At 38.1% G+C, this 144,179-nt stretch overlaps 1 long non-coding RNA gene across 1 annotated transcript; it reads right to left on the minus strand.

The window, feature by feature from the left end:
• Nucleotides 1–17,351: 17,351 nt before the first annotated feature.
• LOC131573027 (uncharacterized) lies at nucleotides 17,352–115,732 on the minus strand. The gene is made up of 5 exons (XR_009276109.1): nucleotides 115,620–115,732; nucleotides 109,347–109,404; nucleotides 25,003–25,075; nucleotides 24,093–24,199; nucleotides 17,352–17,530 (listed from the first exon to the last, which is right to left on the minus strand). It is a non-coding gene; the product is annotated as an uncharacterized LOC131573027 (long non-coding RNA).
• Nucleotides 115,733–144,179: the final 28,447 nt, after the last annotated feature.

The following is a 144,179-nucleotide window of genomic DNA, read 5'->3' on the forward strand; positions in this document are numbered from 1 at the left end:
GCAGAGGCATTTAGAATCCTGACAGATTCAGCCTGTGCCTTAGCGTATGTAATCCTGAATTCTACCTTCTAATTGAAGAGATTTCTAAAAACGTGTATTCCTTTTTCTGGAGCCATAATTTTACAAATGTCTCTTTTCTTGTCTTTTTCAACAGTATCCTTTCCATTTTGGTTTGTAAATCTATAGTAGCAGTATTCCTGGAGGAAGAAAATAAACTGCTTTGTTTTGCGCTTTATTTAAGTCTGAAGGGAGCTGTAATGGCATGTTGGTGCTTATTTCAGGCATATCTGCAGAGGCAAACCTCCCAGCTGGACCTGTATATTCCTTTCCACAACAGATTCATGCTGTAATGCTCCAAGACTAGTTCCTTCCTCTTTTTACCTCGTCATCTGCAGCTTTTTTACTTCCTTGTCCCTTAAATAATTAACAAGAAGAGGTTTGTCCTTTTAGAGGTCCCTATCACTAATACTTGCCCATAAGAAGGTCTTAGAAATGGACCTTTCTTAAAACACACTGATACCACTTCCATTCATCATAGTTTTGTGGCAGTTTTGACATGGCAACTGCAGAAGTCACAGCCACTTGAGTAAATGGTATTCCTCACAGGTAAGCTTGTCTCCTGAAATAACCCTGTTTTGTTCAACTGCCACTGTTTGTGTGTCCATCCCAGGAAAAAAAAAAATAGTTTGCCTTCTCTTTTAGGTCTTGAGATTTTTTTGTATCTAGAGTCTTATTAAACTATTGTTAATTTTTCCTTCCAAAAATGGAGCTTGATCTGGACTCCAAAGGCTAGACTAAGTGTCTTTTAATTGATGGAAAACTTGCACTTTACTTCAATGGCCTTTGATTTATTCTCCATTTCCTTTCAACTGCTGTGCTACTGGAGATGGCATATTTTAACCTCTTTTTTGGTTTTTTTGGATAAGGCTTTTTTTTAATGACGATTGTCTCAACCATATTGAATGTCCATCCCTCCCACTGGAAAAAAACAACAACCTAGATCTGTGACCAGCCATCCAAAATCAATACCAGATTTTACCTTACATAGAACATGTGGACTTTGGGACATTGCATTTGTGGGGGGAGGTGTGACAAAGAGTGTTTAAAAACAGGAGTGTTTCTGTGTCACTGAGACATATGTTGTTATTCACCCAAGCAATAAGGGAAAACAGCAAAGGAGGGGAAGTTTGGTCCATATGGGAGGGTAAGGGGGAATGGGAGAACTGAAATAAATTTAGTCAGTAACATTGTATGGCAGTTTATAACCTAAATCCAAAGAACACAGCAAGCATTAAGTTACTTGATTTGGCTGAGAGTCAGTAAAAGGGATGTTACTTAGAGTTTTGAAGAATTTGGCAACAGAATGACTAACATGTGAATGATGTTGCAAGGGAGGATAAAGTACTAGGACAAAGATTTCATACAGATAATATTTGGCTCAAGACTTGTAAGATTTTGATATCTCCAATAGAAGCATGAAGACAGTAACAGGAAAGATCAAACACACTCAATAAATTTTTATTACCTTATAAACATTGAGAAAAGCTGTCTAACCAGCTGTGCTGTTCATCTTTTTCTTGGTACATAAGAAGTAAATAAACAAAATCTGAATTTTTTCATCTTGAAAAATTTTAGCTTAAATTGCTTCTCTGAAGCCTAGTATCAACACTATTATTTTCCAGTTTCCAGCTGCTGCAGATCATTTACCACATCCTTGAGCACTGCTGCAGACTCATTTCTGCCTGACCCTAATTTCCCACTGAGCTGTGAATAAACTGCTTTCCCCGAGCTCAGCCTCCAGCAGCTCAAGTGGACACATGCACTCACTGGGGCTCTATAATTTTAGTGAAATCAGTTTGTTGTAGTATTAACCTCCAGAAGCTAGGATTTTGGTGTTAGAGTTCCCCAAGGGACTTTTATGTCTTCTACCTCTTCAATACAACAAGGGGCACATGTACAAATTGATAAAGACTGGATGTGGCACTCGGAGCCATGGTTTAGTTGATAAGGTGGTCATAGGTTGGACTTGATGATCTCAAAGGTATTTTCCAATCTAGTTAATGCAGTGATTCTCTGATACACTATCCTTGCATCTGAAAGCACTGCATTCTTCTTACTGTTTAAGGAAAATATGATCAGGCTTCAACTGCACTTTGGCTAAATCAATTTTCTTACAGCTCAACATCCCATCTGGACAATGAGGCTTACTCCTTTCCTCTTACACATTGACAACCCTGTCAATTTGTGTAATAAATGCTTAATTTTTAGATGCAGTCCGTGGAGAACATGGTGGTGCCCTGTTCCATACAAGTGAGGGCAGTGGGAACTTCCTCAAAAGCAAAAGGTGTCAATAATAATAATAATACAGATCTGACTTTCAAAGCAAAACACCATACTAACAACATAAAAGACCTAAACATGCTTGCAGAGTCTACCAAAAGCAAGTATTATATGTTTAGTTTTTTTGCAAGTTGCTGGAGGTAGGGCATAAGAAAAAACCACCGTGTTTTCTGTAAGAAATCTTGAAATGAAGGTAAATTTCAGCATTTTCAGTAGCTGTCTGTAATGATCCTGACGTGTTCAGTTATGGTAAATGTGGTGGAGGTGTTGAATGTGCCAGATCAGCAGTGACATTATGGAGAGGTATGATACAGTGTCTGCCACTATTGCCTCAGATTCTTCTTGTCTGAGCCTGACTTTGTCTGAAACACCTCCTACTCACTTTCCTCCCACAGGTGGACCAAGAAGAGAGGAATAACTTCTTAAAGTGTTCTGTAAACAATAATCACCTTTTTAGAGTTGTGGGACTTTAAAAAGAGTCTTAGGACATCATGTGGCCCATGTTCTGAAAGGTAAAATAGAACTAAAATGTCTTAATAGTCTAAAGAACAGTTTGAAAACCAGAAAGATATGATCCAGAAAAATAATTTTCAATTATTAGCACTCCATTGCTCTGCATTTGCACATCAGGTACACTTTTTGCTTCTACAAGAGCAGGCACCAAAGCAGTGACATACTTTTGTGGGTAAATTTATTAAGGGTTTTGTAAATTACACACTGGCATTTTTGGAGATGTTTTGTTCATGATTCCCTGTGTTTTGCATATGGTGAAAGCAGGTGTAGCACAGAGAGATTGGCCACATGAAGTGGATGCTCTGAAGTCTGCTTTCATTTAGGAACAAAAGACAGGCTGAAGGTAGGAGAGAGGAAATGCGCATTGCATCTGTGCCAAATATCTAATGCATAACATTAACACTGGCAAAAGAGGAAAGGCAGTTTAAATGTGGGGAGGCATCTCTAGGGAGAAGGCGCATTAAAAAGAAAAAGAGGAACCCCAGATGAGTCTGTTTTTGATTTGAAGGCACATAGCATAGCAGCCTGCTGAGAGGAACTGAAAGAGTCTCTTTTGTAACAACGGGGGCTTTGAGTGTTGCACAACCAACTGAGAAGCATCCTGGGATATCCACGAGACTTCTGTAGATAAATATAGAGGAGGTGGAGGCATCTGTTGAACTGTTCACAGCTTACAAACAGGACAAGAGGTTTTGGTGCTTAGTCTATTAACCTGGTGAAAATAACTATTTTCTGGAATCTGGGAACTCATGACGGTGGTGGAGACAGGGGACTACAGCTTTCTCTGCTTCTGGCTTTTATTCTAATAACAGCTGCTCTTCATCTCACTACCTCAAAGGCCCAGGAAATAAGGGATGTGAGGCTGGGTGTGTAGGTACAAGCCCTGTTCAGGGATATAGCATGCTCTGAGAACTCCTGTCTGGTATGAAGGTAGAAGTGAAACTTTCCTTGAAGTTGTTCCATTTTATTCCTGTAAGTTATCTGCATTAGGAAAAATTAAATAAGAAAGAAGCAAACCCAGCCAGTCTGAAAGGAAAAATCCATGTGTACGCACACACACACACACACACACACATACACACACACACACACACACACACAGAGTTAAAAATATTTCCTTTGGAGAACAATTGTGCAAAAGTATCTGCATCACCTTAATGACAAATAGTAATCCAAATGTACCTTAGTGTCTGGATATCTCAAATAAGAGTAACAATATTAATATTTCTGGTCATAATTGAGTTTTATTCAACTTAGGGAGTAGAATTACAAGGCCAAATTCTGCCCTCATTAAATTTCATAAAACCTTACTAAAGATTGTTGAGAGGTACTGCGGTCTAACAGAGAAATTAATGTCACTGATGTCTTGAAGTACTGATTCCATATATCATCATCTAAGACAGTCTTATACTGCTATACTTCATAGACAATAAAAATGTTGCAATGATTCCTGCTAGGGATTACGTCCTGCATTCCCAAGGGTTTTCCAAGGTTCACAGCCTAGGGAGAATTTTGAGATGACTTTACTGAATGGTTTTTCCAACTGTTTCCATGGAGATATGTGGGTTGGTGTCTATGCAGAGAGTGCAGTGAGCTGGCATTACAGCCCCTTACAATTAAGACTATCTTGGCAGTGAAGTTTTCTATCCTAAGGCTTGAGAAGTGATGCAAATGAATATTTTACTGTAAGTTTCCTGGAATACTCTAATTTGAGGCTTGTGAGAAGTAGCAGCAAGTTATTTATGCTCATTTGTGACAATGAGGGATTGTTGATGTCAGTGGGAGCAGAGAAAAATTCAGAAATACTGGGAGTTGTTGGGCAGTACAGCCTTGGACTATTCAGTCCACAAAACTCATTGATTAGATTTAGTTCATATAGAAGCAGAACAAATTACTGCATATTTTCTATTTTGAGAAGAAAAGATGGTTCTATAACCTTTCAGGCTATGTCTAATTGGCTTCAGGGCTGATTACTGGTCCTGGGACAGTCACACGGACTGGCTCATGGCCTGCCCCTTCTATAGCAGCATTGTCTTGAAGAAAATTGGCAGCAGAGAGCAAATCATAACACAGTCTGGACAATCAGAGCTCCAGTGTTCAAGCATCCTCCCAGACTTTCTGTTACTTAGCACTGAAGACATATCCTCAAAGTTCATTGCACAACTCTTTTCTGCAATTTTATGAAAGTGATCATTTGTTATAAAGAGCTGCTAAAAGAAATGGACAGGCTTATTAGAGTAAATCTCTTTCAATGAACATGTGGTTAGAGGGATCGGGGGGCAAGCATTGAGCTATTTAGAGATTGAAAGAAAAATACTTTCGAACTTTTAGTTAACAAGATTTTAAGGTCCTCCAGCTCCTCTATTCTATTGACTCAGACCAAGTGGATGTCACCTATGAAAGTTTCAACATGCTCTGCATAAAATAGCTCGTGCTGTTATGGACTGGTGCCCATCCTATAGGGTCCAGAGGCACAATCAAAAAGCTACAGCTTTACTCACATGAAAAGATCCCAAAGCCCAAATGGCTTTGTAATCCAAGGACCCTAAAAAGGGTTTGATGAAGAACGATAGTTGAGCAGCTTGTAATGCTGATGTCTATGTATATCCCTAGTGCCTATCTCAAGAGCTCTGCTCTCTATCTGACTGAGCATATGAAGCAGGTAGTTAAATTGGAAATTGTCACTCACATGCTTTGCAATATTGGTACAAGAGCAGAGTGAAGAAAAACAGACATATGAACACTGTACACATTTCCTTTTCACAGAGAGACTTTTGTGTAGGAATTACAAGCAGAGTGTAGTGAGTGAACCATGGAGATAAGAAACTTCATCTAAACATCTGAGGCTTTCCTTGATTAAGCACAATGGAACACTGTGGTCATTTAAAAGAAATTAAGAACATAAAAGAGATATCCTATACTTATATCAGCTCTATCCAGGTGAAAACACAATTCATTAAAAATAAATTATTTTCTGTAGCATTTTCCCTTTCTCCAGAGGAAAAAATATCAAGTAAATTGCTGCTTGGCTTTTAGAAGGCTTGTTGTCAAGTATATTACTTACTGTAAGTCTAGATATTTTTCATTTCTGTACAAAGTTATAGATGCACTTTTATAAAATGGAATTCTTGATCCTGCCTCATGGCAAAACCCCTTCACTTTGTATAAATTATATTCTTGCTTATGTAATATACAAAACCTTAATCCCAGACAGCTTTTTGAAGTAATTAGGTAGTACTTTATCACTTTGTCAACTCTCTTACCCACAGACAACCACAGTATTTAAATTCATTATTTAAAGGGGGCATGCTGCTACTGAGATCTTTCTATCTTTACTTCCAGAGTAGTTTTATTTGTCTATTCAGAATCATTCCTCACCTAACCTGGAAAAACAACTGCATCAATGATGGGCTATTATTACTCATTGACTACTAATTAATGAGTAATTACTCTTGACAAAACTGATTTTACTTAATCACATCTTATAATTTGATGAATTGAATACACAGACTTGTGGTTTCAAAGAGGAGCAGCAGCAGAACTGGGTAACATTTGCAGCACAATGTCTGGGCCACCACAAATTCTTCATGTGCAGCACCAAATCAAGCCCCATGTGTCAAGCCCCTTGCTTTGGAACTCCAGTGACAGAAGATTATTTTTGTGACTATGGAGCTTATGGCAAAATCAGTCCTTGAATTCCTTGCTGGTAAGTTTTTCTCTTCATTGTTCTTAGACAAAAGACAAAAAATAGTGAAAAAGTAAAGTTTTTCCAGCTACACACACACATAAAAGCATGATTTGAAAAGCTAAATTTGCCAATTATTTTGAGGGTTTGTGTCTCTTAGTAAATGATTTGACAGATTGCGCTGGAATTAATTTCAGAAGCCATATAAAAAGAAAAAAATAAGACTTTGTGCAGGAAGATCATTGAATCACAGAATATGTTGAGTTGGACAGGAGTTTCAAGGATCCTTGAGTCCAACTCCCAGCCCTGCACAGGACAGCTCCAAGAATCACATCATGTGCCTGAGAGCATTGTGCAAACACTTCTTGAACTCTGTCTGGTTTTGTGCTGTGACCACTTCCCTGGGGAGCCTGTTCCAGTGCCCAGCCACCCTCTGTGAGAAGAACCTTTGCCTAATTTCCAACCTAAACCTCCCCTGACACAACATCAGGCCATTCCCTCGGGTCCTGTCGCTGGTCACCACAGAGAAGAGATCAGTGCCTGCCCCTCTGTGTACCCTCATCAGAAAGTTTTAACTACTTCTCCAGGCTGAACAGACCAAGTGATTTCAGCTGCTTCTCATACAGCTGCTCCTTAAGGTCCTACACTGTCTTCATTGCCCTCCTTTGGATGCTCTCTGATAATATCTTTCTTATGTCGTGGCAGACCAGTGCAGACCAGAGAGGGACAAGATCTTTTAAAACATGGGGGTGTTATTAATTTGAATATTTTTTATCTCTGAGATCAAAATATTTGGTATACCTTTGACAATAGAAGAGATGGGGTTGTGAAATATCACTGGTAACATACCTTGAGAAAGTCAGTAGACTAACTTTTCAGAAGCAAAGAGGAGGCAGATCTTATAAGATTGCGGCACATACCAGTGACAACCAGAGCTGCTCTGCATCAAGATGAGAGGGAAATAGCTGCACTGATAAAAAGGAAATATTTGGTCACTGTCAGCTTCCCCAGAGCATCTATTAGCACAACAGACCTAATGAGTAAATCCACATTGGCAGTGTGAGTCATTTCTCTCAGCTGCATGAACAGAGCTTAAAGACTATGCACTAGGCACCCCAGCCTCTCCTATTTCAAAGCAGCAGAGAATATTTTAAAGAAGCTGAATGGAATAATTATCTGACTGTGAAATAATACTCAAGGGGCTGGTATCCAGTGGGGTAAATTATAAATCAACACCAGATAACCCATGCAGAGAGGATGTTTGAGTAAGATCTGCACTCTTGGAAAAGAAGCCAGGAGATCAGCTGGCCTCTATTCAGGCTGTGGCTCAGCTACTGAGATATCTTGTGCAATTGCAACTGTCATTGTGGTGGTGAGACTTTGTCTGGAACAGAAATTAAAGAAAAATCCTGACTTGTAATAGCAAAGGGTGGTTGGCCTGGTCATGGAAAACATGACAGACCTCCAACTAAACACAGAACTTACATAAAAAGAGAACTAGCCATATAGAATTAAGATACCTTTTAGATGTTTTATAAGGATGGCATTAACAAGGTAAAGACTATATTTTTCTTTTTTTTTAATTTGTTTCTGAGAAACTGTTCAACAGCTCAGTTGAATCTACTAGCAAAACCACCTACCCAACACTTGGAGTGATTGCAGGACTATGTTTTAACATCTTTCAGAAAGATAGAAATGCTGAAAAAGCACTGGAGTAGGAATTGGCTTAGTCTGACTTCATGGTTTCCTGGGCCTGGCCTGGCTGAGTTTGAAAATGACACTGAAACTACTGTTTATTTTTTGTTTATGTGTTTGCTAGTTTAAGTAAACGCAGTGTTTAGAATAATTTGCAAGGAATCTGGAAAACTCTAGTACTGATCCACACAGGAGATGACTCAGAAAAGCGTCTGTTACTTCGAGAAGGTTACGTGCAGGTGAAAGCAAAGAACTTGAGATTGTTCATATTTTCTCAGGCATATGCTGAACCATGTTATACTCATTCAGGATACCTAAAGTAAGTGGATCTTGCTCATAATGTCTAAGACACTGGTTTCATGAGAAACTGGTCCACGTACCAGGTTCAAGCAGGTTCAACCTGCCCAAACAGTTTTTCCCTAATGGAGGATGATCTTTTTGAGCTTTGCAACCATTTTTATGTTTTAACATATTTTCACAATACCCAGACCTACTCCTTATTGGTATGAAACTGATTAAAAATGAAAGGGTCCTGGATTTAAGATGCATGCTTAATTCTGCCTACAAATAAGAAATCTCATGATATGAAATATAGAAAAATAATTTTGGAGTCAGACTTAAAAAATGAAAGCTGTTTTTTGCAAGCTTAGTTCTGAATTTGTCTTTTTTTCCTTAAATATGCAATTGGATCTATCCAGATCAGACTATTATGTATCTGGCGAGCTCCATTAATTTCATGAAAGCAGAAATTCAGCTTGGGTTGAGATGTTGCAAAATATTTTAAAGGATATTTGCATGGAAAGTACTTGCTTCACTTTAATAACCCATAAGACAAGAACCATAGCCTTTTTTCTAACAGATCCTTTACAACTGTATAATCTCATCCAGAAACTTAAATTATTTTGAGCGACAATGATTAAAGAACATTTTACATAAGCCCCATGTGGCACACGTTAGTGTGCTGTAAAATAATGCAAAAATAATTAGCAGGAAGCAACTAAATACTTAAGAGAATTGTAGGAAATAGATCAGAAAAAGTTATGAGGCTAAATTCATCCCCAGTGTAATTTCACTGATTTTATTCTGTAAAAAGATTTGAAATAACCACCTCAACATACTGTATACATGCTGGGAAGTGTCACTTTTAAGATGACCTGTTATACCATGACCCACTCCTGGGCTCTGTGCTGAGCTAGATCCCGCTGTCTTCTGTCAGGTTTATTCAGATTAGTGACATTGTGTGTGTGTGTGGCCTTCCCCATGAACAAAAAGATGTTACTTTCTTATTTTCAGAAAATGGAGGAAATTTTACCAGGGTGTTATGCAGCCTCTTTGGGTTTCTGGGAGCCTTTAGTAAGCAATGGCAGTGCGTGTGTGTATCTGTATGTGCATACAAGGTATATTTAGACATTAACTCTGGGAGCATTTCCTCTCATTGATTAATATATTGATCCATGTGGTCTGCTTAACTGTGTTTATCTGTTTTGTCTAGTCAAATGCTCTCAATAAAAACATTTTCCTGGGAAGAAAAAAAAAGAAAAAAAGGCTTTTAAAGCAAGTATCCAGTATATCTTGTACTTAGTTAATGTTAGTTAATAATTTGTTTAAGCTGCCTCAAAGAATGATCAGCAATTTTCTTTTTTTCATCATTCTCTTAGGTCACATTAGGACTGGGTGTTTCTCAGCACACCATAGAGTCTGTCATCAAGTTCTGAAATACTCCATTGCAAAACAGACACAGGAAATGTGTCTGTTGAGAGCCTGAGGAGGGATGAGAAATATGCTGGGCTGTGGGAAAAGCACAGATTGACAGAAAAACAACAAATAATCTTTTTTATATTCATTTCAGCCAAAATGAACACACATGTATAGTAAACATGTGTATTGTGTTTTAAAATGCATCCTAACTGGCATACTCATATCAACATCACCCAAAACATTTCCATGTTAGTTTAAGGATTTACTTACAAATCATTATGGTATTTACTGTTTTTCTTCCCCACATATTTGAACATGGTGCATACTGTGGATGTGAGATTACATTCCTGCAGCTGGGTAGCTGTGCTCCAATATTACAAGCACCTTCATATGACACACAGACCCTTCTTTTACTTTGCCCTATATTACTTTCTTCTCTTCCCCTCAGAAAACAAATCCAAAATTTTCCATCCTGCTGCTTACAAATAAAACCAATTTATTTAGCTGCTAAAGACTTGAAAATAGAAGGGCCTGTGTCCCATCTGAAGATCTCTGTATTATGTGTGAGCAGAGAAAAAGGTATCTTTCACAAGCAGCCATAACTATGTCTCTGACATTTGATAAGGGAGGGAAAGATCTGTTTGTGCACGGAATTCTAAAGCCATGTAGTGATCAAAGAGCAATCCTGATTTTATCTTCCAGTACTTCCTCAGTGGTGATAAGATTAATTCTTTGAATGTTGCATTAGACTGCTCTACCCATAAATAGATGTGTAAAATTACAAACATGCAAGACTTGAAAAGGAGCAAGGAGAATTTCTTCGGCAGGCAAAAGCAGAACACATTTAAAATACGTATATGTTTTTTTCCTCTAATTTTGAATCTTCATTACATTTTAAAAATAAAAACATGTAAAATGACAAAATTATTGTTTACATACAAGCCAAGAGCTGCTTGATTTTTTTCTTTCCCTATCTTATTTCTCTTTCATCAATGGAATGCCATGCTGATTTCAAGGTTTTCTGACATCTATTCTCTCTCTTACTGCTAATTCTGTCCGCCTTCTGCTTGATAGATGGGATGTTGGATGTGAGCCCTTCCCTGCAGGGACTCAGTTGGCACTTACAAAGACGGCTGTCCCCAGCAGACATCAGTTCTGGAATGTTGCAGGGGATCCCCTTCCAGAAGTGAAGTGTGATGCTGGAAATGCTAGTAGCTATTAATACTGTCTGTATTTTTATGATGAAAAATTGAGAGGTGCAAAACTTCAAGGCCCATTCTGACCCAAAGTGTGATTGCGGATGTTGGCATGAGACCAAGCTGGTGGCTTGAATCTAGCAAAACTAACCCTGTTAGTTTTAGTAGACATAGTGAGATATGAAACTGATGTTTTACTTAGACATAGTAAAATATGAAACTCAAGTCTGACATATTAAACCCTTGAGGAAAATTAACTTTGTTTGTAGTGCATGGTGTAAAACACAACATGTTTATTCTGTCTCATACAGGCAAAAGTTAAAATCAGTAACCTTGATGATCTCAGTAACTGTCCTGCAGGGCTACATGACAATTATTTACAAGGTAATTTTAGGTGTCTTTTCTTGAAATAAATTCAGATTTTGCATGTATAAGAATACAGTTGTAGAAGTCAAAAAATATTCACAAATGCATTGATATGCACAGTGTAAGATCTGAAAATCTGAAAATTGGTATGCCAGTCTGCTTTTCAGCAGAGTTATTTTGGCAGCTGCGTGAAGTGTCTGTTCTAGAAAGCACAACATTTAACTTACACTCTAATGATTCTTACATTCCTGCCATTTTTGCCCCCACGGTATCACATCAAAGATGCTGGTGGCATTTTGGGTGTCAGGGTGAATACAATATTTACTAACTAGAGCTATTCCTAGGAACATGTAGCCAGAGTGTAGGGAATTATGGGCCTGTTCTGTACTTGGATGGGAGAGCACAAGGAAAACTGGATATAGGATGACTATTTATCCACAAGAATTAGGCAGAAACATTCCATTGTCACTGCTGATCTGAGAAAATAGGAAAGAGATGAAAGTAATGCCTAGAGATTACAAGTGGGTTCAGGGTTCTTTAAGAAAAGATATGATAACTTTAGATCTTGGTTTTACAGAGGTAGAGAAATGTGGGAGGGAAAGATATTGAGGAAACTGAAATGCATTATGATTAAGTTACTTTTGGAACAGAAGAACAGTCAGATCTGGGATTACAGTCAAAATCTTCACATGCCTGAGTGAACAACAATTTCATTTGCCTATGCTGCCACTTCATCAAGTACATCCAATGCACTTCATCAGCTAACTCCCTGTTAGCAGCTGTAGCAGGGGGTTGGTCGTGGCAATTCCACTCTGTAATACTACTTGTTCTTTAGCTTAAAACCAGAGGAATAAGGAGGAAGATCTGTATCAGAAACCATTCAGTTCCACAGCTTTTAAAATTATAAACAGCTCTGAAATAAAGCTATTTTCTTGGTTTTGTTGCAAGTTCTTCTGGACTCCAACCCGACAGTGTCCACTACTACCAGCCCTTGCTGCTCCTTTCCTTAAGAGCCATGTGCATCACCTTCCCATTTTAAGGGCTTCTCTTCCTCTGTTTTTCTCCTCTCTTCTTTCTTAGGCACAGGCTCAGAAGTCTCCACTCCTGGGAAAGGACAAGGCTACCAGAGAGGCAAAAGAAAGCAACAAGTTATTCCAGATGAGCAGCCTGTGCAACCCTTTGGCCAATGTTGGACGCATCAAAGATCTGTCGTGGTTCAACCTTTTCATACACCCTTGGTCAGAACAGAGGAAAGTCAGTCGATAGTTTAAAAAAGAGCCAGCCATGTTGGAAGAGGGTGCAGGAACCATTCAGAGCTAGAAAGGTTGAATTGCAGTGAGGATGAGGAAGGACAACTCAAAGTTTTCTAAATAGGGAGATTAAGAGATGCCTCAGTTACTGACTACTAGAACCAGCATGGAAAAATAATTTGGAATAATATTGTTGAGCCTACTAGATAAAAACATGGATGGATGTTCAGCTCAAGCTGAACAAATTCAACCTAAAAAGAGAGCACATTTTTTTAACCATGAGTATGAAGTTAAACTTCAAAAGACATTTACAGGAGAAGCAGTAAGTCACATACTCTGGATGTCTTTCTGGGAGATCAAGTTTTAATCAAGCCCAAATTATTGGCCTAGGTACAGGTAAAATATAACGGACTGTGGTATGTGACCCTGCAGGTCTGCCTAACACCTGATGCATGAATAAAGGCATTTTATAAGTCTGTGATTATGTGATGGATTCCTGGGCCCAACAAGTTAATCAGTGAGGCAGGATCTTGGCTGTATAACCTGCTAGATGTCTTTGGGAGATGAACTTGGCCTTGTTCCTCTCTGTGTCTTTTACATTAGCAGGTCCTGGGGTCAGAGAAATCCCGAAGACAGATCCTACCTAGATGTAAGCTGTGGCTGCTAGATCTCACAGACAGATCCTCTTTATACACTTTTCTACTATTTCCCCATGTTGCATAGGGCTTTTCATTCTGAAGGGAAGAACATAGCTTCCTTGTCCTCTGGGTAGTACCCAGCATAGTAGTCTATATACACTGCTAAGATACAGAGGCAAGCATGATGTCTGAGTCCTGGGTTTAGACAAAGCTTCGCAAAAGCTTCACATCAAGTCCCTGGTTCCCTGAATGACTGTACTGACCAATAAGTAACAATGTACAAATGGATATTGGCATCAGTGTTTTGGTTTTTTTTTGTTAATGAAGTGGTGAGTTCCAGATTGAGATTAAAGTACCTGCCTCTGTGACCCTTTTACAGTCAGGATACATCTAACAATCACATTCTCACTAGAGCTGAGAGTGATATTCAGCTTACCAGCCATTAGGGATGCAATTCAATTGCCCACACAAAGCCATTTAGAATCCCCAGAGCATTTGAATTTCTGCAGAAGGCTGGTAGAAATAACCTATGATTTATAGAACATAGTCAACTCCTGGTGCAGCAGTTAGAGACCAGGGAGGATATCCCACAACAACCAAAATAGCATGAGGGTTCTATATCTGGGCAGCTCAGTCCATCCCAAGGTGTCACTCTAGATGTCTAGATGCCTGATGAGTGTGATGGGAGTTTTGGCACGTAAGTAGGTGCCCACATTTTGGGGTCTTAATCTGAAGCTGAGTATTACTCAGACTAACTATAGTCCTGGTGCTCCTTGTTGTGATCACTGGTTTAAGTCCCTGCAGTAAGTACATCCTCAGGGGTCTCAGGCTTTGCCTAGATGCTAGACTAAATAACAGGCTCATCAAGTGTGTGTAACTGCACCCAAAGACCTTACGGTCCTGAGAGCCCCAAAGATCAGACTGGAGTTCCCCTAGGAATTGAAAACATGACTGATGTAAACCAGTGCAATCAGGAAGACTTACCAGAACTGCTGTTTGGGATCAATATGTCTAAACTATTCTGCCATCCTAGCATGGATCATTTGAATCTTGTCCTAAGAGTTTTATTTATCACTTTGACATTAAAAATATATGTATGGTGTGGCTTAACTAAGAATATATATATATATGGTATGATATACATAACAAACCAATGCTAAGACCATCATCTATGATGGGGAGAAAACCATTTCTACCACTAATGAAGAAGAGAGGTTTTTTAAAGCCTGTAAGGCAAAGGAAAAGTTTTTTAATCACTGTCCTACTCTTAAGAATGCCTAAAAGTATCTTTAATGAGAACCACTTTTGAATGTCTGTAACAACTATGGAGTCCTTTTCATCACTACACTAAGGTGAGAGAATACAATTGAAATTTTGTAACAAAAGTTTTCACTTCAGTCAAGGAAGGATCACTGAGGCAGATAAATTGGGAAAGGAACAATTACTGACACTAACTTTCTCACAACAATAAAAACAGAAGAGTGCGTGTCTTCCACTGCAGACAGTTTTATTTGATATAATATCTGCTACACAGTGACTGATGAAGTGAACAGAGAAAGCAATTGTCACAAAGCCAACTGGGAAGAGACCTAACAGAAAACAAGAAGGAAAAATAGTAATAATTTTAAGCCAGAAAATTCACATTTCTTATATCCTACCTGCTAACTCCTTTCTTTTTTGCCTTCACTGGCACAGCCGATCCTGCTCTGCTAAAATTCTTTGTGAAATACGTATCTCAGCTCTATTTGTTCTACCCACATTGCAAGCCCCAGTGAAGAAAAATATTGTTAAAAAAAAAAAGTAACAAAAGTAGATTTATTTGGCTCATGCTATAATGAGGAAGATGAGCCCTTGGTTTGCTGCCCTGCCCCTCTTGCCATTATTGCTGCAGTGCATGTTGACCCTGTGCAGGCACGTAGAGGCCAGCAGAGCACGGGCAGAGCCCTGTGTGCCTCCCACAGCACTGCAACCTTGCCCTTCAGCAGCAGAGCTGCAGTGCTTGCATCACATGCAGTAGCACCACACGGCTTCATCCACATCATGCTCCTGCAGGGCAGTGGTGTTGAGGTTTTCTCCTGTATGTATTAGGGGAGGAACACAGAAGGAACTGACTAAATGGGTGTGATGTGTTTAGTGGATCTAAACCCTTTTCCTATTTTACTCACATACAGTGATTTCTTGTCCCTTGACAGCAAAGCAAGGTCTCAGCCCCAGGAGTAAACATATCTTGTGTCTCAAGGAAATTGTCCCCTTTTATTCTGGGCTGTTTAGAGGACAATCACCTCCCAGACAGGATCCATTTTTACTTCCATGATGTGGCTGTGAGAAAGGTGCAGTAGAGCAATACAGTTGGAGGGCTGGACAACATGCTCTTTGTTTCTAGAACAATGCAGGCTTTTTGCGACTTGAGCAAACACTTTACCCAGCAATACTATCCTTGGCAATACTACAGAGTTCCCAGCTTCCATGGCCTAGGAAGGTAGATTAAGTTTCTCATCTGATTAATCACTCCAGTGGCTCTTGTCCATCCCAGGTGTCTCTGCAGAATAAAATATCATCACTTGCTGCGGGATCTGATGTCCTTTCCTGCTGCAAACTTTTTGAGAGTTTTGATAAAATCCTTTTTTTGTTGGATGCTCTTTTCCCAGTCACTGCTAAACCACTTAGTTAAATCTATTTGTTCTCCAGATCAGTCTCACTGCTGCAGATCTCAGTTGCTGCCATCAACCCAATTTTGTCATGCTGAAGAATGCTGTAGTTTTGCTTCATTTCTTGTCCTCCTTCCACTGGCCTACCAACAAGTCTAGAATCTCCTTGCCCATTCCCATCCTGATTTTGGACTGACAATTGTTGTCTCAAATGATATTTAAGTTGCTAACTGGTTTTATGCATCACCATTTCATGTTTTCTGCCTTCTTTGAGTAGAGATGGTCTGTTGGGTATTTTCTTCAGACATGCTCAGCTTGGTGAGAACTCTTCCTGTCTCATGCCAGTGGTACAGACTTTTGCTCAGCTGCACAAGAGGGACCTAACTCTGTTTTGAAGGCATAATTGGAGGAGAAAATAATGATTAAGATTCATAAAGCAGTGTGGGAAAATATAAACCTTAGAACTCGAGGCATTAAACAGACCATTGAAAATCAGGACTCACAAAAAGTCAGAGGAACACATTTTTAGTAATCTGCAGGGACAGATCATACAAAGTTTTCAATTAATAAAATTTCTATTCTCATATGTTCCAGTGAATTATCCCTGGAGAGGCAGCATGTAACATACAGGTAACCTTAAACCTAGTTTTCAAACTGAAAGTCATTTGCACTCAAAAATCTTAGCCCCAGCCCTGCACACCATGCTTCAGAGCAGTAAAGTATAAGGGACACCAGCTTCAAATTACCCCTCTCTAATCATTTCTTCTTCCTACCATTTCAGAGGAAAGCTTTATGGACTTCTGCTCCCAGCTGCATCTTTTTGATGGGTGTGGCCCATCAGTTCTCATCCTCCCAGTGATGGAGGCCACATCAGATGTCCTTCCCCTCAGGCATCAAGTTAGTTCTAGGGAAGTTGTGTCCAAGGAGGGCTATAGAGGGAATTTTTTTCCGATTTCCTGGTTGGAACTAACTGGAAAAGGTCAAAGCAGTACCATTAATCACCCTGTCATGTGATGGATGGTGATGTCCGCTTTCAGTGATTTTTGTTGCAACTCTCTCCTTATATCAAATCAAAAGTAGCCAAAACATAATGTCAGCCAGTAATTTATTGAGAGCTGCAAGATAATTCACTCTGTTAATAAAGCACAGTGTTTGATATGATGAGGATGAGGCCATAATAAACAAATGAAGTCTCCTGACAGTAAAATGGATGAGGTTGGTTTCACTGGATATCTATCAGCAGCTCTCTTTCTGAACGCCACTTCCTCTCATCACAGAGTTCCTTCCTCCTTCCCAGGAGTTTCCTTTCAGCTTCTGCCTGTTTGCTGCTGGAGCAAATCCTCCATTTCCAGCCTGCTGTTCTGATGTATCTCACTGCCTTTGACAGAGTGGGCGGTAGTACTTCTGTCAGTATGGAAAGGCTGTCAGGAGCCTTCCCAAGCTCTTAGGAAACACAGAAATTGCAGGCGCCTGTGTGCTGTTTCAGCATCTTCTTTTTCTCCTGTGGGATGGGGAAAACGGGCTGGTTATGACGTAGAGCTGCTGAGTGAAAGGAACAAGTGTGGGATCCCCCATTCGTTTCACAGCATATGACATTTAGCCAAGGAGGGGAGCATTACCCCCCTCTTCAGCTAAAGGAGTCTATTGTAGAAACAAACATTAAGGCTTTGAGAACGCCTACCCCCAGCTGCACTGGGATCTTGGTGACACCCTCTTAAAGCACTGCACTGGATTTAGGAAGAAATATCTGCTGTGGGGAGGTTTATCTGAGATGTAGCATTTCTTAGCGTGACTATAAAGAGGAACTTGTGTGGACCGGACGTCTCGAGCTCTCTCCCCACCATCCTGCGACTTGCTGAAGAGGCTCTGTGAAAATGATTCTTATCTGCAGTGTGGCAATTCTGTGTAGGTCTTTGTACAGCTCCACAACCCACTGGCTTGTAGATACTGTAGGAGTCCTTTCCATTGGGTAATATATCTGCTGTTCCTGAAAGAATGTCTTCCTTAATCCTACTTTGAATCATTTTCATTGTGTTAGAACCTGATAATACATTTTTTTAAAAATGTGGATTTTTAAGATTGGGGCAATACTTTTGAAAGACCATCCTTTAGCACTTCTCTTTCTTTCCAGTTTATATTTCATCCGAAAATTATCATTAATACTGGCGAGAGAATATGAGGAAGGAGGTCACTGACAAACAGATAATAGCAAAATTTGCTGCCTTACCTACCTTGAAGTACATCTTGAAGCTACACTAAAATATAATACAATAAATTTGTTTAGTAACCGAAACCAGGATTCTCCCCATCAAATTTCTCTGGCAAAAGAACAGAAATAGTTGCAAGCTTCTCTGCCAAAATGGTAATTACACCCTAGGGAATCATCCAGTTATGCAGAAACACGGGCCTGTTTATGTCCTCTACATAATGCATATAACATAACTAAGGTACCTTTTCTGTTTCTTACAGAATAGATCTGTATATCTGAGTTAATATCATGGAAGCTGCCCTTCAAGAAGCTGCGGGAAAAAAAAAAGAAACAAATGAATGCTCATTACAGGAATGCAGAGAAGTCACCATGGATTTCAAATTACAAAAATTTGCATGCCTTCTCTGTATAGCAGCCACATACATATTTCTGTCTTTTACCAACTGTCAGACTCGTAAGGGATTGCTGTGTAAGTCCAACTTGGGCTCACTACCAGCTCAGAAACAGGCAGAATGGATGATGAGGTGAAGAGATGCTCCTCTTTCACTTCTTGTTAAAGGTAATTTGAGGGAATGGGAGTTTCTGTGTGGGAGAATATGTGATGAAAGAACAATCTAAAAATATTTCTTTTTGCTTCCATAGCAACTCCCATGCTGGCATGTCTTTGAATTTGTTAATTCATTCTTTCAGCTCTCTTTGTGGGCTTTGTCCGGTTTGCGGAGCTGCAAAATGATCTCTCCGCCTGTGTTTGCAGATGTGTGCCTGCAGCCTGTTCTGGCAGCAGGGTACATCCTACACCTCCAGGGAGACCTCCCTGCAGCCTGCCAGTACTTCAAGGGGTGTTATGACAAAGCAGGAGAGCGACTTCTTACATGGATAGATAGTGACAGGACTAGGTGCAAAGGCTTTAAACTAAAATGGGAGAGAATTAGTTAGATGTTAAGATTTTTTAATTTTTTTTTTAACTCAGAAGGCAGTGAGACACTAGAACAGATTGCCCAGAGAAGCTGGAGATGCCCCATCCCTGGCAGTGTTCAAGGCCAGGTTGGATGGGGCCCTGAGTAACCTGGTCTCGTGAAAGGCATCCCTGTCCAGAGCTAGGCAATCTTTAAGGCTAGTTCCAGCCCAAACCATTCCATGGTTCTGTGACTCTCTGCTAGAAACAGCACTTGACAGGGGAAGGGGTAATAGCCCTTATCAAACACAAGAGTCAAAGGACAGAAATTGTCCTCTGTAAACTGCCCTCTTCTTTGCATTCTGACTCATGCTCTGGCTGACCCAAAATCATCAGAAGGAAGGCCCTGACAGTTCTCATCTCATGGTACACTGTAGTAAAAGCTGTCTTGCTCACATTTTATCTCTATCTCTTCTGTGATATAAAGGTGCAATTCTGAAATTTATGCTTGCTAATGCTTCTGCCTTGTGTCTGATGGAAGCAAGGATATAGTACATTTCCTTCTTTCTAAGTTATAAGCAGACACTTGAGTGAAAAGTGATGTAGCAGGAAAGGTTTTATTGCTTTCCATAACTTTGTTTTTCATATTTCCAGAGTAATTTTATTATTTTAGAGGAAGTGTGGGTGTTCCTGGAATTTCATTGAGGGTCAATAACAATTTCATCCTTACAAGGAGACTTGTAAAACCTCAGTGTTGGCAGATGAAGCAATGATGGGTGAGCAATTGGTCTTGTTAGCACATATTGTGCTTCTCTGGGATATGGAGGGTTCAAACAGCCACAGCATGTCCACCTTTCCAAAGGCCTTGGTTAGCAAATGCCTTAGGCTTGATTTGGATTTGTGTGAGGAGCAGTTATCCTGCACAGTGATAACTCCAAGGTGAAACCAACCTTTTGGCAGTTCTGGTGATGGGACGGTTCTGCCAGTGAAAGGTCCACAGTAGTCCATGTGAGTAACTCTGGGATGAGGGTCTCATTAAACTGGGGGGGCCATGACCCAGTCAGGCCCTGGAAGCAGGAAGAATCTTTCTGTCTTTCTTGAAGCCCAGAAGCAACACTCTTTTAATCTCAAACTTCTGACATCAAAGCTCTGAACATTTCTTTCAGAGAATTGTCCAAAATCTTTTAGTTCCACAGTTCAACAACTTCTCTCAGACCCCAGAATTTATATCCTCCTTTATCAAAGGAACAGAGATTTAGCTGATGTGGCCAAAGGGCTGTCCTTTCTGTTCCACTTTTAACCTTTTGTCACCTCTAGGTTAGATGATAAAATTTATTTTGATCCTCTTATTCTTTTGACCTCAGTTTTCAACCAAAAAACCCATTAAAATAAAAACCCAATGTAGATATCTAAGTCAACACTTATCTAAGTCAACACTTTCAAAGTCTGATGTCGTAAAACAAAGTAACAACAAAGCTCTCAGGAAGATGCCCTTTTAACAAATTCAAAACAGTTGCTCTGCCATCTAGTGTCATTGAATAATGTCTGCTAAGCCCCAGCTTTCACTCTAATTGCTGAAACCCCTCTACCATGTACTTTTCCTTCCAGTAGGCTTTTCAGGTCAGGAACACACCTCTATCAGTGGGTGACCGAGAGAGGGATGAAAATCATGAGCAGCGTCCATTCAGAAGCTCTCTGTTGGCATTAAGGTGAATATAATTTGTCTCTCACATAAAAGGACTGCTCCTTACCTCAAAGGGTAAGCTACAAAGCTAGGCACATCTGAAGAGCTGCTGACCTTCTCCCAGCGATTTGTTAGCTCTGTTTAGAATGTTATCCACATTCTTTATTTTAGGCAGGAAAACAACAAGCCTATGAGGAGAATGCAATCTTTTCAAGTCTACCAGATGTTCATTTTGCCCCAGGTATTTTCTGCTTCATAGTATGAGGTCATCTCCAGAAGTGAAAAATTGCCTGAATTAGACCATAGAAGTCTGAATGTTAGGGGTCTTCACTGGATGAAAATGAATTTAGTTTCTTGCTTTGGGTTTTTTTCTTTGGGATTTTTATTTCTTTGACATTTCATTGTCTCTTTCTATCAATGATATCTCCCCCAAATTAACTTATATTTATTAAGATCAGACAAATGGATTTTTTTAAAACAAGTTCAAAAATGTAAGTGATAAATATTTTTGTCTAGTTTAATGCTGTAGGTATATACTTTGAATAGTTTAGAAATATATATTTTTTTCCCCAGGGTCAAATATTGTTCTTGTCTGGAGAATCAGATACATGGCAATTAGGAATTATTCACATATTCTCTTTGTTTCTTACCCAGACAAAATCTCCTTATTTAAATGTTGTCTTGATAAATCTTTAGAAATTGACTTAATTTGCCAGAATAACTCCAAATTAAGATCAGTGCTCGCTACTTCAATTGATAACAGATGTTTGGCTCCAGTGAAAGGAGTATGACTTTACACATCTTTTGAAATGTCACAGCTCTTTGTATTCACAACTAGAAGCCATGCCAGAGCAAACCAATGCTGTCAATAGCAGTGCTGAAAGAAAACACACAAAGCACAAGACAGTGCATTCCAGAAACAGTACAAGTGTGGTTTGGAAAAGCTCAATTCTGAAGCCACTAAAACCATGATATAAATCCTGCAGTACAGTTATGGTCTGATTAATTTAGGAACTGATGAGAAATACTGCCTTAAATCTTTCTTCCTCAAGCAATCCCATGAGATTGCCCCTTTGTGGGGACAGAAGTGTGATGAGGCAGATCTCAGCTAATTTTACTGAAGGGTTCTTTGAGTTTTTGAATTCCTAGCCCAAATAGATGTTCATCCTAAAATGAGGACTAAAAGGAAAATCCTTTAGGACTATAGGCACTGATTTTATTTTATCATAACATGTCTAAAAGAAACATTCTTACAGACTCCTGTTTTTCTCTCAGGGTCTCTAAATCCTCATTTGTTCCAAAAGCACCCTAGTCTGAAGTGCTTTGCAGAGGACTCTGGAGCCTCATGAGGTGGCTCTTTGAACATACAGAACCTCGTTGTGCTGTAGATGAATGAAGAGACCCAGGTTTTCCCTTTTTTGACCAAAGCTGACCAAAAGACAGCTAGGTTTTTCAGGTGTAAAATGACAGCCAGAGATCAGCAAGCTTAGTGCATGGGTGTTGTTTACTCTGCTGTGCTCCAGTTCTCAAAATAAATAAATAATCCCCCTCACAAAAATTGAGTCACGTTTTGTTTTTATCACAATAGTCCCAGCTGTTTCAAATAGCTGGCTCTAATAATCTGTGCTTTAGAACTGATTAGCATCTTATATCCCTTCATTTTTAAAATGGAATTTTAATCAGATTGTAATTCCTTGAAACCTCCACGTCAGTGAGTACTTCCCTAACCATTAATCAATTGAATTTTGCCCTCAATTAAGCTGCTTAAATCTCCTTCATATTACTGATTGATAACTTTCATTGCCTCCAGCACGTCACTGACACACTGTTGGGGCTTTTTTTAACATCAGGGCCATGACACTATTATAAAACTGAGAAAAAGAACAGACATTTGCATTGCTGCTGTTGTGGCTTTTCAGCTTTCTCATTTTAAATCCCTGTTTTCTTCAGGGATTTGAAAGTGGGTCATAAATTCATTCCAAAGAGAAATCACTTTCATTGGTCTAATCATGCAAGTACTCAATGTCTCTTCTGGGAGGCCAGTTCTTAGTGTGGAAGTAGCTTAGCTCCTTCTGCTCAAACCCCCTGCATTATTTTTTTACTGCCTCTATGCTTTTTTTTTGTTGTTTTTGTTTGGCTGGTTGCTTCTTATGCTACTGTGCTGAAGCATAAGTAAATTTTTCATAGGGAAGTTGGTAAGTTGTGATTCTACAATAGAGAAGGAAAATAACTGAAGGAAAATGAAGCTCTTTGGCTTGAGCTGAAATGATTGCTATAATACATTGCAAACTAGTTTACTGGAAGTGAGGAGAAGCTAATACCTCAGATAATCAATTGCTTTAATGACTTTTCAGGACAACAACATGCAACCTAAGGGAACAGTTCTGCAATCCTTATTCAAACTAAGGAGATTTAAGTCTCTGGGACTCAGTCATGTATCAACTGGAAATAAATAAAGAAACAGAAAACATGCTTCTCAGAACAGAAGGTTTTTTGGGTTAACTAAGAATTCATGTTGGAGACAATTGCTCACTCATGTCCTTTCTTAGGTGCCACTTCCTATATATTTTCTTTCCCTGAAGCAAAATGGGAGCTTTGCATGTTAATTTACAGCAGCATGTCTTGTGTTTCAGTTTTAACCTGGTAGTATATTCCAGATTTGATACAGCCATGAGTTTAAGTAATTGTCTGGAAGGCAGAGTCAGGTACAGTAACACAGTCTGGAATTTAGCCACCAGAATACACCAGACAAAGTAAATCCTCAGAGCCACAAGGTAGCACAGAAATCACCTTGAAAGAATAAGCTGAGTTCTCATGTCTTGCTACCAATGTAAAACATAAAAAAAGCCCCAAAACCCAGACCACAAAAATCCAAGCATTTCTTTATGATTACTACTGCTAAACCTAATTAACTCTCTGCATGTGCCAGACAGAACAGACCTGATTAAAGTCTTCTGTTCTGGTGTTAAAAGATAATCCAAGGCCTTTAAGCTTTCATTCAGATGCCTATGATTTTGTAAGAACACCTGCTGTACACTATATGCTAATTAGAATTTTTGAATTAAAATGGGAGGCGGGAAGGCGGGAGGGAAGGCAGGAAGGAAGGCAGGAAGGAAGGCAGGAAGGAAGGAAGGAAGGAAGGAAGGAAGGAAGGAAGGAAGGAAGGAAGGAAGGAAGGAAGGAAGGAAGGAAGGAAGGAAGGAAGCAAGCAAGCAAGCAAGCAAGAAAGCAAGCAAGAAAGCAAGCAAGCAAACCATTGAAGTGATGTTCCTTACCTTGCTATGTGTCATTCAGGCTGCTGGAAGACTGATGATTGAGGCTAAAGGTGTAATTTGGCTCCAACTGGGAGCTGTTTTTGTTGCTGCAGTGGAGATCTTCCAAGCTGAGAGAAAAAAAAAAAAGTATGTCATTGGTTTTTTTTCTTGAGACATTGCACCAGAGTACCAGAGCACACTCAGAGCAACAGTCATGACCTTGGTGTATCACAGTCCATGATTTTGACAGGAGAATCAGTAGCACAAGATGTTGTGTAGTAGGAAGTGATTCTATGCTGAGTTAATCAAAATCTGCAATATGACACATAAGCTGGGTTTGATTATAGTTCATGTCTCAAAGACTTTATTGTTGGCAAGAAAAAGGGCAGCTTGCTTGTTTTTATTTTGAAGTAGTTCTATAATTTATGGTAAGTTCCCAGCTTAGTTATTAGAGAAAGACATGTAGTACTTTTTGGTATTGTCTTGTTTGCTAGAACTCATCGAGTCCCCAGTGTTTTTCTATAAAGGTTTACCTATTGCAATGCTTTAATAAGTGGCATGTGCCCTCATTTGTTTCAGGGAAGTCTTTTCTTCTGACACTAAAGTCTGCTGTGAACTCTGAGTGAGGAAGTGGAGAAACAGGGGTCCCATTTATAGCTTTCTAAGTCTACAGAAATAATCCCAGGGGAATTTTGAATGATAATTTTAACTACCTAACACTTCTCCTGGAAAACAATCTCCTGTCAAAGTCAGCTGTCCAATGGGACAGCTAGTTACCTGGTGCTTTGTTATACTTTTTAAAGATGCAACAAAACAACTGTGTGTATTTTTTATTGCCAAGAGTATTTTTTGAGCTATTAATTTGAGTTCTGACTTAGAAGTTTGCTGGGCCTATTCAGATGGCTATTTTTTCATAACAGAAAATACTTACAGATATGTGTGGGAGGTCCTACAGAAGTGCAACACGATTTTTCTTCAGACACCATTAATATCTCAGGTTGACACTGCATTAGAAAAATACAGAAACTGCTTTTCCTTGACATTTGGGTTATGCTGAAATGAATTTCAATGGCAACAAGAAATATTGGTGCAAACTGCACCCATTTGTAAAGGGAAATCCTGATGTACTAAATCTTGATGGTAACTCTGTAATCTTAAACTGAAAGAAGGCTTCAAAGGACTAAGTTTTATTCCTGCTCTTACATCAGGCAATCAGTAATGCGCAAGTATTTGCATATGTGAAAAACTGGCACAGTTGATATAGCGATAACAAAACAAGGTTATAGAATTTTCACTGTTGCCACCACTCAAAGTTCACTAAAATTTAAAAAAAAAGTATCTTTTTCAGTTTTTTTTTTACTTGCTTGATAGATTTTGATGTTTTGTCATTTGCATTTTCAGATTTTTCTTGCAGCAGCTGTGAAAGACATCAATATAAGAAGAGAAGTCTGTGATTTACAACTATAAAATTTTGTATAGCTGTTAGTCAAAGCAGGTCTTCATTTCCCTTCTGGAAACATAATTGTTACAACTGAATTCTTTCTTCAGAGATGAAAAAAACTGCAGAAAGATTTGTGGGATAACCTTTCTCTTAATCACTACTTTTACTTAGGTCTTTACCATTCTCTCTGTCCACTGCTTGCTCTGTGCATATTTGCCTTTATTTCTGCCCTTCTTTTTCTGTTTGTCATCCTTGGTCCTTACCATTTTCTCAGTATTTGCCTTTCTCATGCATGCTTTTTATGTACCTTTACTTTTCTTAAATCTTTCTGTGTACCTGCTGTATTCTCTGAAAGTGCAGGGTTATGTTCGGCAATCAGTAAATCAGGGATTGAGTGACGGATCACACTGAATTAATGCTGCATCTCCAGTATCCTCCCATCACCTTTCTCAGTCTGCTTCTTTCTGACACTCCGAGAATTTTTTGTACTACTATGCCAGGGTAAGAAAATAGCATAAGCTTGCTCTGAGATAGTTGCTCTCTCTTCTGTGGTCTAATTTGCTCCTTCTCAGCCTTGCATATTTCATCGCCTTGCCAGAAGCTGTAATATCCTCCCTGCCTTGTCTGCAAATGAGCCCATAGATTTTTGGTGAAGCCTTGTCCTTATACTCCACAGTGAGCCAAAGGGAATGTGCTGGTTGTGACTCTGCTCGAGGATGTTTGTATTGTGCTAATGCCACAGGACTGGCACAGACTATTACCTTAATATATGGTATGTGGCCACATATTTCTGCTGAGATTCAACATCTCAACCTCATTACTACAATTTTTCTTACCACTTTGTGGGGCTCAGAACCTCATGTGGGTATTATTTACAAAGATAAGATTTTTACCCTTGCTGTTATTGATTTTGTATGAGTTCTTCTAGGAATAAAACATGGCCATTTGGCTTATATTAGTAGGAAAGACGTGCTGCGCTGTCGTGCCTGAGAGGCTGTGGCATAGTAGTAAAATTTGCTGGACAGCCTTGTTGATTCCCATGGAAACATCAGTTCCCATTGATACATTGTTGACCAATATTGCCTCTATCACCTCCAGGAAATGGGTGGACAAGTAACTGAGCTGTCAGCTTGAATCAGAGAATGAAAATAGACATAACTGCACATCTTCACATCTTGTAAAGGTCAGTGGTGCCGTGTTCCCTCGAAAAGAGTAATTGCTTTTTTCCCCTGTTGCTAAAACTTCAAGTCTTAAAAAGGAACAACAAAATATTTATGACTCTGGAAATCTTTTCATAAAATGAGGATTATATTTAAAGGTTTTCCATGTAAAATTAGAAATATTTTAGAAAGGTAATGGATACATGGTGATGGAATAAAAATTGACGATCAGTGACTGAATGGCCTTAAATCAGTTTCCTGACTCTTTTCCTAGGGTTTCATAGGCTGCTGAATGCTCTAATCAGTTTGCAGTATCAAGTGCATCTTCAGTTCTCTCACTTCCAAGACAATCTTCCTGGCTCCTGGAAATCCTGGACAAATGGTCAATGTTTGCATGGGAAATCCAGGCTTCTGCTGTTTTGTCAGGTAGTAAAGGACTGTACAGTCCACACTCATGATTTCCCTGTACAACACAAAGAATACAAAGGATCCTTTGGACAGGACTAAAGATTTTTTTTATTCTAACCTACAGTCCAGTGAACACTGAATTTTATTGGAGAAGCTGAAGGCATTAGCTGATATCTATCTACATATGGGCTACCAGGAATGAATAGGCAAGCAAGAGAGTGGGAAATGCCATACCCAGCACAGCAGGAAAAAAAAGACCAGAAGTGTGAGTGGGGGCTGTCTATTCTACAAGGCAGGAAACATTGAAACTCCCTAAAATTAGAAAGTCCAGCAAAGAAGGTAAATAACTAAGAAAAGTTACTGGTAAAATATTTCACTTAGCATAACAAAAAATCTTAAAGCATATATTATTTCAAAATCTGTCCACTTTGAATCCTGATAAACTCCATTTTATACTTAGAATGTGTTAGCAATCAGAAAGGAAGTAGCTTCTGGGAATGGCACAGTTTTATTTGTATTTACAAGTGCATGCACACAAACATCCTCACCCATTTATTTCTGTACACACCAGACCATAACATATGTATATTTATATTACTGCACTCTCAAGGATGTAATTCTGGAGTGCTTGGCTGAGCACCATGGTCCTGACCTGTCAGCAAAGAAGGTTTAAAGCAGGCCTGGGGTTTGGAGAGTTTCCATCTGCAGACTGCCTTGCATGGATGCTATGCACAGGAGACCTGTGGTAAGGCTGAAGAGGTAGGCAATTTTAGGGCTGGGGCAATGATTTTTAAAGCCATCCACTTTGTCAAACCCAATATTTTAAGACTATTCCTCCAAATGCTTTGTTTCCTCCAAAATGTCACCAAGGAAATTTTCCCTCTAATGAGGCTGACAGTCGTAGCAAGTCTCACTGCTCACAGAAGGGACTGGGTGATTCAGACAGGCAGTGATGATCAATGAGGAATGCTGCATATAACATGTCACAAATGGAACAAAAAGGTTAGGGACATCTGAATGAGGGAGTTGAGCTGTCACTATCAGCCTTGTCTCCCGGTTTCATTCTGAAAATTGCAGGGAAGTTGTGCCCTTCCTCTCTCGAGATTTGCATAGGACATTTGCTGCATCAAGGATTCCTTCTGACATTTCTAGTGGAAGCAGCTAGAAGAGGGAAGTCAGATAGCAGAGTGTCTCTGTGTGCTGCGCTGTTGCCAAGCAGATTATGTTCTGTAATCTGTAAGCACTGAACTGTGTTTGAATTACGAGGAACCTCTCCCTTGCTTTGTTTTAACCCCCTGGGAGAGACGATATTTCCGGCCTGCTAATGTCACAGCGTGACCTGTTAATAACCTGCGAGAGCCTTCCTCCACTCCGCTGCCTCCAGCTCCCCCAGGACCTGGCAGCTGCCATCACATGGATCGAATGCCTGCCTTCTATGCGCTTCATTGAGAAAAATTCAAGCATGTGGCCTGAGGTTCCCCTGATGACTGCCTGGGATGATGATTTCTACCATCTGTTCTGGCTGCCTGTGGCTCCCGGAAACACCGAGGTGTATGTTGCTTCTGGCCATACGTGGGATTCCTAATGAAACCTCAGCTGCTGTCCAACTGTCTGTGAATATCAGATGGGTTTGAATTATCTTCCGCCAAGAGAGGAGGGAGAATCACTTTGTTTAACTCTTTAATCTGAACCACTAGACAGCACATGCATAATCACAGGGTACAAAGCCGCTGAATTATTAGCATCTGCATCACGGTGGCAGCTGTAGCATTTGCACGTGTGCTGGGTCTGTCTGATTCAAGATGCCTGGGCTGGTTGTTTCCAGGCTAAATATAAAGCCTCGAGTGAAATTCATCTTACTGTAGCTCACTTGGAAGCCTTGTAATTATACCAGAAACTTATTTGATCCCTTCACTTCTGATTTGTGTTAAAGGCACATTTCAGGCATATAAATTGTACATCAGTATATGAAAAAGGTTGCTTATCAAATGTTTTAAATGCAGCTGAGGAATTACAGCATTTCCAAAGTTATTTATTGAGATAGAGGAAGTCAGGGAAAATTTATATTAATTTTGATATATGAAAGAGACTTTTGTGCAGAAAAAAGTTGATAATGAATAAATACACATCACTTCTCTTTCAGGATTTGATATCCTATTTGTTATTTTTCTTGTAATCTATGATTTAGAGACCTTTCCTCAATATTTGCTGAATATCAGATTTTACTGGATGTTGAGGGTCACTATATCACCCAGAAGACCTGACCTGGGGTGACGTTATGATGCTTGTATCATCTGTTCTTTTTAAGCTGGATGTTAAATTCTGCATCTTTAAGACTCGGAGATCTTTAAGATTCTTCATCTTTAAGGTTCTGAGAGCGAAGGGGGGAAGAAGAAGCCGCAGTTTGTTTTCAGAAGCAGCACTCACTGCCCTGCACACTTCTCCAGCCTGTGCTGTCTGCAGCACGGACAGACAGCAGGACAGAGCTCTCCTCTACTTTTAGTTAGTTTTTAGCAGAGAAGTTCCCTGGACTGTGTGTTTTTTCCTTTTTCTTGGGTCTGTTCAAACCTACTCTGGACTGAAAACCCAAGCAAACCCCGGGAGCTCATGCCTGTGGCCCACCAGGGCCTGGGCCTCGGCACTTACCAGCACTGGAGGGACTGATAAGAACATGAACAAAACAAGTTTCAAACACCCCATGAAAAGGACTTTCCTGGATTTGTCATCTCTTCGAACAGTGGGAGGATTTATTGTTTAATATTATTCATTTTTTACGCTTGTAGATACTTTGCTTGTTAAATAAACAGGTTTTTTTACTTTTCTCCAAGGAAATATTTTCCCAAACCTGTTGGGGGAGAGGCTGCTCAAATTTGCTTGCTGGAGGGACTCCATTCAGTGGTTCTCTCCCAGATTTGTCCAAAGCCAGGACACTTGCCCAATTAATCCTCATTGAAATCTTGAAATCAAAGAACAGTCTAACAAGTACTCTGGAAAGCAGATATGATCAGAAAAAGTGTGAATGAAAAAGCCCAGAAAATTTGGGACTGGAGTGACCATAGCAAAATGGCCCCAGATGACATGAGGCACAGCGAAAAGGACCCAAACTTTCCAAAATTACTCCAATTTAAATACTAAAAGCAAAGAGGAAATGTAAATAATGAGATGGGAGAAAAATTTGAAGAAATTAGATGCTAAAAAAAGAAAGAAAAATTTCTGAAATGAGTTGGAAAAATGAAAGTGAATGGGATTTCAAGAAATGCAGGGAAATGGACTAAAGCTTGCCTGTGAGAAATGGAAGTGTAGAGGATTCTCAAAGCATGACTGAAAGCTCACATAGTCTTGTACATTTGCATGCAAACTCTGAGATAAGATTTGCTGACTTAGCTATGCCACGGAATAGAGAAGATGTTGTTGAGAGAGAGAGACTGAACTGGAAACAAGTTTCAAATGATGGCCTTGCAAACAGACCAGGTATTTTTGAGAATTAGAGCTGTGAAAGATGCATTGTAGCAAGACCACTTGGGGTAGAATTGTTGATAGATGGCGATTGTTCTTAGAAGTATTAGCAGCATTATGTGGTAAAAGCTGAAAAACATTTACAAGGTATTGTAACAAGGAAATAAATTGTCTTCTGATGTGATGGCGTTTAATGCAGCATCTTAAATTTCTCACTGATAATGGAATGAAATATTTTAAAGTGGCTCTGAGTTGCCTGATCTCTATAGATCTGATTTCTTCCAACAAATGCTGCTTCCATTTTGTGGAATGTGATTTCGGCTGATTTGTTGAGTGGTTAGAATGCTCTGAAGTACTTTTTGGGGACTGCTGCTGCAAGTGAGAATTACCCTAGGGGTTTAAAGTTCTCCTGTGAGGAAGGAGCAGTTGGGACCTCTGTATGTGCCGTGGGTTTGACTCGGATGGAGGCTGATATTATCACCTGCTGCATGACAACAGGCTTAGGGGAATGAGATTGGGCAGAAGATGTCCAAACAGCCCAGAGATGTTTATAAGACCCTTAAGACTCTGATAAGATCTAACTCTTGTACCCTACCCAAGCAAGAACTGAAGGACCTCTTCAGCCGGGTACAGAAAATCTTTGCTGACACAGACCTTGAGCCTGCCTTTACTATATCTGTTTGGGATGCTGTTGGACTTAAGCTCTACGACACAACCACCCATCAAGATTTAACAGCTGCTATGTTACTCCCTGGATGTCATGTGCTTATTGAAATTTTCACTAAGCAGTCTAGTTCGGCCGCATTTTCAGTAGTCCCTTCAGCCCTGCTGCTGCAAGTCCTGTCTGAGATGCTCCCCTCTTGGAGGGTGATTTATGAGACTATGGAAAAACAAGAACAGTCTCAAACTGTGGGTAATGATCTGTTATGACCAGCAGACCCACCAGAGGCGAAAGATACTAAACACTGAGATTTGTGGCAGCTTTTGCTGCTGGCTGTTAGCCAGGGACTGGGAGGATGAATACCCCTTTGACCCTGGACCTGAAGACCCTAAATAAGAAAGAGACCTTTACCCCCTGGTGTGGTGCCTGCCAGGAGTCTGGGCTGTGACTGCTGCTGCTGCAGGGGGTGCGGCTCCCCTCCTGGTGCCAGCCAGCACAGCATGATGAAGATGTTAGTAATGATAGCCTGTGTTGTTATCTCACATCTTTATAAAATTTTACAGCACAGAACCAGCAAATATTTTGTTTCCCATATTAGGGCACATTCTTCACTTCCAGGATTTTTGCAGAAGGAAATGAAAAAGCAGACAAACTGACGATGGCTGTTTCAAACACCTTGCCTAACATTTTCGAACAAGCAAAACTGAGTTGTGCCTTTTTCCATCAAAATGCACAAACACTTGTGTGAATGTTTCACATCTCTAAAGGTCAAGCAAAAACCATTATTGCAGCTTGTCCTGATTGTCAGCTTGTACAACCTCCTATTTCTACAGGAGCTGTCAACCCATGAGGGATGTAAAGCCTGCAACTATGGCAGACAGATATCACCAAATACCCATATTTTGAGAAATTAAAAAATATTCATGTGTCAGTAGATATTTTTTCAGGTGCAGTTTTTGCCTCTGTCCAAACAGGAGAAACAGCCAATCATGCTTGTCAACATTTTCTACAAGCTTTTGTTTCATTAGGTATGAAATAAAGAACAAGAAATAAAACCAGATTATGGCCCTGCATACACATCTCAAAAATTGGTCACATTTTTTATGAATTGGGGTGTTTGCCATGCTTTTGGAATTCCCTATTCTCCCACAAGCCAAGCAATTATTGAAAGGATGTATCACATTCTAAAGCACATCTTAGACCAACAAAAGGAGGAAACAACTCAAGCCATGCCTCAGATGAGGCTGAGTAAAGCTTTATATGTTTTTAATTCTTTAAATAGCTCATTTGCAGAACCCAATCCACCAATTTTTAGGCATTTTTTGACACACAGGCAAAACTGAAAGAGAATCCTCCAGTTTTAATTGGAAACTCTGAGACAGGACAAATGGAAGGTCCATTTAATTTAATAACCTGGGGCAAAGGGTTTGCTTGTGTTTCCACAGTTGCAGGACCAAAATGGATTCCAGCTAAGAACATGAAGCCGTATTATGCACAAGAGTGCACTGACAATTCCACAAGCAGGGAAATGAGCACTAAGACATGAAGCACAGAGAGACTACGGTTCATGCCTGACGTCCCCTGCCCAGCCTCCAAAGACTGCAGACCTTGGGTTTTATGTCAATGTTAAAACTGTAAAAATCGTTGATATCATAGAGCTCTTTTGGCAAAAGTGTGGCGCCCATCATGTTAAAAAGAATCCCAAGATATCCAGATTTGCAAAATTGAGTTTAAACAGGACAATTTAGCGTCTTATAGTTGGCCAGTCCCTGAACAAATTTGGGAAAACAAAAAAAGCTGAAAAGTACCAAAATATTTGCTTGGAAACTGAAATACATGGAAAAGCTGTTTGCTAAGAGCAGTTGAACAAAAACATGGAGTTAGATCAAATGATGTATTGGTGCTTGTTATTTTCCTTGCTTGCTTTTGCCTTGCAGAAAAAACTGAAAGATTTGGCAAATCAAATTAAAATAGATGATGGATCATGGTTAGATGATTTGTTTAAAGGATGGAATTTTACACCTTAGCTAAAGAAAGTTTGCAAAATAGGTTTATGTGTATTGATTGCTATAGTAGCAATATTAGTGACATGCCTTGTGTACTTTACTGCAGACAATTATGAATAAGACCATCAAAGAAGTTTTTACCATTTAAAAAAGAGGTGGAAATGTGAGAAATGGATTTACTATTCAAGAAAGAGAAAGATAAATGGAATTGTAGAGGATTCTCAAAGCATGACTGAAAGCTCACATAGTCTTGTACATTTGCATGCAAACTCTGAGATAAGATTTGCTGACTTAGCTATGCCATGGAATAGAGAAGATGTTGTTGAGAGAGAGAGACTGAACTGGAAACAAGTTTCAAATGATGGCCTTGCAAACAGACCAGGTATTTTTGAGAATTAGAGCTGTGAAAGATGCATTGTAGCAAGACCACGTGGGATAAAATAATAGGTGATTGTTAGAAGTATTAGCAGCATTGTGCGGCAGAAAATAATTGGCTGAAAAATATTTATAAGGTATTGTAACCAGGAAATAAGTTGGCTTTGGAAGTGATGGTGTTGAATGTAGCATCTTATATAACATATACTTCTGCCTTCATCTTTAAAGCAGATTTTCTTTTAACAATGAATGCAAGGCTAGTGGCCTTTACCAAACATGAGCAGGTTAAGAAGGACACGTAAATACAGGAGAGGAAATTTGCCTATAATATAAAGCTTCTCTGTCAGCATTTCTCTTTTTGTGTCTGGATAAAGGAAAATTTAGCTGTACTACCAGTGTCCAAAAGAAACCCCAAACCAAAACTCCACCAACAGAAAAAAAATAACCCCAAAACCAAACCCTTTACAAACCTCTTAGTTTTAAAAACACTTAACTTTCAGCCCAGAGCTTTTTAAGGGAAATCTGGTGTTTCTTTCTTCTCTCTGCATAGACCTCTGCATCACTGAAGAGAGATTTGACAGATGGAGACAGCTTGTAACAATGTACTTGAAGCTCTGAAAGACAAAAATGAGTAATCAAAACCATTCCAAAAAGGATTTTTTAATGAATCTGTCTAAAAATATATGTCACAGAGAATTTCTTTCACCCTTCTTCCACTCCTCTTTTTTTGTTTGAAGTAAGGTGGGTATTTATACTTTGCTGCATATCATTATATGTGATTTCCCTTTTCTGTTAGTCACATCATGTCTTGGCTTGCAATCACAAGTGATATAAGATATTGCAAAATGTCACTAATAAATATGTTAAGAGACAATGAACTAGAAATAAAGCATGGAGATCCCAATGTGAATCTAATCATCAAGTTCTTCTGCCATAGTCCACTCTTGCTGAAATTTAGATTATGATGAAACATTTGTAAGAATTATTCTGAAATGGTGAAATATAGTCTGCAATTTCTAGGTCTCAAATGATGACTGTATAGGCAAGAACATGAAAGCTTCCCTCCTTCTGTCACTTGAAGTATTTCCTTTAGGCTTAGAGGGCTATTAGAGGGATTCAAGTGTACATACCTGTGGGAACACTTGGCCCAAAGGGATTCTTTTTGGATTGCTATTGAGAGGTGACTGTTGCACTGAATTCTCAGTCATCTGTGCCACAAACCTTAACTGGATTAGAGGAAATGGTGGGGAGAACTGCAGAGATGATGGAGGAAGAAGAACAATTTTGTTATTAGCACAACAGAAGTCTGCCATTTCCATTACACCTATACATATTTCCTGCTCCAGGTTAAAAGCATACTGCCTGAAGTATAACACAGGTGCTGAGCACTGCTAGCTTGCAGTTCTGAAAGAGAAATCTATGGTTTCTCAGCACAGGCATCCATTTATGCATGCATGCAAGTAAGCATTTCTGGATGGCTAAAGCTTTAGTATACCTGATCAGAGTTTGTATGATTAGTGTCCTTAGTCATTGAGTGTTAACTGTCTATAAATGAAGGAAATTTCAGTGCTGAGGGGCTCTTTTTTCAAAAGCCCTAGAAGAATCTAGCCTTCCCATATAATTCAGACCATGAAGAGAATCCTAAACTTTCAGAGCCCTCCTAAGAAATCTTGTTATATAGAGGGGAGGATTAAATTTTCCATGGAGTAAATGAACAGAAGTACCTTCTCTAATAAAGGGAATATACCAGGCAATGATATTTCCTCTGGAATATTTGCAGGTGCTGTCATTTAAGATGCTCATAAGACTAACTGAAAGTCTAGAAATAAACAGGTAAGATTAATTCTATGCTAAAATAAGGTTTTAATGTGACTCCTCACCTCTAAAGGAATGGTGACATTCCTTTGCCTTGGCAAACTCAGTGCAAAGAATAGAAAGCACTGAGTAAGGGAGTTGTTTGCCAAATAAGTGTCCCATTTTCAGAGTAACCTTTTGACTGCCCTAGGTTTTCCTGTCTCACTGCTGTTCCAAGGAATTGACACAGTACAGGGCAGCCAGCAAGGTTTCTTATGACAGCAGGTTCATACACAGAAGCTGCTGGACTTCCTAGAAGGATATTTTAAATAACCTTACAAGATCTTAGGTAAATCATTTGGACGGATCATCAAACAGAGAAAGCCCAAATTCTGTAGGTGTATAAGTAATTTCATGGGGCTTTGTTTTCTGAAGCACACAAGCAGATATCAAAAGGGGAAATAGATAATGACACAAAACCATTGTTTTGTCACTTCTTTCAGTTAACTCACCTCCTAAATGCTTATACTACACAACATGGATAGTGAAAATTTCAGTAAAGGGCAGAATTTCAAATATTCAGCAAAAATCTGGTTCTGGAGAACTGTTATGATTGCTTTGTAGCCTTGATCCCTGATAGGCAACTGATGCAGAGCAGTGTTCCATCATCTTATTTTAATCCAGAGTTTAGGCCAAATTCTGTTATGCTCCTAAGTTTTAAGCCCTCATTTATCTATGATTAGTGGGACTATTGAGGTGAGTGTGTGAGGCTGTCTTTTTGCTAGTGTGCTGTTTTCTTATTTTTTTTTCATGTTTTAATTGTTTTTATCTTCTCATTCTATGTGTTCATGCATAGTGTTTCTTAGTAAAACTGCTGCACTACAAAAAATACTGTCAATAACAAAGAGGATAATAAACAATGTGATATCAGGTATGACTGTAGGAATGCCCTTATGAAAATGTTTGTGATAGAGACCTTTTTTGCTAGAAGCTAAAAACAGAGAGTATTGTTTTATATCTTATGTACCTTTTGTGTTTCCAGGAACTAAAAAAAAAATAAATTCATTTTCACAGCTGAGGAGAGAGGAACAACATCCCGAGAAGCTAGATTACTTTCTCCTACCAGGTTCTCCTCAGAGACACTTGCCCATTAAGGGAAAACACACAGTTTCAATTTCAATGAATGTAGTTCTTATTTATTCTGGGTATGGTTGATAGGGTGACTCATTTCCTTGTTAGTGAAAATTTGGGTGTTTGGCTTTAAAAAATACATTCAAGCAAAACAGATTTTACTACTTTGTTCTGCTATTTTAAGGATAGGATTAGAGGACAATGCTAATAGGTAGAATTAAAGAGACATGTTAGTCCTTGCATGAGTATGAAACGAAAGCACACAATTGAAATCCCTGTGAACTAGAAAGGAAGGTGTACAGTGAGTAATAGCAGGTGTACAGGTCTTCATGTCTTGAACAAGGTGCAATGTGATTGCAATCTCTGCCTTCCTGTGCACCGTGAATAAGAACACAACAAAGAAAGAGAACGGGCCACATCCTCCCTCAGTGTAAAATATCACAGCTCTGCTGAAGTAAATGGGACTCTGCTTAATCACCTTAGGTAAGGATTTCATCCTTTCAGCTGGAACCTTTCCAGACTGCCACGTAGGTGTCACTCCACCCCACCAGCCTGATCTTCAGCTTCCATTCACTTAGGTAGACAGCAGTAATGCTCTTTCCTGTAACCGGGATCCCGAGGCTGTGCCCTCAAGGGAGGAAAGCTCTGATTGCAGTCCTGCAAACAGTGATGGCTTCCCTGGCTCTCAGGCACACCTTTCCCTGAACCACTACTCCATGATCTCATTTCTCAAGGATGTGTGTGCAGGTGTCCGCACACACACATTTTACATGAGATTAAACAATGCATTACTTTTTGTTTTACTAACATGGAAAATATGCAGATCTAGGGGGGAAAGTAATGTGCTTGAAACAAAGAAGTATTTTTAATTCTACTTTCTGTTACCAAAATTTTGTTTGTGTTTTGGACCTCTGTCTCACAGTTCCTTATCTTTCTGCCAAGTCATGAAGCATCTCTTCCTCTCTGCTGCCTACTGACCTGTTTGTTCCTTTCTCATAGCCAAATTGAACACAATCCTCCACCTGCTGTAAAAATATGCTACTCTCTCCCCACCCAGCTGCCTACTGAGTAATTCTGTGACATTTCTTGATCTATACCTCCTCTGTGTTCTTAAATGAGGCAATTATCTAGGATTTTCTACTTTCACATTAAGCAGTAAAGAAAACCCAATTTTCTTCCAGCTTTATCTATTTGATTGCTCAGTACAGGTTCACCTGAAAAGATGGACATCTGGATTTGGCTACAGATTGCTTTTCTTAGCTTTTGACAGTAAATGTGTCTATAGTAATAACATTCTAGAATACTGGTTCTTATATGTTAAAAAGTTATTAAAATCTTTATTTTCATGAGCTTTATCTAGTTTTCATCACAGATAGATTGTCTTGCTAAATCCCAAGAGAATTTTTATTGTTTAATAATTTCAAAGACAATTTTTAAAGGTAGGTACAGATTATCACAGAATCACATAACCATTGGGGTTGGAAGTGACCCCTGGAGATGATCTAGTCCAATCCTCTTTCCCCCTCAAAGCAGGTTCACCTGGAGCAGGCTACACAGGATCACATCCGGTCAGGATTTAAATATCTCCAGAGAAGGAGAGCCTACAGCCTCTCTGGGTAGACAGTGTCAGTGCTCTCCACAGTAAAGGACCTCTTCCTTAAGTTCAAGTGGAACTTCCTGTGCATCAGTTTCTGCCTGTTTCCCCTTGTCGTGTTGTTGGGAACCCCTGAGAAGAGTCTGGCGCCATTCTTTTGACATCTATTTGTGTGCATTGATAGTATCCCCTCTCACTCGTCTTCTCTCTAGACTAAATAGGCCCAGCTCCCTTGGCCTATCCTCAAAAGAGAGATGCTCCAGTTCCCTCACCATAGCCTTCCACTGGACCCTCTCCAGTAGTTCCTTGTCTTTCTTGTCCTGAGGACTCAGACTGGACACAGCACTCCAGATGTGCCTCACCAGGGCTGAGTAGAGGGGCAGGATCACCTACTGAGACTTGCTGGCACTGCTTTTTGAAATGTATGACAGAATCTCACTGGCTCATGGACAGCTTGTTGTCCATCAGGACCCCCAGGTGCTTTTTCAGAGAGCTGTTTTCCAGCAGGTCAGCCCCCAGCCTGTGCTGGTACATGGGGTTATTTCTCCTCAGGTGAAGGACCCTGCATCTGCTTTTGTTGAACACTATTAAGCTCCTTTCCCCTCAACTCTCCAACACAGGCAGATCTCACTGAATAACAGCACAGCCTTCTGGTATATCAGCTGTTGCTCCCAGTAAGTTTGTCAGCAAACTTACTCTCTGGCCCTTATCCACTTCATCAATGAATGAGTTAAACAAGACTGAAGCCAGTAGTGACCCCTGGGGAACTCCACTAGGCTACATCCAGCTGCCTGTAGAAGGCCTCATTGTTTTTTTCTTAATCTGTCCCAGTGGCCTCTACTAAACACCCACAACAGCATCACCATGTTATCCTGCCCCTTATTTCTTACCCACAAGCTCTCAACATGTTCTTCATCCAGCCCTAAGCAGAGCACCATACATTCCAGCTGCTCTCCCTCACATAAAGAGCAGCCTTACCACCTTGATTTGCTGACTGTCTTTCCTAAAAAGTACGTAGGCATCCATGACTACATCCCAGTCATCCCATGTCTCTGTAATCCCAGGGAGATCATGGTCCACACACAGATCTCGAATTCTTCCTCTTTATTCCCATGCCATGTGTATTGCTGTACAGGCAGTTCAGAGGGATATTAAAGCATTCAGGCTTTCCAGAAGGCATCTGAGAGGATCCACCAGGGCCATAGACACCCTTGAGATGGTTGGTCTTCTGGTTTTGCTTCAACTAAGGAACATTTATCGCCTTTTGATATTTTTCTGAAAGTTCTAAAGCAGCTCAAACCCAGAGCTTGAATCTACTGACTGTTTTGGAGAACTTATTTCCTAAATACATCTCAGGCTGCAGCAAAATGAAGGAGACAGTTCTTACTATAGTTCGTTTGAAAAGAGGGAAATAATGGACATTTTGTTCCTAATTCCATTATAATAAATTAAAGAAGATTAGATAACTGCCAGAGCCAAACCTTTTAAGAAGAAATCCTCTCCCACTAAAGACAATGACATGATTTCCTGTGACTTGAATTTTGCTCATGTATAATTTTACTGTTTCACTGTAGTGTGTGATACAAAGCAGGCCCTTTTTCATGTACAGTGGTTCTCCGGGTCAAGTGGCAAAACATAAAAGATAAGGACAGGTATCTTCCACACTTGTTGTAAAGCTTGGATATCCATTCTAATTTAAGGTAGGGAAGTAACATCATGTGTCTATGAGAAGAGACGGAGGGAGGGTAAGTGATAGTCTGAAGTGCACACTTAAACCCAGTGCAACTGGAATAATATTTGACAGTAATGCCCTGCCAAGATGTTATGACATTTTACCACTTGTAAAGTAAAATAAGTTCTGCACTACTATATATATATATATATATATATATATATATATATATATATATATATATTAGGTCCAGAAGGGTTAAATTTAATGTTCTTAAGTGTCTTTAGAACACTTTTATCTTCTACACTAGATGAAGAAGGGGAAGAAAGTTTTGCCTTTATCTAATTGTCCAATCCACTCTGCAGAGTGCACAGTAACATTCTAGCCCTGGAGTTTGAAATTACCTACTAATGACACAGGAAGTACCAGACAAGAAAGGTCTGTTCCAGCTGCCCAACAGCACCAGGTAATGTGCTCAGATACATTTTCAGGGGTGAGGAAGCAGATTGTTTTCCCTATTCATGGTGTGCCAGGGTTGCCAGGATGTTGAACAAGGTTGTATTTACACAAGAAGTTCTTTGCTGATATGAGAATACTGGTGTACTCTGTTGGCAAAAGGTTTTAATGCAATTGCAGACTGCAATAGCAGAACTGTGGAAAGGCACCCATCACAAGTGAGACAGTGGAAGTAAAAACAATACTTTTTTCTGGCTTAACCCTTTTTGAATTAGACAGTCCTGATAGTTCAGCTATGTTGGGGCAGAGGTAAAAGGAGATGAAAACTGCGAAATACTCTTTCAATATTACTGTGTGTATAGTGTATTGTAACTTGTATTACAAGTTCCTGAGTAAATACATGTGTGAGAAAAAGAAGTAGAAGGGTGATAGCAATGAGAGAGCAATAAAAGTTGTCCTTTAAGTGTTCTTAGAGATCTGAAATTTGCTTTATATAAATTACTGCCAATTCATATTTTCTATGGAGACAGAGTTGTATTATCCCATAGGATAATCTAGGAGGGAAAAATCAGGAAGGAGTGAGTAGTTGATACCTCAAATATTAACAGAAACACAAGAACAACCAGGTACAAATGGGGCACAAACAAATTTAGTTTGAAAAACATAGAAATATTACTAACCAGTAGAGGACTAGCATCCTGTAGGATGCTGTTCACCAGTGCACTTGATGACCCAGGAGGACCCTTCCAGCTAAATTCCCAAAACCACTTTAGGAGTTACAATAGAAGAGAGCAGAAATTTAGAAAGTCAGAAATGTTGTTTCCTGGATGTCAAATACAATGGAGTTTCAGCTCCAAAAGATGTCTAGGTGAAAAATTTTACTTCAGACTGTTACTTCTGGCTACAGCTTTTTAAGCTCCTGATGTTGTGTAAGACCAATGCAAAAAATTAGCTTGGAATCACTTGGATAAAGTTACTTTTTAATGGAAAGCCTGTGGCAATTTGCAAACACTGTAGAGGGAGCAGTACCCAACTGCTCTTTGTCAGCAACACATCCCTTTATGGATCACATCCATTGATGGACTTCTCAGAAGAAAGAAATAAAAGCAGCTGAAGCTGTTTCTTCATTGTCCCCACTGCTCAGCTGTAGTTCTTGTACTCCAAGGAACTGTTCTTCCTAAGCTGCATGTAAATTTATTACTGATGAAGTGGAAGATATCTACAGGAGTAGGAATGATGCAGCTTTTATCATGTAACTCAGCAGAAAAATGTTCCTTTCTGCCTGTCATTGCTATTCCAAAGAGTCAGTTTTCCCAAATTCTAAATTTCTGCCTTCCTAGTATTACTAGGTATAGTGGAAATGGTGAATAAAAAGTTTGAGCCTGCCCTGAAAGAGCATTGTCCTTTAGTTTACAGTTATAGAGCCTTTTAACTGCTGCTCTTACACAGAAAATTACACGTGTGCTGTGAATCACATTAATTACATGACAACTCAAGTGTCACCATAGTACCTTATGCAGTGGAAATGCCACCATCTGGTGGTTGCATCTCTGCTGAAAGACATTCATGGTGGTGTTGGGATTGAGTTGCCTCTGCTCAGTGAGGAAAACCTGTTTTAAATTTAGAAATTAAGGCTCCCTGGAAGTCATTTCTCCTGAACAATGTTTCAGTTTACAGGCATACCAGATAGGCCCAGCAAGTGGAGTAGGAGACACTAGAATAACTACTGTTTAAATTTTTCTTTTCTTTTCTTTTCTTTTATTTTCTTTTATTTTCTTTTATTTTCTTATATATTTTTTTTGTGATGTGATTTTATTACTGAGAAGCTTGTGATGTTAAGGCACTTCTAACATGACCTTTGATGCTTTTTTTGGAAGGGCTTGGTAGGACAGAATCACAAGATGACTTCTATAAGAAACACATATAGAGTCCCTCTGCACACTTCTTGAACATGCAGCCTCTCCCTCTTTCTGTTTAAATGATTCCTATGGTCTTGACACCAGCAGGAGCTTATTGTCTCCCTGCATGACACTCTTTAGAGAATTCTACCTTTCTCTTGTTTTTTTCTTGTTGTAAATTTTACTTTGTTCTCAAGAAACTTTAGTAATATGCATCCTTCTGAGGTAGCTTAATGAGTTATGTTTGTCACCATGTTCTAGGCCAAGTAAAAATGTTCTTGAAATAAAAAAAAAATAATAAAAAAAAAAATTAAAAATCTGTTCCTGCATTCCAAGAGGGCAGCAGAGGAACAGGGATGATGGCAGTAAAGACACTTTGGACTTACCCTAAGACAGAAGAAAGCACAATAAGACTTTCTGCTTATATTTACAAAGAAATGAGTGATAAACTTTGAGCAAGCCACAGGCTTTTATGCCTTTTGACTAAGGAATTTTGAGTTTACCTTATTTTTGGAAACCAGATTTGTGATTAAATTTCTGACCTGTTCTCTGCTGTAGTTAAGACCTGAAGTTCACAGCAAAATGAATTCATGCTCTAAAGCAAAACTCTGTTCTGTGTGGCACAACAGAACTGCAGAGTGAGATATCCTGTCTGACTTGTGGAAAATTTAAAAAGAGGTTTTGATGCATTTCAGCAATATGTTATGTGGAGCAGTTCACCTATGTGACCTGCAGAACATCAACCTTTTTTGTCTTCTTCCAACCACTTTGTATTATTTTGAATTACATTTATAAGTCTTGGACACAGGGCCTTCTTCTCCTCACAGACTTTCATGGTGTGTAGTCCGTGGGACATCAATCTCTGCTGGGATCCATTGGCACTATAACTAGGTAAGACAAGTTCTCTTATCTTGCAAAAATTACTTTGACAGCTACAGCAGCCTGTTCTTGGCTCTCCCTCTTTCCTGAGTACTTTTTGGATGTAGGCAGGGGAATGCAGGTAGGAAATACATATAAACTATTTTACAAAATAAATCCCATTAAGTAAAATAACTAACGTGCATGGATGGTAGGGTCTGTTGCTTCAGGGAGAGCTGGAGACATGGTGCATGCAGGCCATCCTGATCTGTCATATTACACATCCAGCCAGGAAAAGTTGTTGTCCAGGTCTAGAGAAAGCATTGAAAATTTAGCAAATCAAAAAGGAGAGCAATTAATAGATATTTTTTTCTAGAAGTCGCCCCACTTTTACTCAGCCATATGAAGCACAGTTGTTAATGTGTGTCATATTTTTTTTCAACTGGCTACTCAGCTACTTCTTGCACCTCAGATCTTCCTGTTCCTCTGTCTGATGCATGTGTCATAGCCAGTGAGAAAGGCAGGAGCTATGTCTGAAGACACGAAGCTGTCTGAACTGACTGAAACAAAACAAGGAGCATTGCAATTGATTTTTCATCTGCATTGTTAGAAAACATCAGATTGCTTAAAAGATCTCACTGGGAATGGCAGCCTTCTTCCCCACTGGCTCTTTGTAACTTGTTGATTAAACATCCTAGCCTGGGCTTTTGCAGTCCCTTAAAACAAGGACTGACACAAAGGTATTTTGTCAAAGGATAACCTTCTCATTCCAGGCATTTTTAACTTCACACTGACAATGATTTCAGCTGCAATGGGTTCTTGGAATCCCTGAGCTTCCTGCTGGTAATATTCATTGCCAATGATGCCAATGGCAAGCCCTCACCCTGTCTGTCCATCCATGTCTGGTTCCTCCCAACGAAACCAGTGTGCAGTGATACATGCTAACGGAGCAAATGGAGAAAAAAGGCCCAGAGAGCAGGTATTTTCACTTGTTATGTGTTAGGCCATCTGTCTGCTACCTGGCAGCTAAATGTTTACTGCCTGGTTGAAGACTTAATTGTCTACTTCTATTATTAGCTACCAGTTATTGAGTGCCAACAATGTGTTCTCCTGCCCTACAGTAGGAGGAGCATCTTCAAACAGCTCTCAGGAGAGTAAGTAAGTAATAAACAATCATAAGCTACTTGGTTCTGCTTAATTCTTACAGAGATTTACTCCCCCACTTTTCCAATAGATGATTGTCTTGAATTCCCTAAAATAATGCACAAAACCCAAGAAAGAATTGATTTATAAAGGTTTTCATAATGTGCCACCCTGTTTTATTTGCTTCTAAGCAGTGTCTGGGATTACTGCGTTGGTTAAATGTGCATAAATAGAGTTTCCAAGCTACACAGATTTCAGGTTGTCTGGTACCTAATCCTTCTATCTACACTATCCAATTAATGCTGGTCCTATCAAGATTTTCAGACTCCTTAGAGAAAAAAATATTACTCCAGGGCCACAGGGACATACAATGGAGAAAGGCAATCTATGTCCTCTTATCACAGGATATAAACTCCCCTGATTCCTCCCCACATCTGAAGCTTCTGGAAAAAAAATAACCACAATAAAGAATTTCTGATGTGATTTTTAGATGCATGACAGGCTTCATATTGTATTACTTCTAAGTGTCAGATTAGTCTTAATAGAAGTATGTTATTAAATAATTCAATAATCACATGAATTTCAGATTCTGTTTGACTGAAGACTGTATGAAAGAGAATAGATAGTGTAAATATCAAGAAAAATACTTTTATATACACTAAATAACTTAGTCACTACTTTGTAAAAGTAAGTTTTGTTCCTAGACTACCTAAGAACATCAGGAAGCAAAAAGAAAAGTAAAAAACTCCTGTGTGTTGGGAACCTTCAGTCATCTTCTAGCTGAATCTCTAGGGCTTTATATGTTTATATCAATTAACTTAATGCCCAAATGAGGTGATAAAAATAGGTAAGCTGCATGTGGCCTAAAGTCCTTTGGAAAAGCAGGACTTATGCCCTTCACACACTCTGGAAAATTACAATCCAGTTTTAATATTCTGAGGCATAATAGGATGGTTGGCCTGAAATGGGTCATTAAACAAAAGCTGCTGTCAGGTTTCTCCAACAGCTACAGTTTCAGTCTTTAATTTTCCACTGGCCTGAACATCTTTGTCAGACATCCACTTCAGGTACAAATGTAAGAAATGGAGTTAGGTCTGATTCTTAGACAATCTTCTCAGACAGCAATCTGGAAAAAGAAACTTCAGGTGGTGGGCAGCCTGGGGTCCTACTTGTAGGTAACAATGAGAACTGGACTAAAAGAATTGTCCACGCAGTGGTCTTCTTCCAGGTATTTAGTGGGAACACTGGGGAGCAAGACCTCTCCATCTTTTCCCCATCACTGCGCATGGCCGTGGATCAGATTAAACACTCAGCTGAGGAATTTTCTGTGTAGACTGCATGTTAAAAATTGGGGGTTGATGAAATTTGCCAGTCATCTTGGTGGAAATTTGAAGAACAGCTTCTAATTTAAAAAATAATTTTTAGGTAGATTCATAAAACAGCTGGGGAAGACGAGGCTTCAAAGCATCTCAACAGCAGTCATCCAAAACACTTGAGGAAGCTGCTGAACAGATATAGCCAGGCTTTTCTGAAAACACTCTTAGCATTAGGCCATTAACAACCTAAGCTGCCCAGCAGCCAGCTCTAGAGGCCTTCTGGGTGGGCAAAACTCATTAGACGGAGGCATGTGATATATTTATTTTTTTCTCTGGATTCAGGGAGTGAGTTAAATTGCTCAACTGGGCAGGTAATGACTGACTCAAGAAAATGTCTATCTCTTTTAAGCACCCTTAAATGTGACCAAGACAAGTGTTTCATTCATATCCTCTCTGTGATGATTTAAAGAATCCAGGCAAAATGAAACAGCTAAAATGAGAGATGCTTAGAATTACCAGCCATCAAACATAGCTGTTCACGGACATGTTATGAGGGAGTTGAATGGGAGTTCCTGGCAGAAGATGGGAATGAGTTTGTTTGTATTTCTTTCTGGGCAGTCTACTCAGCAGTTCAACCATTAAAGAGAAATTGCACCAGCTCTCTGAAGCGTCTGTAAAACTTACTCCATGTCTCTCACTGCCTCGGCCCTAGAGATCTTGGTGATTTTCAGACACTTTGCAGAAGTAAAATTGCATTTTTTTTTCAACTGTTGACATGCAGGCCCTGTCTTGAGTGTGTTGCTCCTCCTCTGTGTGCTTTGCCCTCTTGTCCCTCCAGTGGGAAATGCACACTTACAAGAGTGGTTTTCACATGGATTTATGAATAAAGCTGGGAGTATGGAGTTGCTATTCTATTGCCTGTGGGACATAACAACCTGGACTTGTTTTGTCATGTTTTTCCTTCATCTCAAGATGATTATTTCTTATTACTCCTCACCCATCTACAGATTATAAAACTGTCATTCTGATCCAACGACTAAACCTGTCAATGAATGAATGCTAATGTACCTGGCCAGCAGATGACTCCTGCCTCAGTTATGCATTTCTGGCATGCTTACAGCTCTGCTTACCTATTGCTCAGGCAGTCAGCCAAACCATTGCCCTGTCATCATTAAAAGATTTCCTGAGACTCAGCAAGCTTCAGAATCCACATGGTGGCAACCTTAGATTCTCTTGTTCTTGCTTTTCCCATATAATTCATACTTCCTGAGCCTTAGTAATTTCGGACATCTTGCAAAAAAACTACCAAGGCATTTAAATAAACCTGCTTTAGAGTTGAAATAACACAAAAAAATAAATTATGGAAAAGATCAAAGTTGTTTTTCTTTAAGATAGCTGAAACCAGAAATTTGAAACTTCTCACTGAATTTCTAAAATGCTGGACATAGGCATCTTTTTTATTTATAATAAAACATTAAATACTCTTATTGAGAACATTCTTTATCCCATTATAGAAGAAGAAATTATTCACCTAAGGAGTAATTTTTTTTGATTTTTCAATTAACTATTTAATTTGTTTATTAATATTTGAAGATGGCTTTAGTTTGCAATTTTAGTTTTCAAAACATCTGGCACTGAACTGGGTCAGCAAAGCCCTATTGGACTGCTCCTGCTGTGATTAGTCAGAATCTGAGTATCTGCCTATCTCTTTGGTCTTTAAATCTGAAACTGAAAGAATTTGCTACATAATGATTAAAATGAAATTATTTCTGTTACTTCATCCTTATTTATTTGAATTCTTTGCAAATATGAAGATAAACAAGACAATTAATTGGAAAAAAATCTCAAAACCTTGGCTAAGTGAAAAGAAAAGAGCAACACAAGACTAAGCAAAAGTGCCTAGGTAAGGCATGCTAGTACTTAATTTAATTTGCATGCTTTCCAGTTTTATTCACAGGCTTAACTAGACTGTTTCTATCACTTTAGACAGGAAGTTCCCTGAAAGCCTTGTCGCTACATGAATGTAGCGCTTGGTAGAAGAATAATTTACTTGTTTTATGAACTAGTGCTAGTGTGAACACAGTTCTCTACCATTATGGCTTTGTCCAAACTAATTTGCTAAGGAGAAAAGTTGTCAGTGTAACAGTGAATAAATGATCCCATTTGTCATTATTTCTTTTGTATTATATGTGTTGAAAAATTATGAAATTTATTGTGATTACACCACAGAGCAACCAATCTGTATTTCTGCTCCTGCAGGGCTTTTTCTGGGGGTGGTCAAAGACAGCTGGCACATGCATGTTCCTCAAAACACCTTACAGTTTTTGTGCCCACACTCACTGCTGTTCACAGTGTGTAGATTTAGAGCTTTCAGGCCCAAGGTCCTGGTGTGGCATCCAGCTTCCATAACTTGATAGACAGGTGACAGGGCACAGAATGTCTGAGCAAGCATGGCAAGCCCAGCCTGCCAAAAGTGCTATGCATGTACATGGAGTACAGATAGGTGCTTGTGCTCAAGGCCTGGGAAAACTGGCACATCCAGCAGCATAATTGCAGTCTTTGCTGGTGTTATATTTGTGCAAATAAGAAGTATTTGGTGAATATAATTTGCGTTTCCACCTAGGGAAACTTCTGTTCTGAGATTATTAATTTCTTTCCCATGGCTGAGATCATTCTGTTCACAGTTTTTTTACCAAGAATATCTGTCAGTCTTATGACTCTGATAGAAACACTCCAGAAGGTTAAATTTTAATGATTGCTGCATCTCTCTGATGGAGGCTATTTTTCTTGAAGAGGATAGGGTAAGACTGAGTTTCTTCATAAGCAGCTCCTGAATTTCTGGAATATTTCACAGAATGATAAAACAACACCTACTGACTGTAGGACACCAAGCCCAAAACTACCACAGTTAAGGAGCTGTTAAGAGGTGATCATAGTCAAAGAGAGGTTGGGCATAAAGCTAAATCAGAATGCATACTGCAGCCATCCATTTTTCATTTATTGCCCTATATAAATCAGAGCCCATAGATGCTGAAGTTTACCGTGGAAATCTACAATCTTACTATTTCTCTCCCTTTCCTCTCAGGTCTATTTGTTTATGCTATATGTCCTTCAGCTTTCTTTTTCTGTTATCTTTTAAAAGATTTTTTTTCCCCTTTTTCATTTCATTTTCTGTCTGAAGTGTAACATCACATGATGTCCTGAGGGAAATACTGCAATGAGGAGAAATGGGTGATTAGGTGATGTTGTGGCTTGATCATTATGGGCTTTTCTTTTTTTTCTCAAGAATGTTATGCTCAAGTGCTGGAAGATGTTAATGGCTGCCGTAAAGTTTGTCTTTGATCTGCAGAAAATTCCAAGCCTCATTAATCCCCTGGTTATGGAGGCACCCTCCATTTGGTCTAAACAAGAAGCAGCAGCTAAGCTCCAGTACAAAGTAAATTTGCTGAAAACAGTAGAAGCCACCACCCAGGCAGTTATTCTACAAAGACAAGCTGAAGTATGAACTAATTTGTGAAGAACAAAGAACTTTCTGGGAAATTATTATATATTCACTGACTGAGACATTAACTGATAGGAGCTATGTGTTTAGAAATAATCAGAAAACTGGGAAAAACAAATAGGCAATGTGGGTGGCCTAGGGAGAAAGCCAAGACAAAAAGCTTCTGTTGGGTAGAGTACCTACTGAAAATGGAGAGCTAGATTTCTGAGCAAGGAAATAACCTTCTACTGTTTGTTCCTACCACATTCAGGGTAATGGAGCTTTGTGTACATTCTTTGCAAATACACAGGCTTTCATCAGAGACACTTCAGCTGCCCCAAATCGCAGTTTCTTCTACAAAAACAAACATGTCAGGATGGTAAGTGACGCCTAAATGTTGGGACAGGAAAAACAGTTGATTGAAAATGGGAGATATTTTTAAAAGTTTGCTTGTTTACTGAGTTTGTAGATTTTTCCTATCTTGAGAGTCTCAATTCATGTCTGTGACTGCCTCAGTGAGGCTCAGGGAATTGAGGGTTCATGCAACTCAGACTGTCTTTCCTTTTTCACCATAAATAACTGCAGAATAAATCTGTCAGATGAATGATCTCCATGATTGTGCAGGTGAATAACCAGATTCTAGTTACTTTGGTGAATTTATCCTTAGGTCTCAATACTTACAAAAATAGTTCCCACTTTTATTGCTGTATATGGTTAAGAAAGATTAGAAGACCATAAATCTGCACTGAGTTGAGCCTAAAACTAGATAGAGGTGTTTCAGGCTGCTGATGTGGTTTGGTCACTGCCAGAGCTCTTTTGAATGCGTACAATTGCTCTAAAGAAGCTTTTTGTGTCAATGAGAAGTGGGTAACTGGTGTCATTTTATTAGGCCATAGTCTAATGATAGACCTTATTTCTACTCTGATGCCTCTACCAACACTAGCCTTTTTCCTAAATTGTGTGGTAAATTTATAATCGATAGGACTTTCCAAGCTAAGAATTGTGAGGAAACTTCACTGGAATTTCTTTCAAAGGCGATCAAAATTTGAGACTCAAATTAAAAAAAAAAATTGATATTATTAAAAAAAACAATTGATATTATTAAAAAAAGCTATTGATATTATTTTACTTTATCACAAATGGAATTGGGACTAATTTATTTTCTATATGTATCTTTATTTTCTGTAGAGTCATACATTTATTTTGCAGTTTATCACTTTCCCTTTAGACTGATAAGTTTTGAAAGACTCTTTGAAGTCCTTGTTAGCTAATATAATCAGTGCTTCCTTTCCTCTGGGACTGCTTATACATATTTAACCTCCTAAGCCTGAAAAAAAAGTCACTGTAACAATCTACTGCTGCCCCATTCATACTGTTCTTTGACCCATTTCCATCAGAAAGGGAAAGTACTAATCTAGGCCAGATATCTTAAAATGTATCTGGATCCAACAACACAGTCAGACTTGAGTCTTTTTGGATTTAAATAGGTATCTTGAAACGTAATTTTATTTCCTCATTAATTGCAAGACATCCTTGGAAAATTTTGCTGCTATGAAATCAGAATGAGAATTATGTCTTTTGATCGCAGTATACAAAACAAATATTCAGGAAAAAACATGTTAGTTGTTAGTAATCAATTGTTACAGTTAGGTGATTTTGAAGTGGTATATCTGATCTCTTTTAAATTCCTACTGAAAATAAAGCATATTAAAAAGCAGAACTGCAAGGGACATCTGTAATTTTTCTAGTTTTTATAGACTTGGCAGGAGATTTAAGGCCTGGAATGAAAAGGTATCTGTGCTCCATCTCCCCTCTGCCTTCCAACCCCTGTGAGCCTGTGAGCATGTATATGCTGTGTGGTTTGGGGAGTTTGCTCAACTGCAGCCTTCTCAATACCTGTTCTGCTCAGGGAAAGCCTACCTAACTTGGCACTATTTAACCTCTCAGAAGTGCAAACTTTGCCTTGGAAATTCCTTACAGACTGCATTTTAATTTTAGCTAATTTTGTTCCAATTAATTTTTATTTGTAAAATAAAGAAAACATCACAGTATACCAATGCCTTGAGTAAATATAGCCCAGCTATCTAAGCTGACCTGCTGTTGGAAAATCTAAGTAACTCCAACCCTTCCCTTCATCATTCTCTCATCCCCAAAGTAATAAAAGCAGAGCTAGAACAGCGAACACCTGGCATGCTGGTCACGCAGCATGACTTTACATTGTAATCATCTTGTCAAGGAGCTGAAAATAGCATTGTACTGCAGTGTTCACTAGTGCTTCAGGAAGGAAGACAATAACCAGTGTTTGGCAGCAGCTTACGTGCTAACTGTGAGTGCTACAGAAGTATTCCTCAAATTGTTTCCCTCCTCTCATCCTGAAAACATTCACCCTGCATCCCCTGGTAATGTAGCACTGAGGCTCTCACTTCTAGTCTACAACTAAAGAAGTGGTGGGCAGTCACTGTGCTGCACACAACCAAGTAATCTCATATAGCAACACTCTAGTTTTCAACAAAATAGTGCATTAGATTAAATTAATTCTAGAATGCTTAGTGTGCCATAAAAGTTCCAGGAAAAAATGGCAATAAATGGCTTTGTGTGAATGAATTGAGGTGAATCATGTGCAGATAGGAGTCATGATAACACAATTATTGGACTACACAAAAACCCAGGAATACCAGATTTAAAATAGAAATTTGGACAAGATATCTTGCCCAAAGAGAATTTTTGAAAGCGATCAAGAGGGTGGAAAATGTTGCAGCTAACCTGGCACCAAGGAAATGCCACACAGGATTATAGGAATCTCAGGGGTGAAACAGAAGTCAGGGAACAGGAACCATTCTCCAAAAGTGGATGTTATTGTGGCAGAAAAAAATTGTATTCAATTCTTGTAGGAAAAAAAAGCACAATATTAGGAAGACAGAAATCTGAGTATTTTCATGTTTGGTCACTCATTCATATGCACAGCTAACACAATAATCAGTGGACTAACAACACTTGTACATTTTTTGGGTTTGGGGGACTGAGTATTTAATTATGAATATTATTGTATCACTTCATTACTTGAGCACGTCTCTCTGGGTTACTTTCTGCAGAAATACATTGGAATTAACAAGCACACCAAAGGTAAGAGGCACAGAATGGTGTATTAGCAATGTTTATTCAAATTTGATGCTAGGTTAGCAATTCAACTGTAAAGGGCCAGTCAACTTGCATTCACTAGCCTGAGGTGGAGGTAATTCCTGATCTGATCACTAAATTTTAAATTTTGGCACACTAGGAAAAAGCGGTAATATTGTAACAGTTTTTCAAAAGTCAAGTAAGATGACCCCAAGATATGTGGAGAATTTTGCATATCCTCTTTCCCAGGCACTATGATAAGAAGGCTGGTACTCCACTGATAGATAAATATGAATATAATCATTACTGCTCCATGTTATTTTATAGAAAATGGTCAAACAACTATGCTTTTCTTCACTGAGGAGAGTACTTCCATGAAAATTCATTTATTTACTAAACTTATAGTCTGCTTTGACATATTCTGAGCACTTGAGTCAGTACTATCTTGCTTTCTCATTAAAAAAATAATGCTATACAGGGTAAATCAAGCATTCTGCATTACATAGGTCAAGAATTAACCAACTGCAGCCCACCAAAGCAATCACCAGAGGGAATTGCTCTCACGACATCTCACTGGAGATGCTTTTCCTGAAGCTTTGTAGAAACACTGCACAGAACACCATGCAATGCTTCTACTGGGGATGATAAAAGCAGGGGGCAACAGGACAATTAAGGTAGAGAGTGGGACAGACATACAAAACAGCATGGATTGTGTAGTAACATAAATCCCTTTTAAACAAAATACTAGTGTAGTCAGGGGAAAACTAGAAAACCTCTCCTCCACTGTGTTGTATGGGATGTGCTGCACAGGGCAGGGCATAATGAAGAGCCTCAGAAATAATTCAAAGACTGAAGAAAATGGAAAAGCCATAAAGATGAAGAGTTTAGCTTATTAAAACAAGATATCAGAATATTTAATTACAGAACGTAAGTACAGCAAGTAGGAAGAAAATAGTGGTTACCAGAGGGGTTTTTATTCTAGCATAATGAGAAAGCAGGAATACAAGACAAACCAAAGAAATGTTAAATTGGATTTTTTGGCAAATGATGAAACTGATTACCTTCAGAAAAATTTTCGAAAGGGAAGCACTAATTTATCTATTTTTCATAAATTTTTATGAACATTTGAATTGGCCCTGATGCTGAAGTGATAAGAAAAATGTCAATGTTTTTGCAATGACTGACTTCTGGTCAGAACCTTTTTATCCATCAGAGATGATGCCTGAACGCCCTGTTTCTATGTAAGCATTTATTATGTATGTATTTTAATGCCGTTTGCTTGTCTGCATTGCCCTTTTTGAGCAGCCAATTAGGTGGTAATCATAGGGGTAAGGTCTGATCTGCACTTTCATTTTGTCAGGCAAAATTTAGTCTGATCTGTGCTTTCTTTCACTTAGACTAACAAGCTCTGGTTTTTAATTTTTGCTTTTATTTTTGTTTGGTTTTACTTTTGTTTTTGGTTCTGTTTTGTTGTGACGGAACTAACAGAGGTAAAACATGGCGGAAAGTTTTGTAAAATGAAATTTTAAGCAAGGGTTTTATTAATGCATTACTTTTTTTGCAAGGGCATTCTCAGATAAAAAATTGAAACCTGATTACTCTTTTGCTGTGAGATATGTTGATGTGTCTCATATGCTATTATTTTTAGGTGTTTGGGAAAAGGGCAACTTTAGATAAAGACATGGAAAATATGTAAAGGAAGACTTTTAGAAAGGGATGAAGGAGAGAGTAAACTATGATGAGTTTGCCACGTTTAAATACTACATGATGCTCAGGCTCCTTGTTTTTCCCCTCTGAAAGTCAGGAAGTTTTCAAATAATTATGTTTTAGCACATTATGTACACTGGAACAAGAGAAAAATAGAAAGATTGCTTATAACTCATGTGCACAGGACTATATATACATTTTTTTTTTGCAGATTTTAACCTCTTTAATTGCCTTTCTAACCAACCCATCACTTCTGCTGGTTTTATTTGCTAAAAAAATGTAAATTGAAAAAAATCAGCTCTGCACATACATTCTAGAATATAAAGATATAAACAGAGTGGAAAGCAGCTACTTGGATCAGAGTAGTTTACCAGTGATTGCTAAAACTTGTCATTTAAGATTGATGATCACTGTTTGTGCTACTGGAAAATGAGCTGAATATACATTTACTGTTTGCATTGACTCCAAGGACCTGGAACCATAAATGCATAGGTTTCTAAATGGCTGGTACAGCAAAAGTGAGTGTTGTGCCTTATGCCCCTTCCAGGTTTTGGTTTATTGATCCTAGATTACATAGTGCATGGTTGCTGAGCTGCCGACAAATGGAACTTGACAGTTCTCTCGGTGGGATATTGCTCTATGGTTCAGTTAACAGCAGAGGAAACTTCTACCTAATTGACTTCTAGCTTATTGCAATTCCTTCCTGGTCTGCTGTCACAAACCCAGCAGTATGACTCGTGTCATCTTCAGTAATTCTGTGAGAGAGAGAGGATGAAAAGTCAGGAAGAGTGATTTACCGTGTCGTTCCTGAGAGGGGTCTCTTCTGCTTCGAGAGTGAAAGACGTCTCTCAATAACAAAGCTCCTGCTGCCACTTGGCACTCATAACCTTAATCTGTCAACAATAGTACTTAGCATTTATATAATGGCGTACTGGCATTAGCTAATTAATTCTTACAACACCACTGGGAGATGAGTCACTAAACACCTTTAGAAATACTTTCCTTTTAATACCTCTGGTGATGTTATGTGCTGAAAAGCACAGATTAGTGGCACTCATCTCAAAGAAAAGCTAGAGGGTGATCTTAATATTTTATGGTTGCTATTTTTAATTAAAAAAGGTAAAAAAAACCCTTAGAAGTTTAGCAGAATTTAGTAAATCTTGATTCAAATTCACCTTTTGTCATAATGAAAGGGAATTCCACTGTATAACATTACTTCAAATGAAATCTCAAGGAATAGTGACTGGTGTGGGTTAAAAACCCAACAATATACTTGCTGTAAAACAAGATTAATACAGAGGGGAAAACATTGAAAACATTTTCTCACCTCAACAGCTGGGCCTTCCAGATTGCACTGAAGGTGTCAATCATTATTCCGCTGGAACAGACTTACACGGCATACCAGCGCAAACCCTGCTGCAGCAGTGGAAATTTATTTTTTCCTCACTAGGAAAGCACCAATTTTGGGGTGGGGATGGTTTGTGTTGGTAAGCCTCATGCTGTTCTTTATCAATGGTGAGCACAGCCAGTTCCTGGCAGGTTAAAGTTCAGCCTTCCACCTTTACCTGCCTAGCAGGCAAGCAAGCTTTTTCAGGAGCATTTTCTCTGTTTCCATCCTGGTCCCTACTCCTCCTAGGGCACATCAGCTCCAGGCCTGCAGTGCAGCCTCCCCGCACATCTTGCAGGCAGCAAAGAGAAGGTCAGAGCACTTTTCTACTGGAGGCAGGTGTAGCACTGTCCTGATTTCAGCTAGGATATGGTAGGTTCCTCTCAGTAACTGTTACTGTTCTCTGTTTTGGATTCAGAATTAGGACGGTGGTGATAACACACTGATGTTTTGGGTTTTTGGTAGGTCATGTTTGTCCTAAGTCAAGGACTATTTACCTTGTCTTTAGCTCTGCCAATGAGGAGGTACAGAAAAGAAACTGTGAGGGAGCACGGCTGGGCAGGTGACCTGAACTGACCAAAGGGATATTTCACACCACAGAACATCATGCCCAGTGTACAAAACTGGGAGGAATTATCAGGGAATGTGGCTGATCTGGTTTTGGGAAGAGGATTCTGATATTAGTCAGTGGGTGGTGAGCAACTCCACTGTGCACCGCTTTTTTTCCCCCTTTTAATTACAATTATTATTATTTACCATTATTATTGTATTCTACTTTATTTTCATTTATTAAACTGTTCTTGTCTCAAAATACATGTTTTACTTTGATTGTCCTCCCCATTCCAGGATAGGGGGAAAGGAGGCTGAGTGAACATGAGCATGTATGGCACAAGGCTGAAAAGACAAATGTACTGCTGAGCTGCAAATGAATAGATCTTTTAGTCTCTTTAGTCCAGGACATCTCACCTCCTTGCTGAGTGCTGACAATTTAAACTTAAAATCAGTTTTCTCTCTCTGTGATCCAGGTATGATGCACACATCCAGTACCTTTCCTGTCAGTACCTGTCAGTACCATGGCTACAACCAAAGGAAAAGAAGGACCTTTCAGATGGGAAGGTACCATGACATCTGTGCCAGCCAAACAAGTTGCTGTTTGTTGTGTTACTGTTTACTTGCACACAGAATTACCCTTCTGTACATCAAAGTACAACAAACTTCTGGTAGTCGTATTTCTGCTGTATGGCACTGATTTTCACAGAGAAGGAATGACTTCTTTGGAATTTTACTGTTAGGAAAATGCTTTGCTTACTCTTATGTATAATGATAATAAGTCTTAAAATCAGTGCTTGGTATTGGAGTACACATATCCACACAATTTTTCATTGATTTACTTGTTTGCTGCAAGGATTATGACTATTCAACTCAAAATAAATCTCAAGTACCTATTCCCCCCTAAAAACACCCAACAGTTACAATTAATAAGCTATTAAAATATTTAACATATGGAAAGTGGCAGCCTTACAGTCTGCATATAATTAGACCAAATATGTAAAAATTAACCTTGGCAGTTCCTAAAGTATTGAAGTTTTTTATACACCATATATATGTGTATATGTCTGCAACATCAATTTAGAAGTTCTCTTAATGTGAGGGCTATTGATTATATATTTTGTGTAACCATAGGTATGCTCATAATAAACTCACATCTATTGCAACTGATATTTTGATTAACATAAAATGAGAATACATATCAGTTGTTTGTTGATTTAATGTGTGTAAAATAATAAGAAAACAAAGTATGCAAGTAATCTATATCTAGTTTGTTTGTGTTTTTTTTTTTACCACAGAACTTCTATGTCAAAATATTTAGATACCCTTGTATTCTGTTGTGGCAAAGATTTAATTGTTTTTATGTGATTCATATGTGGGATATTAGATTTAAAAGAAAAAAGTCTTTGAAAAGAAGTTTTTAAAAAGTAGCTTGTGAGAATTCAGTAATTTTCTGCAATTGAATTCAGAGTTGATTTTTTCTTTACATTACCTTTAAAATAAATTCCAGAAATTCTTTAATGAAATAGCATCAGAAACTTCTCAGACAAACATCTCTGATTTTACTTGCATACATTTAGAAGCAGACAGCAATCCTATACTCTTATGAAAAGGATGTGATTTGATTAACAAACATGAATTAAGTCTGAAGGTTTTAGCAGTTTATAAAAAAGTAGATGAAGAATTAATACAGAAAATATTTCCACGGAACATTTTCTAACAGGCTTCAGATTTTCTGAGAGATGATCTTACTGTAATAAAGCATGTCTATGGCAAGAAGCGAAAAGCTAGCATTACTTATATAAACTCTTTTTTCAATGTTTTTCAGTGTTGTATTACTCTGTGTGTTTGACACACCAGTCTCTGTGACTTACTTTTATGATCTATGAAAGGTCTCCAAGATAACTCTACTCCCTTATTTAATGAAATATTTTCCACTTTCAGTTGCAAACAATAAATGATTGATATGTCATTGGTTTTTTTTTTCCTTAAGGAATGCCAATTTGTCCCTGGTGGAGCCAGCAGTGTCTGCCTGCTCCCTGCTCAGCACAGGAATAGCCAGAGGGCTGGGATGGATGCATTGGTAATGCAACACGTGGACTGTTTGTTTGGAGAACTCAAATGAAAGCAGGCAGTATGATCAAGATAAAGCTTTTAATGATGTTTGTCTTATCGTAGTTATGAATGCTGTCTATTGATTCTCCTCCTCATTTACCCAAATTGCTAAGTTGTTTTCAACTTCTTCCTACAATTAACATGAATGAAGCTGACTGTTGCCTGGCTAAAAACGTTTGCTACTCAATCTTCATTCATTAACAGCTGTCATGAACAGTGGTCAGGCACAGGAGAGAGGCCTAAAATTTAAACCATACATAGAAAGTAAAGGATTGACTAAATGCCTTAGAAAAGACTCATTTATTTTAGAATTTAGTTGGTGCAAAACCTGATGACATATGACAACAGAACAGGGGTTGGGAGTAATTTGAACAACAAAATGGAGTGCAGAATTGTTCTACTGTGCCAGCCTGAGTTCCTGCCATCTTATTGTTCTAAAAATTGCTGCTTCATTTCTTCAGCACAGCTATTCCTAGAGAGCATATGAGGAAGAACACACAGGAATTTTAGCCGTCTTCCATTTGCATTTTTCTTATTGACTTGGAAAAAATAATCACTAAAAATTTTCAGCCATACAAAGGCCTGTCCTGGATCAGGAATAGTGTGGCCAGCAGAAGTAGGGAGGTCATTCTTCCCCTGCACTCAACACTGGCGAGGCTATACCTGGAGTGCTGTGTCCAGTTCTGGGTCCCTCAGTTTGGGAAGGACTTTGGGATGCTTGAGGAAGGATGTTGAGATGCGTAGAGCTCTTGTGTCCAGAGGAGGGCAACAAGGCTGGTGAGGAACGGCTGAGGGAGCTGGGGTTGTTTAGCCTGGAGAAAAGGAGACTCAGAGGTGACCTTATCCCTCTCTACAACTCCCTGAAAAGTGATTGTAGGCAGGTGGGGGTTGGTCTCTTTCACCAGGCAGCAACTGACAGAATGAGAGGATACAGCCTTAAGCTGTGCCGAAGGAAATACAGGTTGGATATCAGGAGAAAGTTTTTTAACAAAAGAGTGATAAAGAATTGGAATGGGCCACCTGGGGAGGTGGTGGAGTCACCATTCCTGGATGTGTTTAAAAAAAGATTGGATGTGGCACTCGGTGCCACGGTTTAGTTGAGGTGTTAGGGTTGGGTTGGACTTGATGATCTTGGAGGTCTCTTCCAACTTTGTGATTCAGTGTTTTTGTGAAAGAATCCTGAGGTGGCATGTAATGGAGATGTTGGACTAGTGGTCACTGAGTATTTTGAATAACTTATTGACTGGCAAGCAGCTGAAACATAGGTGTACTGAGGCCAACAAGGAGCCATGACTTTCCAATTACACACCACTGGGTACATTTTCATTTGGTATACAAAAACAGCAGCAGTTTCATTGCTGCCTTTCTTTTGCATTCCTACTTCATTGACTTTCTCCTTCATATTATAAGCATTTCTATCCAAATTTAGCTCTGTCGAGGGGTTGAAGATGAGCAGACCGTTGCTGCTCAGTTTGTTAACAGCTTGCATCAGTTAACTGTACTAGACACATTTAAAGTTTTAGAGACTCCACCTTTCTGACTTTGGAAAGGAATTTGTGTCACACCAGGAAATACCAGAGAAAACTCAGCTCATAATGAAAAAAGTGATCGGAAACACATTTCTGATGAAGGATATATACAGACTTAAGAATAAAGAAAAAACAAAATACATACAAGGCCAGCCTCTTCTCTCCTCTCTTTTTCCCTTGATTGCATTCCTACACTTGCTCTTATCCCATTTACCTGTGCTCTAGATGAAAAAGCTTTTTAAAGATCCATAAGAACGATAAAGAATTAGGAAATATTTGTATAATATAAAGCCCAAGAAGCTCAGTCCATTTAACATACTTGAAGAAAGGAAGAAAGTAGAGGAATATAGTCTATAAATTCCTGTAACAGTAATATTAGAAGAGACAGCTCTTCAATCTATCCCACAAATATGGAACAGCCTCTAATAGAAGATAATATTAGGCAAATTCAGCCTAGAAATTAGATGCAACTTAGAAAGTGCAGGTAGCTAAGCAATGGACCAATTTTTTGGCTTTAGAATAGATACTGATTTCTTACAATCTTGCAACACAAATGGGCCTATTTATGAAATATATTTCTCTATTTTTACTACAGCTGTTGAAATCAGCTAGTAAAGTGAGATATTTTCTATATTCTAAAAAAAGTTCTTTTGTACCTGAGTATTAGTAACCCCATGTACAGAGAGAGAGAGAGAAAACAGAAAAATCATGGAAACAATGCTAGCAGGAATGAATACATGCACTCCACTCTTGCACCAGTTTCAGTCCCTGCCTTGGAAAACCAGATGTTGCTTGTTTGCCTTCTAGTGGCTTGAATTTAGAATAGCTTCAGCCAAGAATAGGCTTTGCAAAAGAGCTAAGTGAAACTGAGAAGTTATTAGCTCACAATCACTATAGCAAGCTCTGAAATGTCAATATGCCTCTGGTGGGAAAGCATCTGTGAAATGCCACATAGTCCATTAAGAGTGTGTAAGAGATCAGTGGTACATGTGTATGAAGCTATTCTAGAGAATCCTGATTTCAAAAGGACAAATGTTTTCCAAGTAGATATGGCTTCTCTGATACTGTCTTCTTTTCATTCAAGCACCTATATTAATATTTTTGGAAATCTTTGGCACAGCTGTGACTCTGAAACTGTGGTCTCTGTGGAGCTGCTCTACTTAGTGTGGGATGGGTCTCCCCTGGCTCAGCTGGGCCTACTGAATATAGCAAAAAAGACTGAGTGTGCTTTACACGTCATAACTTAATTTGAAATGACCTTCACAGAATCCTGTTGTTCCGTCATGGAATATTTGTGACTAAGGATATAGGCAAGGCCTGGAATCTAAGTTGCTGCAATATAAAAAGACAACAACAGACAATCCTGCTCCTGCTGCTACTGAGCATGTAAACACGTGTGCCTCTGTTTCCGCTAATGAAGCTACATTGATTTACATTACTGCTAGGGGCTAAGCTACAGCAGTATTTGAAGTAATATATATGAATTTACACTTGAACTAACCTTTTATGATGTGATATTTTAACATGTACAAAACTGTTCCTCTTAGTGAATGGAAACTGCTCTATTAGTGTGAATGTATTTTTTTCTGAAATACATTTTTAGTTTGTAGCATATTTTTACTCCTTAACCATCTAAACTATATTTAGATTTACAGGATGAGTTTCCATATTAATAATACACTCAGTTATTTGCTGAGAGGCATAAACTCATTCAGAGATGACCCTTGTCTACTTGAATATCAAGGCTGCTGTCAAATCTTGCTGGTCTTTTTCTCTCCACTCTGGAAGACTAGTAACTATCTCTGTGCTAGCTGGACTAAATTAGTCTGCACTACTCTGATCCGTTCTGCTGAACACTGAAGGCTTACCAGAGATCTCTGTTGCTTATATGCTGTTCTGCTAAATTTAAGTGGGTCAGAAACTATCATCATGCTGTCACAAAAGCTATTTTTAAACTTAATACAGCTCAGAGCTGGATTAATGAGTGCACATCCGTCTAGCTGTGCATGAGCTCAGTATGGTCCAGCAGGAAATCATGCCCTTGGTAAGCACACGTGAGGAGCATCTTTCTGTGTCAGTGCTCATGGCCACCTGTTCAGATGGCCTAGTGCCCTCTTGCAATGTGGTCAGACAGCTGACTATGGATGTTCATAAAAGCAAGGACAGGTTTAGAGCCATACAAGGAATAACACTGCAAATGTCAGCTCCTCAACAGGGCTGCATGTGGCAACATACATAGCATATGCCCATTTCTTGTATGCTTTTTGTATGTATCAGAGTGGTCAAGAGTACTAAATTTCTGGCACATAATTCTGGGTGCCAAAAATATATACATTCTGCTTTGAGAGAAGATGGGAGAAGAATACAGAGAGTTGGATTCTTCCTGTATCAATTTGCATAAGTAATTAGGTGGTCTAATTTCACAGGTCAAAAGAGTATTTTTTTTATTTTCAATATGGAAAAACTTTCCATACATATATATGATGGATTTTTTTCACATGAGCTACACTCCCAAGAATTCATTTTCTGCACAGAAGCCTTCCATAGCTGCACTAAGACAACAACTCACAAGTGATCAGCAGCTGTCCCTGTGTGAGATATGGCAGCAGCACTATGCAACAGGAATACTTCTAGCTGTAGTAAGAATGTGTAAAGATGTTCAATGACTCAATGTATTTTATATATTTCAGGTTATTAATGAGCCATTTTTCCATTAGATACCTATATAAGAACATCCAAATATCATTCAGTGTATTGTTTATTTTACTCTTGAAAACTACCTGGTAGAAAAATTACTGTGAAAGACATAGAAAATCTTTAACTTCTAATTCCATTTTCACCTCGGATAACTTTGAAAAATAAAAATTTTCAGCAAGTCCAGAACCCAAATGAGTTTGGATAGTAAAGGTCAGAAAAAAAATTAAACTCCAGAGGAGGAAAGGAGACTCTTTAAATATGTCTTCAATGGCTAAGTCCTGCCTATTCTCTAGAGAATCCTTATTACCTACTAACTTATAGGTACAACTAATAACAACTTATATAGCAATTTCTAAACATGAATCCAGATGTCTTTCTGGCTTCTGGATAGATATCAGACTAGTGAAAAATCAAGTTTCTTGGAATTGCTGCTGTCTTAATGCAATAAACCCAAGATTTTCATGTAGGAAAAGGTAAGTAAATGAAGCAAATGACAAGATGGCATAAGCCTTCTTAAAAATTAACAAGAAATTGAAAATAACAGTTTGAGTCATCTGCATCTATGATTGGATTGTAATTTCATATTATTTTACATGTTAAGTTCAAGTAGCGGCATTAATATAGTACAATTTTTTAATCATTTCCATGCAGAAGTGTCCTGTTCATAAACTGAACCACCTGTTTATAGCTAACTAGTAAAATTAATAAAATATAAGCTTTCCCTTGGTGTAATTACATGTTACATTATTTTACGTACATAGACATTGTCAAATCAAACTCCCCAAATACCTTGGAATGGAGTCTCTATACTCATGAATAAATGATTACGAAGACAAATATCTCACCCATACAATAACCCAAATTCTTCAGGTCGTCTTCTACAAATCCTATTCTTATTTTGCATGTCTGATGCTTTTTCAGTCTCTTGGCCTGCCCTCTGCTCACTGGAGCTGTATATGTGTCCATAGCTGTCCTCATGGGGAGGACAAGGCTATTTCATTACTAGCCCAGAATACTGTGACAACAATGAAATAGAGTGAGCCAGTCATTTATCACATACGAACAACAGACCCTGGAGGTATTCAGATACCCAAAAATTAGAGTTTTTTCTTATTTTGAACATTTATTCACAGACATGGCACAAGGAAAGGCACTGAAAATTTGACATTGTCACACAGCATTACCAAAAGACCTTTACATCCTAAAATAACACTGTTTTGTCAAAAGTATACTTACTCTTATGTGACTGTTCTAGAAATATCAGAGAAAGTAATGGGACATGAAAAGCCTGCAAATGGTCTCCATTAGACCTCTACAGTGACCTGTGAGATGACTCCATTGTACAAAGCTTAAGCTGAATCCATTGCATGCTTGGTTCTAAAAATCTCAAAGTACTTTGAGGAAAGACTGATTGGATATAAGTGAAATTTTGCTTGAATAACAAGACTAGTGTCTGTGTGCACAGTCTCTGTTTTATGTAACCACTGTAAAGATGCTTTTAGTACTAAACTGGGCAAGAAGGATGTTGTTCTGCTACCACTTTCATCGTGATCAAAGAGAATAACATTATGGCTTTATGATCAGAAACATTTTCTGACAGGTAGAATGATCGTGGTAAGAATCTTCAATAAAGTAGGGTTACAGTCCCGTAGTGATTCTGGAAAAGGGACTGCCAAGTACATGATCATCAAATTAATGGAAAAAGATAATGTTTTAGAGAGAATAAATAGGCCAGTATGTTAGGAGACAGCTGGGATCAATGAACTACCACTGACTGTTTACCAGCTGGTAAATATCCCCATCCAGAGAGCTGGCCAGAAAGGGTCTTTTCTAATGTGTGTTAAGATAATCTGTATTTTTGAGATTCATGAACCTTCTCAGCTTGGTTTACAGGCAGAAGCCAAGTCATAATGTTGAAGAAAGCTGCTTTTGGCTTTCCAATAGATATTTTGTACCAAGTTATGTGCTGTTGGCTGTAAAGGAAGATGTATTGGAGGATAAAGTAAAGACAAGGCAAACTCTGAACACTGGAACTAACAAAGTATTCATGACCCTAATAAATTTTGTCTGATTTGACAGTGTAGCCAGGGAATCAGGAAGACTAGAAGACAAATATGTATAAAATGCTACAGGCCCCACGGTTAAAAAAAAGATGCTGGAATGGATCTCAGACATCTTTTGTTCTGGATCAAAAGGCAAAGCATTTCCTATTCTCAGATTTTACAATCCTATCTATCACTGGCTGATAGCATCTTTGGGATAGACACACTGTGAGTCAGTGCATCTTTTAACTCCTTCTCATGGTTTGACAAGAAAAGCCCACTCAGTTTTGCCAGTAAAGCAGAAATTACGTCAAATCCATGGTTTCCTCTCACAAAAGCTAATCCCTGTCCCAGCTCTCCTATAGCACACAAACAAGGACAAAAGGAGTCTTTGGAACATGAACAAGAAGCATAACATTACAGGAAACAATTTTTAACACAGTTTTAAAGGTAAGATTTGTCACTAGTTCTCCCTAAATCATTATTAGGTTTCCTAAAAGGTACTGAGAAGTACTAGTAGCAGGCTAAACTGAAGCTTTAGAGTTGTTCTTAAGAGCTCTGGTCCTGAAAAGCTCCCAAAGAAAGTTTCCAGAAATGGAAAAAAAATAGGACAAAATTTGTATTCAGATTTGATACCACTCTTAAAGCAACGGTTTAAAAAAATTGTGAAAAAAAATCTCTGGTTTTTTGTAAAAAATGAGTTCCCATTGAACAAGGAGAATGGTCACTACAATTTACCACCTGTAAACAAGACTGATGTTTTTCTATGCAATCATAGCATAAAATTATCATTCTCCATATCAATACATCTGATTTTTTTACAACAATTCTTTTTTGCTTGTGTTTCTGTTTATTTTTTTACCAGATAATTTCCTAATAGAAGAGTAGAAGAGATTTTAAAGTTTCTAGATATTTTATCAATAGAAGTACAGGTCAGAGAGCTAGAACTTTTGGAAAAACTTGGAGGGAAAAGCCATTCAGTCTTGGGACATCTTTGCACAGCCACAGTGATTTTGCAATTCAAGTTTGGAAGAAAAAGAAAGGTCAGATCTCACTGTCCAGAAAGAACTGAAAAATCTGTACCAAGGGAGAAGAATCTTTAAGTCTATTTTTCTGTGGATTTCAGAAAAAGATTGAAAGCAAGTTGCTCTCTCATAACTCTACCCAAATACTGGGAATATGTATCTTACTTGACTATGGACTGCCATCTGATGGTTGTAGTTAATAATGCTGAAGGACGTGTTGAATTTCTTTATTTTTTTTTTTTATTTTTAAGCCCAAACCTACCTTAAAGAAAACACAACAAAGGCCTCATATAACACTTCTGGATGGACTTCATTTGGCTGGTGATTTACAGTTTTCATTAAATTTTTGACATAGTATTTCAAATTTACCATAACATCCCTTGGAAAGGTTTTTCACTACAGTGAAGAACATCTAATAAATTCCAATGTTCCACAGAACAGCTGGGACTTTAAGTTGAATTTTCCAGGATTCACGTAATTCACACATGTGTCGTTGTCTGAGAATTTTTCTGGAGAGGAACAAAATCTCCTCTTGCAACCAGGCTTTAATGACCTATTTCTGCAATATTAGAAAAAGGTCTCACACAACGGGCAGAGCCCAGTTAATAGTGTCAGACATGTCAATATAGGTTAGGACTCTTTGAGAAATAGATAAGTGTCTTCCTCTTCAAAAGCTGAAGTGTAAAGTAGCTCAGCTCAGAAGAAACTGATACAATCTGTTGGTGACCTTGATGGTTATTGCTAAAATCTAATGCTCTTTGTTTAAGAGCTCAGTTGAGAATCTAGAAAAAATACCAATGCAAATTTTTGCATGTTTCAGGGCACAGTACAAACCAGGCTGAAAAGTAGCAAGAATATCTTTTTTCATCCAGCTGCATCCCACAGCAGTGTCAGTGTTCGCTACATGTTGAAAGACACTTTCACTATCAATGGACTCAAAAAATTCCCCTTTCTCTATGTGTCAGCTGTCAATATTTATTCTAAGTGAAGCACTGGCATTGAAGAACTCTCTTGTCATAATGTAGTCTCTGAATTTAAGGAGATTGTAGGTATTCTAGCACTAAACGCTTTTTGAGTTGTATGCCAGAAAATATCCTAAATTAAAATAAAACATACAAACATAGATACCATGATGAGTTTCTGGCTGTACTTCTTGAAAGGGAAATTTGTCAGGCTTGAGAAAAACAAGAGCCCAGGAGTCTTAAAAATATGAAATATGACTGCTCAGATAATAAACATTCAGGTTAAATAAGTTATTAAGAAAGGGTTTATTGAAAGGGTTTATTGCAATTCTTTTAACTTTTAATTGTTCAAATAAAATGCAGAGGATTGATGGTTGATAACAGCATATGAGACCCTTATGATCTCACTTAAGCAAAGTTTCGGCACTTGTACTCAAGCTAAATGCCTTACTTCCCCATATGTTGACTGAAAAAGGACAAAATTTATGCAGTAACAGCAAAAGGTAAAGGTATAAACAATCACTGCTTAAATCCTTAAAACAGTCTTCTATTCAACAGATGAATTTTAACTTCCATGCTCATAAATTTGAGTAGGTCACATACATTTGGATGAGTACTGCTCTCTAGAAGAATCATTCACTGTTTTGACCACCAGAAGGCCTCCTTACACTGGGAAAGATGCTGTAGCAAAGTCACTGAGCTTTCCCTCTCCTTAGGTTGCAAATCATTTGGTTAAAGAAAAAGGTGAAGTGATATATTTTTGAAATGTTTTTCTTTCCAACAACATCAAATTTTGGTTTAAAATTTATAATGCTTTATTAAGGACAATGTTTAAAAAATATTTCTAGTATCACATTTCTCATAGTCCTGTCCTCTCCACAGAACTACTTTTATTATTATTTTGGATGCTCAGTGTTGGAATTTTTCTTCACATACCCATCTCTTTAACTTCTGGTCTTCCCTAACACATGAGTCACTTGTGCCATATTTAAGGTGAGAAAAGGTTGAGAGTCCTCTCATATTGTGGTCTCTTTACTGACACAAATGAGTTCACAATTTCAGATAATTCAGTGCAGCAGTATATTGGAGATTATTTGTAACTTATTTTCTCTATGTGAGATGAACTTGGAATGCTGAATTTATGCTGAAACTCTCTTTTCTTTTTTGGTGTTTTGTTTTTGTATTGTGTGGAATGGGGCTTGAAATTTAAAAGGTGATAAGATTTAGCATTTGTCATCTTACCTAGTTTATCATAAAAAAAAGACAGTGTTGCAGAACTAGGGAACTGTTAGAAATGACAAATAGAACAAAAATTTGAAAAGTATACACTGATTTGTATTGCCCTCATTTTCAGATTCTCTAAACCAGGGTTCATATTTGATACTTTAAAAGAAAGGTGTTTGAAATCAGAGAATGCTCTAAAACTTGAAACTGTACTACTGTACTTCATTTAGTCCCACTGTAGTGTAAAAGTAATTGATTTAAGATTTGGAGGGGAGTGTAACAATACTTATTATTTTCAAGGATGTTCTATCTTTTTTACTACAGCTATTCCTTTCTTGTACTGGAAAAAAAGGACAGATAAACCAGAGATTATTATATTCCATGGTATTTGTTTCATTAAAATGCTCTATTAGAATAGGAGATACAAGATATAGAAATAATAGAATCACAGAATCAACTAGGTTGGAAAACCTGCTGAGATCATCAAGCTCAACTTGGTCAACTAGATCATGACACTGAGCACCACGTCCAGGCTTTTCTTAAACACCTCTAGGGATGGTGACTCCAACACCGCCCTGAGCAGCCCATTCCAATGACCAATTGCTCTTTCTGGGAAAAACTTCCTAATGTCTAAAATAAACCTCCCCTGGTGCAGCTTGAGACTGTGTCCTCTTGTCCTGTCCCTGGTTGTCTGGGAAAAGACACCAACCCCCACCTGTCTACAACCTTCTTTTGGGGAGTTGTAGAGATTGGTCAGGTCTGAGCCACCTCTTCTCCAGGCCCACCACTCCAGCTCCCTCAGCACCTCCTCATAGGTCTTGTGTTCCAGACTCTTCACCAGGCTTGTTCTCTTCTCTGGACATGCTCCAGCATCTCAACATCTTTCCTAAAGTGAGGAGCTCAGCACTGGACACAGCACTCAATGTGCAGCCTCACCAGTCCTGAGTACCAGGGAACAATCACTGCCCTGCTCCTGCTGGCCACGCTATTTGGATACAGGCCAGGATGCCGCTGGCTTTCTGGGCCATGAGGGCACACTGCTGGCTCATGTTCAGCTGGAGTTGGTCAGTTCTCCCAGGTCGTTTTCTGCCAGGCCACTGTCCAGCCACTCTGTGCCCAACCTCTAGTGCTGCACGACATAGATTATTTTGGCAGTAGGCTACAACATTAGTTATTTTTCCTTTTTATGACTTGTTTCTAAGCAAAAATATAGAGCTATTAGTTCAATTTTCAGCTTATTAGGATTGCTTAAAATAACAATTATGGTGTCAACAATACATGCCCAGAGCTTTGAGAGTAATTGCACATCAGCAAGAGTGCATCTGAGGAGAAGTACAAAGGACTTTTTCCACTTTAGCCAGGATGTCAGCTTCATTGGGGACCCAAATTAAATGCCTCTATGCAAATGCACAAAGTGTGGGGAATAAAAATGAGAAGTTAGAGGTGTACCCACACCTACAGAACTATGATCTTATTGGCACCATGTAGATATGGCCCATTTGACTGGGTTATTGGAATAGAAGGGTACAGGCTTTTTAAGAAGGACAGTCAGGGGAGAAAAGGAATGAGTGTTGCTCTCTATGTCAGTGGCCAGCTGGAGAGCATGGAGCTCCCTCTGCCTGAGGACAGATGAGAAGCTGACTGAGAGCTTATTGGTCAGGATTAAAGAGAGGGCAGACAAAGCTGACTTTATTCTGAGGGTCTGCTACAGGCCACCTGACACAGAAGACTGAGCAGGTGAGGCTCTCTATAAGCAGATAGGAGCAGCCACACATTCATAAGCCCTGGTCCACATGGGGAACTTCAACCACCCCCATGTTGGTTGGAGGGACAGCACAGCGGGGCATAAGCAACCCAGAAGATTCCTGTAAGGCACTGATGAGAACTTCCTTCTCCAAGTGATAGAGGAGCCAAAGAGATGAGGTACTATGCTGGACTCTCTTCCCACATGAGGGGCTGGTGGGGAATGTGAAGCTTAAGAACAGCTTGGGCTGCATTGACCATGAAATGGTGCAGTTCAAGCTCCTTAGGGAAGCTTGGAGGTGCACAGCAAGCTCACTGCCTTGGACTTCTGGAGATCAGACTTAGGCCTCTGCAGTGGTCTGCTTAAGAGAGTGCCATGGGATGAAACCCTGTAGGGAAGAGAGGCCAGAGGAAGTTGCTTAATATTCAAGGATCACCTCCTACAAGCTCGGGAGCTATGCCACACCCTCCAAGTCACAGAATACAAAGTCAGGGACTTTGACAGGTAGAATGAAGAAGCCTGCTGTAGAAGATCAGGTTTGAGAACATCCTAGAAGTTGCACAAGTCCGTGGGACCTGATGAGATGCATCTACAGGTCCTGAGGGAACTGGCAGAGGAGGTGGTAAAGTCATTATCCATTGTGTTTGAGAAGCCATGGCTGTGCACTGAAGTTTTCACTGACTGAAAAAGGGGAAATACATGGCAAATTTTTAAAAAGGGAAATAATAAAAACTTGCATAACTACAGGCAGGTCAGTCTCATCTCTGTGCCCAGCAAGATCATGCAGCAGATCCTCCTGGAAACTATGCCAAGGTACATGGAAAATAAGGAGGTGATTGATGACAGCCAACACAGCTTCACTAAATGCAAATCATGTTACACAGCTTCACTAAATGCAAATCATGTTTGCCCAATTTGGTGACTTTCTATGACAGTGGTGGTGGGGGAGGAAAGAGACCTGATGTAATCTATCTGGCCTTGAGCAAAGCATTTGATGCTGTCCTGCTTGACATCCTTGTCTCTAAACTGGAGAGACATGGATTTGCTGGATGGAACATTCAGTGGATGAAGATTTTGCTGGATGGTCATGATCACAGGTTTTTAGACAACCACTCTGTGTTCAAGTGAGGATCCTCAGGCAAGTGGGGTTCCTCAGAGGTTGGTATTGGGACTGGCACTGATTAACATCTTTGCTGGGGACACGGACAATGGGATCAAGTGCACCCCCAGCAAGTTTGCAGATAACAGCAAACTCTGTGGCCAACATGCAGAAAGGAAAGGATGCCATCCAGAGGGACCCAGACAGTCTTGAAAGATACGGCTGTGCAAACTTCATGAAGTTTGCCATGGCCAAGTGCCAGGCCCTGACTGTGGGCTGGGGAAATCCCAAACACAAGAACAGGCTGGGTAACAAACTGGCTGAGAGCAGCCCTGCAGAGAATGACTTGGGGATACTGGTTGATTGAAAAATGGGACGTGACCTGTCCCAGAACTCACAGCCCAGAAAGTCAACCATATGTTGGGCTGCATCCAAAGCAGCATGGCCAGCAGGGTGAGGAAGGGGATTTTGCCCTTCTACTCTGCCTTTGTGACACCTCACCTGCATGCAGATCTGAGGTCCTCAACGTAAGAAAGACATGGATCTGCTGGAGCCAGTCCACAGGAGGGCCACCAAGATGATCAGACGACCAGAGCTTCTCTCCTGTGAAAACAGACTGAGAGATCTTTGGTTATGCAGGCTGAAAAAAAGGAGACTCAGGAGAAATTATAGCACCTTCCAGCACCTAAAAGGGGCCTATGAGAGAACTGGGGTGAGAGTTTGGACAAAGGTATGTAGCAACAGGACAAGTGGTAATGGATTTAAACTGAAAGAGGGTAGGTTTACATTAGGTATTAGGAAGAAATTCTTCACCATGAAGATGGTGAGACACTGACACAGGTTTCCCAGAGAAGCTGTAGATACCCCATTCCTGGAATTGTTCAAGGCCAGGTTGGATAGGACATTGAGCTACTTGGTCTAGTGTAAATTGATACCCACCATGGCAGGGGTATTGTAACGAGATGATCCTTAAGGTTCATTCCAACCCAAGCCATTCTATAATTATGTGATAACTGGAAGATTTACTTCTTTCAGCACATTCAGTCACATATTATGTTCCTCTCATTCAAATATTTGAAGTGTAAAAGTTGATTTTTTTAAATGAACAAACACTTGAGAATGAAGTTTTAATGCCCATTGAAGTTAAGCCAGATAACTATGTGAAAGTAATTTACATGAGTTTGATTTCTCCACTTCAAGATAAAGTCAATGATAAAAGAACTGCCCAATTCCTTCTCATGTATATGAAAGCAAATAACACCAATGATTTAACCAACTGAGTGAATGTGTAAATTAAAATGGTTTTCTCCCACATAGAAATCTACATAAACCAAATATTCCATATTCATTTATCACCTATTTTACCGTGTAAGTACTGCTCAGATATCACACATATAAAGGACAATACTAAAAATTCAAGAGCAAAAGTCTGAAAAGTCAATACTTTTCTTTCAGAGTATTTCAAATATTAAGTGTGTCCTTTATTTTTTCTGAAACCTATTGAGATGAAGAATGATGAATGCATTCTAGTTACCAGGGTTTTGTTCAACCAAAAGTGCTCCCAGTACTTCCACAGCTGGAGGCCACTTTTCAAACTATTCATACCAGGGCTGGATAATTAAAGTGTGGACACCAAAACCTGAGCAGGTTCTTGAGCAGATCTGAGCCCTGTGATTCAAGGAATCTCCAAAACAGTGTTGATACTAGGCAGGTATTTCCAGCACTCCTGAACTTTTAGGCCTTTGAAAACATACTCTCTTACCCCACACAGCCTCCTGGTCTCATCTTGCCTCTGTGAGCACCATCTTCTTCCAGACCTGCTGGGTTTCAGTTGTCACACTGAAGCACTAATTTGAGAATGAAAACTATGATCTGGCTCATCACTCCTGAAAGATCACCAAACCCCTATCTTCAGTAATTACAAGCTCCATATCCCAGGGAAAGCATCACAAAGAACAAAATTCCTCTCACATCAGCACCAGACATCTCTATTCACTGGGGACGCATTTTGATGGCAAGGGATGTTTTAAGAGCAGGCTATGCAACAGATACCTGTACTACCTGTATGGTACGGGAACAAGTGATCCCACTGGGCAGTTCTCAGCTTAGTTGTAGGTTGTATTTGTGAACCTAAGTATCTCCTGTAATTTCTCATCACCTCAGTTTCCCTAGGGTAGAATGGGTAGATTTCATTAGCATTTGAAAAGCCATCTGAGATCCTGAGATGGAAGGTGATGCATAAGTGCAGATCAAAGGGAGCTGTGCCCATATACTGATAAAAAGGAGAACACCACAACTCAAGCTATAGCCTTAAGTATACCATTAGTAAAACCTCAGTAAAATTTACCCAGATGAGTGGAGGTTGCAAAAGATGCCCAAGGACATGGGTAAGCTCTTGAGGATCTGAGGGGTGTCTTCAAAGTCTCCTCTGGTATCCTCTTACTGTAGTGGGAATTATGAGTGTTTATAACCTGACAGGACTGGTTTGTAGACATACAGTGTTCTTGTAATTTTATTTAACATTTGTTTAAACAAAGCATTAACACAAAAAGATCCCTGATACAGAAGGAATGGATCAGAAGTCCTTTTATCTGTAAGAAACTAGTTGAAAGGAAGAGTGGCTAATGAAACCACTTTTTTTGAGGCAGGTGGTAATTTATGGAATGAGAGATATACCAACATGAAGAGCATCACAAACATGCCTAGACTAAATGCAGGTATAATAATATAATCTTCTCTTTTAAGCTCATATGCAAAGAGATATAAGGAAACATTCTTTTAAAAAATCACCAGAAAAATCTGCTTTTCCATTACCCTTTTCAAGCACATAGCTCATGATTTCATCCCTCACAAGGGAAAAGACAGGAAGAAAAGGTCAAAATGGTTAACGGAATAATGTCTTCTGTTGAGCTGAGTCTTAAAAAACTGTTATTTTTAGGTTTCCCACTGCAAATGACATATCCTTTGTCTTGTGACACTAGGCATTGTTTAAAAGGAAACCTAAACTGACTATGACTTTCTTCTCAAAGAAAGAAGAACTGGTCTGAAAACCTCAGGTATTTAAAGTTGTGTGTTATTTCATTCTTCTTTTAGGTTGTAAGAAAATTGCACTGATGTGTCCTCACACCTTCTTCATCCTTGAAATGAAAAACAGCTGTGATCAAAGTAACTGATTAATGTAGCTTCTAAGAAAGCTGTGACTTATCGTGAATGTATCCAACCACAATGATTTTAATCTCAATTTTGCCATCAAACACCTTTATTTCTGCATGCAGCAGAATTACCCTAATTGCTTGGGGTTTCTTTCTTTCTTTTCTTTTTCTCTTTTTTTTTTTTTTTTTAATCTGGTTGGTCCAAGAGCCCTAAGTGCTTCAACATCTAAAAATCAGCAGATAGATATGCTGCAGACTAACCTTCAGAACTCACAGATGTTCTTGTGCACAAACCCACCCAGAACTACCTTGTCTCCCTGCCTGCCCTCACTCTGAATTTTGTCTTCTTCAGCTGCCTAGGCAATACACACACCAGAGAGCACACCTGGAGGTCTGGCCAAACAGAGGCCATTTGGATGGATTTGTTTGAGAGCAGATGGTCTATAAATGAGAATGCTGCAGCTCAGATGCTCCACGATTGTCCATTAATACTTGTCACCAAGAGATAAACAAGATGTTTTTGCAAAATAAATCAGAGATTTTTCTTGTGACATCATGATATTAAACTTGGGATGTTTTCAGCAGTGCTAAGGAAAGTGAAAAAATGCTCAGATGACTTGGAAGCACCCTCTAAGCAGTTGGAGACACTCTTCCTAAAGAGCAGGAAAGGACCCCAAGCTTCAAGCTTCAATCTATTCCATGCACAGTTACTTCTTTTCATTTCCCTAGAACTATTTAATTTCCCTGGTATCTATTTTTCTCCTGCTTGTATCAATTACAGTTCCACTGAGTCACCTGTATCTCCACCGAGTATATATATATGCTCTCCCTGACCACTTCTCTCTTATTAACCTCTGCTTCTTACTCTCCTAAATACCTTTTCACCAGTACTTGCTTTTCTTATGTGTTCTGACTGTGTTAATGTTCATATCCTCTCCTGCTTGATATAGCACAATTGTTTCCTGTCTCTAGCTAGAAACTATACCCTCTTCCTCATTGCCACAACACTTTTTCTCTAGTGACATCAGGAAAAAAGTTCTCCTCATACGTCTGCTGATAGGAACTGCTTCTGCCTGCTCCTAGATGTCCCATTGCTTTCCTCCTGGATGGTGGCAGCTGGGGAGATTGCTTATGACTCTTTGGCAAGCATTTTAGGTGAGCTAAAGTCCCAGTTATGTATGCATGCCATCATATCCCTGATATCTGGACTGAGTAAGTAGACAGAATTTTATATAGACAACATGTAATGGAATGACATTTAAGTGCCTATGTGCAGTATTGTGTTGTTGAAAACTTTTCAGCTGTTGTATAATTCTGAGGACCTCTAAACTGTTTACTCTTTGAGGTGCTCCAGACTTGAAGTTTTGCAGATATAGGCCTTACTGCTGTTTAAATCCAGTTTCAAGTTCTGAGCAATTCAATATACTTAAAAACACAAGCTTTAGATCTCACAAAATATAGAGGCATGTGTCCATGTATTTTGAATTGCTCAAGATGTTTTCAGAATTAATCCACAAAATAAGACTAACCACAATATGGGAGGTCCGGGTTTAATTCTGTCTTCTGAGGAATTCATATCAATGTGTGCTGGCTAAAATCACCAGTGCATTTACGTATTTGTTGCTGTGAGATATGGATTAGGAGAAGGGCAAAACAGGCTTAAAACTTAAAAGGTATAAAGAACCTTTATTAACAGGACTACAAGAATATGAAGCATCAGAATAAAACTTCCAGAACACCTTTCCACCCCTTGCCCAACGTTTTTCTTTCCCTACTGACAACGTAGAGACAAAACCTGGGATGTTAAAGCAGTACCAACTATACAATAGTCTTTCATCAATTCTTGTAGGGAGAGGAGCTTTCTCTTGTCATGCCATGGAGACTTCTCCACAAGAAAGCTTTCTCGTGGATTTTCATTTCCACAAATAGCAGCTGCCCAGGCAAAAAGTTCTGTATCATGAAATTCCTCCCATTTTTACAGCCCTCCTAGAGGTGTGTCCATGGGCCCTGAACTCATGTGTGGAGAAGGCACAGTCCTCTGATAGGCATCTGTGGCATCCTCCTTGGAGATCAATTCCCTAAGATAAGATAAAACTGCCTAGTCACTGTGCCTAAGCTATGGACCCCTTCCTTCCTGCTTCAGGAACCCGTGTTATCTCTCTGTTAACTACTGGTCATCTTATCCCTGCTCAGACCATTGGTCCCCTTCCCAATATAAACCCCAGCTTTTACCCAGTTTGGGGTTAGACCATTAATGGCTTCCTTGGCTGAAGCCTGCGTTAAAGACTCCTTGCAGAATGCTATTATGGTCTACCCATTTCTTGTCTGTTTTGGCTGGGTTAACACCTTAACGGAGCTGGCTGGGCTGAACAGAGCTGATCATAGAACAGAAATTGCTGCTAAGAGCTGATCACTTATAGCCCTTGCCTGTGCTCCAAGGATTACCCCTGGCTGGAGGCTGCCTGCAGAGCCCTGGATGGTGGCTCTGTCCCCTGGGACAGCCTGGCTATCTGGGCTTGTTGCCAGCAGAAGCTGGGGGTTGGACAGGCCCCCAGGATCCCAACCTGCAACACTCATGGAGTATTTTTTTAAGGATGAGCTGTTCAAAAGAAAAGGTTTTCTTTATCTGTGTCTGTGATAATCTCTGGAAACAGAGGTTTTCTTCTTCTCTCCCTGGGGGAAAAGGGTCTCCATCAGCTCTCATCTATCTCTCTCTGTACAAGGTTCTCATGGGATCACAGCTACTCCAACATCTGCTTGGCTTCATCAAAAGATGCCTCTGCTTAGATCTACAGTTTGAGTACTTCATCCCCCCATACTCTTTCATGAATTGAAGGAGATATTTCAGTATATCATTGTCCATCTCCATGGCACTATGAAAAGAATATTTCAGCCCCATTAAGCATATCCTCATTCTGTTTCCGTCTGAGCCTTGACTCTTTTTTTACTGACCTTGTTGTTCTCATGTTATCTTTCTACATGTTGTCACTCCTTTTCTCTCTCTGGAGAAAGGAACAAGGTCTGCAGGTCTCATCTGTGTAGTGACAGGGTTAATATCTCAGCCAGTGGCCACAGCAGTGGTGATGGATTTCAGGCTGCGCCGCTGGGAGGGGTGGGTGGTCCTGGTTGGGCCTGGAGCCATTGGTGTGTGCTGGGGAGGAGGTTTAGTGTCGGCGAGATGTCAGCAACCATGGCCCAGCTCAGGCTGGGACCAGGTGCCTGCAGCTTCCATCCCCCTCCCACGAGCTTCTGGGCTCCAGCCCAGCCACCCCCAGGCCCCACAGGCCGCAGGGGAGCAGGGCCAGCCTCACCAGAGCTCCAATACCTTCTGAGGATGGAAGCCAAGAGAGAAAGTACCCAGGTTTGTGGTTTTTAAAATGTAGATCTCATAGAGACAGATCTAATTTCTAAATGGTGCAAAATGTTGTCAGTTCTCAGAACTAACCAGCTACTGGCCTTTCCCAGGCACAGAGGAGGCTCCCAACAGCTTCTGTCAAAGAAAGCACTTCCGTGGGTGTTTTTCACTTCTTTCCCAAATGTCAGTCAATGTGAAACCACCACACAATGTTTCCTGTATCTCAGGAATGAGTGCAAAAATCAGATGATAGACTAGAGATGCTGGCCAGAGTGAGTGGAAGTTGATGGTTTGTGAGACTTAGTGACAGAATTCTGGGAGCTTCAGAAACAGTCAAGGACATGTACCCTTCCATACTTATACCTGCATACTGAATAACTTTATGGCTACTAAATTTCAGTACCATCAAGGTTTCCTAGAAATGGGGTTTCCAAGTAATTTTCCCTATTGCTTGTGCCTCTCTTCAATAATACTTTGAATCTACATAGTTAAAAATATGTTTGGCAGTAACAAAAGTGCCTTCCTGGGGATGTCTTCGCTTGTCATTCTCCTCAAGTCCAGAAGCTGAGGAATGTCGCCCTGAAAACTCAGCTTCTGAGCTTGCTGACATGGTTTTCTAAAGACTTTCCCAGGACAGTAATTGTAAACATAGATATGTGTACATTCTTTCTGTTACACGTCTTGTGATGGACATCTCTCATGGCCAGTGCAGTGAGAAAGTGTTATCCTGACCATCCAATCCCTGGCTATGGTCAAAAGCCTATAAATCCTGGGGGGGAAAATAAACCTTCTCTTCATTTCACCACACCTCTACCTGTGTCCGTGTGATCTATTCATCTTCAGCAGCAATAGAGGAAAGCTTATAGACACACTCAAAAAATAGATGAGGATTGATGATTTGCATACAAAGGATCCCCATGCAGTCCTTTGCTCACTGTAGTATTTATACAGTATTTACATAGCATTTAATGTATTTATAATGTATGTATAAAACAAAGGGTCCCTCTGTTTTGGCAGTATTTTATAGTGACCCAGCTTATCTGTAGCTTTTCCCTCTGCTTTCCCCCTCATTATTCCAATCTTTGCCTTGTAACACTGTTCCTGAGAATATCGTTGGTAAGGGCTAGGATATCTCAATCACAAATTGGCAAAGGACAGAGATTCTGTGCCTAGGTAAACAATCCTTATAACCAGTAGTGGGTAATTTTCTTGTGCTTCAAAAAACAGTCAAATTTGACTTTTAGCCATACCACAGAAGAGTTTAAAATAACCATGCAATAGAGAGAATAAACAGATAGTAAAAGAGAGGTTAGGATATTTTTTCATTATATGGCATTTGTCCTACATATTTTGTGCCCAGTATGATGGTTAAACTTGCAAACACACCAAGGTCAAGTCTGAAATTCAGAATAGAGCGGAACTTGTTTTTGTCAGTATCAATTTGTAGCAACAGCAGTTTTACCAGCAGGGTGTATTAACTACAGTGGAGGACTGTCAAACTGCCAGCTGAGTCCCTGGGAAGCCTGTTATCAGATAGGGTGATGATAATTACTACAGTTCCATCATCCTGGCTTTGCTGAAATATTCTTGTGGAAATGTGAGAACGTAATTGATAAACACAATATAGAGAATCAAAAGACTTTTCTTTAAGAGTGTACATTTGCAATAGACCCTCAGTCTGTGTCCTCACCTTAATGAGTAATAATGACTGAAAAGAGATGGGCAAAAAGACAAAGGCAATGAAGAAAAACCTAGATCCTTCCTTCAATATTAAAGACTGAAAACTGAATGGTAAAATCCTGTACATGCTTCTCAGACCCCAACACAAAAAAAGGAATCTTCTACAATGCTGATAATCATTGAATCAGTTATAATATAGTTGCCAAAGACACTGAGTAGTACTTATAAAAGTGTAAAGAAAAAGATCTAATACGAAAGTAGAGGGAGAAGTACGCAAACCGCTGAAACCAAGGGAAAATGGTGCCCAAAGACATAATAGTCAAAAAATCAAAAAATACTAGACAAGTAAGAAAAGAAATGAAATAACAGAAGGGCTGGCCCAGCAGATAAGGCATAAGTTCAGTATTCACAATTGCTTGCTGTAACCACACACGTGCTGCCCACAGAAAGTTCATTCCAAGGTCCTGCCCAAGGTCACTTCCTTGTGATTGCACAATAGGCAGAAATTTTTCACTTTCTGGTATTCTTTAGGCAAGCAGCTCTCTTCATAGCAGCTTTGAAAACATGATACAGCAAGGAATGTATGTATCAGATGCCTTAGGAAGAGTACTGAGTACCATTCATCATTCTTCTCCTCTAGGTTTCTGTATTGAATATAATCTGGGGGAAAGAGGAAAGGGGGGTAGTAAAAAATTTTACTGTTTTTCTATCTCTCTATGTTTTCTGTATGTCTTCAAATGCTACTGTTTGAAGTATATGCACCAATCTGCAAATAACATGTCAGCAATAGTTTGTTAAAGTCACCAATTATCTTACCTTGCATGATGTCACAGATGTAGATGGAAAAGAATCTCAGTGATTAGTATGTATTTTTACTCCATCAATTGTGAAGATTTCCTAGTTCAAATTAAGGCAAGGCAATTTGTAACAAAGGCTTCTGGAATATTATTTTTTTTTCTTATTTGCTTTGAACCACATTACTTGTCACTAACAGAGATTTTTTATTCAATAAAAGCAAGACAATTTATTTGCTGTGAGTCTTCATTTGGCTCAAGACCACATAATTTTCTAATATTAGACCATGATTTCAGGTTAGTATCAACAAAAAGGGTGAGCCTTAAAGGAGCCTCCATTCTTCCTTCACAATCTATTTCTCTAATTATTTCTTGTGGTTTTAGCGTGACCATTTTGTTTTGATTATCTGCCCTTTGATGCAACTTGTCTCTATCTCCCTCAGACACTTCCTGTGCTGCAAAGATATATAGCTCTTTTTGGATAGTCAATTTACTGCCATTACAGTAAACACATCAATCTTCCAGTATTAAATCCCACAGCTAAATTGCAGGTCTTGTCAGAGATGTTGAAATTTTGTTATTGATGCAACAAAAGGGAGGATCAGGCTTTGCTTGATGATTTCTCCCTCTGCCACTCTTTGTTTCAAAGTTACTGTGTTTTCCAGGTAGGTTGAAGTTCATTAAAAACAGTGGAAAAGATAGGTGCTTCCAGCCTTCCCACGCAGCATTGCTAGTATGTGGGCATGGAAGGGCATGTATGCCAGTGTTCTTATTCTTCTATTGTAAAGATTAAGAAGTGCAAGCAATCATCTTCTTCTCCTTCTGACTGTTAAATCTGTCTGATTCTCCTCCTTAAAAGAAACATTTCCATTTAAATCAGTTGTACTAATCATAAATAGCACAGAAACACAGCTATCACAAAAAAAAGGCAGTTTTTTGGTGTGTTTCTCAAATGGCCCATTATTTAAATTATAAGGGTGGGTTCAGAAAGTTAATTTCTAGTCAAGCCTGTTTTTCACTTAGAGGGGTTTTTGATTCTTTTAAAAAAAATTGACATTGTAACATATTTGAAGGTATAGGATTTGAAGGAATGTAACTGATGAAAAGTGTTTCAGGATGTACCACCCCTTTGAACCACTCCCTCTGCCCCAAACCAGGACAAACTGTTAGGTAATGAGAGGATCGGAAACTGATAATCACAGAAAAATAGAGAAGGATCATGTGACCTCAGCTATAAAAGTTTTTAAAATTAATATTAGTTAGACAGCAATGCAAAAAATATGGGCAGAAACAGGAAGAAAAGCCCAATTCAACTCATGCAGGCAGAAATGCATCCATACTAGCCCTCAGAGTACGCACAGCTTTTAAACATCAGTTGAGGTCAGAATCCTTCCATGATCTTGTGCTCAGTTACCCCTCACAACAGAAATAGTGGAAAAGGAGGGGAAAAAGACCATACAGAGTGCAGAAGTACCTCATATATTGAAAAGCTGAAAAGAGACCATATCCATTATTATTCAGGGTCAGCAGTGAACACCATGGGCAAGACCTGACAAAGTGGAAGATCACACCCTTTGTTCCACAGTTCCCATGTTCTGTATCACACTACCCTTCATAAACAAGGCATGTGTCAGTTAGCCGAGATCTTCTCTTTTTTGCTTCTCACTGTCTTAAAAAGAGCTTTTCCATTTGTAAGAAGTAATGGAAACAGCAGTACAGCTTCACCAAAGACAGGCTGACTTCTGAATTGAGGGAGTAAGAGAGAAGACATGGCCTTGCTGGAGAGGAGCAAAGCATGTGTCTGAGCAAAGGAGTGACAAGAAGTCTATTCAGACTTTATCAAAACCAGGGGGTATTGACGGCTACAATGTTCCTCTCAAGCTCCTCATTTTAACCATCCCCGTCTATGAATACTGACCTCTCGATTTAGTGACAAACAATACTGCATAATAGCATTAAAGCAACGTGCTGCCAGGTGTCCCAGTGAATTAAACCAAATGTTTCCAGTTCCCCTGGCAACCTAATCCTAGGGTGTGTGGATATTTCGGCTCTTTCCATACTGTTAAATAAAACAAGGGCAAGGAACAAGCTTGAGCACTGGCCTGAAGATCATCTTCACTTTTTAATTGCTAGCATGCTTCCAGGCTGCTTTGGTCTATGCCAAAGCTTAGGGAAGCAGTGCCTAAGCCCGGCTAGAGGGATAGCCCATGCAGGGATCAATTCCAGTAGGCAGTATTAGACACCATGGCACCAGGTTTTGTTCCCTCCAGCCTCAACAGTCTTCCAACATTATTCCAGCTTTGCATATTCCAGAACTCCTCATGCTTTTCCTAGAGCAATCAATGTACACAAACATGTATGAAAACAGAGATCTCATGTATGAAAATATCATAATTTCATGTATGAAAATATAATTCTGATGAAACCCCAGAAAAATGCTCAGCTTTTTTTTTCACCTGCTTTGTAGTGAAAAATAAAAAGAAAATAACAGAAAATAGTTATGTTTTAGTGCTAGAAGGGTACCTTTCAAGGTTCATAGGCAGCCAAACATTATGTGTCATAATTGTGGCTAGGCTGGGCTACACTTTCTGAGGGTCAGAAAATGACCCCTTTCTCATTTAGCAATACTGATGTAGGGATTGTGTCTCTCAGTGGTTCTAGAGAGCATTGTGGCAACAAACAGGCTAAACCACAGATAAATTTTGACATGAAGAAAAACAGGGGAAAGAGTTCCTCTTCTTTAAGCAACATGATCGTATCTACAAAACACTGAGGAGCTCAACGGAAGGTAAAATCCAGTGTTGCCTGTCATTGCTCCACAGGCACCTGCAGGGTGTGTACACAGGTTAGTGCGCTGACAGCTCACTAACTTCTGTTTGAACAGATGGAATTAGCAACAAAGATGAACATGTAGTTCTCCAAGAACTATGATTCTAGGCTGAAACAGAGATGGCCTTAACTTAAACTGAGGTGTGACTTTACGGAAAAGAAAAATGAATACTCACAACCTTTATATGGAAAATATAAATCCCCTGAGCTGTCCCTACATCTCCATATCTCAAAGCCAATGCATCCCCAGACTTCTCCTCTGTATAGCCCTTTATTTAATTTACTCCAAAACCTCAGGCTTCTGTAAGAGACACACACATTTTAATTACTTTTTTTAAAAATTGCCTTGTATATGGAGTGGTACTAAAATTTTTTCGAGTAAATTCCAACAAGAGTTAATTTTCCCTAGAAGTCTGATTTGGCTGAAACTCAGAGTATGTGAACAGAAATCATAGCTCTCGGCACCCAGGCAGCATTATCATAAAACAGATCTAATTAAACCCATGCAGCCTTCTTGTGTGTTCTCTACCTCACAGTGCTGAGTCCTCGCATGGCTATTATTACCAATGGTCTTGTTATTCTGACTTTTAGCTGCATCTCAGTACGAATGAGCTTAAAGGTCACAATTAGACTTGGGGACCAGTACACTGGGGCATACATAAAACTCCCCACACATAGATAAATCCCTTGGCTTCTGTCCAAAAAGCTTATTATTATAATTAAGATTTATAATATAAAGGCAGTTAGAGGTGCCAAAAGAAAATGAGACCCATTATGTCATAAGTACATCTACTGCATATATACATAATAAAAAGCAGTTCTTGCCTTGAAGAACCCGCAGTCGCGACCTTCAAGCAACTCCTAAACCTGCAACTGCAAGTTTAGCAACAAAGTTTGGGACACACCCAGTTTGGGCAGGAGATTAATGTCTTTGCTATCAGCTGCATTACTTACTCTTGCCTCCACACAAGGCTGAATCATGCCTAATTAAAAAAAAAAAATGCATTCTGTTTGACAGATAGCAAAATTACAGGAATAATAAAGGACTGAGGATACCTGTTTCTATCAGTTATTCTGTATAGGTGGCCAAGGGCACAGTGAAATGGTTTCATCACTGACTTTTTTCCAGCTCTTCTCATTGGAGAATTTCCATCCTCTGTGATCTGTAAAAATGTTTTAGCACCTATTACTTTCATAGTAGACATTACCCTCTTGTCCCTGTAAAACCACCCCTTACTTGAGGAATTTCCACACTTTTTGTTGTTACGTAGGGATCCTGCTGAAGTGGCGGGAAGGTGGGAATTTTATTTGTTACATAAGAATTGTAATGTCTTTAAGACTTTTGAGATACCACGAAGAGCTGCCCATTGTTTGAGCTTTCCGCTTGTCTCTTTCTCGTCCTTCCTCAAGTCAATAGTTTCTAACAAATAGCAAGCCATCAGAATCTAGATATCTGGGCAATCAAAGAAGATATGAGCCTGTAAGCAGAGAAAAAGTGGTTTTCTGACTTGATGTCTCCTGGTTAGGACAAAAGTTAATGATCCTGTTTCACACAGAGATGATAACAGAGAATTACTCTTAAAGCTCATTTCCATAGAGGATCTGTGAAGGTACTCATCCACAAAGGGAATGAAAGGAAAGGTAAATGGACTGTGTCAGGAGGGTTGTGAATTTACACTTTCTGGAGGATAAATAGATTTTATTAATCTTTTAAAAATTATTTTTGGGAGGATTTTTGCTTAATCTCATATACTTACGTTATAGAAGTGTCCATGGAAGCACTGTACATACTGCTTCCCTTCAGTACTCTTACCTGATTTTACAGTTGCAGCAGTTACCTGTATTGGTCCCAATATTTTTGATGTTCCCATGCCTAAAAACCTTGAAGCTGAACATTGCCTTCAATGAGCACTATAAAGCCCAGGTGTACAGCAGGAATATAAACACCAGGCACAGCAGCAAGAACCTGCTCCCTGCATTAACATCCTTGAAGTATGAAGTCAAGTTGTCTAGATTCTACAAAAAAACAGGTTCACTCCTCATTACAATCCCTACTTTACTGACTTTCTCCCTGGTGTAGGATGAGCAATTCTGGGTCATGAACCCTCACTTCTTTTCCCATGGGATGAAGGTCAGAAAAATCAGCATATTTCAAGGAGTTGACTCAAAGGAGCTGATGGCAAAAGCATGATAAAGACTCTTGTACTCACCCTCACCAAGGCACAGGAAGAGTAGAATTTTTTTTCCTTTTAAAATTCATACTATAACTGCAGGGTATAGTCTATCTCCAGCACTCTGCTGAAAATGTTTCTCTCTGCATTCATATACATGAACAGACATCCCAACCCTGCTCTTCTGACCCATGAATGAGGGTTTTTTCCCTGAAGGCTACAGGGTATTTTTTACCAATGCTTTATGTTCAACTTGTTATATTTTTTCATTTAACTTACTCAATTTTGTATAGAATCCTTGATTATCCTTTGAGTTATAGAAAGCCACTTCCTTTTACATGGTAAAAAGGGTACTTGCACAGAAAGTGCAGGTTCCTGAGCTTGACAGGCTAATGATAGGGAAAAAAGTGCAAACTGGAGATTCAGAGATTTAAAAAAAGATTCATCCAATGTACTATTGATGGTTGAGGCTGGTTATATTGTTCATTTTTACCTAGAAAGTTCAGGAATAGTGATTTCAATTCAGATGATATTTGGTGATAATTCACAGAAATACAACAGAAAAAACTTGAATGTAAAGAATGTAGAGAAAGAAACTAAAATATCCTTCCCTTTCAACACAGTTTTAATTTCTCACCATGACAATGTATTTCCATCTCCTGCATCAGCTGACAGCAGAGTAGAAAATTCAGATTTCATCTATAGATATCTCCATCATTTCATTCACCTAGCCTAAAGTCCCTCCATGTGAAGCACTCAGACATTTGGTGCTGGTACAGTTAAAAGATTTATTGTGCTCTGGGTTAAGGACTGTTTACAATTCCAGCTGACCTGCTCAATGTTATTCATGACATGGATCATATTCACTGAGGCACCTCCGAACATCCTGGACTTTTGAAAACAGATCAAGTAATCTAAGCACTCTGCTGAGAACAGAATTTCTTCCCTAATCATGAGAAATAAAGCAAACTGTATTTGACAGTGTGTCACAGTATTTACTGTGCTACTAAGGTCCTGATTTTCCCAGTGGTATGGAAAGTATTTGTAATGGAACAAAATACAATGAAATGGGACATTTGGCCTTTCTTCCAGAAACCTGAGATTCACCAATACATTTTTAAAAGGTATAATCAAAAGTGTATTAATTGCAAAGAAACTTGTAATATACTACAATTTTTGTCTGATGCCAGAACCTCAATTATATTCAGTCTCTAATGTGCCTGCAGCCACAGGCATGTCAATACTACACACTAAAGGAAAAACCAAATTCGTGTCTTATTAAATTTGCAACTGTAGCCGCACCCATTTCACACCTGAATTTCTCATCCTCCAGGCAGATTTCATTTATGCACTTTCAAATAAACTGCACTGTGTAAGAATATATTCCATCATTTCGGCTCTTGAGCATGGTCTTTCCTTCTTCTTTAAAAAGATTGTAGTATTTGGGTGGTCAGTGTAGGATCATCAGAGCATAAAACGTTCTCTCTTTCTTTCAGAGTTAAAATTATGGGAATCTGGTATATGATATAAAGCTTAGGTTGCATAGTCTGTTTTTTTCCTGCAGTGAGAATCCAGGAGATATCATTCAACAGCTTCACACATTTTCTTATCATGTACATGTAAAAGTGAAACAAACTGATTTGTCTTTTTAATTACTTAACTTTTTGCCCGTCAGTTCACACAACTGACCTGCCTTCTCTTTCGATGCATACAGGTGAGACCTGACTCACCTGATATTACAATTTATTTATATGATCAGACATTTTAATGCATAGAAGAAAAGCAATGGTAGGAGAAAAGACAGAAAGAAACTACTTGGGTAAGAATATATGTGGTTGACAATTACATATTTTATTGATGGGATACAGGACTTTCTACCTCTTCTTCATTTTTTCACTATGAGATAAGAGAATGTTAACGAGGGACACTGCAGAAGTTTCCTGCTTTCTAGAACATCCTGGCCAGCTGTCTGGAGCACTGATTGAACACATACATTTACATCCCCTCAGGCAGAAGGTGGTTGCTAGTTCAAGTCTCCCACAACCCACCTGAATTTTCTAATCACCTGGCTACTGGATGGGGATGCAAGAATAGCTGCTCCTTCCACTGCTTGTGCAGGGCTTGACCAGAGAGAACTGTTCAGAACAAAAAACCACATGCCCTGGCCAGGAAGGTGGATAAGTTGAAGAACAAGCAGTCTGTGAGTCTCAGCAAAGCTCAGGTGCCTACTCTCTCAGTATTGCCAAAATGACCATTTTCAAAGAAGCTCTTATAAGTGTAGGGGTGTTACTGAGGAAATGAAATGCTTTACACTTTGGGCATCTTTAGTGACAGATGGCATTTTAGCAGAGGTTTTGGAAATGAAAACACTAAGCTTAAGAACTTGCACACTCAGAAAATCACTTCCATGTGAGTACAGTCCACTCACTAATTGACAGGAGATGCAGACCTGCTGGAAGGCAGGCTATTTTTATCCCCACTGGTCATCCTCAGGTAAGAAGAATAGTCAGCACATGCAAAGTAGTCAGGAATCTTGGACAAGGAAATTGAATAGGACTGTTGACTGTAGGACCCCCATATATCACAGGAATGCCACTGTGCCTGCTGCTAGTTTCTTCCCATTGGACTAATAATTTCTGAAGTATTTTAAAGGGTTACACTGAGGCAACGTAACTCTCTTAGATATTTTTCAAATATACTGACATTTAAAAGAGTCATCACTTCTCCAGGATGATGTAATATTTTTGTGATCTATATCACTGGCCCGTGAGGACCAGTTTCTTATAAAAAATACAATGCATTTCTGCAAACCTGTGAAATCCTCAAGAAAGAAGACAGAATGAGAGATCAAGAAGTAAGTTGGAGTCTGCATAATTTTTTCTCTAAACACTTTGTATGGCTTTAATCAAATACTTCTAGCTTTTGAATCAAATTTTCTACTGTCATGATGATTGGAACTAAGACTACTTCATGCCATTGGAGATTTTGGTCTTGGGATATAATGAAAATAATACTCAATTGTCACTCTGAGAGCTGGCATGAAAGTTTAGAGAGTTAGTTCTTATTTGCAAAATTATGCCTAAATGCTAAGTAATAATGGAAGCTACCATAGTCTGACTGGTCCCTTTATTCTTTACATCACTATTTTATTTTTAGTTACCAGTGTTCTCATGCTTCCTTTTCCTTTTCCAGAGACGTCATCATAAAGCAACCATTTAAAGCCAACAGACTGCTCACAGATCCTGATCAAGCATAACAAATGCAAGTATAGCTCAGGTGTCTGTTTTTCCCATTTGCTTTTAAGATTATCTGCATTCAATATATGCTGGTTTCTTCTTTTAGTATGTGTGGTGTGTCCAAGTATTTTAAAGCATAAACCAGAAGGACATTGCCTGAGCTGGTAGGAGGGGATGGAGGAAATCCTATACTGGAGGAACAATTATAGGAAGCTGACACAGTCATTAAGAAGTTTAGAAGAATCAACAGAGATGAAAGTGGTTTTGGTATGGTGCCAACTTAGAGAAGGAAATGACTTGTACATAGGGATGGATTTCAAAAAATAAACATTAAAAAAAGGTCTCAGAAATGGTTGTGCTAGCATTTAGTTGAAAACCATCTTGCAACTGTGAGGCAGTCCATTGTCTAGTCACCTGATTTAAAAGAGGCAAAGAAATGTCAGAAGTCACATCCTTTCAAGGGGGAATTCCCTCAAAATTGGGGATACTCATAGGAAAAGACCTTGTACCTATTGTCATATGATATGTCCTGATTATGAAATTGAATGTAACTGAACTGCATTATACTTGAACTCTATCCAAATGGCACATTAGGAGCTTTTCATGTCTGGCATAATTTTGTGGTGCCAGAAAATCTTACCCATAATCTGCACTGGTCTGAGAAATGGAGAGGCACTTGTGACTTTGTTCTTCACCTTCAAAAGTTTTGTAAGCAGTGGCTCTTCCTATCTCCTAAATTTTACTCAGTAAAAAGACCTTGCATAATCTCAATAGAGACCTCCATTTTGAAAGTTAAAATCTTCATGCTCATGAGACATATTTACATCCCCTAGCTGATGACAATACTGCTCAAAAAGTTCATGTTCCATCATCAAAGAAGAATTTATTATATTCTGCCACCTTGTGACTTGCACATGAGATAAGCCTGTATTTGCTCTATCTCTACAGAGTAACTGAGTATACAGAGAGCAGAATGGACAGGTACACAAATGACATCAGCAAGCGTAAGACTGTGGTACTCTGACAATTAGATTACGCTTATGAACTACCTTTATAAAGACTGGAATATTTTTTCACAGAACAAAGAAATAGGTAACAAAAAGTGTTGAGACTGAGGACTACATCTTGTTTTGTAAGGCAGTAAGAGAAATGAAAAGGAATGATGGGATGACTGGCTGATCAGAAGAGGAGATAGGAGTAGCAATACCTACAAAAAATTAGAAAACAGTGTATGGAAAACTTGTGGGTTAATATATGGAGAAGATGAGATTCCATCATGAGCTGGGATATGGTACAACCATTGGGTTGAGCTGGTCTAGAAAGCTGAAAGCTTCCTCCTAAGGAGGAAGAAAACAATAAAGTAGAACAGATTCTGGGCAATGAGATGATGAAAGCTCAAAAAGATTGCTGTGAGAGAAGTGAAATAGCTGAAGAGACTAAGCCAAAACGTGGTATAAGAAAAGGGTGGAAAAAGGGATAGAGAAGGGAAAGAGAGTGTGAAAATGGGCAAAAGAGTAAGCCCTAGTTAAAAATCATTCTGTTCCACAATCTTCAGTGGACCCTTACTGCTGTCAGCCCTGCTGTCAGAAAACATCTGAGATCCACAAGTAAAATGTCAGCCTTGCACTGTCATTAATGATGTCTGCTTTGGAGGACTCACGTATTAATTAATAGGAATTAAGGCTCAAGATACCATTGATTCCCAGATGCTCAAAAAGGAATCCACTGATGGCTTGATGACAGAAGACAGAAAATGTCTAACCATTATTAAAACTAAAGTCACTTCATGATTTCTATTGCAAATTCACCATCTTTTAACTTCCAGTCACAAGTACTTGTAATCTCTCTTTTAATATAGAAATCTTTTCCACTCTATTGTTTCTCATGGTTAGAGTATTTAAATTTCTTAAAAAAAATACTCAGTTTGATTTTTTTGGTAGTATTTAAAGGCTTAACAGATTGAGCCATTTAGGTTTCTCAGTTTTCAGATGGCAAGTGATTTTTGTTGCTATCATTTACACAAAACCTTTCTCCCTTTGCTGATAGCAGTTGGAATTGCCTGTCATGCTTTATAGAATTAACCCAGTTATTTGGTTACTTAAGAAACTGACATCCTAGATAAATTCACACAATTATTAAGTAATCATTTAAAACACTTAAGAGATCATTCAGCTAATACCAGTGGGCTTCACTGGTAGGTCTCTTTTAAATTGCCAACGTAAATTGAAACCAAGGGCTCATAAAGAAATACCAGACCTGCATATGAGTTTCTGAGCTCATGACTCTATTCTTCTGTGGATGTCAATGAGCATGATGTTGATCCTAAAATAAGCATTAGACTTTTAGTGTGTGACCATCCCTAGGAGTCACACAGCTTCAATAATATCGCCATGTTTACCTACCCAAATATTTAGCAGCATTTCGGTTCATCTCGTCTGAAAATAGCAAGACAAATTCTTAGGGGAGCTTTATCAGAAGTTACTTCTGTTTTCAATTTCATAGTACATGTGTGTCCTATTTTATCACAGTACTCTTTATGGCTACATAATTATGCAATTCATCTAGAGTTATAGCATGCACTTTATAGATAAATTGTCAGTAATGACTAAGATCATTATATGGACCCAGTTCCTCAGTTCATTATATGAAACAATTCACTTTGGGAAGATCTTATCTTCTCCCTCACAAGACAGACACTTTGTCTGGCATTTCTCAGGGGCAGGCAAGGGAGCTAGCCATACATATGTCATTCATACAGAAAACTGTACGTTTCTTACTTTTGATTCATGAAAAAGGTTATTCCAGTCATTAACAATTTTCTGTTTCTTCTCTATGAATGTATTTCACTAGTCATAGATCTGTCCATAGGAACTGTCTCATCATTACACTTGGCGCTATCTGTTCATGCGCCTTTTCCCCATTTTAGGATTTATGGTATACTCATGAGTAAATTGTACATTGTCTGCTTAGCCCACATGGCTGAGTGTTTATGTAGAAGTTAAGATTCCCCAGTCTCCTTAACCACACTGATGTCAATTCAGCAATGTTTGTGGCTTTTTCAGCTTTAGCCTTTTTTAAAAATAGGAAAATACAAAACTTCCATGTCTTTCACACTATAATAATACTTTTATTGAATAAGATGTTCCAGACAAATGTGTATCATGCTGTTGAGCCGCAATTCTCACCCAGTGAGTTTATTTTAAAAGGACATGAGATACAACTTTTCTTGAAGGTGGATATATGGGAAAAACACTACAATGGTCTCCGGAGGTTAAAAAACAAACTTTTCTGGCAAACTTAAGAAAATCAGTAATTTGGCAAAATTTAAAACAAACATTCCATTAAAATGAAGCATTTCACAGAGCATTGACTTCACAAATTCTTCCCATCCAACCTTAAATTACCCATACTTCAAGAAAAGGAAATTATGAGTAGAAAAAAGACAGAGACAGAAAGAAAACCAAGGTACAGCTACCGCCTTAGATCCTAACATGTACTCAGCTGCCATAAAATCCAAGGACAATTGGGACTCGACTATGTGTGTATCAGGGCAATGGGTTTTATCTGCTTTGACCTCCTGTGGCCACCTCCCCCACAGGGGAGCCATCCAGTCATCTGGCCACTCAGGGGCTAGGTTGTGATAGAGGTGGGGTGTGGGGCGTGGCTTTAGGTGTGCCAGATGTGACAGTGACTGACAAGCATTCTGGGTTGGACTAGAGGCTCCAGGGGGTGGGGTGTGGAACAGTGCATGTCCCAGCCCCCAGCACACTCTTCACTAGTTTTGAGCCAGTAATAATTTTCTCCAATCTGTCAACTTGCCAGTTCAGCAACCAATATTATAAACTCTGTGAAGCAAAGTATTACTTTTTGAAGGAAAGCTGAAATTTTTGTGTGTGATGATATACAAAGCACCATAATTTGATTTCAGACATTAAGATACATAAATAAATTTTATTACTGCTTCTTTCTAACAAGACCGTTCCAATGATACCCGTTCACTACTTTTGCATTCTTTCTCTACCTAGTCTTGGCTGTTGGAACTGCAAAGCAGAGATTTGTGTATTTCCCTGTAAAGCACTGCTGTTTGAAAAGAGAAAGCATTTTCTAAACGCCAATATATTGCTTGTCATTTATGTGGTCTGTCATGAATCATAGTGGATATAATTTAGTAAATACAGGGGGCTTCCCAGTGACTATCATGTGAATAATAAGGCTAGGTCATTTTAATATCCTTCTCTGTGAAACCAGCACACATAATGTCAAGGAATACGTCATTCACCAAAAGATTCATTCAAGTACAGGCCTGTAGGGCAACAAAGACTGGCACTATTGAGGAGGCAGAAGAGAAAGCCTCAGGCATACACCAATCATGACACAGTTCAGGAGGCTATGCCTGGGTCAGAGAGCTCTGTGGGGAGAACCCTTCCCCCTTTGCTCATAAGAAAGTGGCAGGAGTATAAAATATTTGTGAACTTGGGAAAGGCCTGTTGCAAGAAATGTTATTTGGAGTTGGTTAAAGGAAGAAGCAGCTGGTGGGGGTTGGGTGGGTGGCTGCTGCTGGGTGTTGTTATTTTCAGGAGAAAATAGTATCTCCTCACACAGTCCTAATCTTTCTTTCTGAGCAGAGTTAAATGTGGAGTAAACACTGGAGAAAGCTGCAAAAGGTCAAGAGTGTCTGCAGGGAAAGCACTGCACCACACCTTGGTGTACCCACTTGATCCCACAGTACAGAGTCTGCTGCCCCTACAAGAAACAGAAGGTGCTAATTGTCTGAGCATGATATCTGAGATAAATAGATAACATAGGAAGTGGTGGGTTACCACAGCTGTCCAATAGCCAACACAAAGAGCAGTAATAAAACTTCAGGTTTGTCTGTCTCTATGGCTTTCTGCAGGAAGGTGTTCCATTCTAGTCAGGACTGATAGCCCTACATTGTCTTCTGTCTGTTTTCTCAAGGAATGCCTTAAACTGTAGAAAACTCTCCTTTCAGTCACCTGCTTGCTAATGATCATACCTTCCCTCAGGGGAGAGTCAGTTCAAACATATCTTGTAGTGATTTAAACATTTTTTACCTTAGGAGATAGTCCAAACATAATCCAGTGTCATGGAGTGCATGCCTTCTTTGAATGATATCTTATTGTGGATGAAATGATGAAGTTTTGATCAAATATAAGAATAAAGACAAAGTCCTATGGGTTTGGACACTAACTGAGGAGAAAGCAAAAGGTAATTTCTCTGGGTAACATTTTTTGTAAAACTCCAAAATCATATCTGAATTCTACATGTCTGTATTAATTATTGACAAATGTTGTTTAACCACTAGGTCTTAATTACATGGGACACTTAAATCCCATAGGTGAACAATTCATCTTATGTCTGGGTAATTTAGATTACCTTCTACTTTGCAATGTAGGTGATGTGCTGTACAAAGGAAAAAGGTGCCTGACTATGATGGGGGAAGCCTACCAGTTAATATCTTATTAAAGCATGGAACCAGTCCATGCTATGATATCTGAGGCTCCCCCATGAGCCTAAGCACTCTAGACAAGCAGTGGTCATGCAAGCATTTCTAGACAAGAAAGAAACATGAGAGCCTGCAGAATGCAACTGCTCAGTCAGCAGCCAGGCTGGAGCTTCTGGATGCAGGAGGATATTGTAATGCCCATGTCCTTTCATAGGGATAGCTCTATCTCTAATTTAATACTGCAGGTCTAACGCACAGTGATATTTTGCAATGATCACCCAAGTAATCCTTTACCCAAAGGTAATAAAAGGATAAATAAAAGGATAATCCTTTATCCTTTGGAAAATGGAACTTCCTCATTTTCAAAGTCCTGCATAGGTGTAAGAATATCTAGACTCTTGGGATCAGTGGTAACATCTTCTTAAAAAGGAAATTGATTCTACAGACATAGAGATTGTGTTCAAGGGACAACACATAAAACAGCTTTAAATATTACAGATGTTATAATTCATAAATTTGCAGAATAACCAATTAGAAGAACCCAAACTATCTTAAATGCACATGTATTCTTTTAAATTCACAATTTCATTCATAATTTCACAAGAATTAAGTGGTTTTTACTTTAGTTCTCAGTACTTCATTGAGGAAAGTGCAAAAAATTACTTATTTTACCTAGAAGAGATGCATAATTTTGTCTTCCACATATCTAAAACCCCAATGATTGTTCAAAAAATACACCATCAAAATAAAAGAAGCCTTACAGCTTTTACCATAACTATATTATAAGCCTTTATTCCATTCAGGAATCTTAAGTAGGAGCTTGCTTGTTTTCTATTCCATTAAGAAAGGATTCTGCATATAAATATTTTATAATTTTGAAAAGCTATAAAATAGTTTGTTCCAGCCAGTGTCAGGCACAATAGAACTGTTAATGCCCTCACAGAAGAATCTGCTCCACCAGAAATTAGGAAAAAAATACTTCCAGTTTGCATAACTATGCTACAGTGAGCTTTGAAGTGCTAACACAGCTCCGTTCCTCAGATATACAAAATAGTCCTAACAACATTGTGCATGGTAGATAGCTGGAACTCCAGTTCTTTTTACATTTGTATAAATATAAATCAGAATTATAAGCCAAGGAATTTTCAATAAAGGATGACCAGTACTATGCTTCAAGAATGTTCATATAAATACTGAAGATAGAATTATTCTTACATTACCACTGCTTTTCAAAGTAAGTGCTTTTCATTCCTGTTAGCAACAACTGTATCTTTTCTTTAACAGTAGAATTTAATGGAAAGAATTATGGGCACAGCCCTTGCACTCTGGTTAAAACACTCCATTCAAAAGAGAAAATGTATAGTTGCCAGAACTGTAAAAAAGCTGATATTGCAGAATTTCTTCTCGGCTCTCCACAGCTTAAAAGCAAATGTTGTCCTTAAAAAACAAGGTGGGAGACTCAAAAGTTCATTATTTTTCACCCTCTGATCAACAGCTTTGACTGACTTTGCATAAAGAACTTAAATTCTTCTAAGAGGAAAGACATTCCATTGAGTCCTTCAGTCCCTTTGACTGAGTTTCCCCACCTCTAATGTAGGGAGTCCATCACTATTTTGTCTAAGTTCTTAGACACTAAAAAGTGAAATATCCAGCATAACTTAGGTAAAATACTCATATAATCTAGGCTACTTGATCTAAGTTGAGTTCAACTCAGGCACACAAAATCTAGGTAGGAGCCTACCTAGATTTGTCCTACCTAACCCAGACGCCTGAATCAGGAGTTCAGTCTCCTTAGGGACCTTAGAGAGACATATACTGAGGCATTTATGGTGCTGTACTGGGAGATGTGTCTTGCAGGACTCTTCATTCTCCACCGATTCCAGGAAGCATAGAGCAACTTCACTCCCACCACCGGCTAAAATGAGCTAGATCTGTATCTTCCTCTGCACTGAGCACATGGAGGGAATCATTGACATCGCATAAGTACCCCATACAATCTGAACTAGATATGGCTAAAAAATGTGTGGAAGGAAACATGTAATCACTGCAATGCATTAGAAAATGTCCCCCAAATTTAAGACTTGGAAATTAGTTTACTTATGGCTATTTCCCTTGACAAATCTGATGTATTCATTTAAGGAGTTAAACATGAGACTTTGCTCTGCTTTACTAGTAAGGAAGGAAAGAATGTCTCTTTGAAAAAGTTTTTCATGCCCTTCTCTCATTCTCTGTTGTACATTTCAGTTGCTGTTGTCATATTTTCCAGTCTTAACATCCCTTTGAGTAATTATTGCCACACAATTAAGAAAACATTTAGAATGGAAAAGTCATTTGTTAGAGTTGCACTCTAAACCAATGGTGTACTCCCGTGCTTTGACTGATAACCTTTCCCCTGACAACTTGCTGGGATCTGATGACTGTTTAGGTTCACTTGTTACTGATTCTTGAGTTGAATTTTCTGTGACCTGACCCTTCCAGTAGTATATTTTCTTGCTGAAACAAACACATTTTGACAGGTCAGTAGGGGCCAGCTTGATACTCCTTAAAGCGCAGAAAACAAATTTACTTTGTTTAGAGCACAGAGACTTTTTCAGTATTTTTCTTCACAGTTTGATGGGTTAACCCATAGGATTTTCTAAACTAGGGCTGGATTCTGTACTGTACCTGATGTGTTCTCTGTATATTTATGATACTTGCTAAGCAAACTAATGTTACTGTAAAAGCAATCAGTCAAAATTACTAATAGCAAAAATGTTGGATTAAACTAGAAAAAGAGTAAAATATGTCACATTTTTTCAGAAATGAGATTATTTAAGTAAAAAATTCCATGTGCAATGCATTGGTATTTAGAATACCATCTTGAACATACTGCATATATACTAAGATAAATACTTTTAGTGTAATGTTATTGGATATTTTAAAAGGTACACATTAAGGTGGATGATCCTGATGATGTTAATAAAAGGTTACAAGCCCAGCTCTTCCTTCCACCCCTCTCTGCTGCTGCAAATTTGACAATGATAATGGGGCTGTGCAGCAACAAAAAGACATTGAAAGGTTGGCTATAATCGAGACAATTACATTAGAAATTATCAAATAATAAAAGGTAAAACTGCGTGCATTTTATCTATTATTTCCATCTTTAATAAGCATGAAATGCTACACAAAGGTGGCTAATAGAGACAAGTTCTTAAGGTATTGTGTTAATCTTCCTTCTGATTCACCTCATTTTAATATTTCAGTTATACCCTCAGCTGTACACTTTTATCATCATTTTAAAAACTCTGTAGGACTCCACTGTACTTCACATGCCTACCATTGTCAAGCAACATTCTGCTGTAATTCTGTTCCCCAGTTTTGTGCCTCTGTGTTTGTCATTCTTGACAGATATTTCTGCTTTTTGTTCATATGATACCTTTTGCAAAGAATAACCTTTCAGAATGCTTTTGGGAAAGTTTCACAGAATCACAGAATATGCTGAATTGGAAGGGACCCATGAGGATCATTAAGTCCAGCTCCTGTCCCTGCACAGGACACCCCAAGAATCACACCATGTGCCTGAGAGCTCTGTCCAAATGCTTCTTGAACTCAGTCAGACTGGTGCTGTGAACACTTCCATTGGGAGCCTCTTCCCATGCCCTGCCACCCTCTGCTTGAAGTTTTTTCTAAAATCCAACCTAAGCCTACCCTGACACAACCTCAGGCAAATCCTTTGTGTCCTGTCACTGGTCAGCACAGAGAAGGGTTTCATGAATGTCTAGCATATATCAGGAGTCGGTATTGTTATTATTTTTTTTAATACAAAATAAATATTCTGAAGTTGTGTGATGTGACTGATGCTGTACATATTTAAAAAGAGTGCAAAATATAATTGGATGAAAACAATAGGCCAATTTGCAGAGGATCCATAATACTACTGCACAACATGAGAAGTTTACTAGGATTTCACCAACAAGATTTGAAATTTTTGAGTTTTAATTCCATTTGAAATTACGTGTTGCCAGTTCAAAAGGAAATACACCAAAGAGAATGATCTGAAGTACTAATGGGAATTTATGGGACTCTAAAAATCATAACTGCTTACAAAAATGTCTTGAAACATCAAGAGAAAACTCTACTTTCAGCTGTTTATATTATGTGTTCCAATAGTGAACAATCTGTCTGCACCAAAATAAGTAGAAAATAATAATGCAATTATGATCAATACATAATATATAACAATAGTATGACATCATCTGCATCTGAAGTTTCAGCCATGCCAGTATCTTCTAACTGTAGCTGACACAACAGAGTTTGGACTATATAATGATAATTACTGGGAGAAGTAGGAAAAAAGTAAGATATTTCCTTAGGAAGAAATGGGAATGTTACAATTCTACAAATTAATGACTAGCTGTCAGCTGGGAAGGCTGGCTTTCCTCTTTTATTTTTCCTCCAAAATTAAGACTCAAAGACAATCATTGATATTGTCAGGCATCTCATTTAAAGTTGGCAGATGGAAGTAAGGGTTTTTTTTTTGCATAACATGTAATTAATGACATTCTTTGGACCATTGTTTTGAATTTATGGCAAAGCCAAAGGCTGAATAAGAATTTTTTAAACTTTACACAGTTAAAGAGATAAAACCCCCATTTGATTATATATGTGTTTGAGACCATAAACAAAAAAGAACTTCATTGAAATTGCAACATAATTCTTTAAAATAAGTTGGGAAATGCCAATATTAATTTTCCCTGTACAGCATCAATTCAGGCTTTTATACATGTGATTATAATAAAGGCTCAAGTTAAATGATCACATCCTTTTTCCCACAGGACTTCTGCCTAATTTCAGCCATGCTACAGGGGCATGTCCTGGCAGAGTCAAGTTTATCTGCCTACACACTCAGAAAATCAAGTGTGGAAACCCCAAAACTAATAACAATAAAAAACCTCTAATCCAGAAGCTGTACAGTCATGTTAGCAAAGTACTGGTTTTGATTTAAAATGCCTCCTGCAAGAAATATCCATGGCTTCCCTACCACAGCTGGCTTGCTTCTGGCCTGGGGAATGCAAGTGCAGTACTCATGGCTCTCTGCAGCTGTCCACGTAGCTTTGCCAGCAGTTATACCTTGCCAGAGCATTCATACATCTTCATCAGCAGATACAGATTTCTAATTTTGAGACTATTAAACTCAGAAGTACTTTTAAGCAACTTATATTTTCCACTCTTTAAATTCATTTAAGACAAAATGCAGTTCTGTGTTACAGTTTCACTGAGTGACTGATTACTCCAGGGAAGGTTACACAAAGTGTTTTGCATCTCTGAACACCTTCCTTCCAACCCCCAACCTTTTCTGGTTTTAAAACTGTCCTAAAACAATTATACCTATGAACAAGTGGCTTTCAAAATGCTGATTGTTACCACAGGGAGGACAGAAACCTGGATGCCCACATTGTGAGGAGTAACATTCAGAAAAAGATGGTCTCTGCTGTTCTTCCTTCTTACCCTCAAGTTTTGCTACAGAAAAAATTTGAATGGGATGTGACAGGGATGCAAAAGTGCTCTGTACTGTCACCTATGTCTGTGAGTATTCCTATATCACGCAATATAAAGTATCCAACTGACATAACACATATGATAAATAATGTGTACCAGGTTTTCATATTAAAAAAAATTGTTCTGTTTAACATTAGTCTTATTGAAACTGCATGTTGAAAACACTTGAAAAAAATCAGTCATTTGACTATTTTACCCATTAACAGAATTTGCATTCCATCTCAACTAAGAACAACAACAATAACAACAACAGCAAAACGAAACATTTTCAAATGCTTTCATAAAGTTTAGGAGCACAAGAACTGTTTCAAACACCATCTCCAAAAATGCCTTTTTAATATTTGATTACTCGGAGCTTGAATAAATCCACAGAAGAGCAACATTTCAAGGAAAGTAGTTGCCAGTATACTTACAATTCTGTCTAAAACCTACCTACAAACAAACCTAAAAGCTTACAGTGGAATGGATTAAATGATATCCTGATACCAGGAAAAATACGTAATTCATCCAATCCATTTGTAAACAGTTTTCTAATTTCAAGTGGTGTAAATCCAGAGTAAATCTCCTGACTTAAATGAAGTTCTTCAGAGAGATATTAGTGCAAATAAAACAAGAATCTGGCATGAGAGATCATAAAAATCTTCTTAAGGATAGGGAATTTAATAGCTTGACATAATGGGTTATTCTGATCATAATTATTCTCCTAAAGGCAAGAAGGATAAGCTGTTGGAGAATACATCATGCCCTTTCAAAGTTGTTCAGTGTGCTTACAGTCCACTTAAAATAAGTTATATTTTTAAGGTCCTCTTAAGCACATATTAATTCTTCAAATCCTTAAAACACCTAAAGGCTGTTTCCACTTCCTAGGAAAAAAAAATTTGAGCTATAAAACATTGCATCATTAATTAGAGCGGCTGACTAGACCTGTCAGCTCTTAAATGCCACCTTTCTTAGAGCACAAGAGCTCTCTATCCCTGTGTATAGGAAGTTGAGCAAGGCAAGCTGGAAACTGACTTGACTAAGCAAGGATCTGCTCCTCCAGCTGAGGAGTAAGAATCCACAGCCAGTGGAAGCAGGGACAGGTGACCTGGAGAGAGTACAGGTATATGGTACATGTGTAGGGATGGGGTCAGGAAAGAGAAAGCAAAGCTGGAACATGGTTTGACAAATGATCTGAAGAATAACAAGGAGGATTCCATAAGGACATAAGTCAGTAAAGAAAGGGTGAGGAGACTGTATCTCCTTGATAAGCAAGAAGGATGAACTGGTGGTGACTAATATAGAGAAATCTCAGATACTCAGTGAGTTCTTTGCCTCAGCCTTCACTGGCAGTTCGGCTTTCTGCTTCTCTCAAGTCCTCAGTTCTCTGGGTGGATGAGGCTGAATCAATCCCTCCCACTGTAAGTGAAGAGCACATTCAGGACCACTGATGAAATCTATGGGACCTGATGACATGCAGTCCAGGGTCTTGAGGGAACTGGCTGACACTGTTTTCAAGCCACTGTCCATATTTTTAAATTCATGGCAGTCAGATGAAGTCCTCATTGACTGGAAAAAGGGAAACATCACTCCCTTTTTTAAAAAGGGGAGAAAGGATGAACCATGAAATGGCACACTATGGGTATGCCTCACCTCTTTGTCTGGGATGATCATGAAGCAGATCCTCCTAGAATATGTTCTAAGGCACATAAAAGACAAGGAGGTGATCCAAGGCAGCCACCATAGCTTTACTATGGGCAAATTATGCCTGACCAACCTGATGGCCTTCTATGATAGAGTGACAAAGACAAAGATATCTATCTTCTGTTAGGCCTTCAGTACAGTCCAACATGACATCCTTGTCTCCAGACTAGACACATGTGGATTTGATGGATGCACTATTCAATGGATAAAGACTGGCTATAGAAATGAAGTCAGAGAGTTGTGGTCAATGGCTTTATGTCCAGGTGGAGGCCAGTGATGAGTCCCGTACCTCATGGCTCTCTCTTGGGATCATTCCACAGGGATTAGTACCTACACTGATGACAGGCAGTGAGATGGAGTGCAGCCTCAGCAGGGTTGATGAGAGGAAGCTGAGCTCTGTAGTTGACACAACAGTAGAAAGGGATGACACCCAGAGGGACCTGGACAATTTTGAGAAGTGGGTCCATGAGACTCTGATGGAGTTCAACAAGTTCAGGTGCAAGGTACTGCATCTGGGTAGGGAAAATCCCAGACATAAGTTCTGACTGGTAGCAAAGTCACCGAGAGCAGCCCAGCAGAGGACTTGGGAGTTCTCATGGATGAAGGGCTGGTCATGAACCCAGAGTGTGCACTTGCAGCCCAGAAGGCCAACCACAGCCTGGGATGCAGCAAAAGCAGCATGGCCAGCAGGGTGAGGGCGGGGATTCTGCCCTTCTGTTCTGCCCTTGTGAGACCCCACCTGCAATTCTGCATCCAGCTTTGGCATCCTCAACACAAGAACGACATGGACCTGCTAGGGCCAGTCCAGAGGAGGGTCACAAAGATGATGAGAGGGATGGAAAACTTCTACAAAGACAGGCTGAGAAAGCTGGAGTTCAGCTTGGAATAGAGAAGGCTTCAGGGAAACCTCATCGCCATTTTCTAGTACCTTAATGGGACTTATAGAAATGAAAGAATGAAATATTATAGAAATCATAATGAGGCATTTGTCAACATGGAACAACTTTTCTACATGGACATTGCAGCAGCACTAACGTGAGGCTCCCTTCAGGTTAGTTGTTCTGGGGAATTCAACCTATTCAAAAATCTATACAGCAATTGTACAAGACAGAAGTACCCTGAGCTGGTCCACTTAACCTAGTGTCTGTGGGCAGAACGGAAGCTAATGTTTTAAGTTAATGCCTAAGCAGTAAGAAGGAAATGGTGCAGCGATAAGGGCACTTGGAATATGCTGAGTCAAGGAAATTCACCTCATATGGGAAAACTCTGCCTGTGGGAAAAAGCTGTGGGAAAAAGCAATAGGCAGCGAGTTCAGATGAGTAGACACAGAGATGTATAGAGCTCCAACTAAAAAGGGATGTATGTGAACTATGTGTTGTAGCCCCTGAAGGGTTTATAAGGTGGTGTGTCATGGACTGAATAAAAAATTGGCATAAAAACAGGGGTTTGATGCATAAAGGCAGGTCTGTGGCATTCCCATAATAACATGAGGAAATCAACTCCCAATCTAATTAATTTATGTGCTAAGTGAGCAATAAATAGGATGCTTATTAGCATAGTATCTAGCCAAAAACACTGACCAGGTGAAATGTTCTCTGAAACTTTCCCAGAAAGTGGTGAAATTTAATAATCCTGCCATTACTATAAAATTAGTAATGGCTAACCTTCTGAAAACTGTATCACTGTACCACTCTAGCTCTCAGTAAATTGCCTATTAGACAATATTGAATAAGGTTTTTGCATTAGAATATGCCTCTCCACAGGCAAATTCATATTGAATATGTTTCACTGTAATGCCATTACTTAAATAAGGATGCTTTCATGAAAATGAAAGTTTGGAGAAATGTTGTGCAAAGATGTTGCCAGTAAATATCTTTCTCCAGAACTGCTTTCTTTATTTTGCAGGTATTCTTGGCTTAGTTATGCTATGTTTTGTTCCCTCTATTGTATAATTTTATACAGTGGTATACAACATAGGTGCCTATATAATCATCTTAAAACAAGGGTAAGCTAAATCTGTCAAACTCTTCTAGTACTGGTTACTCATGCCCATGAAAGCTTTCTTTGGACTGCCAATTTAAATAAAGTTTCCAGTCACATGCTGCTTAAGCAGTAACACTCAGAATCTCAAATACATTGGAATACAAATTCAATTTCAAAATATATGCTCAATCACAGCCTGATTATAACAAAAATTGTGGTGCCCAATCAAATGGTAGCTGAAACACATGATCTTTACCAAAATTGCTGACAGAACATCTGTCTGTGCACAGCACAGTCACACCCTCCATATGTATACAGAATGCAGAAGTAATAAATCAGTAATACTAATCTTCAGTTTAGCAGTTCACTTATTAAATTGAATGAGTTGTTTTCTCATAGAGCTACACTTTTTTTTTTTTTTTAATAAATATGTTAGATCCATTAAATGGTTCCTGAGAAAGCAGTTTCATTATAAATTCTACTTCACAAAATGACCTAGTCACGTATTATTCCAATTTTCCTTTCAAATGCAAACTTCTTTTTACTATAGAACAGTTAGGAAGATGAAGAAAGAATTTAAGGTCTCTATTGAGAGAGCCACAAAACTAAATGCAGTGAAATCAAGCAGTGCTACTGTGACCCTGCTTGGAGAGATCCTCTTGTGAGCTAGCCTTCCCCTTTGTGGATTCTTTGTGGATGTCAAAGTCTAAATGAAATCAGTGAGAGCTAGGATAGACAAACAATCCTTAATTGATCACACTGACATAAGGATGCCCTTATAGCTTTTCTATCATGTTACCCTGCAAAACATCAGTGTTTGACAATACTTCTGCATAATGGCTCATACTTAAACAGGAATGTAGATCACATCTGTCTCCAGTTAAACAACAACCTTATGGCAATGGCAGCATGTGTTTATATGGAAAAATAATATCAGGAAAGTATTTTCTCTATTCCTTAGTGCCATTTAATGTGATTAATTATTTAGAAGGAAAGGAAGTCACACCATGTGTCTGGTGTGTCCTTTTCAGACCACTGACTGCAAACTGGGAAAAAGTCTTTTAAATCATGTGAGATTTTCAAGAACTAAAGATACACATCTTGCTGAGTTCTGAGTACTTACATGGATTTTTTTGCATGCTTTCAGCTCATCAGAGGAAGCCAAGGTCAGTAGCATATTATACTCTAGAGCAAGGAAATTAATCTTTATACAGACTATTTCTGTAGTAAGGAGACCAGACTTGCTTCATTTAAAATGTGTTTTAATGACTGATACTAAATATTCTAAAACAAGTGGTACAACTGAGTAAGTGCCATGGCTTTGCAGAATACTGGTACCTCAGAGATCACTGTTTGAGAGCTGCTGGTACAATACACTTATTTTAGAAGGTGCTAATATATACCTTGAATTCAAAGTACTAAGAAAATTAACTAATAAGATGAATAATATTCCTTGATTCATAACCAAGTTTTTCATGCTTCCAGGTTTTAATTTTTTTTTATTAGAGTTTATATTACTTCTTATTTACAACTCATGACTGAAAAAAACTGTATTCTTGTCTTTGTAAATCTTTGTAAATGTAAAGACCAACTTTCTTTTCAGATGCAAAAAAGAAATTATTTTAATTTACACTCACAAAAATTTGTAACAGCAGCTTTCAGAGCTTTCCTTTTTTTTATTTTTTTTTTACTAAGGACACTTTTTTCTTTTCCAATATTTGCAGCAAAAATCAATCAGATAGCTGAATCACAGTGGAAATGCTGAATCGCACTAGAATAGCACCTAGAATTTTACTGAGTCAGCAGATGCCAGTATGAAAAGTGGATTTTAAAACTCTTTTGATATTCATCCCTTCATATAGGATAGTTGATTTAAAGCTAACTTTGTCAGCTCTTATAGTGCAGCAACCCACTCACAACAAAGTATTCACATCCGTCTAAGTGTGAGAACTTTGCAACTTCTGCTAGTTATCAAACATATATAAATTTTATGTGTCCCTTTTCAGGGTAAAGTATGAGTGACCCATCCAACTTTGTCAAATTGGTAGAATTTTTTTCCAAATTCATGGTATGTGACACATCATAATAAGATTCCTTTAGTTGTAAGACTCTAATCTCATCAATACAATTTTATCTTCCACTGGTTTACCATGGACTCTGGTTGATTGTGTGGCCAGGGTGTCACTCCAGTCTCAAAGACTGGCCTGTGTAGCACCCGATATGTACAGTAACCGCATTGATTGGCCCTTTTTGTTAAATTTGGTCAGATCAGTCAATTACTGTGAGGTATAATCTGAGGTATACCCTCAGTAACTGTCAAACTGTGCCAAACTAACACCCACGGGCCAGACTCTGGGTAACAAATACATTGAATTTGTTACCATGCATTTGTTTCACCATATTTAGTACTACCACTGGTCAATGAGTCCAAGTGATAGGGAGAGAGTAATTATCACTACGTATCACTGGGGAAAAGAAGTTACCTGGATTAAGATGGAATAGCAGCACTTTCTGAAATATAAAATTCTTTAAGTTACCTTACATTGGGTAACCGTCAATCCTAAGCCTTCAAATTCTGGTGCTTGATGATTAAAACCTAAATGCTAATGTTTAAAAAATTCTGCTAAAAGTAATAGCTAGGTTAAATCACAAAAGAAAGCTTTCTTCATAGACTGGTTAAGTCTCCTTGAAAAAGGGGAGGAGGGATAGGAAGGTTACAAGGGAGGGTCAGAGTCACATTTCAAAGGTTTTCTGGAGAAATTGAACTTCTTGATAGACTGTTCTTGGGGAGAGATGAGGAGAATGAGGTGATGTGCTACAGTTAGTACTTCTGGCCAGAAAGGAAGAACCTTCAGAGAGCATTTGGGGTAGACTGGGAAATACGGGTCAATGGAGTGAGTAAATGAGACAATAGAGCCTATAATAACAGAATTTATCCTGCAACAGTTAACACTACAGAGTATTAGACTTGTTCTCTCCTTTCCAGATTAAAACACAGCAGGTGATACATGTCAAGACAGACTATGTCTTGAAAATACTTTCACCGAAATGAAACGTGTGATCAATTGAAAGGAACCAAGAAAATGAGTTCACCACTCATGATTTGCTTCTTTTTTTTCTGGCTAGAGAAAGTAAAACTAGGAGTACAGCCTAGTGAGTTGTGTTGAGTATTCCTAAGCAATAATTAAACAGCCTAATAAAAACTGCATGGAGAAACAAACCTCAGTAGCTTTTATTACAGTTTCCTCAGATTTCTTTTGAAAAATTTGAAAAAGCTGCTTCCTGCTTTTTCAAATTTCTTCTGTTTCCTTTAACAATAGACTTTTATCTTCAAACTTGTTGCCAAAATAGGCATTAAAAATCCAGAGTTATTTATCTGCTCCGATGTACAGACATTTTCCACAGATGCTCTGCTAATACGTAGACAGTGTATGTTGGCATGCATTTTTTTTATGCTTTTGGAGAAGTGACTATCACTTACTGTGCAGCCCAGTAGCAAGATTCTAGTGATATTTTCAGGATGCTTCAGTTACCATGAACAGCAGGTGGCAACCATGCTCCCTGCTTTTAAAACTCCCCCTAAGATCCTACCTCCCTCATCCTCTACCTAAAGTTGGAGGTCGAAAATTTTGTCAGCAGTGTAGGCAAAACTGAATGGTAGGGAAGTTTAAAGGAAAAGACTTAAATCAAGCCTGTGCTGGGCAAGTAGGCATTAGAGTGGTTGACTGATATTCTGTTTCTGCTCTCCTGCTTCTTAGGTTCACCAAAAGAGTTGTAGTCAAACCCAGTAGATGTGATCTGCAGATCACTGTGCAGATCCCACCCTTCTTTCTGCTCTCTTCCACTGTGCAGTGACATGTTACCTCAGATGTAAGACAGGGAATCTGTATCCCAGGAAGGCTACTGTCCTTGAGGTCCAGCTGCCTAAGTTTTCTGTGCCCAGAATAGGTCCACAAAATGTCATGGGTATCATAAGACTATGATTACAGACAATATGGAAGCTGACATGGTTTTCCAGAGAAACTTGATACAGTTATATCTCCAGAATTGCATTCACCAAGATACTATAAATCTTTATTAATAAAGACAATAAATGTTTATTAATGACAGATGGGAGGATTGGGTGCATCCTCAGCCAGTCTTCAGATGATATCAACCTGATATCATATGAACTGCAACAACTGAGTGTTGCAGTTGATATGCTTGAGGGAAAAGAAGGGTGACTTTGACAGTCTAGAGACATGGACCCATGCAAACCTCACAAGGTTCTGCAAGGCCAAGTGCAAAGTCCTCCAAATGGGTTACAGCAATTCCCAGTGTCTGTACAGAGTGGGTGATGACCTGGCTGAGAGCAACCCTGCAAAGGGCTTGGGGCTACTGGTTGATTGGAAAAATTGTACATGAGCTGGCACCATGAGCTTGAAGCAGAAAGGCAACTGAATTCTGGGCTGCAATAAAAACTGTGTGGGCAGCAGGTCAAGGGAGCTGATTCTGCCCATCTACTCCACTCTGGTTACCCCACCCGGAGTGTTGCATCCAGCTCTGGAGTCTGCAGTACAAGAAACCTATGGCCTGTATTAGCGTTGCTCCAGTGGGGTGCCACAAAAATAACCAAACAGCTGGAACATCTCCCCTGTAAAGGCAGGCTGAGAGAGTTAAGGTTGTTTCTCCTGGAGAAGAGAAGGTTCTGGCAAGACCTTGTTGCATTAAGTGTATAAAGGTGGCTTATTAGAAAGATGGAAAGATACTTTTACCAAGGTATGACAGGACAAGGGACGATTGTTTTAAACTTAAAAGTCTAGATTTAGATTTGATATAAGGAAGAATTTTTTACCGTGAGATTGTTGATACATTGGAACAGATTGCCCTGAATAGTTGTGGATTCTCTGTGGTTTCAAGTGCTTAAAGCCAGGTTGGATGGGGTTTTGAGTAACCTGGGCTGGTAGGAGGTGTCCTTGTCTATGGCAGAGGGGTTGGAAATAGATTATCTTTAATAGTCTTTTCTAACCCAAACAATTTTGTGATGTTCTGGCATTGCAGTACCTCATGCATAATATAAACTGGAAATTCATTGTCACGGCTGCGGCTTTTCTTCAGCTTGTTCAATACAGGCAAAAAAATTACATTTTTCTTTAGCAAATCCAAAGCAAAGTATCAACATAACAGAGTCCACTGGGTTTTATCAAGTATTTTCTGAGAAATACAGAATCACAGAATTGTTAGAGCTGTAAGGGAGCTTTGGAGATCATCCTATCCAAACTCCTGAGAAGGGAGGGTCGCAGAGAACAGGTGACACAGGAGCATATGCATCTGGGTTTGATTGTCTTCAGAGAGGGAAGCTCTACAACCTACAACTGGGCATCCTATTCCAATGCTCTGCCACCCTCAATGTAAAGTTCTAACTCATGTTGGGGGGAAACTTCTGGTGGTTTAGTTTAAGGCCATTGCTCCTCACCTTATCACTGGGCACCACCAAAAAGAGTCTGGCACCATTCTCTTTGGCACTGGCCTTTGAAATATTTATATGTATTGGTAAGATCCCCTCTCAGTCATCTCCACACTGAACAGGCCCAGCACCCTCAGTTTCTCCTTTTAAGAGGGATGCTCCAGGCCCTTAATCAACTTTGTGGCCCACCACTGGACCCTCTCCAGTAGCTCCTTTTCTTTCTTGTCCTGAGGAGCCCAGAACTGGACACAGCACCAGGACTGGCCACACCAGGGCTGAGTAGAAGGGCAGGATCACCTCCCTCAACCTGCTGGCCACGCTCCTCCCAATGCACCCCAGGAGATCATTGACCCTCCTGGCTTCAAAGGCACTGCCAGCTCATGGTTAACTTTTGATTCACTAATAAGCTAGCCACATCTGTGGTTCTCCTGGTGTTAAAGAGAAAATCCTAAAATAGTCCTTGAAGTACAGCAGCCTCTCATTGTTCTCAGTGTATTATTACATTTTCCTGTATATTATTTAATGAACCTCTTTGGCCTACAGCTTTCCGATGCTTTGAAAAAACTTGATGAAACTAACATTTCTGAAAATACCAGTGACAGTGGAAATGTTTAGGAAGTATCTAGAAGGGCAACCAAGTGTTCTCTAGTTATTCCTTGGTAAAGGGTACAGTTAAAGTATTGTGCTGTACATTAACTTAAGTCTTAGGCAACATGATTTTTTTATTCAGTTCAGAGGCAAATGATGCTGGGTTTATGTTCTTGTGATTTAAGGTCACAGCCTAGGAATGGACAAAGAATCCAAGAAATGCCTGTTTAATAGATATGCAGGATATCATATGACGTAATGTCTCTTGTTAGACAGAAAACCCAGAAGTTTTTACTTCATCCATGATGCACTCTCGACCTTGTCTAATTTTTAGCTATATCATATAGTGTGATAAAATGTGTCACTTTTTTTTCCACAAGTCTTGTGCAATGTCTTGCAAAAGAAGTTACTGTAGGAATTTGCCCTAAAGGCAACCAGCAACCACCACTGTAGACCAGGAAAAAATTGCTACTGAACCCTGCTGAGCTTACACCTATGGACATCAGAGAGAACACCACTATTGAGCTGCTGTATTTTCATATGGCCTAGAGTTTGTTCTTATTTCTTTTTACCCATTTGATATTGGTTAGAAGATCAGAATTCTTAACTGTTTTAAAGTGAATTAGGTCAATTATTATCTGAAACATTTAATGACCCTTGAAGAAAAAGGCAGTAAGTGCAGACAGTGTTGTGGTAACAGATTTTTTTCTGCCCTTTACCAAGACAAGGGATACTAAAACAGTTTTTTAACTTATTTACCTAGTTAATAAGCATTTTTATGATCTAGTGCATTTTTCCACAGCTCTGTTCTGCAGATATATAACATTTTTATCTTAAGAACAGGCACCAGGCCTCTCATAAGGACAAAGTAGAGTTTAACTGCAAAAATGTTTGGCTTCATAAAGTAATGCCTTTCTATTTCAATATTTAATTCTAAATTACACCATAAAAGATATTTCCATTAAAGAATGGGAGGTATCTGCTAAATATATAAAAAATTATATTATATATATAAAAAAAATTAGGATCACATTTCCTTCTTGAGGGGGAAAGCAATTAAACATAATATAACAAATTGGGATGGGTTATTGTTTTATTAGTTCTCTCAGCATTAATGTATGGTCTGATGTGAAATACTTACACAGCAGCAGACAAAATAGAGACATTTCTCACTCTGCTCCAGTTAAAATATTGCTAAATATATTGATTTTAATTAGGTTGTAATAACTATTGGAGACATCAACCAGCTCAGGACTCCAATGTATGGGGGATTATTCAAGACATGCAGCAGAATTAGAATTAGCTTTACCTAGTTTCCACTGTCTGGAAGATGGACAAGAGCTGTACAGTCCTTATGCATACTCAGTCTGCAGTGAAGAGAAAGAGCAAGAGAAAAAATAGGTTTAATTAATTCCATCTGTCTAATGCATATGTTATAAAGGGGTTGAGTCATTATATGAAGGTGTCTATTTATCTCTGCCAGTTACAGGGAAAGCCTAAAGAACTATGTAAGTCTAATTTTATACTTAACTTTTAGATATCTAGATTATCAAAGATAAATCACTTAGTAAATTACAATTGTTATTCAATTTTTATTAAAACAAATAGATGGAAAAAATAGATGATGAGAAAAGTGGAAACCAACAGTAACAGCAGTCAAGAAAAATATTTATATGCCTGAAGCTAAAGCATGAAGTATTTTATTAATACAGGAGCAGTATTATCTACTGAAGGCACTTTTTTGTTCATTAAAATGCATTACTTGATTTCCTGCATCTGATGGAAAGTATTCAGCTGCTTTGAATAGTTAAATACTTAAACTTATCTAACTTTTGTTTTTTTTTTTTAACCTACCTTCCTTCCTCATAACTTCTTTCCTTCTCACAGATGTTCCTGGTATGTGTGGGTCTCCTTTCCTCCCCTGTTTGGATTCTTGGTGAAACTTACTCAACCTTTTGGAGCTCAAGTTTGTTGGGACCCCAACAAACTCTGTCTCTTCCACACAGAGAAGTGCTGGAATGGGTCCTTATGGTCCATACAGTCCTAAGTTGCCACAATAGTCAAAAGACTGTGGCTGACCCTGCCACATGTTCATGTTCCTTCTCAACAGTCACTAGGATTGAGGGATTCCTTGGTCTTCAATAATATAAATAAAAATCAGTCCCACAGTTTCAATGGAAAACTTGAAAAAATTAACTAATTTGTTTCTTACTCCAGGCATCTCATGTGCACTGTCTTGTTGTTAACCCAACAACTCTGAAGAGTTTTAAAATTTGGGGGTTGGCTTTTCTAGGGATTACATTAAAGAGCCTAATCTCACACTTAATTTCCAATCAACATTAATTTGTAGAGGAAAAAGAAAAAAAAGACCATATCCCAGTGTCAAACTGCCATCCTCCAACATTTTATTTTCTGAAATAGAAACCAAAGCAAATACACGTAAAAGAAAACAAAGAAGTTCAATATGGAATGCTTTGTTGGTACAAAGCACTGCCTGTCAGACTCTATTTGTCTTTAAAGCTGCCAAGAATTCTAGTTACAGTTAATTCAGCTCAAAGCACATGGACAGTTGTTTAGTTTTGTTTTGTTTTTCTTCTTCTTAGTAAGAACAACACAGTTTAAGGAAAATGAACAAGTTAACCTCTGGAATAAACTCAGATGTCAATATTCTTGATTTGATAATATTTGATCATAAATACAAAGTTTAATTGACAGATTCTATCCTTCACTACAAGTACTTCTTCCATTTGGTGTGAAGTCTCCATAGTGGACTGCTTTCTAATGTTATTCACATAGAAGGGCTGTTCACTGGGTCTTCCTAAACCTCAGTAGCAGGACAGGGCATAATAGAGGAATAAAAAAAAGAAAAAAAGGTAGAAGAAACAAAAAAATATAACAATTACTGCCTAAACTGAGAAGGAACTGTAGAGTTGAAAGATGTCATTTTCATGCCTTGATTGTATTTCTAGTCACATTTTCTGTATAAGTTTTCCAATATCTAAGAAATTAATATAATTGAAATATCCAGCTGTTGACCTGTCAATGTAAGTGCACATGATGTTGGAGAATAGTATTTTAGAAGAATTTTTGTCCTAACTCTTGGTATCTTTTCAGCAGAAACCAGTTGCCAAGATAAAGATATTGTCCCAAAAGGGCTGTTTCAAAATTGGTATTTATAACATTGTCCAGTGGTTTCGTGATGGGATTAAATATCCACTGAGTACAAGGTCAAGCCTACAAAATGAATTGACTTGTGACCTACTTTGGATTTCAAGTTTCTTCGCCAAGACTAGGTAGCTCATTGCACATTGCATTTTACCTCTTAATCATACCTCTGTCAGAGGTTTATGGACTTTTTATACCAATAACCCTTGAAATACTTCAGAAAAGAGGACAGCAAACTGTAGGAGTCTGCTGCTTTCCACATACCACTGTATCCTCTTTTGACCAACTGGTCTCCATGCTGCAGTATTCAGAAAGGTCTTAAGTCCAAAGAGTTTGCAGAACTCAGCTGATTTCACACTTTTAATATTAAATCCATTTTCTTAAAATGATTAATTGTCAGGTTACCTCAGTCCTTTGATACCCTGCTGTAGAACCTAAATAAAACAACTCATGCACACTCTCTGTCTTGAACATAGCCTGGGAGAAGCTGGCCACAGCTTTAAGCAGGGCTTTTGCAGGAACATACTGTACCAGATCTCCCAGATATTGTGAAACTAACAAGAGGCTTAAATTTCAAGATTTTTAGATGACTGCTCCTTAGCCAGAAACAATGTTGCAGTTAGACCTTTTCCTCTAGGCATTCAGGGAATACAGGAATTGTCATTATGCTGAAAAATTACATGCTTTGTGTGTTTTACCACATACAGAGACAGATAAAGTGTAAGTTATCTGCTGCCAAAACCTCTGTTGGAGCACTGAGTATGATAGTAGAATATGCCACTGTTTGGTCTACATTTAGAATTATTGTCTCAGATATCCAAATAAAATATGTTTAGATGAACATAAATATATTTGAAAGTTATATTGGTTACAGTATTGTTTTGTTTTGATGGTGTCTCGGTTTTCTAACCCCCAACAGATGGTTATTGTTTTTGTGGTACTGTACATCTTCCCCTCTCTCCCTAGAGAGAGATGTAGTGGCAATATGCATTCCAAAACTCTTGAAAGGCTCAGTGCTAATAATTATGTTTCATTTAAGAAACTGGTGCAAAGCAGCATGCTCCTCCCCTAGGTTCAGGAGTGCCTTTCAGCACATCTACATGGAAGTCCATTCTTAAATGCACTCATTGAAATGTATGAATATTGAATGTTTCTAGCATCATTGTACAAGATGGAGCACTGGGTTTAAAGAGAGAAAATACTGCTCTCTTTGCATAGCTCTTGGAGGAAGAGTTTGATGATACTGATCATGTTCATGTGCCTAGAAATATTTTTGCTTTTATCACTTTTTAAGGATAATGCCTTCCTGAGCTACTGTTATTATATTCCCACTCACATGTATGTGAATTATGGACACCGGAAGTTATTACTTACACCTGAAAATTATTTTCCAGTTAGATAGTATAAGACAGACTGCTGTACAGAAAAAATACAGAAGAATACATCCCTTATGGATGAACCAAACCCTTTTCCATCCCCATACCTCCCTTGATGTCCTAGGGAAAAACTGGTCTCAGAGGTTACTTATGTGTTAATTTTTGCATTTCTTTTTAGTACCAGCCAATCTATGCAGCTGCAGAAATGCACTGAATTAAGCCTACCAGAGACAAGGATTGAAGAATAGAAAAAGCTGGATATAATTGTGCAGTAAATGACTGCTCTTGATAAATAGAAATATTCCATTTTTAGCAAAGTATTTTACCATACTAGTTTGTATTTGAGGTAATAGGGAGAAGACATTACACAAGGAAAAAGTAGGAGAAACAAAGTGAAGCAGGAATTACTGACTGTGTGATTAAGGTAAATTTAAGAGTGGTGAATGCTCGAAAGGTTTTGTTGTGCTCTTTGCATAAAATCTGAAGAAGCAAATCTAGGCATTGTATAATGGTGTGAAAATACAGATTAACTTCCTAATAATGCCTCACTCACCTGTAATTTGACTTTGTTTTTTAATGAACATGAATTAGTCTTTCCACAAAGAAATTCACTCCATGTAACAGTTGTGTTGTCACCCAGTGCATTTAAGTCACGCAATTCCCATTTTTATGGACTACTTTGCTTTCTGCAGTCAGGTACCTCTCTTCAGTTGAGATTTAAAGCCAAACTTTGTTCAAATACTGGCAACACAAAATACTCCTAGGAGAATACAGAAGAAAAGTTTGTTTAACTTGTGATGGTGTTTGGTTGCTTTTTCCCCTGGTGGCAATGTCTGTCTCAGACTTAAACCACACAGCTGGGAACGACAACCTCAGCCTCCATCCCAGGCTGCCTGCATACTGTATATGTCAGCCAATGTAATACATGCTAAATGAGGCAGAGATTTCATGACTTTCTGCTCAAAAGAGCCTGGGGCAGCCTCAGTTAAGACTGTATAGCATGTGCAGAAGAGACAGACAGTTCAGCCAAAGGCAAACATTAGTATACTGGTTATACAAATGCACAGTACAGACTCAGAAGCTTTGTGTTATCCCTTCAGAGCAACTAATATTAGCTAATTAGGCATATTAGCTCAGAGCTGGTACAGTGTGGCACCAGAGTACTCTACTCACCAGCAGTAGCTTACAGCCAATTTGTTCTCAATTGAACACAGTGTAAAAGAAGGAAACTGAGAACATGTATTATCAGTGCAGATTATTGGGGACTAATCTAACACACAGAGCATAAGGCTTTCTGAGCTCACATTTAAGCCATGAGCATCTGGTCTTGGCCATATTTGGTCTACTACAGATGAATGGAGATATCTGTCATCTGTGGATACCCTAACAGAACTAATATCTTCCAAATAAATGTCTGAGCAAAATAAACGACTAAGGCAAAGCTCTGTTCATTGCACTGCTCCAAAAATAGGTGTATATTAAAATAGAGTCAAGTGTTATACAAAGTGCCCTGGCAACAAGAACTAATATTGCAGTGAGTTGGAAGTCCCAGGAATGCAAAGAGAGTTGGGCAAACAAACTGAACTGCTCAGTTATAAATGCAGGCTGCTGCTGTAGAGAAAGGCAACAACATTGAAACATGAAAGGAACCTCAACGTACTGCAAATCTAATGCATTACCTTCAGGCAAAATATTGCAGAGGAAATAAAAGTTTTGAAACTTTTAGACAAAGAAGATGGGTAACTAGCTGGATCAGAGAGACACAGCTGATAGAGTGGGGACAGCTTCCAGAATGTGACAGCACATAAGGATTTTCTGGTGACAGGGAGAAGGAAGAAGACTAAAAGCTGTGAGCATTTTAGTCTCTAATTTTGTTCTTATCAGACCCTTACTAGCTGTGCACTATAAAATATCACCTCTGATACGCTGTGGTTGCATATAGACCTCTGCCTATTTCCCCAGCTGCATCTCTTCAGCACGTGTTCCAGTCATAAAAATAACTTAATACACTGATCTGATAAAAATATTTACATAACTAATAATTCTGTCTAACAAATATTTCAGATGCTTCTTAAGATTATTTTTATTAGATGGAAAACAATTTCAGTGGGGTTCATCCACAGTGTGCTTTCCATATGGATGCTGAGACTGAATACAGCAAAGCCAGTCAGAAATTTTACTTTGGAGAGAAGCACAGCTACATTAATTTATTTCATGAGACATACTTTCTGGTAATGCATAGCCTCCTTTCTGAAGTTATTAGGTTGGGTATTCTGAGTCCAGGAACAAGTATTTGCACAAACATACTTTAAATCAGTTTTTTTGTGGATGCATACCAGAACTTCTGAGAACCAGGTAGTTACAGTTCTCCTTGATAAACTTGGCTTATCTGAACTATTAGGTAGGAAAGGCCAGTTAGTCAAAGACTCAGACATTGGATGCAATGATTCTTATGAAGTTCCCTGTGAACTGTGTGGCTGCAGATTTAAACATAGATTTATCTTTAAAGTGTCAGTCTTTTCACATATCTGATTTTTCATAGTTTTGCTATTCTCAATTAAGAAAATAAATAGAATTTTGGCACAATAGGTGAATGATAAAAGAAAATCATTGGTTTGTGTCTTGATTTAGAAAAATTAGTAAGAGACAGAAGTTACAAGAATTGCCAGATATGTATATACCCTTCATTTTAGCAGAAATACACTGTAATTTTCATAAAAATTAGAATAATATAGAAAGACATCTATTTTCCAACTAAAGACATAAAAATCATTAGTAAGAGTATACAGTAATTCACAAATCAGGTTATATGTATATTTCTGTTCCTATCAAGCACAAAAAAATGGTTAGTCAATCATCAAGATGATATTCCACTCGTTTCTGTAAACTATATACCTGCTCTACACAAGAAAAGTGAATTAAACAAATAGTCTGGATACTAATATGCTACACTAGCTACAATTTTCCCTCAGAAATTATTTCTCTCTTTCAGCTTTATTTCAATGGTTTGTTTTTTCTCATTGTAAGTACCTAAGACTTACCCTCATTCTTTGGCATCTGAAGTTCAGTAGATCTGTCTTCAAGCAAAGCATGATCTTCTTCTTTTTTTCAATTTTCAAGTAAGCTTCTCATAATAACATGACCAATATGACTGCAAAAAATAAAGCTTATCTCAATTATCTCTATTCATACACAAGGCTGTTTTACCTGCTTCTGAACAGAATGCTTTGAATACCTTGCAATAAAGTCACACAGTCTTACATCATTGCCTCTACAAAGGTAAAACCAGGAAGGAGATAACAACTGACACTTTTATTGTGATATGGGGTTGAATACGTTATCTCCATGCCTCAGAGGACCTTAATATTTACCACTATTTTTTGTAACCTATGTAAGCTACAGAATTCTCAGTAAGAGGTAGGATTTCTGCCACCCTTGTAAATAAATGCTTATTACCTTTAATAAAACAAATGTTTCATTGCATGTTTTCTAATTTATAATTATTTCTGCCTGATAATAAAAATACTCCGTCTTTCTCTGAATGAATCTCAGCTCCCATTATTATCAGTGTTGCCTATTTAAGAGGAAAAAGTTATCTACAAATACTGAACTAGCTGAGAAGTCATATAGCAGTTGCAGCAATCAAAAGAGAAATATATTTAAAACTTTAAATGACTAAATAAATCAATAGTTGTTTGGAAAAGTATTTCTAATGAGAAAGGCAAATAAAGAGAATTATTTTATGATGAACTGTGCATATATAAGCACAATCAGGCAGCTATTTTTTTCCCAGAAATAAAGATCTAATAATACTACAAAAAACCCCAGTTCCTGTGAGCTACATATCCCTCTAAGAGGCAATGACAACAAACTACACTTTTTCATGCATCTGTCACTCTGATCAGATAGAAGAAGATTAATTTAAATTAGACATACACTAACAAACAAAAATGGAAAAGGGTACCCTGGATATGAATATAGAAATTATTTGTCAAGTGAAATGGCTAATATTTTTTTTCCATTCTGTCCTCCATTTTTTTTTTTCTTAAAAGGGAAAAATAGAACTTTTGTTACTGAGGTCATGGTGTCTACAGGGATTAACAGAATTTTCCTTAGGTCATTTCTGTAATTTGCAAAAATATTAATCACATTTAATTAATAGTCTTGGTGAAAACAGATTAAGTCGACCTCATTGAGTTTCTAGCCATCACTTCTTACATTGCTTCTGGCACCTTTGGGATTCCGTGTGAAGTTATCACAGATACATTTAACTGAGGCAATTTAATATTTCCCATAGAGAACAGAAATCCATTTGCATTATTATCAACAAATGAAACTTTATTTCAATAACATTTAACATAATTAAAATCTGTGAATATATAGTGCAGATTATATTATGAGAGAAATAAAAGATGAAATATTAGATTGATAGTTCTGATTGAACATATACATTTTTTTTTTTTGAAGTTGCCAAGTGATCCTACTTATGGTTTGTACTCATTAGATATTTTTAGTGTACTGTTTGCATTGGCTGTAGGTGTGACGGTGCTGGCAATGAGGGAGATGCAGCAGGTGACCTGAAAAACTTTGGGCTGTTTTAAACTGTCCAATCCAGACATGGCTGGGTCCAGCCCGGTCCAACATGGACCCTCCCCAGGGCACAGCTGACCCTGTCAGCTAAGCTGGTGGCACTTCTGAGAAAACACATTTAAGAAAGAATAAACTACCTCACAGGCTGTGAGGACTGGGGAAGTTCATGTGTGAGAAGCAATCCTGCAAATCCCAAGGTCTGAGAAGATGGAGTGGGAGGAGGTGCCCCAGGTGCTGGAGCAGCTCTGCCTGTTGCCAACTGAGTGGGCCACGGTGGAACAGGTATTTCCCCACAGCCTGTTGAGGACCCCGCATCAGGGCAGGTGAATATGCCCTGAAGGAACACTGGCCTGCAGAGAGGAGCCCACACTGCAGAAGATTTATCCTGAGGGACTGCATCCTGTGGAGGATTCATGCTGTGGAAGAAGCATGAGGAGAAAGGAGGTGCAGAGAGGAAATGTTAATGGGCTGACTGCAACCCCCATTCCCCATCCCCTTGCACTGCTCAGAGTGTATAAAGTATAAAAGAGCAGAGTGGTCTAGTTTTGATCTTTGTATCTCACCTTCCTGCTGCAATTTTAATTGGCAAAAAATTAATTTTCCCTGAGTCTTTTAAGCCCAGGATGATAATTGGCAAGTGATCTTCCTATCTTCACCTTTATCTTCACCTTTATCTTCACCTATCTGATTTTCTCCCTCATCCTGTTGAGTATGGTGAGTGACATAGTGATTAGGTGGGTGTCAGGAAGCCAACCAAGGACTACCCAGCCCCCATTGTATGTTATCTTTTGGGTACAATGGTTTTGATAAGTAGGGCTCAAGCTAGAGATGCTAAAAGACATTCCAGTGTGAAAATCCCAATGGAAATAAATACTCGTGGCATGGGTGCATGAAATCAGAATTCAGATATGAAGAAGTAAGAAAATGGGGAAGAAGCCACATTAACCCATTTTAGGGTGTAGATTTCAGAAGGTGAAATGTAGTGCTGTGGTTTTATATTTTCCAATTTCTTTTGGAAATTAATTAAGATTTATTTTTCAGAACTTAACTAGTGAAACCAAGGTCTCACAGAAGGGCAACATTTGTTGTAATTAAATAGGTACAGTAGCAATATCCACAAATAAGCAGTTTCTAGTCACTACTACATATGCATTGCACTGATTCACACACAAATCAATACAAGATTAAATTTAAAATTTCATGAAAATGCATACATATAAGAGGATGGGTACTTATATTCCTATTTTGTATGCAAACACTTAAATGAATGGCTTGTCACTGCTTAATGAATTTTCAGAATTCATATGATGAAATAAAATTTCTCTGCATGCAAATCCAGTACGAACAGACAGCTTGCAAAAGACCACAACGGATAAGTTATAAACAACTGAGTGAACATATTAATTTAGATAAACTGAGTTTGTTCAGTCAAAAATATACTATATGGTAACTTACCTTATACACTTAGCTCTTCAGATTTTTTTAGTCATTTTAGCAACTGTGACATATTATTCCAGTTGGAGAAAAAAGTATGGTTTAACAAGAATATATATCAGATGCAGCCATGATGCTCCCCTAGGACGAGCAGCATATTTCCAACACACTTTATTGAGATGAATTACTGGTAAGGTTCTTAATTTTGGTTATAGCTGACTAGAAGATTTCCAACTGTTTGGATTACTATTATTTTTCAAGTGTATGGGAATTAAGAAACAAGATCATGAGAAGCTAATCTAAAGAGGCATATAAATGATTCTTTTGGGAAACTGTGTAGTAAATTTGCTGAATTGGATTGCACACATCAGAGGTTTTCTGAGCTGTGAATTTCTTAAGAACTGGAAAATGAAGGAAGTAATATAATGCCAATGTTTCCCTTCATTTTTTGGTAAAGAGTAAGAAAATTCCTTGGCAAAACCCAGTATGTCTGAATATATGTTTGCTACACTGGGTGCTGTTCTGATGAGAGCAATTATAAAGAAAATGTCTATTGTAAAGTCATATATGATGTAGGTAGCAGTTCACAGGATAATAACTTTTAACTGGACACAGACACCTTCATCCACTCAGCTTAAGCAAATTAGACCACCTTAAAAAAACACCTTGTGTTTGATAGTCATTTTGATTTGGAACTAATTTGTCAGGGAGGAAGTTAGCCTAGAAAATAAACATTTATAATCTTGGAGAAACTTATCTTCAAGAGAAGAATTTGTACACTGTTTACAAAAGAACTACTGTCATTTTAGAAAACAAACACAGAAATATTCCTTATCAAACTCCAATGTGCAAAGAGTATGACACATAGAAGGAATATCTGGAATGAGTTTAAACACATCAGCTTGAAGTGAATTGATTGTTTTGTGTTGGAATGGAGTAGTAAGTTTTAAACTGTTTCAAAATCATCATATGCACATTTATAATCATCCACATAATTCAGGCTAACATTGAATGCATTTCAGGCAACTAGGCCAAAAATAGCTTTTAAAATAATCTCTTAGTAAAACACTTTAATGAGAATGGAAGACTTACCTGATGAGAAGTCCCAGAAAAGGACCGGTACTTTCATTTATATGTAGCAGGTGTGCACTCACCAATCTGAGCACTCAGGGAACTCCACCATCCTTCAGACGTCACAAGGAACACTTAATAATTTACCTCCATCAAGTCTGCTTGTAATTGTGCTTCAGGGTCTAATGCTTGTTAAGGCTTGCCTTGTGATCAGACTGAGGTTCTTAAACAGAGTGTACCAGAGGTAGTAAGCATAACACTGGTATTGGTTATCAAAGCACAAAATAAGGTGACTGGAAAAGACTAAAACATCTTGTTTACTCAGAACAATATTTTTTTTAGTCCCATTACACAGTCCTCCAGTAGTTTCTGCCTTCTTTAACATTTTTAGCAAGCCCTTCTTAACTGCCTATTATCCATACATTAAGCATACAGTCAAATGCCAGCAATTCTTCAGTTCACATGCTAGCCGCAAAGCAGCAAATAACAAATGATTAAATTTCTTTGTATACATATATCATTATGCAACATCCTTTTCAAGAGTCATGTTTCAGGTCACAAATATTGATTCCTATTTCCTGAATTAGCAGGACATTCACCTTGAAGCACTTACTTATATATACATATTGAATATTTTTCAAGATAACATGTATTTCGCTAACCTTGTTTACATTTAGTGATATTACTCATGTAATACAAATCCTTATGCTCTAAAATGCTTTCTGCTTTTAACATCTCAATTCTCTTGATGCTCCCAATTTTATTTCTGTTTCTTAGAATCAAATTCTGTCATACTTCAGCTTATTGACAATAGTACAAAATCATACATGATTCCTCAGCAAGACTGTTTTGGGTTGACCCCAGCTGGACACCAAGTGCCTGTCCCCCAAAACCTCTCTACCCCTCCCCTCCTCAGTGGGGTGGTGGAAAGAAATCACAACCACAGGCTCCTGGCTCAACATAAAAATGGTGGGAGATCACTCACCCACTGCTGTCATGGCCAAAACATGATTTGGGGAAATTAGTTTAATTTTTTACCAAGCAATCCAGAATAGGGTAATGAGAAAGAAACCCAAATCTTAAAACGCTTTCTCCTCACCCCTCCCTTTCTCCTGCACTTAGCCTTACTCCCAGTTTGCAATACCTCCTCCTACCCTAAGCAGTGCAGGAAGAGCTACCCCTCCTCCTTCCCAGATTTTGGTATCCCCTCCTCCTTCCCAGATTTTGGTATCTGTAGGGTGCTCTCTCTCACATAGTCTCACTCCTCTCTCCAGTTGCTGTTTCCCCGAAGTTTTACCCCTTTGTAAACCTGTTATCCCAGAGGTGCTGTCTCTATAGCTGATGTACTTGTCCTTGGCCAGGAGGGGAGTCGTCTGTCATTGGCTCTGTTGGACATGGGGGAGCTTCTACCAGATTCTCACAGAACCCACCACTGTATCCTCCCAGTACCAAAACTTAGTCATGCAAACCCAACACACAGGAGCTTCATTTTTACAGAGTAGATACTAATGCATACACTAAGAAAGTGTAAAAAAAAGAAAAATGGTTTAAGTTGATGAAGTATATTGGCTGTTTTCCAATATTGTTGGTATACAATATTTAATGAAATACAAGCTGTCCTAGAAAATTTAAGCACAACTCTGACCTTATCCATTATGAAGGAAAAAATGTTTATAACATAGCAAGATATTATTTTATTATAACCAAAGATTAATATTTAAGACTTCTTAAACAAATTCCTACTTAACAAGTATATTCTATATGGATTTTTTTTTTTTAAATTTTAAATATTTCACATTGTAACAGGCATTTTATTCTATGGACTATACTGGTGACTATAACAGGTCTAAAGGAGTGTTCCCTCTTACATTTTTAGTTTAAGTTTGCTGGAAAAATTAAGTAGTAAAATTCCACCTTACCACTGCAAGAAGCATTTTTTGCACTCTCAACCTTATCTGCCATTACTCTCTATCATATTTAATTCACACATGTTTTTCCATTCACTTAAACACAAGATATTGCTTTTATGCTTTTAAACTCACCATCTGACTTGAATAGAAGCTTAACCTCATTACAAAACAATGGTAGGCAACAGCCACCTTCAAAGCGAATACTTTAAGGAACTCATAAAATAAAATATCCCTTAGTGAATAGGAAATTTCAGTTGCAAGGAACTGTTATAAGATACGATGTAATCTTTCAAAATCAAAAAAGCTAGAAAACACATTCTCATTCTTCATTAACAAAAACCCTAGAGGAAGCTTCAAAATCTATATTATTTGTTTCAATCCTTCAGCAAAATTAGTTCTTAACTTGTGCACAAGACTATTTCTTGTGCAATCAAGTCAGTATGTGCCAAATATAACCTCCAGAAAACCCTGTCAGTCATTCATACATCAGCCTGCTTGATAAAGCAAGTACTATCAGTAACAGAGAAGGCACACCCTGAATTTCTTGACAGGCAACAGGCACAGTATTTACAGCTTTGCTATTTGATAACCTTATTCTAGCATTTAGCTACCAGTATCAAAACATGATAGAAAGCTACTCTAATTAGCAATGGAACAGTAAAGAGCACTCCTTCCACAAACAGAGATCAACATCTTCATCTTAATGAATAGACCATATGGACCTGTTACCTTGAATCACCATATTAAATTGATTTTGAGTTTATGAAAGACTATTTTGCTCATCTTTAACCTGTTCCACATGCGAAATTGTGAGAATTACCTGAGTCAGTTACTGCATCCAGTTGAAAAGCTATAGATTATAGCTTTTTAAGCTATAGTTATAGTATCTCTCTTTCTAAAACATGCAACCTCAGTTTTAAAGTTTCAAGTGAAGAAAAGATCCACAAAGTATCTTTGTAAATTTTCCCATTGACAAATTACTTTCAGTAATGACATTTGTTTATTATTTTATTTCATTTTTGCTTTTAAATATTGCTTTGACTGGTGGAATGAAGAGCATGAGCAGATTTATTAGTTATCATGAAAAGGTTATCTTCAGGAAAGACATCATCTGTCACATCATCTTTCTGCCTTCTCCAATAGGAGATGAAACATGCATTAGTTTGGAATTGTCATGGCTTTTTCTCAAATTTTGAGTTTTCAACTTTCTCTTTGAACTATTCATTCCCTAATTTGCTGCAGTATTCCAGTAACACAATGCCAAAGGGAGTGATTTAAAATGGTCTTGCTTCTCTTTGCAACAAATTTCATGGTTTTTGTATCCAGCTGCTGCCTGAGCTCTTCTCAGTATTCTGAGTATGTGATTTCACTGTGACACAGTTTAAGCCTCTGTATTGGGTGATTATATTCTCCTCTTATACCTCTAGCATGTGGCCTTTTCCATCCAGAAGCATAAACTCATACTTGGTTGTACTTCACACAAATGTTTTTATGGCATCCAGGCTGTTAAATGATTAAAATTCTTATATAGCATTGATTTGTGTTCAAGTGTTTAATTTGTGTTTACCATTGTCATGGTTACAGCTTTGTCTGTGGTAATTTCACACCATATAATTGATAAAATATGTTGAGTGTTGAAATAAGAATAAGCTCATCTACGATCTCATTTGAAACGCCAGCCATTGCAGGTCTGTTATTTTTAAGCCACTGAACTCTTGTTATTACTCTCACATTAATCCACCTTATGAAAATATAGTGCCAGAGTTAATAAGTGTCCACAAACAATGCATTAACATCTTTACAAACCATGCTTTTAGCTCATAAGGAGAAGTATCAGTACATATATATGACTCTCACTATTTATAAATCAATTCTGACTGTTATTTATTAGATTACCCCATTCAAGTATTTTGCTAATAATGTCTAGTTTTAGGTAATTTCTATTGTGCCCTTAATCAAAGTTGGATGGGTGTGCCAGTAAATATGCAGATCATTTTGTGTAGTTCGTCAGCAGGTATTGAACAGACAGATCCCTTGAATGTTTTATCAGCAATTTTTTCAGTGTCTATTTATTAAAAAAATGAGTTATAACTTACTATGAATCCTTTATTTCTTATTGTACATTACATAATTACTTACCTTTATACTTTCTACCAAAACCTTATTTTTGCACCTTTTATCTTTGTCAATATTTTCCCATACTTCTTAGTTTATAGTTGATGTTCAGTAGCATTAGCTTCTACCATCTTCCACTTCTTATAAGTATTTCTGTTAATTTCTTCATTTCCACTCTAAAAGCTGAGGTATTTTGTTTAGTTCAATTTCTTTGGTTTTGATAAGAATCATCTTCCTAATGGACTGATAGCAAGCTTGACAGCACCTAGTAAATCGCTTTAAAGTATTATCCAAATGTCAGTCATGCTAAGTTCTTACTGCTATCTGATTTAGCTATAAGTGTTTTTTTGCCTTTATGATAGGATCTTTTAAAATCATTACATATATATTTTACTTTTTTCCTTCTACTCTCTATGCACATTGTAAATGTGATTTACTGGAGCTTAATGACAGATGAGGGAAGAGGCTGAGAGTAGACTTTGCCTGGCATGAAGACAAGAGGGCTTTGTGGGGACTTAATAGCATCTTTCCAGTACCTAAGGGGGGGTTATCAACAAGATGAAGCCAGACTCTCCACTGAGGTACATGGCAGGAAAAGAAAAGTAAAAGTGAGATGCCACCTTTACTTAAGGAAAAAAAAATCACTAACCAAGGATGCCTAGAAAGCTCAGGTAATCTCTGTCCTTTGAGGTTGGTCTGACTAGGTGAAAATGTGAACAGCCCAGTCTGATCACAGAGCTGATCCTGCTTCAAGCAGGAAAGTGGATCTCCAGCAGTCCCATGCAGCCTGAATGATTCCAATTCTACAATAAGATCACTTACAACTCTGCCAGTATTTATTTTTAATTTCGTTTGCAATTCCCTCTACCTGTCAGAAGGAGGATAATGTTAGCATGCCAGTGTGTTGGTAATGACTATGCTTTCATGTTCAACATTTAGAAAGAAAGATACTTAGAAATTCTAGGATGTTTTAGAATTAGCCACGAGACCACCAGTTCTTGTCATTCTGAGTAGATTACCTAAAATAACACAAGTTCATTAAATACGTGAATGCCTCTACCAACCTTTCCCTTGTTTTTTGTTTTGTATAGTAGATAGACTATTCTCTAAAACATAAAATCACCATTTCATGTGCAGTAAAGTATTGTCAAACAATCATTTAACACCTCAAATTTGTGTATATTGCCAATAGCAAGTTGTAATAAGAGTTACAAATCAACATCCAACAGTTGTATCAATACCTTGTCAGAGGAGTCTGGGTAATGCAGGTTGAGCAGTACTCTGTCGACACAAATTACTTGGTTTTCAAGTCCTAGGACAGTTCTTTAACCTTTATGCAATTTGGCTGAAGTCTATTTTCTATGTCCTGTATGCCACAGGCTGGCTGATATTGAACATACAGTATTCCCTTGCACTGAATGTTATACACATAAATGTTTTCTGCTGACATGATGAGGGCCCAGATGGTACAGACTCAGTTCTCTGTGCTACTAAAGAATTTTGGTTTCAGGATTTAATTATTTAAAATAAAAAAACCCCAACTGTCTCTTCTCCAAACAGTTACTTTTTCTTGGCTTCCTAATCAGTCTTTTTTCATCGATTAGAAAAATGTCTCAACATGTATGCCTTTTGATAAAATTTTAAGCTTAAAGATAATTATTGCCATAATACTGACCCTTTCAATGCAGTGTTAATGTTGACATCTTAAAGTGACTTCTTAAAATATTCATGCTAATGAGAATTCCTTTGCTTTCATGTCTGAATTTATGACTCCTTGCCATAAACAACCTTAGCAATATGCCTGTAGGCTTATGACTCTCCCATAAAACAAATCACACTGGCAATCTCATTTTGAAGCTGGTATGAAAAGTAGGATAGGCAAGTGTTTCTGTATTAGCATAATCCAGACAGAACTTGCTGCATACTGCTGAAGCATAAAACTTTTCCTGTTACATGGTCTGACAGCTGAGATGAAGATATTTGGCAGGACTTGGCCTAAAATTTTGCAGGATTTTGTCTGTCATACATTACTATAGTGGTCATTAATTTTCCAGGCTTTGGCTTTACTATTCAAAATCTACAGTCACCATGTATTTCCTCTACGTACCCTGGGAGTAAATGAAAGGGGATCATGGTATAACTCAGAGCTGAATTTTTACAATGTGACATAAGAAAAATGCAAGAATATGTGTTCTTTTTTCATGGCACGCACAAAAGCACACTCTCAGCACTTCCTATGTAGACATAAGTATCTTGGTTCATGTTATCTCCTTTTGTTTAATGACATGGATCTTCTTTTCAGCTGCCCTTTTACATCTTTTCCTACACTTCTGAAAAAACATAAACCACTGTTTTTGTTTGTGGGAAATAAGGAGTGTATTGTCTTTAGCATAGAGTAGATTTAGATCTATGTCTCTGCATTGCTTTCAAAGCCTTCAAAACCAAGGAATTGATTATTTAATTCTGAATCTCTTCAAATAGTACCAGGTAAAATTATTTGTAATGCATGACAAAATAATTTTTACATGGTCAAAACCCTTTAACTCAGCCAAATGAAAATCCCTTTCCTACTTACCAGTAGATCCCTTGGGAGGGGAGGAGAGGATGATAGGGAGAAAGAATTTGCATCCAACTACTCCATATATAATTTTTCTCTAAGCATTTTCTGCCCTTTTTCAGAAACAGAAAATGTTGAAAGTTTTCATTCTTTTGGTGTCTTTCAGATTTAAAAATGGAATAATATATGACGCTTATTATGAATTAATATAATTATGTATTAATGTAATTAACTTCATTAATAATTAATAATTAAGTTTAAAGACTGGGGGAAAAAAAAATAAACCAAAAAATAATTTGGGGAAATGACCATGCATCAGAAATTTTATTTCCTCTCCAATGAAGAATTCATGCTAATACAGGAAAAGAGGCATCTCTATTAACCAGCGGTGGGTGCTAGCTGGTCAAGTAATTGTCATAGACAAGGTGTATATTTTCAAATCATATTGAAGCAATGCCAATCTTAAGTAACTTCAGCCACTTAAAAGCTAGGAATCTAAATCTTACACATAGTTGTTTTCTATAAGTATTTGGTAGTAGTAAGAGGTTTCTGCATCCCACATCCCAGGTTAGCTACTCACAGAGTAGATGCATGAGGGTACATTTAGAGACAAACCAGAAATTAAAAGACAATGAAATATGGTTATTAGAAGATCAAACAAGTAAAAGATGGGAACTACGGGTACTATTAACTGAAGAATCAAAATTCCAGGCCTTAAAATTTTTGATAAACAAATTTTGGTTCCTAAATTTCTTCTCTACTTGAATTCTCTACTGAGGATTCTTGTCTAGCAGGCTTTTATACTGGTTAGCCATATGAAGCTCTCTTCTGTGTTTTCATTTGTGCTTTCAATTACAGTACACTTCTTAGTAGATGGGCAACACATTCTATACTAGAAAGCTGCTGAAAGTAGCAAGGCCACACTTAGAGATCAATTGTTAATTATTTTAATTTTTCTGATGTGGAATAAATGTACGTGTTATTTTCACCGCAGATTTTAATTAGTCCAAATTAAATTTCATGTATAAGCTCTCAGCGGAAATGCCCAAACCATTTGTGAGAATAAAGTTATTCATGTAATGTGAAGAAGCCTCTACCTGCTATTATTTTGTTTAGCCATCATAGGTGTTTAATTATATTCTTTTGATGTCAGTAAAATAATTTAACTTCCCCTGAAGACATTGAAAGACTTCTGCTATATTGAAAAGTATTTTCCCATGCCACAATTTTTTTATGCGTTACTGCTTACAAAACACGTATCTGTATCTTTATCCATTCAAAATAAATTTTATGCTTTAATAAGAATTCAGCCATTATATTTTGCTTTTAAAGTATAGTTAGCAATACACACAGCAAAATGTATGTTTTAATAATAAAGAACCCAATAGCTGTATATATATATTTGGCAGGTGTTCTAATGGTGCAATTTCAAATGATTACATTTCATTCAATAAAATTTTTCTATGTACCCAAACAGTAGATACCAGAGCACAGCTAAACACAGTCAAAATTCTGTCTAGTGCCATTGTCATCCTCTTGGGTATGAGTCTTATGTTATCATCATCATAGCTATCTGGGTTTTTGATGTAACATGTTCACTATAAATATTTTCATAGTCTGTTAAAACATATTTTATTAAAGCAAACCAGAGAATGATTTTCATTGCCTACTCCATTTGTTTCATATGCAATGAAACCCACGTATCTCTTGTGCCTAATAAATTCAACCAGGGAAATATAAATACAAAATACTCAATTTTTTTTTCATGTGGCAATTATAGTTTAGTAAAAGCTATGAAACTTATATATAACTTTATTTATTCTTCAGGTGTTAGAATTCATTACACTGGGTCTAGAGCTCAATGTGAATACTTAAGAATGAATGGCATTAGAAATTGTTATTATAACTAAAATTTAAGATCTATTTAGCATAAATAAAAATAAACACATCCAAAGCTTTAAGTAGCTTAACTATATAATAACACAATACATCAACATTAATTTTATTGGAAACTCAGCAAACAGGAAAGATTCAGACACAACTTTCCAACCTCTTGGTGGGATGTACAGTTTGCAACACCCGTTTTCTGCCATCTTAAAATTATGTCTATTGTAACCTGAAAAAAAAGATTATTTTCATCAGGTTGTTACAGACTCAGGTGATGCTAGAGGCAATATTTACAGTCCTAGAGCAGTTACAGAGAACTCACCTGATTGCATGTATGTGCACAGGGAGAAGGGAAAAGAAAACAAGAAAGTGAAGGGACAATGAAAAGAAATCAGCATTGGGCTTTCTCATAGCAGTAGCTGTGGTAATATGAAAACGGATAATGGAATATCTTGTAGGCTTACATGATTTACATCATCCTAAATAGCTTCTGAAAACAATTAAGCCACCAGTGCAGACCTTAGAAGATGTGATGCTGCCTGCCTCTCACAATTTGATAGCTCAGTAATTTGAGTGCTCTATTCCTTATCATTTTCAGTCCCTGCCTGCTTATATCAGATTGATCAATAGCTGAATTTCAAAGCAGCAAAAGAATAGAAAGCAGTTGCAAAAAGCTGCTTTCAAAAGATGGTGGATTACTGACCAAGCAGAGTTCATAATATCCTTACTGGTTAAATCATTCAACAGGATCACCAAACTAGTTAGGAAACCTAAAATGGTCCTTGTACCATTTTCATCAATTTTAGCAAGTGGTGGCAGACTTACTCTCCTCCTCTTTTTCCTTTTTCTGTATCTGTTTCCATGACTCATTATTTGACATCTGAGTTCTGACAATATCAGTCAAGGCCTATGTTTCAGACAAGTTGCTCCCTTTCATGCCTGATAATGTCTGCAGTCTTTGCTGCAATGTCCAAGCCAGGAAAAGCCAAGCCAAGCCAAGAGACAGGTCTACATATAAGCGGTTCACTGGTAATATCATTTCCTCTGCCTCCTAACAGCTCCCACTAAGAACAAAAAGGGGAATCTATGCTTGAGACTTCTCTTAGGATAGACTATTAGCTGAGATTTCATCTAAGGACAAGAATGAAGAATTATTCTCTTTGCCTCTGTCAAGGTCTTCAGGTGCTTCTTAAAGCTAGACAGCAGAAAAGATCAGCAGATTTCATGAAACATCAGTGTGGATATCTGATCATTATCTCTTTCCCAGAGGAAAACCTCCATTGTTTTTCTATGTCTGTCTGACATAAATGTTTTGCATGGAAACCAATTTTATAATTTCTGAGCAGGGAAATTACTCTTCTAAATAACAACCAAACCACAGTTATATTTGATTGATGTTGAGTCAATGTGAGCTTGAGAGCTACGGCCATACGCTGAGCAGCCTCAATTTATAGTTGACAAGCTAATAAGAGGAGCTGAGACTGTCAAAGATCAAGGCTCTTAAAAATAATTTGTTATTTTACAATACTGCCACAGGTAAAATAATAAATTGTTCATGAGTGAAGTTATGATGAAGGATTGGCTGTCAGTCTGGCTGGATATCAAAACGGTATTTTACAGAGTAGGATTAGCTAAATAAAAGGTGAAGTATCAACACATTTAATTTCTAAAGTACCAGGAAAAAATATAAGACTATTAATACAATGAAGTATCAGTGGACTCATTACTATTCTTGACATAATCCTTGAGGACATGTAATAATTGCCTTTCAAGTTTTAATATTCGTTTGCTCATTCATTTTCACAAGTGTATAACTGTGCTTTTCTGGCCAGGCACTGATGGTGGTAACAAGGTTGAGTTTAAATATCTAGGGTTAAACTAAATCTAACAGAACCAGTGACTAAATCCTTACCCAGAAATTTGGGGAAAATACACACCTATTTTTGGTATAACTAAGAGGATCAGAATCCTCTTTTGAAAGCATTGCATTTGTGGATAAATAAAAATAACTCTAAAGAAACGAGAATACGAGAGCATTAATGTTGGAAGACACAAGAACAGATCTACATGTCTGTAAGAAAATAAGCACTTTGGTGATACCTTCATCTGCTGTATCTGGTATCCAACCTTCTAGACTCCAGTAGACAGTTGTTTCTTTGAAGATTCCTCACTTTTCAAACATAATATATTCAGGGTAAATGAATCACACAATATCTCAGAGAGGCAGTTTATGAGTGGCTGTGTTCATTCTCTCAGGAAAATGCTGACTACCAGACACACCATCCTAGTAGCACCTTCTCATCTCATGCAACTGCTGCACCTAGTCATGATGGTGCAATGACAGACAGACCAGAGCTTTGCACTAAATTGTCTTCATCTGAGCAACCCACACATGTCCCACCCAGTGGAACCATGGGTGCTGGAAAAAGAACTTTGTTCATAAGTCATAATTGTTTAGCACTGTGCTCAGTAGGGAAACGGAAAGATCAATGGGGTCTGAAGAAGGAAGAAGCCTGGGAAAATAAAGGGATAAAGTAGTAATTGGGCTGGCAGAACAGAAAAGTAGGTGATCAGTGGACTTGCCTGTTCATGTTCTGCACAAAGGGCTCATGCATCTGGGTACAACATCTGGAAAAACCCAAGTGAAACAACCCCCGGGAAGGGATCAGGGCTCAGAAGCCCATGTGCCCATGTGCAAGTGAGGGTGTGAAAGTGGGAGTGTGCAGAGCCTTGAGCCAGCTGGACTTGCTGCAAGTATGTGACATGGACTGGGAGCAAGGCAGGTGTGTGTGTTTCCAAGGGTAAGACCACATGAGGACCCGGCTATGACGGTGGACTAGGGTAGGCCCTACTGTCAGAGGGACTATAGAGTCTCAAAATCCATGGGAGATCCAGTGGAGGATGGTGACATGTAGATATCTAAGCCATTAGTTTCCAGTGGTGAAGAAAATACAACAGTCAAATAACAAATATAAGGACATCAGTATTGTCCTTATGTAAATACATGTTCATGATCAGCATACAAGAGATAAATAACATACTACAAACTGTAGAAAAATCTATTAGAATTATTTCTTTGACCGTTTTTTCAAAGACTTAACCCCCTCAAAAATATCACAATGCTAATGCTAATGCTGTCATTTACCCTTCATTAAGAGTGGTGATAGAAATCCTGTAATTGCAAAAGATCTCTAGACAAAAATAAAGTCATTAATGCACTCTTAATTTTTTTTTCATCTCTCACCATCTCAGCACCAACTTATAATGGTGTAATGCAGATCACAGAAAGTGCTGTATGACTGTTTTACTAATAGAATTGTGATAAATTTCTTATTTTCTGTTTAAAATAATAAACTTAATATTATTTCCAGGCTCCCCTTTCACAAGATAAATGAAAGTATTATGAATTCAGGAAAATTCAGAAGATGAGCAAGAGACTATGTCTAAGAAATTAAAGTATCTGATGGCTGAAAATCATTAGCAGAAGGCAGAAGAGATTTTCATTCTGTTCAGTGAAACTGTTTGATTCAGAAAATCAGCTGTGCCATGCTTGGCCTCCGTTTTGTTAAGAATTTATAGAGAAATATCTGTTAACAAGACAACATTTCTGTTCCACCGAATCACTGCCGAATCAAAGGTACAACAGCTCAGTTCCTACAGTAAAACAACCCAGGAATTTCAGTTAATTGAATTGATTAATTCCATTCACATTATTTTGGCCATTGCAGACAGTTGATGTAGCCAAAGCTCCAGGAATTTAATGTTAGCTTTTAGACTGATCTTCAGGAATGAGTTTCTTCATCTTCCAATATGACTCTCATCAAAATCTTCTTTTTAGGCATTTTTCTGTCTATTCTATGAAGCTTCAGATGTTCAAAGCAAACTGAGATGAGTCTATAAACAAAGCCTTTCATTTTGTTTTGCTTATAGCCTATTTAAACAACAGTCTTAGAAACAAAGGTATCTATGTGAAAGTTTTCTGTGCTTCTGCTCCTTTAGATAAAGCTCATAAAACTCCCAGTTACCTTCTCTGAGACAGACAAATAGGTAATAAAAAACCAGGGGATTTGACTTGAAAATAGATAGATGTACAGGAAGAAGACTGACTCTGTTCAAATAGAATCCTTCAGACATGTATGCTTAACCATAAAAATAATAATGTAAGTGATGTCATCACTTCATTTAAATATAATAAAGACCACAAAAAGATTATACCAAAAATTAATAACTGTTTATGAAACATTTGGTGACTCTGAAGTTGGCTTGATTCATCACCATTTTGCTTCTTAAATGCCTGTTATTTATTTTTTAAACTCATGAGTTTTCTGCTGGATTTTTGAAATCTGGAACCATGTCACACTAAGAATATCATATATGTACCTACAGTTAAAATAGAAAAGAATCCTGAGAAGTCAAAGACCATTTCTCATCACCTCTACTTGCATAGCTTTAAGAATCCAGATTTTATGCTGCCTCAGAGATAAAATTTTTTCCCCAAACTTGAACCAGACTTTTTCTTGCTGTTTATGTCCATCATTTTTGATTCCATTCACCGTGGATACAGAGAATTGATTGTGTTTTTTTTTTCTGCAGGTACTTTGCTTTTAAGAGAAACGTAGCAACTTATGAAAGCCCTGCTCTTGGCAAAACTGCACATTGCACATGAGTTACATTTTCTTGAGCACAAAAGTTCAAGTTACTATTACTATACATCTACTACTACTATACTACTACTATACTATGGCAACTTCTAAGACGTATGGTGACATAGGAATACATTTCATTTCAGTCCACTAGGGACTGGGTAGATTATATAGAGGTGGGCAATCACTGCGATGGGCATAATCCTGTGCAACCTGCTCCAGATGAACCTGCTTTGGCACCAGGGATTGGACTAAATGATGTCCAGACAGCCCCAACCATTCGGGGATTCCATGATTCTACTACCAGCATCTCACAGTAGAATTCCTAAAGACTAGTTGCAAGATCCTGGCCACATTTTTTTGGATTTGGCATAGCAAGTTAATTTAATTCCAATCACCAGCAAATGTACCAAAAAACCCTCAATTTTTTTCCTTTCTGTGTTGTGTTTTTTCTTCTTATCCTACAATATCCAGCACCCCAGAAAATTTTCCTGTACAAACATGTAAAAAAAGAAGATTAAGAGTTAAAATGCCATTCTGTCTCTTCCATTTATTCTCCATTTATTTGTGACTCACACAAGAGTAATAACTTTTGCTAAACAGAAGAATGAGTGGTAATATTTTCCCATGTAGCAGTTACCTGAGCATTAGCAGAATCCCTTCTTACCACCAGATGCATATCTTCCAAACTGGAAGGATATGCTCATCCGGCTCTTTGATTCAAAGTAATTAGCGTCAGACTTCCTGAATGAGAACATGTCCTGTGGAAACAGAAGGTGGGTTCAACAACATTACTTAAGATGTTTGACCTTTTTTCCATTCTGAAAGGTCATCTTACAGAGAGAAGTTTTCTTAGAGGATTTCTATGCTTTTCCTTCTAAAATTCTCTAAAATACATCTCTGGAGTGGCTCCTGAAATGAGAATCTAGTCTTCAACTCCAAAAGCTAAGGACAACCTTTTACAGTAAAATGACATTATCTTACTCTCTGTATTCCCCCTTGATCAATTAGAAGATTTTTCTTTTCTCTAGGTACCATGTCAATATTTGGATTTAATAATGCATCTACGCAGTGTTTTCCAGAGAGTATGAAGGCATGATAGACTAAAATTTTTTCATGAATTAAATGTGCAAAACATGCTAGACCTATTTTCATTAAAAATGATGTGTTTCTTCTGCTAGGTCAAAAATTATTATTTTGTTTCTTTTACAGTAGTACATAGATGAGTTTCAGAAAGTTATTGCATAGAAATATCAGAAAAATATCAGAAATAGCTGAACAGACTGAGCAACATAGTTTATTTGTGTATTGTTAGGAGGGGGTTTTAGAAGGATACATGTTTCTCTGCAAACTTCTGCTTACTGTGTGTGATATTTTGTTTGCAGCTTCTGTGAGAAAATTCAATTTGTATTTAGTATCCTCAAAAAATGCACAGGGAGAATTAGATGTTTTAGACTGCTGTATGTAAAAGCAGTGCCTTTAGCAAGGACAAGATTTTGGAAACCCTGAAACTAAAGTGTGTACTACAGATCTTTCCATCTCTCCAGAATTAGTATTTATAGAAAGCAAGGGATGATAGCATAATTCATGATGGAAGGGATCCCATCTGCTTCTTCAGTCAGAGGGGGAAAAAGAGTTACATTTTCAAAGAAGAAAGTACTGAGCACTTGGACACCAAACTAAAATCAAAGCCAGTTTGATTTGCTGAGCCCCATAGCAGAGTCAGCTCTCAGAGTTAATACTTGCACACTATAATGCTGGCATTTAAAAACTATCTTGTTACTCAGCAAATGCAAACACAATGAACTGCCTTGAGCCATCCAAGAGTCATGTGACCTTGGGAAAAAAACAGAGATCTTGGGAGGATCACAAAACCACAGAACAGCCCAGCTCGGAGGGGACCTTAAAAGGATCACCCTGTCCAACCCTTCATGGGAAAGGGAGCTTGGATGAGATTAGCTAGTGCTGTGTCCAATCACATCTTGACAACTTCAGTCAAGGTTTCAGAGAAAATCTTCAGTCTTTCCTCATAAGTGAGGTTCTCTGCCTTGCAGCAGGGCTGATCAGGCTTGGTGGCACAGTTTGCTGTGCAGCCTCCTGGCATTACTTCCTTTAGAACAGAAGCAGGGTCAGCTTGTGTCTGTTGAAGTGGCTGTAGGTAACATGCCCTACAGAATAAAAGCAAAGCATTAGTTTCTTAGGAGCCTTGAAAACCACAGTACTCTGCAGAGGATTGCCTGAGGTGCTTTCTGGTGCTCCTGAATTTTTTTAGCACCTGAGGGAGATTTCTAGAATGTCAGGCTTAGGCACATACATAAATCAAGTTCTGGAAGCTTGAGTGCTCTTCTAGAAATAAGCCTTAATGTAATCCCATTTACTGTAATGAAGTAAAATACTGGCTGGCCACTTTTAAAGATATCAGCCATCCTACACACTAAAGGAAGATGGAAAATATGGAAAAACAAGCTATTTAAACACCTAATTAAAGACTACATTGCCTAATATATATTCATAGATGAAGAAGGGAGGATAAATTTAATTTGTCCCAGGTATCTTGATCTGATGTTTCCTGATTTCTCAGTATAATGAAGATCAAGTAAAATTAAAAAAGATGTTGTAGGAAGAGCAAGAGAATTAGCAGCTGAGAAGCTGCATTGTGCAAGAGCAGACACTAGAAAAATACAAGGGAAGTTCAACACAGAAGATATAAGGAAAAGAAGTTTGAGGCAAAAAATGTTAAGAGAAGAAAGTTCCAACAGCTGAATAAATGAGAAAAGCTTGTTCTCCATTTCAGTTGATAGTAAATTACTGAAGCCTCATCTTAGTAAAAATTATGCTATATTTTGTGTTTACATATTTTATTATTTCTATATCTACCTGGAGAAAATAATAATAGTGTCAACACTTTGGAAAATGTTTTCACAGGAAGAGAAACATTAAGATACGAAAGGGTAAGCTTATTATTTTAAGCACATATATAGCATATAAATCTGATATTTTCATCTAAAAATACTAATAGAAAATTAGAATTAAAAAGGAGTTTAATTATGAACTTTACATGTAGCTTCTCAGCATTTTTACTGACTCAAATAAGATGTCCAAACAACTATGCAGTTCCCTCTATTAACACGATGTACTTCTGCAGACATCAAACTGAGCACTGAACTGAACACGGCAGTGTTCCTCCATATATTTCATGCTATCTATAAAAGGAAAAGATACAGATTAATGCACTAACAATTATTTTGCCTAATACACTAATGGTATATCATTCTGAGCAACCACCCATTCACATATCACAAAGATTTTGCAAGACCACTTTGTCAAAAAATAGGATTTAACCATTAAAGAGTTGATTTTTACTGCTTACTCTTTTTGTAGAATGAGGCAAAGGTATTTAGGGGAGGACCAAGTCTTCAGGGTGCTTCTGTACTAATACATTCTCTTGAACAAGGAGTGGTAATGATGGTTAAACAGTATAAATGGGCAATTTAGACAATCAATAATTCAGATATTTACATGGTCAAGAATTATTTGATTCCCCTGCAATATATCAAGACTTTCAAACTCTTGTCCATCCAGTAACACTTTAAATATGAGAACAACATACTTGTAGAGAATTCTTCACAGACTGCTATGAGAGACCTGCATCTATTGCTACAATAATTATCTTAACAGAATTAAAATCTGGAAACCTCTGATCTTCTTTATTTGACTTCTGATCTTGTTCCAAAAACTTGTTATAAGCATGTAAAGCAGTTTATTTCTCCTGGAATATCTTTGAAATATCATACCATTGTCTATTCAATATAATTTTGAAAAGTTAGGTACTCAGAGCACTCAATATATTTAATGATGATCATTTAATAATTTGATAATTATAACAAACACTTTCATATATGCTTCCAAATATTTTTGCGTTCTTTCAAACATGAAGCCGTAGTTTCTGAATACTGGGAATATTTCTGGTTGCAGTAAAAGAACTGTTTTGGAAACAGCTCCAGTACTTGGGTTTTTTTAGTGTTGATATAATAAACCTCAATATTAAGAGTGTACATTTATGTTAGTTTGGATTTTTTAATAACTTAGCTTCACATATTTGCAGTGTAACATGGGGTATAAAGAAACAGAAAGGAATTATAGCTCCTACAACAAATTTTCATATCATTACAAACTTATCAAGGGGCCAAAAGGAAGTTAAAAGTTTTATAAAAATGTGCAAGCTTATCTGCATGGTGACATGCTTAGTAGTAAGCAAAACATTTTCAAAGCATTATGATGTGTCTTTCTTAAATGACAATTTTCCAACCTTTTCTCAGACACTGCTAAAAGAGTTCCCTTAACAGTGTACTCTGCAATGCTGCAGTGTCAGTGGTTCAATATAAAATAATAAAGTATAACATATACGTTTGTTAACTAATTGGGCTGATATAAGTAGATTATTAAGTGAGATTTTTTTCTATTCCAATAAATACCTCTACCAAAAGGCTATCTTAATTATTAGTAAACAATATAGAATATCCCTGGGTGTTTTAGATAATTTTTCAAGGTATAAATGTCTTGTCAATTAGATCAATAGTGAAGAAAATTAACTTCTTTCCCAAAAAGCCATGCTGCTATTTCACTGAAAAGGGGACTTTTTCTTCCTGTTATATATTCCAAAACTTACAAAATATTTGTGAATATTTTCTTTAAGCTGGTCCTGCTAGCTGACATGTTCCATTAAGGAACAGAATTTATATACCTGCTTGCTCCCCTGTGCCTTCCGGGTACAGTTTGAAAACACACATAACATGTGTCTTATAATATTCCATAGATATATGTGACTTGATTTCTGAAAAAAAAAATAAAAAATACATGAAATATTTTAAATAGGACTTAATACCAAGTCAGTTTTACTGAGTAGAACTAAGGAGAACATGGCTGTTGGGTCAGGACTCCGACTACCACAAACTGTAACCTCTCTCTAAATCACAGAGGTTACTATCAAGCAAAAGGGGACTCCACAAGCTAAGGCAGATTTAGGGAATTTCATCTTTGTGTCACCTGTTCTGACAAGTCTCTTACTCTTTCACACATACCAGATGCTAAAATGAATGCTGGAATTCCTGGGGGCTAATTCCTGGGGGCTCCTCCTGCAAAGAGAAAGAATGGTTACAAACTATGTATTTGGTTTTGGTCTTTTATATTTTTAGTATGTGTTTTCAAATCTTTAGTATGTGTTTCATATGCTGGGGTAGCATCCACCTAGATGGGAACCTGTGCATAGTGGACAATCACAATCATACGGAGTCAAGTCAGCTTTGGCACTGCTTTCTCACAAAGGTGTTCGTCGGTTCTGCCACAGTAAAAACCCTTGCACAGTGCTAGATCTTCTGAATCCTTGTTTCCATCTGCCACCATTGGATATTACGAAACACAGTCTTCCTCATTACTCTTCACAGAGCAAAGACCACACAGTCTTAGAGCACTGCAATTCTTAGACTAGGATTTACTACACACAATTAAAAAAAGAAAAAAAAAAAAAAAAAAGATAACCCAAGAGGGATAATTCATTTCTTCAGGGCAAATGATAGCTTTACAGGCTCTGTAAGGATACCAAATCTCTACACCTCCGACATTAGGGTAAGTATACAAATCTAGATAAAACACCTACATGCTTTCCCTTGTCTCAGTTTCCTCAGCAGTTTGAAGCACTTCTTTGATCTCAGATTAGAATCCCTTAGGGTTTTTTGATCTCTGCCCCTGTAGCTCATGATTCCTGATCTGATCCAGTCTCACTTGTGTATCCAGTTTTCTGATTCTGGTACTTTCCCCTTCTTTTCTCTTAAGCATACCTTGGTCAGTGAAAGACTACTTCACATTGTCCTAATAAACTTCCAAAACCGGTAGCTGTTTCTCAGTAATCTTCCTCTGTAACTTGATGTTAAAAATTGGCAATCAATTCCAAATGTCCAGAGAATTAAGCAATCAGAGGCCTTCTTCTGAAGACAGCAGCCCACTGTCCAACATTAAAGAGGGAAAGAGAACACAAGCAGACCCCAGTCAAAGCAACTTCATTTTGTGTCCAAGTTGCAAGCCTTCTGTATCTTATTCAGTGTATAGAAGTGATTACTCAAACAGCCATGGGCAGATATTTGAATTGGGAAATACATTAAATTTGTGTGATTTTGAAGAGTTCACTTTCTTGATAAAAAGTTGCAAATTGCTAGGAATACCAAAGTATGCTTTGTTTTTTTTCAGACAAAATTGTATTTCTACCACAACCAAGTTCCAATGAAATGCTCTAAAATTGGGAGGTTTAGTTACATACACTTTGTTTGACAAAGTTGTAAACTTATTTTTAAATATATAGACAAGCATATAACGTTAAGGAACTGGATCATCTTTGATGTGAAGCACAGCAAACTTTTTGGGACACTGGGGAGCAATTCTAAGGAAATGGAGGGAAAATGAGTAAAAAAGAGCTACATTTATAACACTTGCAGAATAGTGGGTTTGGGAAACCTGGTGAGATGTAAGATTCATTATTTAATAAGTAGGATTAAAATTTTGAAGAGTATTCAGAGCAGGAATGGTAAGCTTATTCCTGATGCTCAAAAATATGATGAGCTGATAATACTACTCATTCATAGGAGAATTCAAATGGCAAAAATAGTAAGCTTTGAGAATAACATAAAAAATATTTTTAACAGATTTATGTAAGACCAAGAGGCAACTGCAGTGATAGCAGCAGGATAAGAGTCAGGCAGTTAGGTACATTAAGATAATGGAAATAAATAATAGAAAAAAAATCACTATGTTTCCTATAAAGTTTGTATCTAGTTGTGTAGGAGAGTTCTTTAAAAATATTTCTGAATCTAAAAGCACAAGTATTGCCAACAGGTACAGAGAAAAATTAATGAAAAAGGGCTTAGAAAGAACACAAACATCTACCTATGGTTATTTTACTTTAAATTTAAGTAAGCACACTAAAAAAGAGACAAAATCAGCATTAGCAATGACAGAATAGAGATTAAAGAACAATAGAAAAGGAATTTGGGGATATGCTCATACTGAACTAGAAGGGAAAACTGGGAAGAGGGAATTTAGCCCTTTTTTGGTTGATCTGAGGTTTTTTCTCCACCCCCCCCCCCCCCCCAATCCTTAAAACACTTTAATGATTTTTCCTTACATGAGGTCAATTTTGAAATGAAAATCACTGTTTAGCATAGATATATAGGTTTTCCATCTAGATTTCACATCAGACATGTGTTTTCTCTTGCTGTGCATTAGATTTAGATGTTATTTGGTTTTCCTTATGAGGTCAAAATAGGTATAATGCACAATTTCTTTGCTGGGCAAGTTTGGGCTAACATGAAAACTGGTATAATTGCCACAATAATTGAGAATTTTTTAAATGAAGTTCCTAATACTGAGGAAGCAGGAAGAATTTCCTCACATTTTTACTTGCTGATGGCTGCAGTTGTTAGCAGCAGATGCTCCCATACTAAGGCTAATAATGGAATACCTATTGGAGCAGATGGAAGAAGCATTATTGCTGGCACAGCATAAAATAATTTAAATGCACAGGTTTGAAAAATGCTTTCTGAAGGAGTTTGCAAAATGTATTGGCAGACATGCAGCTAATGGTATCTGAGATAAGTAAGGGCACTGCTCGGTGGGAATGTAGTGACACTACTGTGTATGTGTGGGAATATAGACACAGGACTATTGGCAAAGAGAAGTATTTTAATGTCCTTTGATCAAAATGAAAAAGAAAAGCAGCTAAATAAATTTTGAATTTAAAATACTAATAAAACTAAAGTGTAACAAAGATGTGGGGTGAGAATTCACTGTACTATGGAACAGATTACCTTGTTATCCATAATCATAAGCAACTGTTCATTACTTTGCCAGTCTGAACTCTTAATTTGGTTGAAAGAGTCTGAGATTTTGCATTTATACCCTGGAGAGGTAATTTTCTCTCCAGGATGCCCAAAAAGTTTTGGCAGTTGTTAGTGCTTTTCCTGCCCCTCCAGAAAATGAGTGAGTTGATGAGGACTGATAAGAGGAACTATTTGCTGTTCCCTTGAGTACTGACTGGACTAAAAGCTAGTTGTTTTCCTGGAAGGTGGAGGAAGGTGAACCATGTTATGGTATCAGTCTTTCCCACAACTATCTTATTGGACCTCAAGAAGCAAAGTCGTTTTGACTTCACACCCAGGCCAGAAACAGCAAGCCTCTTTTAAAGTGACAAACTGTCCCCAAATACAGCAGTCATTTCTTTTCAAGCCTCTCTTGAATTCTGTGCAATCCATGTATTTCTTCTCTACCAACAAAAAAAATATACATTTGGTTTTTATTTATGAATTGTAGTTTCTTTACTGACTCATCTTAATCATAGAACACAGATTTGGCAGTTGAGATTCATAAGTGAGGCTCTCAAAGAGCACTCCTTATCTGTTCAGCCATTAATATCCTTGCTACAGTTATCTGAAGGTCAGCTGTTTTCTCATTGCTCTATTAGAAAAAATGCTGCTTACACAGAGGTGCCAACACTATTAGGAAGGCTATTCTCATTTGAAACCCTTGAAAACTGATGTCACCAAAGAAGCTTAGAACCTTTTAAACATTCAAACAATTAACAAAAAAGAGCTAACATCTGAAAACAGAATTGTTACCTAAATGCAAAAAAAAAGTAAATTAAAAATTAAAGAAAAAATAAACAAGATACATTTTGGCAAGTGAAGTTTTAGAGTACATTACTAGAAATAATTTTCAGCAATAATACTTTTAAAATAGTCCATAGGAGCATAAAAAATACTTTTTCTGCTTCTTAATGAAAGAAGCTTGGCTTGGATTGCCTTGACTAACTTTCCAATCACAGAAAAATTTTCTAAATGGCTTTCAAAAGGCCATCTGACGATTTGAAATAATTGCTAAAATCACAATTTACAATTTATTCAATTATTTCTTGCCTATAAATAGCAATTCAAATGCTAACAAAACACTTAATCATATTCCAAATTGTAAAACAATAACAATTAAACAGATATTTCTTGCATGGTATACGGTTACAGAGATTATTAGAGAAAAAGCATCTTTATAAAATGCATTTCCAAAGCTGTTCATTGGAGCTTTCAGAAAACCCATGGACTGTGAGATATATGCATCTCCTGAATCATCAAGATAATAAACTTTTCCCCCTACCTTTTTACAAACTAGAAAGAAATTTTACAAAGAATGAGCTATGAGCTGTTAACTCCTGCAACATCTGTAGAGTTTTTCCAGGAACTCTTTTTACATTTGAAAGGCCATTATTACACCAAAAATTAATCTGAAGCCAGGTCACAGAAATATGGTTTTCCAACTTAGACCTTTGCTTCATTCTTTCTCAACACTGTTGAATTTCCCTTTGCACTGGGGATAACAATGATATTGTATGATGCTGAAAACTGTGAGATCAGTGTGGAATTTTCAAATCAGTTTTAACAAATTATGTCTTTTAAATTATTAATATCTAATGCCTTCAGTCTATAAGACTTTGCTCAAGTGAATCTACATCAATGCTCATAATTTTAGGGATAAAAATCTACAGGAAACAAGACTGGAAAGAATAAGTCCTGGACACTAATTAATGAAAATATTAATTATAATAAAATTATAATAAAAAACTTCAGTGAAGGCCTTAATGCTACCTAACAGCATAATTATCAGCAAATACCAACCAACCTTTTAAAGTAATGATTTATTTAACATCCTGAATCTGTAGTACTTAAGTCAGTTAAAAAGGAAAAAAAGCTGAAAGAAATTGTTTAGACATAAAAGAAGGATGTAAGGTACTCCAGCTCTAAAAATCACAAATCAAAAGGAGCTAATTAGGCATAGAGATGAAATACATATATTGAATAATCCAGGTGTCCAAACAGGACATATTTCTCAAAAACAAAGAATATCAAGGAATTTTGCACTACTCTGATTTCAAGGTAAGTAGTTCACTATTAGTTTCACCTCAGCTTAACATATATTGAAACACTTCAAGACACCAGCATAAATTTTGAATTAATAAATAGAAATTAAGACAATAAGCACCATAAGACCAACAGGAGGTTGAAGAGAAAATCTTGCTCTCACAGCTACTTTTACATTGATTTTATGAGGTTCAAATGGGGAAATTAGGATTAAATGGAGATAAGGAGAAAATTGCTTTTCCTTTTCTATTTTGCAAAAAAAAGTGCCACCTTAGGTTCGTTGATACAGATTCACAAAAGCATATTGTTCTCTCATTTTATAAAAATATTTTTTCATACTATATTCCCTCTCCAAATTCACAGGATTGTGGTAGCCATCTTGCTGCTTGTGAAAAAATGCATTTGAAAACATTCCTGAAATTAGAAAATTAAAGACATGAGCAGGCAAACGAGTTATTCCAAGGTGCATCAATGTTTGAAACTTTGCCACATCAGTTTCTCTTCAGGAACTACCATATGCAATGCTCTTACCCTGAGGCACATGTAGGTAAATGATAGGGAGGTTATTCCTCTCTCATGTTTCCACAGAGTGGGAATATGCAGACTGTTGTGGAAAGGCCCTGTTGTAAATTAGTACATAGCTTCACTGGGAAAAATAAAATAAATAAAAGCCCACCCATATTCTTAGAATTGAGGCATCAAACAGCTCCTCTTAGTAGAGAAGAAAACTCAGGTAGAAAACATAATGGCTAAGGAATTAATGTCTGATACCCTGACTATTTTATCATATGGGAAACGATTGGGACACAGAACATGCAATGATCAGAAATAAATACGTAACATCATTCCATATTTCCTACAGAAGTCTTTACTTTGGTTACAAAAATTAACTAAATTATACAAATTTATTAGATCAGTGAGTCTTGCAGACTGCACAACTAATAACTCCATTACAGGTATGATAACTGGCATTTATCCAGAGTATTATTAATAAAGTCATTCAGTTTGTGAAAATAAGAACTCCAAGAGATGGAAGCATTTTAAGATTACACTATCTTCTAAAATCTTGAGCCTTATTGTTCCTCGGAAAATATACCACATTTCAGTCAGGCATAGGTTGAACCAGTGTCCTCCATATGAGGAAAGTCTTATTAAGTCATTACTTTATCTCATTTTTAATGACGTGAACAGACTGAACTTCTTGTATAGAGCAATTTTCTGATATCAGAACATTTACTTTTTTTGCTCCTATACCCTTATCAAATTTTTAGAGTATTTTTAATTTATCAAGTATGATACTCCACTGTGGGGCACAACTATAAACATAATTTTTCTTTAACTCATTACTGCTTTTTTATATAATCTCTAGATCTAAATATATTTTTTCTCCTCTAGCAGCCATGCTGGCAAGATATTCCAGAATGACTGTCTAGCCTTTTTT

This window comes from Poecile atricapillus, chromosome Z, assembly GCF_030490865.1.
Source record: "Poecile atricapillus isolate bPoeAtr1 chromosome Z, bPoeAtr1.hap1, whole genome shotgun sequence".
NCBI lineage: Eukaryota > Metazoa > Chordata > Aves > Passeriformes > Paridae > Poecile > Poecile atricapillus.